General features: G+C 47.7%; 1 protein-coding gene across 2 annotated transcripts; it reads right to left on the bottom strand.

Moving 5' to 3' along the window:
- Positions 1-46850: 46850 nt before the first annotated feature.
- Positions 46851-97899, bottom strand: LOC120894777 (hemicentin-1). Of its 2 annotated transcripts, none has more exons than XM_040297582.1 (17): positions 96660-97899; positions 83760-84771; positions 64387-64728; positions 63853-63963; positions 63559-63762; positions 63305-63456; positions 61563-61707; positions 59220-59350; positions 56455-56614; positions 53826-53995; positions 53450-53573; positions 52783-52943; positions 51457-51598; positions 49403-49526; positions 49013-49239; positions 48708-48898; positions 46851-48565 (listed from the first exon to the last, which is right to left on the bottom strand). In XM_040297582.1, exons 2-17 carry the CDS (start codon positions 84067-84069, stop codon positions 48323-48325), a joined length of 2937 nt encoding a protein of 978 aa, XP_040153516.1. In that variant the 5' UTR covers positions 84070-84771; positions 96660-97899; the 3' UTR covers positions 46851-48322. The 2 variants fall into 2 exon arrangements, with proteins under 2 accessions (XP_040153516.1, XP_040153519.1); XM_040297585.1 differs by having other exon boundaries at positions 96656-97899.
- Positions 97900-144179: the final 46280 nt, after the last annotated feature.

A 144179-nucleotide genomic window follows, 5' to 3' on the forward strand; every position in this document is an offset into this window, starting at 1 on the left:
GCCGTGTCTTTGATGCTTCTTAACCGCACACACACACACAAAGATACAGTGTAGTAAAAAAAAGAACACATAACTCAACCCCACACAGCGGTGGCCCGCACAAAGCTCGCCCGAGCAAAAGATGGGCGCAAGCTGATAGAATAGGAGTCTGGTAGAAAAAGTTTCGTCACACTTGAGCCACGGACGGACGTTTTTCGCGTGGTTTCTCGCTTTGCGCCCGGATAGCGCGTTCTAGGCTTAAGAGTTTCAGCATCTCACACACATACGGTGTGCGGGGGTCGGTGGCAACGGAAGGCACTCGAAATTATGCTGACATATTGCACGACTGCTTTCGAGCTGTCACATTTAATTGCTTGTCGTTTCGGTAGTGGGTGACGGGTTAAATTAGCGTGAAATTGGGTCACAACTTTCTGTTTTCACGGCAAATTTGACCCCACGATGGATCTTTGTGCGGGTTTTTCGGGAACAGATGGATTAGGACGGATCCGAAACCGATCCCTAGCCACGTGAAGCTTTGGTGTGGCGGTGTCTTTAGTGGGTTTGTTGGTTTTTTGGGAGATTTGTGGTTAGTTTATTCACTTAGTGGTGCTGGCAGTGGGAGAAGGTTATTAGAACGGAGATATATTTATATCGTTTGGAAATGGATTCTTTTTGTTTTCTGTGCTCGTTGAGATTGGTTTCTTCTAAATGTTACATGAAGTAATCCGTGCCAAGTTTCGGAGAAATTGTTGCATCTCTACAACTTTTAATAAGGTTTGCTGAAACTTCTTTAGAAAAAGGTAGAAACACAAAACAAAGTTAGATAGAATAATGCAACTTCTAAACAGAAGAGTTCAGTAACCAAGAATCAAATCCCAAGATACAAGGAATGTCAACGGGTGTAAGCGCATTCTTTTATGTCCCGAAATGTGTCTTCTAGGAAGGGCTAACGTCTAATGATGTGACCGTTGCTTGGATATCCCGGGATCCGATGCTTTGGTCGTGAAGGTGGCTTCGTTTTCAACAATACCAAAGGCAACATTTTCTAACTGTTTGATTTCCCCAGCAACAACAGATCAAGCAGTAATTGTTATTGACACTGGGAAGATTTCACCTGTTACAAATTACTGTTTGATTCTTGTGTTGTATGCACCTTTGCGCTTGAGTAAACATTTCCTTTGTAGTTGATTGATTGCAAAGCACGAGATTCTTAGTACGTCTTAAGTATGGCACGTAAGAAGCAGTTGGCAGAATATTGTTATGATGTGAAGGTAAAACGGTTCTAAACGTACAAACAAGTGCCTGTGACTGCAAAGCATACGCTTCAATTTTATAGCTTGTTATGACGGTTATGAAATTACAATTCAATTTGCATGTATCTTGGAGCTCGTCCTTTTTCTTTCCCTCCAGGAAGATCCCGTCCGCCTTTGGCTGGGAATGTTCCAGGGAAGAACGACCATGCGAGAGTGCATAAATGCACCTATCAGCATGATAATGTATTTAGTTGTGTAAGAGTAACTTCATCCGTCGTCGTACACAACGCTGTATGCTGCACACACAATAGCACAATGGCCCGTGAATGTGGCTTATTGTTTTGTTCCGTGCCGGTGGAGGTGCAGTAAAAGTGCTGGGAAGGGAAGCGTTTCTCTGTGTCTAGCTTAGCCCGTCATGTTCATACGTCAACTGCTTATCACTTACAGTTATCTCATAAAACTAATACGTTAGTTATCAGTTACCGTACTGCAGCTGACTGTTTTCCATTCGGTCCTGGACCCGACGCTCAACCGCACTGCACCACGTGTCCCGGTGATTGCAATCACAGAGGATGCAATTCTTGCCCGGCCCACCCATCGCCCTCTCCACGGTGGAGGTGTTGCAGCATTCGACCATCTCGTCGCATTGTTGGGTGTCCTGGGCGCTCTCTGCGGTGCCACAGCTGTGCCGGAGTGGCCGTAACCACCATTGCAGTTGCTGGAGCGGTACGTGTGATTACGATAATTGTTTCGTTGAGACAATGCGCATTGTTTGTAATAAGTTTGATTCGAGCAACTACCTTGTGCCGGTGGTCTGTGCCGTGTTGCGGAGATTTTGCAACTCCACAGCAAACAAATTTAATCAAATGTACCGATCGGCAACATTGCCTTGCCCTTGTGTGGGATTCAATTTAGCTTTTCCAGTGAATTCATTGACTTAATGAACTGGAGCGTGCTTTTTGGGAATGGCAAATTACATGATGTGGGATTCTGGCGCAAGCTGTAATGTAAAGTTCAAATGTCATGCCGCATTTTCGAGCAAATTCGGGAAATTGTTTATTTTTACAAATGTCGGGATATCAAAGTTGGGCTTTACAGCAACCAATCGATTGTTGTGTGCCATCCTGGAATGTTGTCCCAAGTTCAACAAAGGCAACATTTGGTGGAATTTACCAAGAATATCAAATTTAGGGGAACAAAGCAACACAAGTTTCAGTGCTTTGAAGGTGGGGAAAACTAAATACAGTATAATTTTGTTGCAGAATAATGAGAAGCCATCGTGCATTATAGTCGTATATTTCCGGCATTTCCGCTTGATGCAGTGCCGCAATAGTCAGAAGCCAGAAATGTCCAGGAAAAGCGAACCACAGGAAGATCCGTGTAATGCTACCGACAGAGATGGATGGATTACTAAATGGTCTGGCGTTCACTCTGGTTGCATTCGTTCCTGGGCAGGTCTGTAGGTGTAGCTCTTGTGTATCTCATCGATCTGCAACCTGTTCGTCCGTCGGATTTCCCCGCCTTAACCGATAGCAGTTGCGGTAACAGACTCGGAAAACAAACATACCCACCCACGATGGCAATTAATCAGATTTCCCCAAGATAAAAGCTTGTACAAAAAGGGTACACCCGTCTGAGAATGGTGTAGAGTGTGTATGGGAGTATGTATGTTTGTGGCTGTGCATGCTACCGTTCTTTGGGTTTGCATTTTTCCGTACCCCAATCATGAAAGAAAGCTTGCTGAAAAGGGCGCAGCGGACGGCGTGGAAACGAACGAACGGCGAACACCTTTTCCGAATAATAATTACAAAAGATAAAACTCTCTAATCACCAACAGCAGCAACGACGCCACGCTCCGCGGGTGGTGTGCATGGTTCCGCATGCACATGTGCACTTTTTCTCGCACCACACGATGAAGAACTAATTGCAACCGTACCAACCCGTTTTACAAATCAGACCACAATCGCCCTGAGCCCTCCCAACTCTCTCTCTCTCACTCTCTGTTTCCCGTTTTGCCCGATTAGGTAGCGTAAGCGAGCGAAAGGACATGCAGAAATCGAGATATTCTACCTGATTGGGTGGCGGAGCAGTGGGGACCGGGCTTGTGGAAACCAACACACGGCACACTGTGCCACTGTACTGTGCCTTGTGTGGTGGATCATGGGAAAATGATCTCACTTGTGTGCCCGCGGTAGGACGCAGTAGGAAAGACGATGCAGAGGGAAAGAAATTGGATTTACAAAATTATTACCACCCGTCACGAGAATGTGCCATAAATCATTCTGGTTTGGGTTTGTTTGAGCGTACGTGAAATAACCGAGCAGGTGTCGGTACAGCTTCGCGGTTGCCGGGGCAGAGAGGCGTACGATAGGCATTGAAAGCTACCATGGAAAGGAAGAAAGTGCAGCAAACTGCAGCTGCCAGTAAAATGGTAAGCATTGCACATCCGCCCGCGCTGTGCAAAACTTTGGTTAAGTTGCCGTGACGCATTCCACCACCACGGTAGCAATTTGCATGCCTTGGGAACTCATTGGGATAAACTTTTCTAGCTAGCGCCAGCTCGTAGGCGCTGCCGCGCAACGGTTCCAGGTGGCGTAACAGCAGCCAGGATTAGAACGGAATTGCCACCAATCGTGCGCCTGCTAATGGAAAATTTCTGTTTCCGGTTTAAGATTTGCTCCAAAACCTCGGTGCGGTACCTAGCAATGGTGGGTACCGTATCTAGGAAACGTGACGGAAATGGGCCGTACAGCCGGTTTCGGTAACCCGTGCGCCTACACCCGGTAATATTCGGGGCAAAGTGTTTTCAAGTCAGCACGTGCACAAAAGGCACGCAATAATGGGATCGGTATGTGCGGCAATCGGTACCTGCGCTTGCATTGTTTTAGTTGCAAGATCAATCATTAGCAATGGGTGAAAGAGTCTGAAAAGCGTCCGTAAGGAGAAGTCGTACCCAGATAGTATGGGGTGGTGAAAGGGAATTGTCTAATGGAGAACTTCTGGAATTCATAATTTTGAACAGAGGAGAGCTCTAACAGCAAATATTTGGGCCATTTATGAGAGTGCATTGAAGGGCAACCGTTGTACGAGTTGGTTGATAATAACAGATGGTGGTTAGCAATAATAATTGTAATTTTTAGATTAAAAAAATGGATACGAAGCAGTCTACGATTGAAACCTTTTTCTGTGGTCTATAACTTCTTCTATTTGGCGTAACGTCCTACGCGGACATGCCGGCCTATACAGGGTTTGGAGACTTAATTCATTACCACGCAGTCGGATAGTCAATCCTTGTTACAGGAGAACGGTCCATTCTAGGCTTGAACCCATGACGGGCATGTTATTGAGTCGTTCGAGTTGACGACTGTACCACGAGAAGCCCCTATGATCTATGAAGGCACAAGAAATAGGGATTGATAATATATGAGGTAGTTAGACAGCGTTAGACTAGAGGAGGTTCCTGGAAGCTCAACATCCACAAATGATTTACAGAGTATGGCCATTGGGAAACAGGAGGTAACATATACGATCCAAATGAATATAGCAGAGTATAAGTCCTGAGAATTTTGTGTAATGACTGAGTTATGAGACCAGTGCTACATCTGTATGTAATTAATTGTATTAATCAGAAATGGATTTCTTACCATTGCTTAACCGAGCCAACCAATTGCAAAGAAAAGAAGAGTACCACAAACCACAATTCCACCGAAACAGCATTTCTACCATCAAATCATAACATTGGGATACACTGCAATGCCTCTTGTGCTCTAGTATCATTTCGTTACGTACTGCTAAAGACACATTGCATCACGAGCGGTTATAGTGATCACAATTTTACCCGAAAATGACGTACATATGTTTACTGGTATCCGCACCAACACTGGACTAAATACTCGCGAGTTTTCTGAAGGTTATTGAATTTCTAAGCGCTAACTATGGCACAATGTATGTAAGTGATACCTTTTTGGCACATATCCGGCACATCCTTTGACTTCAGGGCGGGTCGTACGCCAAAGAGCACCGGCATCGCACCGCGGTTCATCTAATCCGCACCCGTATTTCTCCAGCGCAGGTTGAGTCACGCGTAGGCTATGATTACCAATTATAATGCGAAATATGAGCACCACTCGCGTGAAGCCCTGGCCCCACGTACCGTACTCTCGAGCGCTCTCGAGCGTGGCCTTTGTGCACGGAGAATCCTTTTCCCTTGTGCCTTTGTTGCCTGATAAGCTGATGCGGCATACACCTTCTTCCTCCAGGTCCGTGCCATAATGGTTGGGTTAAGATGTTGATGAAGAAAGAAAGGACTCCATCTCCCGGCGACGAAGACGGATTCGACTCGTGCTGACAGCAATTGATCAATGGGGAACGCACACGCGGTAAAAGTCAGCGCGATGGACACGCAAGACACTTGCTGACTCGAAAGTTCCTTCACGGATAGTACTTCACACCGGCCATGGTAGTGTGTCGTGGTGCGCACCAAACGCACTCTCTCGCGCACACACTAACACACAAACGCCTAAAGAGTCCCAAAGGAAAGCTCAATGGCGCGATAAGGCAGGTTCCGCTTTCCGCATGACAAATGATTTGCCGACAGTTTAAGAATGCTGAACGTTTTTAATGATCCTCATGTGCACGAGGCGCGGACCCATTCTTCCGTGTGACGGCCGGTTGGTTGCGTTCCTCGGTGGCGTAGTGAGATGTATGTTTTGTCCCCGGTTTCGCGTCCCTGTCCCTTATCCTTTTGTGCTCGTCGTCGCTGTTTGAGCGTTCTTGCGGTGTACCGCTTATCGCTTCTAGCGCTTTGCCGTAAATGCGTACAAAATTGGCGGTTTCGTCAAAAACGTTGCGCACATGGTATAATAGATCGCCATGTGGAGTGCCGTGCCGTGCCGTGCCATGGAGATAAATGACAATGAACCAGTGCGTACTTCAAATGAGCTCGGAGCTCGGGCTGTGTGTGTGTGTATGGCGTGCTATTGTACCTCAAATTATCTCTTCACAACCCTACGGAGCTTTTATTATCGTTGTTCTCGCATCTAAAGGCAAAAGGGCGCAAGGGTCCCACAGCGCGCACTGTAGTTTAATGTCATTAAGAAAGGATATGTTTTTCTTGCGGTACGGCTTACAGCGCGATAAGCCGCTTGTACGGATTTATTGTACAGCATCCTGCTGATACGCAAATTTCTTGGCGTATTTTGCTGATGTACAGCGACGGTTTGGCTTTCTTTTTTGTTGCATGGTTTAATTTCATCTTTCCTCGGTATGGTTGGCCGCAGCGAGCCGTTCGTTGGATGGTGGCTGGTGGAATGATGAATTTCATTACACGAATCGTTTGTTCATTTACTTATCGTACTCTGACGAGCGAGTGAATGAAAGTTGTTGAGTAGTTTTGAGATGAACAGTTAAGCAAATAAGTGTGCTGACATGTGCTGTCTGTGAGCATAGATTTTGCCCTGCAAATAACTATACCTCTGCTTGGTGGCGTCTCTTGTGCCTCGGTATTTTTCATAAACTTTCAAATTTACAACAACAAAAAATCACAATTTCCCGTTGGTTTTGGAAAAAAAGATACGATTTCAATGTGATATTGTAATGTAGATGTGGGCGAAAAAATCAGAATTTCCGTCCCGGTCACGATGAGGATTGGTTCGATTGGCAACGATAAAGTGTAGAAAAATCTGCATTTGCGGACAGCAAACCAAACAACGCAACAAAACATTCAAAACGGTAGCCGTAAAAATGTAACTATATTGCAGGCCCGCTGAAACCGCGATGGCAGATAATAAACCATAAAGTTGGCCCGAACCTCCGGCCTTACTGTGGGTAAACTTTGTCACAACGTTGCAGAAAACACACACACATTCGCACACAGCAAAAAGCTCAGCCTGACCCCCCGTCCCGCCGCTGCACGAGTTCATATCAGTTGATGGAAATTCGATTCCTTCCTGCTGGGTGTAAATAACAGCCATCCGTTTCGAAAGTCGACCACACTGGAATGCCGTTCCAGCCCATTTCCGGGGGTTTGGGAGACGAACAGCGGTGTCGTCGTCGTCGTCGTCGGTGTTTGGGTCTGGATGAAGCTCACCCTTTCCTCGGTCTCGGTGATCAGGACTCACGGGTGCTTTGATTTGTTTTCTGCTTCTCTGGCCGGGTTTCGGTTCCGAGCTTCGGTGGAGTGTTTTCCACACACGGGCCCGAGCGGAAGAAAAGCAGGTAGGAATGGTAGGAATCGTAAAAAATGGTTCATATTCATATTTCATCCGAAAATATGAATGCTATGCCCAGAGCGCCACGTACACGGCTCGCTGTGGAAAAACTCATCTCTTGTTGCCCCCTCCTGTTGTTGTTTTGTTGGAACGGCTCGATCATGTGTGTCTGGAGCTGTGTGCGCCCTCGGTTCCGACGGAATGCCCGGGATAAATAAACCGAAACCGGAACCAACCGGCAGCGGCGGTAAAGTTTATTGAAGGATTGTTATCGTTTTGACATTACTCAGCACTTTAACGTTTCCGTGGGGGATTAGCTGTGCGGGGCGAGCGGGGGGAGAGCGGTATGTGCTTTTCACGGTGCGGCAAAGGTAGGAGTAAGTTGTCATATTGATGATGACTGTTTCGTACGACTGAGGCAGTAAGGTGCGACGCGACGTCCTTTGATATGAATCTGGCGGCCCGGATAGAGAGTCAAGGTGACAGGAGGATCCTGTTGCTGCTTGCCGCTGCAGTTTACGAGAAGATTAAACCGGAAGGATACGATTGCCATCCCCGTTTTGCCAACGAGGGGGTGAGGAGGGCGTTCGTTGTTTATGACGCGTGATTCGACAACGGGCGAGCGGGCGTAGGAGCGAGTTTAATAAATTTGCCCCAAGTGCGCGGGGCAGGCTTTTCACGTCGTTGAGGATTGTGAAAAACAAAATTGACAGATGCCTCGCGCGAAAAAAAAAGACTGCTAATAAAATCGGGCCCCGACCCGGGTTGGGTGTGCCGGTGTGCCATATGTGCGTTGAGCTGAAGGGAGGATGGGCAGTAAAAAGGTGGAATCATAATTTACGGTTCAGCATTGTCGCACGATTCGCAATTCTAAATTGCGAAATGATCAACGGCGTAATGACTGGAATTGTAGGCGAGTGGGTAGCAGCTGGCGTGGAATTGTTTGCTGCTGCTCGTTAAGTGTGTACAAAAGCGACAACGAAATGCGCGACAAGAGACAATGGGAAGCCATTTCTTCCCGCCCTTGGTGAGGGTGTTCCGATTCGATGGTATTGATGGAACATATTTTTGTTGAAGTCTTTACAACACGCAACGGAACAAAGGATTTCAATAGAAAGAAAAGCATTTCATCAGACAGAGGGTTCCGGTAATTGATTGAAAATGACAATCGTTTTTGTAAAGATTGAACTCATGTCAAGCGTTTTTAAAAGCACAATAAAAGCACAGTTTTGTTTTTCGATAGTCTTAGTTTCAGATTTTTTGAATTATTTGTAACAATTTTTTAGAGTTTACTAGTATATACAATTTTACCACATTCTTCTATATTCACTGATAACGTTCGGTGTAGAAAGGGAAAGCAAAGCAGCCCAACAGAAGGAAAGCGTTTGGTTCACAACTTCCTTAGATCACACCATATGCTACCACTCAGCCTGGCTGCTGCATGCTGCCTGATGCAGTCCGCGAAGCGCTCGACCAGCACGAGGCTCTTGGCAGCCCAGGATAAGCATATTCTAATTTTATGCCACCATCCATATGTGTGACATTGTACGTGCGCATGAGAACATACGTACGTTCGACCACATTTCGGAGGCTGCTGGCTTTTCCCCTATCCAACGCCGCACACTTACGGTACGGTGCGCTGGTCGAATGAAGACATTGGCCATCATACTTAGAATTCTATAAATAATTCATTGACAACGACAACCCGGTTTCGTTTGACTCCTGGCAGCGGCTTGGATGCCGGCTCCAAATTGTCGCACACTCTCGCACCCCAGACGTACGTCCTAACACTCCAGCACGCTAGATGCATCGTCACTCCAGATGTGCTGCACGAAATTGGCGGCTGGCTGCATCCGTCGCATCGGGTTTTTCGGGGGAAGATGGAGAGAGAGAGAGCGAGACACTGTGTGTGTGCTTCAAATATGTTAATTGAATCTTCAGTGCACATTTCAGCTGCAGATAGCAGAACGATACCGGTCGTTTCGGTCCAAAAACCTCGCCCACCACTCTGTATGTGACCGCATGCGGTATGCCGCACGGTTGGGAGTGAGATATGCGGTACGCTGGCTAAATGTTTAATTGAATTATTTTCGATTTGCACCGAACTGCAACAGATATGCCTCAATTAAGAAATTGTCATGCTGTGGAAAAAGGGCTGCCAGTGGAATGTTTTACCAGCGTTTTTTCTCCTAACTTTCCTCGGGAAGAGAACTTCTCCTTCGTAGCACGTAGTGTCTGGGGCAAGGACGCAACGAAAGCCGCCATCTTGTTCGTTTGGTGAAGCGATCAAGTAAATCATTGTGAACGTGACTATACTTTGGCTCGCTCTGAATCACATTGTGCAGGAGATGATCTGGCAGAGTAGAACAGCTCGGTAACCGACCAACCAACCAACTTCTGCTGCAGTTCTTTAACGGAATCCACCGCGCTTGGCCGTGGCGTAACGAGTTGATTGCAAGCTCGAATAAAAATTATGAGACGTGATACGTTTGCCCAACAATAGGGTGCAATCAACGTGCCCAGTGTAGAACCGCATCGCATCCACATGTTGGGACACATCCACATTCGATAGTGCATTCGATGGGTGGTAAAGGTAATGGTTGCAAGACGGTTACATCTCTATCTTATTGCAAACCTGTGCCGAGCGGGTGTTCTTATTCACCTCCATCGGGATGGTCGGGCAAATTTGCGGGCCGGCACTTATTAGCGAGCGTAATTAGCATGTATTTACAATTGCAGTTCTACACTATCTTGATGCGGAACTTTGAATGTAGTAGCTCATGCAAAACGAAGGACGCGAGCGCAGGAGGAAAAAAAAACCCGGTCCAACAGTTCACTGGCAGCGCAAACTACCCAGCGCGAGTGCACTAATGCACTAATTAAGATTCGTCGTTTCCGTTTGCCTGAACTTTGCAGCGAATTTGGTACGGTTCGCTGGATAATGTAGCATTGCGCGGGTGATTCGCGTAACGACTTCCTTGACCGAAAGCCACCCGTAGATAGTGAAAGATCTTGCAAGAGTTCCATTAAGAGGCGACTTTCGTCTGGGTCGACTATGGTGGTTGCTGTAGTTATTTTTTTATTACAACCGCTCGGGTTGGAAGAATATTCTGTTAGAATTTATGCGGTGTGATTATTATTCAAGTAGCTAGTATCACGGTACACGGCGACGAACAGAGATACGATTTTGCTGCGTTAATCAGAGGGATGTTTTGAAGTATGAGATCTAAGGTGGATGAATGGATCAGTAAAAAGGAGTGGACATGGCTTTAATACATTACTTTGAAGTTTGTAGCTCAAAAAATGTACTTATTTTTAATGAATTGTGTAGCTTTGTTATGTTACTGTAACTGCTTTGTACTGCTTCGCACTGTTCATTTTTGTTTGAGAATAAAAACCAAAGTACAGCTCCACCAGTTCATCCTCGTATTGCATTACATGTTGCAGTTCGCTTTAAAGAACCGGAATGTTTCATTACTTACCGGTATATGCTACGGAGTAATGAAGGTGAACCCCGAGATCCATCCAAAATGGAGCGAAAAAAGTAACCATAAAGTTTATGACGCTTTCCCGATTGATTTGCACATTTATTGCGAATGGAAAGCAACGTAAAGCTGCTGCTCTGAGTGGATTGGAAATTGTTTTTCAAACTTACAACCGAGGCTTGGGATGTTCTTCAGGTACCCGATACCAGCGCCAGCTAGATAAGTGAACCTTCTAGTGTTTGATTTTTGCTTTCTCCACACTTTCCACTCACTCCGCGAATCTTGCTCGAAGCGATGCAGCTAGCAGGGATCGATGAATATTTTGTATTTATATGTTTGTTTTTTCCTTTGAGCTGTAAAAAAACCCCCATCGAAACCACCCACCAGCGTGTCCACCATTACCGATGCTGCCGATGGCTTGAGCTAGCTGGCAAACGAGCAGTTAAAACTTTCATTCCCAGCTACATACGTACAGGCGAGCAAATAGGGTACGTGAATGGGGTAGTTGTGTGCGTTCCTTTTATTTAGTGCAACATTTTGGTCCCGATTTCCATTATGTTTTATGGGTGTCTGGTTGAATTTTTGATTGCATTTTCATGATTAAACCCCCTGTAATGTGGTAGTGCAGTTGGGTGCGCTTACGTTGTATCTTATATTTTGTCGATTACTGTCCCCACGAAGTTGTTTCGTTGAGCGCGCGGGTGGTTGATTTGTAGCGGGTGGTGAAGATAAAACTTACAAAACTGTCTGTTCATCTGAAGGATTAGAATCGTTGGCGGCAGGTTACGATTCCCATCCCAGACCTACCAATTGCAATTAACAAGCATTGCTTGCAATTGAGCGCAGAAGAGGAGCAAAGACAAAAGCAAACTCATAACTTGGCCCCATCCAGAAGCGATTGTAAGCATTGACAGCGAAATTGAAAGCTCCATATCACGCACATAAATGTGAAATGGCTTCAAAACAGCTGGCGGCGGTGACAAAAGAGTGCCTAAACCGCTCCGGGGACAATCAACAAAGAAAAGGTACAAGGAACAAAGGCTCTCTTTAAGCGCGGGAACACATGCAAATCCGCAAAGAGGAGCAAGTTTTTCGTATGAAAAGAAAAACCTCCATGCCTGGAAGGACTTTCATATGCGAGCTGCTGCTGCTGCTGCGGCTGCTCTTCACAGATTTGTTGTTGGCCCCGAAGGGGAAGAATAGAACAGTGTGGGAACGGTAAATTTGAAATCAAAATGTTTGCCGCTGGAAGAAAGTAGGTCAGCAGCTTCCTTGCAGCATGATGCTCGTCAAGGTGCTTAATCCTGCGTTTCTTGTGCAATACCACATTCCCGTACACGTTCCTCTTTGTCCGAACCTCGCGAAAACCAGTGTGGCCACGGTCTGGCAAACATCATAATTGAATGATTACTTTTTTCCCGCAGCCACCACTCTAGCGATGATGTCACTTAGTGTGGGAATGAGAAGCTTGGAAAAGCCAGCGAGAAAAGAAACATCCCGGAAGGCAAAAGGCTCTCCGTTTTGTTTGTTGTTATCTTTGCCCATTTTTGGGTGGGATTTTTTTTGTTATTATTGTTGTTGTCAGCTTCCCATACTCTGTTTTGGTCGGGTCCGGAACTGTGTGGGAGGGGGTGCCCGGTCGGTTCCTTTTGTGGCGTTTGGCGTCTCAGTCTGGCTAAATGGCTCATTGTTGTGGGGATGATGAAAATTTGAATACCGATAACGGCTGAATTGAAGTTTGATGAAGATGAATTGCCCAGCTGGATTGGGTTAATGCGCGTCTATTCACCTGCGGAAGATGGGAGAAAAATACCCGCACACACAAACACACCCCACACGTCACACAAATGGTAACAATATGACGGGTGAGCATTACGGTGAGTATCAAGTAATTGTGCTGGCAGAGTTTGTTAGAGCAAACAGAAGAAGACGATGAAGTATCGCTGCCAGGGTAAGCTAACTTTTTTTCATGCGACAGTAATTTATCAGTTGTTGGGATGATTTTAATTCGATTTTCCCTGCGCCAAATAATGATAAAGAACTGTGGCGAGAAGACATTTAGTTGAGAAAGAAGGTATGAAAACAAGTGAGTTAAAGTCCTTGAAACATAAAAACTGAAAATAGTCCATTACTTCTGGTATTTTTTTGAGTTATCATCCGTATGGTCTCAGTGATCATTTAAAGTCATGGAAGTCTAAACGATAGGGGATTCTGTACCGATATCTGCCCAAATCTGAAAACCTTTCATTGGCTTTGAATTGCCTAAAATCTCCAATACGATTGAGGTTCTATGTGCTACTCACTTTGAACATCGAAACGCATCCTTTCACCGCTCAAGTACATCGGTCCGCTGTGGCGAGAGAACTCAATCAGGAAATCGCTTAACTAGACTGCGAATACGCCGATGTGGGTGAAGCTGCAAATGGGATGCAATTGCTGAATACACATGATTCCACAAGCCAAACTCTAATGGCTCGTTTGCTGGAGGTTAACGAGATTTAGCACGAAGCTACAGTGAATATCATTTGACCACATCAAATGAGTTTGAAGTGCTTCAGTGCTCTATACTATTCTTTGATGTAGTATGACGTAGGTTGAGATCTTGTAATACTGTTACATAATAAAATTTAATGAAGATTCTTTAGAGTTTGCAGTTAGTGAATGAAAATTGCAACAGTTCTATCCAACGTGTTTCATAACGCAGGATAAGTCACTATATTTGAAAGGTAACTTAAATAACTATCGTAAGCTGAAATGAGTACAATAATAAATGTATCTTAACATCTCGTACATCTTTCCGTTACGAAGCAGCATCTTTCCGTTACGAAATGTCCTTACCGCGCGCAGGCAAGGAACAAAAAGACATGGACAAAGCTCCCCTATCTCGCCTATCGCACAATATCTCATACGCCATGGTTTGCACTATCGTATCATTTGTCTCGCGCGCCGGCCGCCGGGTTGAACGTAGTGGCTGTGCCGTACGTCGAACCGCAACCAAACATTCGCAGCAAGCGCATCCGGATGCATTTCCGGTCGCGTTTCTTTCCGTTCCGTCGCTTGGTGTGCGGGCGTGCGGTTTCGGGAGTTATCTCTCCAGCAATTTCCCTATCGATTTTTCCTGCTGCTGCGCCGGCTGCTGAGCAGAAACCGGAAACAGTTTGTTAAGTAAGAGAGAAGCACAATTATTTGTATTTGTGGTCGGTTTTGCGATGCCCCGGGTGCTGGCTGCACAGCAAAAGCTCCGAGCGCGGTTAAATCGAGCGTGACGAGCGCCTTGCGAGCCGGGGCGGAACACGAGGAGCGGGTCCGCCGATAGTGTTGTGCACGGTGAAAAATGGTGCCCTGGAAGCGAAAAACGGGAATGCGTCTCAGGGACACCGATCTCTTCCGGTGTGTCGTGGTTTCCGTGGATCGTGCCAGCTGGTAGAAAAATTGGAACCGGGGCATGCTCGGCAATGGCCAACGCTTCGATACAGTGTTTCGTGGTGTTTCGTGTACGAGCACGTGTACCGTTACCGTGATTGGCAAATGCAATGGAGTTACGTTCGGCTATTCCTTGGCCGTTTTGTTGTCCTCGCCAGCTCCATCCTTTCACAGATAACAAATAGGACATGCCACGGAAGAGGTGGACTGGTTTTATTTATCTCCCGGTTTAACTTAGCTACCGAACTGTTTCTCTGTTTGTGTTTTGTGTTTCGTGTAGTGGTGTGGCATAGTTATTTTTTGTTGTCTAAGAAGCGGTAGTATTGGTGCGGTGCAACGAGAGGGTTGATTTTGTAGTGCGTTTACCGCCTGTAGTAGCTGTTGCTGATCGAAGTAGGGCATTTTTTTCCCGCACTGGCTCTGAACTGGCCGCAGTACTAAAGCAGATTATTCGCGCCAGCAACTTTGGCCGGTGCGAGCACTTAACTGCATTTCCTTAGGCACCGTTTATTTACTGGACGTGTGTTGTTCTTCGCAGGGGCAAGCCTGCTAATCGTATCGGTAGTGGGCCCCCAGACAAACCCATAAATACCATTTTCCCATCGAGCAGCAAATGAAGATTAATTATTTAGGCTACGTGGACTACGAAGGTGGATATGGGACCGGCAAAGCTGGCAACACGGGTTTGGGAAGCGGTAAAGGGTCACGGCAGTCGAGCATGGCAGTCTAACACGAGGGCACGATTGGTGGAAGGATGCTAGCGTCGGTAAAGCACGCAGCTCACAGCTGTAACACGTGTTTTCAAGTGTTGTTCGCTTTTAAATCCATTAGCTGTGTGGTGAGATCCTTGAACTGAAAGAGCTTGTGTCAGTGAAGTGGTTGTTTTTCGTTGGACGAAACTGGAAAGGCACAGCGAGACAGGCGGAACAGTAATGTTAGTAGCAGGAAGTTTTGAAGGACTTGGTTTTTATCAAGGTTGTTTTATTAAAGATTTAAGGGAACAGTGTAGAATACACATTTTACAGGCAGAGCCATTGCAGGAGAAGGTAACTGTGCAATCATGAACTCCAGAATCAGTCAGTAAGGATATGAGTAAAATCAAAAGCCATAATGAGTTTATAATTAGGTCTCCTAATAATCTGTTCGGACTGTAAAATTCTCACAGTTTTTTTGCTTCTTTTGATTCAAAGATCTTAAAATACTCTCCTTTTCTCATCAGCCCACTTCATTATGCCTCTTTCTGGCTGGTGGCTTTGTGCGGCTTACTATTGAATCCATTTTTACACTCATTCATGCTCATTGTGTTCGGGTCCCTTGACAGACACACAGATGTCAGTCTGATCTTTCAGTTCTCATCTTCCTACAGTTATTAAGAACCACCCATCCCCTCAATCCATCCACAGTCTAATGGCCTCGATGCTACGGAGGTTTGACCAGCGATGAACGGCAGGAACGCCACAGTGCGACCATCACCATCACCGGTCACCGGAGTGAATGTAATCTCTCATCCAGCCAGCCACCAGATGATTTATGACAGTCACATAATGCAAAAGATGTGTTAATCTCAGCTTGAAAGCGATCTAGGCCAGATGCCGCCGCTCCGGAGCGCCATTTGCCCCGTGTGTGCCGCGCAATGGTCGCGCGAGCATAATTACTGTCGCGCGTGCACAAACACACTCAAAAACACACAATGGAAATGGTGGCATCAATTCCCGCGTGGATGCTGCATTGGAAGCCTCATATTTTTATGCCCGATTTCGAATAGCTTCCGGCTGTGCCAGTAGCACCCTAACTCCCCATCCCGGGCACATTGCTTTTCTCTGTTGATTTGTACATTGGTCCATAGGGAAAAAGCAAAAAAAAAAAACAAATATACGAAGTATATCTGGGAGCTCTCAGTTTCGTTCGAGTCTCGGGTAATGCACAGTTATTCTATTTGCGATGGATAATGCCAATTCCGGTGGTAAAAAGGATTAAGAGTGAATATTCCATTCCGTATCGGGCGCAATCCTATTAATTGAATGGCTAAAAGTCACAAATAACGAGCGAAATGGCGCTAGCAAACCGCACTGCTGCGCCAAAGTTTGCACAATGCATTGGAAACACTTCCACCATTACGCGCCGACATTGAATTGTGCAGGCAAGCGGTTAGACAAACATCTCCCCCCCGCCCCACGCACGGGACTTTGTTGGAGGCGGGAGGGGGATTGATATATTTGGTTAATAAATTAAACAACGCTTCACTGCACTCTGAGTCCGAGAAGAATGAAGCGATGTTTGGGCAATTCATTGATGAAGCTTGGGCTGTTGCGGAACAAACTAGAACAATATTTGACTGATGGGCAAATACACAGCTGCGTTTGGCGAGCCGAAGTGGCCAACGTGTGTTTTTCATATCTGATTGATGACTGTAAACCGTAGCTGAGAAGCTGAGAAGTTTGTACTGTTTTTTTTTTTTATTTGAATGTAGTTAAAATCAAATTAAACATTGAAGTTAAAGCTTTATAAACTAGTCAAAGTATGTTTATTGTGTCAAAAATTTAAAAATGTCTTTAAACGAACAATTTACGTTCAACCTCTTGTAGGAATTTAAATGTTTTACTAGACAGGAGAGCACAGCAAATTCCCACCACAAAAAGAAAGCACATAAAATATGGTTATTGCAACCGTGCCCATCCGCGCAACGCACACCTTGGCTACAATTTTACTGCACTGGCTGCACGTGACATTGTTGCATTGATCCTTGGTGCCCACCAACGTCACGTGCGCCGCCCCCCGTTGTGCGTGGTACGTGATTTTTGATTAATTTCCCTACCCAGAACGCGAACGCGCGGAAACAGCTGGAAATTCCGCAAATGAAAAGCGAAACAGCAAGCGATAAAGACGTAAAGGGGAGCGGGCGCAGCAGGGGAGAGCTGGAACGAAAAGCCATGCGTACATGATCATCGATGTAAAATCGTACGCACGTCGCCCGATTCATGGCGCGATGTTTGGTGGCTTAATTTCCGGTGGTGTATCTTAACTTGTCAACCCCGGGACAACGGTGAACGATCCTGCTACTTGCCCCATGCCTCCACCGTAGGCAAGCTGTGGCAGGCAAATTTGGCAAAGGTGGATGGAAAACCATTTTTCACCCAGAGCGCTAACACACACACACTCACAGCGCCTGTCGAAGGTCGATCGACGAAATCGGGCGTAACGGCCGGAGCGCGTGTAAATGGAGCCCAACAATAGCAGCAGCAGCCTTAAAGTGATGCCGTTGTGTCCGCCCAGGTTCCATGCTCTGTCATGTCGCATTTTCATCCCGGGCAAAAATGCGCTGGGAAGAGTGTATACAGTACAGGGAGTTGTTAACCTTCCAGCACCATCAGCACTAAAGACAGTGAAATCGAAATCCATAAATCAACCGGTGCAAATCTTGCCTACCAGCTGCGCAGGAGGGGACACGTGCAACTGTGGGCCGGTGGGCGAACCGACGATGGCAAATGGAACGCAAAACGCAACCGAAAAATCGTGTACCCGTTGTGTGTGTGTGTATGGCGATGAGAAAGGAAAAATCGTTTTTCGCGCAACATCTAAATCTCCCGGTAATCCGCTTTCCGTGTGCACGATTTAACGATTTTCAGTCAAACTTCTCCCCTCCGATGGTGGTTGGTGGCTGGCGGGGAGTTCCGGGGATGAAATGGGTGGCATAGTGGTTGGCGCACACGGCAGCGAGCGCACGCGGCCACAGACACAAGGGGGCTCGTGTCGTAAAGTTTAAACTCTTCCCCTTCCGGGCTACGGTCGGTGGTTGTGCGCCGTGCGAAAAGCAGCCTGTGTACAACCCATAAAGCTCAACCATTTCTTCATTCGCCAGGGCTTGGCAAAGCGGAACGCCCGGGGCTTCAGGCGGATGCAGAGCGGTAGGAGTTGATCTTCACGCTCGGTACGCGGGTGCCACACTGCCAGGAGGCGATGATGTTGGCCGTTTAGGTAAATTGAAAATGTGATTCCTGTACTGAACGCGAACGCGTGTGCTAGTAGTAGATTAGGCTGAAACCAGTCGGGCTTAATGTTATGGCTTAATGTATTGTATTGCACACCGACATACCGAAACACACACACCTTGGAGAGAAAAGAGTAGCTGAAATCACTTGCAGGCATGTGGGGGCCTATTTATGGCGCAATAATTGTCAATCTTGTGCCATTGAAAGATAGAGCTGGCGTGTACGTGTTCGGGCAGTTGTGTAGGCTTTGAGGGTAGGCTATGTATCTTCCTTAGGTTCATTTGGTCCGAGAAAAGCGCTACGAAGCTGGAGAAAGTGATAAAAAGTATTTGGGGAGTGTTTTGGACGACCTGTATAGGATAAATTGTGGTAGAACATTCAAAGCAAGGTAGGTAATTTGCAATTAATATACAATTCACTGAGTGAAGCAAGCAGATTCTCGAATCAAATGTAGTAAGAAGAAAGCTTTATTTCACCTATAAAAAACAAAAAAGACGTAAAAAAAGTCTGAATGTGTTGGTACTATTTGACATATCATGTAAAAAAGCCTTCATCAGCTCAAACAGGTCACTCTGGCAAGAAAGCTACCGAAGGTGATGACGTGATTTCATTTGGCCCGTAATTTTGCAAAATTAGCCACAAATTCCTTGTCCAAATCAACCGGCCTCGTTGTGCAAATGTTTGCTTGACTCAGCACAACACAATATTGTTTTACGCGAAATCAACATCAACGTATACCACGTTATCTTTAGCGTGGAAAAAAGGCAGTCAAACTTGTGTGTTTTTTTCGACCATTTGAATCCGTGTCGGGCGTTAGGTGGTTGGAAGATACAGCCACATTCGATGGCCAATAAACAATCATTGCCCGTATCCGGGCACACAGCAGCATCATGATATGCTAACAATATCTAATCGTTTACGTAATGGTCGGCCGCCCGAAGCCCATCCCTCGCACATCCCTTGCCGCTGCACACATCAATCAAACTCCAGCGCAATGCGTGCCAGTGCGCGATGGCAGGAGTGGTGCTGAAGCGGAAAATAAATTCCGGCCATTCCGGTTTCCGGCTAAGCAACCGGCACGCGGCAAAAGCCACAGGTACGTCCGGGCGCGGAAGGACAAGCGCGGAAAGCGATGTTTGTTTTGTGCCACGCGCTTCCCTTGGCGATGCGTGTGTGCGTTTGAGTGGTGCCGAACTGCCGGTGGAAATGTGTTCGTGCCAGAGCCCGTTTGCAATCGCACATCGATCCTTTATCCGGCGCATTCTCGGAATTGATGAATGCATAAATTATTATTTGTCTATATTTTCCATATTTGATTCCGTGCGTGGCCGGCCGGTGTTGCGATTTCGTTTGTGCGGGTGTGCGAGCATGTGCTGGTCTGTTTGCGATGCGTGTGAGTGTTTGCAAACGATTTCTCGATTACCGCAAACTAATGGTCGTTCCTTGGAAGATGGCGTGTACATCGTTGGTGTGTGATTGTTCTTCGCTGCCATCGGCCTGTTCGCTACCTTAATACATTTTAGGATGCGTGATGAAAATAGTTTGAAGATCCGTGAAGAGCGGACGAAACGGTACGGTACGGTGAAACTATTTCTGTAAACACTGTCTACTTGCACCAAAAAGCTAATCATGTGTAAAGTGCAAAACATTAAAGCAATATTTATAGGGCGTTGAGCTGCGCTCCCCGCCACGGAACGATATGTAAAGCAAGAGCTTTTATGCCATGCGACCGTTTCCTGCCATTTAAATCCCACCACATAGTGCGAAATGTCGCACACGGGCAGGTTAGTTTGCATGACTGACCACCAACATTGATGCACCGTGCGTGCGTGCAGGTGTCTATAAACATGTCGCGCCGCGCGTTGCACAAGCCCCGTATGAGTGTGTTTGCCCATGGTGGGTTTGGGTTTTTTGTTTCCTCTCCTAAAGCTAATCCCCTTCCGGATATCGACCATTTTCCACCCATGACATTTTCCACCCATGGCTCGCTCGCACTCGAGGTCCGTTAAACAATGCGAAACGATTATCACGCTGTGCTGTAAAACCTCGCTTAAAACTGGGATGTATGTCCAGCGGATGGAGAACTTTGCCATTCCCGCGGGAGGAACCATTTTCCAACCCGTTTTATCGCTTTCGAATAGGCAAACTAGCTGGGCAAACGTAGCCGGTAGTGGAAATGGTGCTGGTCCCAAAACTAGAGCACGTCATGGCCCCGCAGGCGTAGGCGTGATTTTATTATTTGTTGATGTTAACTGCTGTTTTCGCACTTATGTGTCCGGGCGGGCAATTGCGCTTGAATACATCACTCACGCAGTGGAATGCTCGAACGAGATTTAGCAGACGACGATCGGGGAGGGTCAGATTGAAGCTTGAATAGTAGCTTCAACCGTGTGCGAGTTTGTTGAAATTACAACATTTACCGAATCTCGCCAATTTTTGGAGAGCTCGGAGTGGATGTGAGATTTTACTTTCTGGACACTGGGGATGAAATTTTTGCTGGCTCCAATTTCAGCAGCCAATGGGAGTAGGAAAACTCAAAACTTCGAGTTGCGCTCAAGTGGCAGCACTAGGAAAATGCTGGATCGCTTGAACCGCTAGTTGCTACTGCGCTGTTGACCCCGAGAGTCGAGTCGAGCGCATCCAACAGCGGCACTTCATCATCGGTATTGGTTCCGGTACTGTGAGCTCGGCAACATGGGGTGCCTGCTCATTCCCGGGATGCTTCGCGCTATTCAAATGAAACCGCTCGGCTTGTTTGTAACAGTTTTCACTGTTTAACTTTGTTGCTCTTTCGGGCCTCCGGGACCGAGGCCGAGGGGCCGGGGCTTTACGCAGTATCAACAAATGCGCTTATTGTACCGCGAGCAATGTAGAACAATGCGCTCCTAAGAGTGCAAGCCTGGCTGCATTATCTGCTGCTGCTGCTGGTGGTAGTACGGCACGCTGAGCACATGCCCGATTTCTGTGGCCTGTTTCTGAAGCTGCACTCGGCACACTCTGGTTCATTCGCGGTACGATGCTTTCGAAGACTTGTGCCCTCTACGCGTTCGCAAGCGGCCGCATCCAACGCAACCTGTTAGAGTGCAAGAGTCTGCAGTCTTTCGGTGGGTTTTTTTTTTGCTGGCTTTGCTTTATTACACGGACCAGCGGATGCACAGAGCGTCCGCACACAAAGCATTTGTCAACAAGCGTGCCCCGCGATTGGAGCCAAGGCTAGCTGGCTTTTGAGAAGAAGATGCGGCAGAGATGGCGGCGGCGGCGGCGGCTGGAAAAATGATTTTACGAAAGCGAGTCAAAAGGAAGCGCCTATTACTGTTGATCATAAACAATCGCTAAGAAAACCGTTTCCGCATTGTTGGGCTTGCGAGTGGGTCGGCGAGCAACGCACTGTTAATATTTGTAAAAGCTACGAGGACGGGACGCATCTTTGCTGAACCTGAAACAATGCTGGATGAGTTGCAGACATAACAGGGCATGATGATGATGAACTTCTGTAATAGGAATTATAGCTAGAGTTTTCGTCCTTCAACAAGCTGAATCGGCTTGAATGGGTTTGCAGCTTTAGAAGGGGAGAACTCATTTATTTAAATGTAAAACAGTAAAGATGCCGAAGTTGATGAACGTTGTTTTGCTTTACAGTTGAAATACTTCATGTGCCGGTGAAGAATGATGCGGTGACTTCAGTCAGGTGGAATCGGCAAAGTACGCGTTTGAAAATGGCACTTAAATAATTTCCAGCAATTCTCCGTATCCTATAATAAACCTTACTTGGCTAGATTGATGTAAAGAATGGAATGAACGAACAAGTACATAACCTGTAAAATATAACAAAACAATTTGGTTAAATCGCTTAAGTCGGTTGAAGTTAGTTGTTTAATATTTTCCACGGAAAAGGCATCATGTTGTCGATTCGCGAGAAGCACTCGTTAATGTATTGGGAACACAAAAAAACATACTCGAAAACAGCAATAAAAACCTCGTTTTTTTGCCCACCACCGACAGTAATTGCGTACTTCTAGCGAACGAGAAAAAACAAAACCACCGGGGCCGATGTTTGCCATCGAGCGATTAAAACAGGAAGCCCCCAGCGGAAAAATATGCACTAACAAGAAACACTAACCAGGTCGGGTTGCTCGCGGGTTGGAAAAACAAACCATTTTGTGGAAAACCGGCTTCAAATAAATCATACACCATCGCATCGTAAGCATCTTCGCGCTCATCGTGTAAACAATTCAAAGCACCTTTCGTCATCGGAATGTCGGCAGTCGGGCGGTGGTGCTGCTGCCGATTTGGTGAGGAAAAAAAGGCACATATAAATTACCATTTTTCTTTGCTCACTCACCAGCTCAAGCCCGCATAGACCGGTTTCCTGGCCCGTGGTTTCTCCCGGCACCCTCAACGGTGAGTGCGGGGAATGCAAAAACCACAGCAAGGACGATACAGCGTATCCCGTATCCAGCGAATGTGCTGGAAAAGATCATTCGACGAGAGCAGCGCTTAATCACTTCACGCCTCATAAGCACCTTGCAATTAATATTCGTTAGTAGTAATTAATTAGTGTAATAAAATTTTCCAACCTAGTGAGTCCCGCGGTACATTTGCACCCTCGTTAGAAGGCTACCGAAACTCGGTCGGCTGTTGGGGTGGTGGTGGTGGTGAATTGGTTCCTCTGTGTGTGTTTTTTCCCTCTCTTTCCATTTCGTCAGTTCTTTTGCTTTCACTTTTCTCCCAACCGACCGACCAACTCAACCGTGGACGCGTGGGTCGGAGCCGGCCACTTCAAAATCAAACAAACCATTTAAAATCCCCGTGTGAATGTGGTTCGAAATGGAGGGGAGCTTGGGTGGGGGCGAACAACAAAAACATCGGACTCCGGACTCCGGACTCCGGACACGAGGTTTATTTTGCCCGTGCATAAATCGTAATAAATTTCGAAACGATCGCGGTGGCGGTGGCGCACGGAGGCCGGAAGAACTTAGGCCCCTTTCCCGAATTCACACTGACACGGATCATCAACCGTTGCCGCGTGCAGTTGCTGCAACATTTCACAACCTCCCCATCTCGGGAACGGGGCCGCCCGGGTGGGGTGAAAAATAATTGAGTTTTCTTTTAAAGACCTCTGCGTCAACATAGCCACACGGGGCGGCGGTCCCTCGCTTTGCCCGGAACGCTCATTAATAAACACTTCAATAGGATCTTGGTGCTGGTGTTTTTTTCTCTCTTACCTTCTCCAATTCCCGCGCAGAAAAGATTCTAAGAGCGTTGGGGAAGTGTCGGTACCGATCGGAATGCTGTGCGGTAGTACCTCACGCTTCTTCTCTTCTCATCAGCACGCGTGAAGAGTTTACGCTTGAGCGAGCCCGTTACGCAGGGTACGCCAAGGTACGGAGCAGCTCTAATAATGCCGAGGCAAAAGTCCTTTGGTCGTTGTGGGGCCGGGGCGTGGCGGGGATTCCTTTTTCCTTCGTCTGCCGGTTCGATCATAAATTCATTTTAAAAATTCAATAACCAGCGTTAGATAAAAGCAGGAAAAGCAATTCATCGCACAGACACACACCGCGTGAGATGGGATGAGGCGACGAACCGGCAAAACGTCGCTGTCAAACGAAGGTACTTCTGAGCTAGAATGCGTAAGAATCGTACCGGCACCGGGGTTGTGCAGAAAAGGTGGGGGAAGGGGTAGAGGAAGGCAAGAAAAGAGGAAAATAAATTGATTTTGATCAATCGAGTCGGGGTAGGGCTATGCGGCAGCGAGAGTTTTTGCACCAGCGTAGCTTTCGGTAGCGGTATGTGAATATATTCAACGCAACCAATTTGCGGAAAATGTGTGTACAAAGAAAGGACAGTTTTCCATGCTGAATGTATGATTGTACGTACGGAAGGAAGAAACGGTGACAGAAGCCTTTCTTGCGTAGTGCAACCTGGTTAGGTGATAGTACGGATGCCATAATTGTTGTGCATTGTGAAGAAAATGTGAAGTTATTTGTAATGAAATTTCCCGTTCGTTTTTTTGTTCGTTGCCCATCACAAACCATACAAAGCGATGAATGGTTCCGAAAGAAAGACGAAACAAAAAATGCGAGAAAAATGTTTCCACTTGCCAGTACTGCGACTGGAGTGACAGTGCGACCGACAGAGACGGAAACCGTGCAGAAGAAATTATGTACCGAGCGGAAGGAACGAAGATCTAAGCAAACGACCTCATAAACGGGACAGAACATTGGGCGAGGAAGAAAATCAAATGATTATTAAAATTGATTTCCCCCACTCGCCTGTGGGGTCCCTCTCCATGTCCGCAGTGGATCCAAGGCCCAGGACACAGTCAACTTCAGTTCCATTTATTTGCACCATCGAGCTGTTCCGTCATCTTACGGAATGAAAAGCTTTCTTCTGCTGGAATATTTGCAATTAGTATGTGAGAGAGAACAGTGCATGGGATGTGTTTCGGTGCAGTTGACGCGTGTTACTGGTAAAACATTTGATGATACTCAACCTCAAAACTTTACACTCTAGAACAGCGATGGATCAATGACTGCTAAAGTTGTGTGCGATCAATGCCTTTGCTTGTGCGATTTTACTGCCATTTTTAACATTAATCCCACCACTGTGCATTAGCCTTTGTTGTTGTCAACTCACACTTTCCCTCGCGTTCGTTTGTTCATGTTGTGATTATTTTGCAGGCCCCATTTCCTTTCCCCGGGCTTCAGACCCGTGCTTCAGAACCAAACCGACCCGTGCGAAGCGCAGAATTAATAAACTCGCGCTTTATTAGGTTTTGTGCCGGGGAAGCCGAACGAACCGGAATCAAATCATTCGGTACGATTGGAAAAGCTCACCGGTTCTGCTGCTTTCCACGAGGGGGTTGTTGTTGCTGTGCGAGTTTCTGTTCCTTTTTACACCTCTTCTGCGTACTACTTCTGTGCGGGGGAAAAAAGTTGATAAAAATGTATAAATACGGAAAAACATGTGAACCGTTTGCGGTAGAAGTGGCAGCCGAAGTGAGAGGAACAAACTTCTAGTTCCCCTTTTTCTAGTCGTTGCGTAGCGAAAGCGAAGAAAAAAAATGTCGAGGAGGTGAAATATTTCACGGCAAGCGCGTCAAATCATTAGAATCGCAAAAGAATGTGATCGAGCTTAGTACGAGTCCGAGGTTTACACGGGGAAAATGTTCGCTTGGCGGGAAAATGTTGCCAACTGCCGGCCCGAAAGCGACGAAATGGGAATGCGAAGCCACACAGTAAAGGGAAAGAGAGAGAGAGAGAGAGAGAGAGAGAAAAAAAACGCTGAACCGTTTGCTAGTGGAAGCAAAAAGAATCTTCAAACAGAAGAGAAAATAAAAGCTCTGAAATTGAAATGAAAAAGAAAAATCAATGATTATTCATGCGCAACAATAAAAAAATGAATAATCGGAATAACGCTTTGAGCGATATTCATGAAAGTTTTACGCGGTTTTCCGCCATAACGAACGGGAAATTGCTTTCCCCTTTTTTATGCTGTATTCCACCACTGCACACCGCTGATGAGAACGCAAATTGGAATTGGCGCGTTGGAGCTAGGGATGGGAAGCTTGCGCCAGCACGTGCTGGGTGGGTGGCTGGTTGTTGCGCACGCTGGAGTGTGCTTTTTTCGCTGATTTTATTTGAAGGTTTTGTTTTGTATGGAGGCGCGGTGTGGGCGCGTTCTTTTAACTGCCACGATCGATCACTGATTATGGTTTTGTCTTGCGGATTGTTTTGGAATTTCCGTGTAATATCACTAATGCGGCGCGCAAAGTGCAAGATGAGCGCTAACCAGTGGAGCTTTAGGCATGAAAAAACTGATTTTACATTCAATTATTCAGCTGAACTGGTGTGATGTGTATCAAGTGACATGCCGCTCACCTGTTTTGTATATATTTGCTCTAATCCAACTTCTCCTGTGCTCTGCCACTTTCGCTTTAGCACCTCCTGTTTTTCAACAAACGAGCACGTTGTTAATGGTTTAGGAAGCTTTCGAAAAAGCACGTGCTTATGAAGACGATAGAATACCGCCTTCAAGACCATTTCCAACACACGCACGTCCGCACGCACTTGTGAGCATTTGTGAGGTCGTTCTCTTGTCCCTTGTTTTCCGGGGGTGCTTGTACGGGGCCTGTTTGTCTTCCCGCCCGAAAGCAGCGGGATGGTGAACGTATGAGAGACCCGGCTGACTGACTGTTGTGACGTACTCGCAAGCAAACAGTAAGCCCTGCGAGACAAGGGGAAAAATCAGTCCACCACGCTGACCAAACATATAATTTATCACTTATCGTGATTTATGGTTTTTTGATTCATTCAGGGGAATTTAATATTATTTATTTATTTAGGGCCGCAACGATAAATTTCGTTGTGACTAGGGATACCGTTTCTTTCATACGTTCTCTTGCTCTATCGCTCTGCGTATCTCTCCGGCACTGTTTGTTTGGCGGTCGTTGTTGTCGTTGTGTGGTATCATTCCTTCCTTCCACGCCGGTGCACGATTTTTGCTGAGCCGCACCGAACGGAGCCGAAGGTGTATGACAGAGTAAGCTGGCAGGTTTCGTTTTTTTCGGGGGACAACAGACACGCACAAAGAAAGCACTGGATGGGGAGGGTGAAAAAAGGGAAAAAGTCATCCCCCGGCTCGACATAGGTGTGTGTGTGTGTGTGCATTGACTTGGCGCGGCACGCATAGATCAGGTAAGCAACGGAGCGACGATGACAATGGGAATGTATGCGACCTGTGTGACTTGCCGGCGGGAGGGAGTGCTGGGCGGAGCTTTATTTGGCTTTAATTGATCAACATTCACGGGAGGGAGTCTGCCATGATGAGCAGGTTGAACACCTTTCGTCTGACATTTGGTAACCTTGGAGCGATGGAGGGTTTAGCTTTGATGAGATGTTTGTTATCTGTATGTACATCTTATCATTAAACTGTAGGAATGGATGGTGAACTTTGATCATGGATGAACTCAACATTTCCATGGCAATCTAGTGTTTTATAACAATGCATCATGATGGCCGGTCTCGTGGTACAGTTGTCAGATAGTACGACTTATTAACATGCTCGTCATGGGTTCAAGCCTCGATTGATTATCTTGCAATGGGTAATAAGTAAGTTACTGAAAGCCAAGCTCTTTAGTGGTACAGGGCAGACCTTGACCGAAAACGATTGTTGTGCCAAAGAAGAAGAAGAAGAAGAAAAAGAAGATGAACTAAAATGGATTGAATAAACCATAACGTTCATGTCTTTTCAATCATATCACTTCAAATCTGAAATTTGAAAATTCCATTGTAAATTAACCAGAACACATTTTATTTAAATACTTTCAATCCATCAAACAACTGCTGTTGCATACAGCTCTTTTTCAGCTATAATTCATGACATACGCTCACAATATATGTACTCCCCTGCGCCTGTTTGCTACTGATGACGGGGCTGCGGAGAAATGCGGAGCGAGGTGGAATTGAAGCTCAACCTACGCACCTTGGCGACAGCCGCTGACAGCGGAACTTCCTGCTGTCGGCCGAAATTGCGTGCTGCGTCACTTTTGCCATGCAGCACGAAGAATCGTTTACATTCACTAATTACAAGCTATCTGCCAAACGACCGCAGCTTCAGCTTGATTACTTCATTAATTTGCTGCAGTAAAACTCTCCGCCTGTGTGTATGTCTGTGCAGTGTCAGCGCACTTTGAGCGCCCGCGTCCAGGCCAAGTGGCAGGTGGCTCCCTTCCAGTTTCCGGTGTCCCACCCGACACGTGTATAAAGTCTCGTTTTTCTCTAATTCTCCTGCGCCCATCCAGGCAACAAACTCAATCTCTTCCATGGTGCGCTGGTACCACGGCAAAAGCCGCACGTAATGAAGCCTCTGCGATCGGGGATAGTACCGCACCGTATCGGTATAACGGCAACGCAAAGCACACGCACACACATACACACAGGAACAGGCGAAAGGCGGTAGGGATGGTAATTCAAATCAACGTCCACCCACAACAAACAACATTCCCGTGCCTCCCCCTTCCGACCGACGCCATTCAGCGAAGCTTTCAAACAACCGGGAAGCCACATCGAAAGCCCGCATTAAGAAGTGAAAATGGTCTGTCTCGTGACACATTAGTGGTGAACGTTGTCCCAGCGAATCGAAACTCGGCTTCCTCCCGCTCCCGTCTGTCGCCCTCAGTGGGGAACTACACCAGCGCACGACTAATGCGTTGCGTTATTGTATCCCCTTGCGCTTATCCCTGCCAGCCCTGCGCGGAAGACACGCAATGCGAACATTAAAAAGGAACGAACCAGATCTCCCCAAGGAATAGCGCACTCGAACCATCGCAACCATGACCTGCGCGCCGGTACCCTTTAATGGGCAGGATTAGAGCCCTGGCCGCCAGCAGGACAGGACAAACAGAGCAAACAAAACAAAACTGTTACTCAAACCGCAGACACGAGCACCGGTTTCGTGGTGTAGGTAGTAGCCATTTTGCAGGACGTGCAGGACAGCGCCCAGCAACGGTGCACGGGTGTCGGAAGCCTGTGCAAACCCGCCCGTGTCTACCTGGTTTGCCTTTTTGTTTTGTTACGGAGAATTAATGTTGCTACGAAACAATTCGGACACTTCCGGGCCCGGGCCCGGGCGTATCTGGGTAACAATGAAACGTGAATGTAACCAAACAGGGCAAAAAAGCAAACTCGCAGCAAGTAAAGAAAAATGGACGAGTGACATAAAAAGCATCCGCATCCGGTGGGTGGGAGGGGGGGGGAGCTGGCCAGCAATATACGACTCTCAGACCGTTCGCCAACAGGCGCCAGGCCAGGTGGATCGGAACACGCGCTCAACAACATTCCTGGGCCGCTGCGGCCATAATCGTAAAGAGTCCTAAATTAAAAAGGACCTCAAGATACATTCGTGAATTAGTAATTGTTTCTACCTTTAGCAGATCTTTTATTTTTCCGCAACCGTTTCGCAGGTTGCGCTTCCGCTTAAGTAACGCTGAGGCAAAAACGGTAACAGCAGCCGCAGCAGCAGCAGCGGTGGCAACAACCGATGGGATTGGTTGGGAAGTTTAATTTCACTGTAATTTCCACGTTTTTCATTCCAACTTTGCGTGGCTGCGCTGTTGTGAAGTATCTGGCAGCTATGTGGGCGTACGGCGAGGAAGGAATAAGAGAATGGAAATGGAAAATTAAGCTAACCGTGGCTGGCCACATTGTCTCATAAAACTGGACGAAATGATTCGTGGATGGTCGTCGTGTAGCACGTGGACGGAGGGAATGCAGGCAACCACGCGCCTTCGGATCGGTCCAGAGGTTTGTGACACTTGTTGTGACAGCGGTGGGGTCAGGGTGGGAAGGGGAAGGTTTGAAGGCAAAAAGAAAAATTGCAGATTAAAGCCACATGCACATGATACGAAAAACGGTTGGGATTTTATCGTTTTGGACAAGCGAAGCAGGCGCAGAATGGGCCGCCCACTCTACACGGAAAGCTAATTATTGGAATGGCTTTGGCTTTGGCCGGGAGGGACATTACGGAATGATTTAAAGCATTCCAAAACCTTAGGAGACATATTGCTTAAAGCGCTCTTCTAAGGTTTAAGGATTAATCCTAACGTAAGAGCTCTACTTCCATGTTTATTTCAAATTGTCTGTGAGGTGGATTCGCTTCCAAACATCCGTCGAAAGTGTGTTAGATCGCGAACAAATGGTAACCAAACGCTAAATAACATTTCACACCAATTTCACGATTGTCGATTGTGTAGACACGACCCTATTTGCCCACCCTATGCTACCCCACAGCCGAACGCCCCGTAAACGTTCTAAACTCTGAGGCGTGGATCACAACGCAACAGCAACAACAAAAAAAAGGCGAGCCTCCCACACCAGTAAGTGAGATGTTTGCTGCTACTGGTGTTGATGGCGGTGTTGGCAAACTAAACACAAAAAAAGGAAACTCGCTCACACACCACACCCCAAGAACGCACACGAAATGTCGAGGTTCGAACAATCGGAAAAAAGTTGATTGATCTGCCGCTGGTAACGATAATTTCAAATTATAGTTTCCATTTCCCCGCAAGCCTCCGGCCGAGCACTCCCCTCCCCCTCTTCTATGTGTTCTCCCCCTTCCTCTGACAGATGGGAGGGAGGGGGAGGGGTACGAACTATCATCGCATGCAATCAGCAGCGGGCCGCGCAATGCAAAATTCGATTCCTGATCGGTGTCGGTGGGCGTCGGCGGTAGGACAGCTCGATTCATCGCAAGTTCGCGGGCGAGGTTTTGATGAACGCTATAGTTCGTTTGATTTTCCCAGCCGGATTGGGTGTTTGTGTGTGTGTGTGTGTGTGTGTGTGTGTGAGTGTTTTTTTTTCACCAATCTACATGCCCGAGTGTACCTTTTAACGGGTAAGTTTTTGCGCGTTCGCGCGAGTCCTTTTCAACGCGCCACCGGAAATTGCCTTTGAACGTCTGACGCAGGGGATGGCGTGAAAATGTCGATTGCAGTTTTATAATGAAGGTTTTAAAGTTGCTGGCAATAGGGGAATGGGAATGAGCAGTTGGCAGGGAACCCAAAACCAATGGGAAAAACTCCAATACTCCAAATTCGTGAATACCACTGAATGGTGCCCCGTTTTCTGACGGGGATTTTCCCACTGATGGACGGGTTGAACGGCACTGGGATGTGTGTAGTTTTGGGCTGGTAGTTTTAGTACCTCCCTCACAGTCCCCGAGCACCGGTATTATGGTTCCGCTGTTAGAAAACGCCTCAGCCATCAAAATTAAGTCGTCACAAATGGTGAAGGCACTGTGGCGTACGGCGTTGTCCCGTGGAGTGGGATGAAAAGTTTGCTGTAATGGCAGCGCTGCTGATGAAAAGAAGCGCCCGCGGGTGTACGCGCAGGCGGCGGAAAAATAAACAACAAAACAAAATGTAAACAAAATTGCCCAGACAACTTAAAGCTATAAGTTCGTTTCGGCAAGAAAGCATATTTTTAAAACGTTCCCCATTACTGTGCCCGGCGATAAAACTCATTCAACTCGAATCAAAACAAAATAGGAAAATTGTATTAGCAAAATGCGTTCGGGTAAATCTGCTGCTGCCGCTTGCAGGGGGGCTGCTCAAGCCATGAGACCATGTCTACGGATGGGATGCGAGGGATGCTTTGGCTGTCTAAAAGCTGCCTAAGGTTGCCTACCCACCAGCGATCCCAAATTCTTTAGAAATTCTTCTCGCAACACCGATGTACCGATGTGGCAAACGGTCAAAATCGGAGCCGTTTGCATCCAGCATGGCAAATGAAATAACCGCAAAATATGACACAACGTCTAGCTAAAGCGTGCCATCTCGGTTCGTTCGACTCCAACAGCAACAACATCAACAACAGATAGGAACGCGAGTGTACGCGGTTCGCTTGCGGGTTCCACACCTCATTCCAATAACAGAAACTGCTGCCAAGCTGATGTAAATGGCAAGATAAGTAATTTAAATTTTACAGCACGATTGCGTTTTGTGTTTGAGTTTGTGCCTCGGAGTTGGCAGTTTCCTCGAAGCGGCAAGACGTGGCCGCTTCTCGCAAGTGCGCTCGACTGCGGGGGGTACATAACATAGCGATCGAGGCGGAGGGGGGGGGGGGATTTTAGGAAAATTTGATAGAAATGAAAATGGTGTGCGTTGTTTCCTGGGAAAGTACAATAACGGTAGTAGTACAATCTTATCGTGGAGCAGATCGGTGAACGTCTGCCAACTTTGATATGACACGCCGGAGTAACAATGCGATGCTTGCGCTTGATAAGACATTATTGTAAATGTTTAGATACTGTAACGCATGTCAAGTGAAAATGCGTGGCATTTGCTAGTGCGTTGAGGCCAACAAAAGTGCCAGAATAGAGAAAGATCTATGCCATTTGGTCGCATAAGATATCTCTGACTTTTATTAGTAATAAATCCTTTTATCTATTAAAGCGTTTAGAGACGATTTATTTAGGTTATAACTGGAACGCCGAACAAAAATACGTCATCGCACTGTTCAGAATTGATTTCGTAAGCTTACGTAGTGCCGGCATTCTATTTTTGAGTGTCTTTTTCCTTCTACGTCTGAATGAAGTACAATAGAATGTATTTATAAACATTAATGTATTATTTCAACTAGACGTGTGTGTGTGTGAGTGCCGGAAGAGCTTACAAACATTTTCATCGATACCTGCCTTGCGAATTATTCAATGTGCAACTTTGCTGTTCATCGATTTGCTCCATTTACGCAACTTTCCTGCAACCGCATCTTCCAGCATCAACTTCCGTCAAAGCATTCAACGTAGTCCCTCCTCGTGTCAGCATTCTTGTCAAAATCTTTTCCATAAACCTTTTTACATCCCTTCCTTACCGTGCCTCGTGCCAACTCTTATCGGAAGCGCAAAAGCTTCCTCATTCATGTGCATTATCCACCCACTCACACACACACACACACATCGCGCACAATCCCTGACTTTACAACATCATCCTCGAGGAGTAAGGATTATCGAGCAACGGTGGAAAACTTTTAAACAAACTCAGTACACCGCCCCCCTCCCCATTCTTGGGGCGCATTTTTGGAGCGTATATAGTTGTTTCCTAGAAGAACGCCAAACTTGACGCGAAAATCGTGTCCGCGCGTGTGTTGAAGAATGTGGCCCAAACTTTAGTCCTTCGCGAGGGGGCAGCCGGCGCGTAATGAGTGGTAAATTCGGTGGAAAATGTGTGCACCGCGGGCAGCAACGTTTCGATGCTTGGGTAAGGGGGACTGCTCTTCCCAGTTCCTTGTTTTCATCAACTGAAACTCTCCATGATGAAGGACGACCTTGCGCAAGCGATTTTTACACACACACACATACACATACAGCCCATAGCGTTTGTGAACCCTCATTACGATGTCTTTTGTAATGGCAGCCAAAAGAAAGTGCTTTATCGGTGGGTGAGAACGAGTTGGGCAAAGTTTTTGATCCTCACTGTACTACATGAGGTCTAGTACAGCAGTGGACGCTTGGTGCTGGGTGCAGATTTTAGTTGTACTGGTGAAACTTTTTTTTTGGAACGCGTTGGCATTAATGCACCGGACGGAACGAGTCGTAATCAGTTTTTAATCAAAGCCCTCGGTAGTGAGCTGAAAGCGCTTTTTGAAATTAATTTTCAGCTCCGCTGAAAAGGAGGCTTCAGTGTAGGGAGGAAAAATGGATGCTTTTTTCGTTGTTGTTTGCTCTGGTGTGACCGGTGTCTGGCCTTTTTCACATGCTTTTCTGCAAGTGTGTGTGGCGTTGAATGCGTTGTCTCCTTTTTTTCGGAAATAATACTAATTACACAGCCGGATCTACTGAGCACAAAGGTGACAGCTGCGGCGTAATGATGATGTGTAATCATGCTCAGTGTACGGAGAAGTCAGTAGGCGAGTAGTTGATAACTTCCGAGAACTACGAACTACGATGGCATAAAGAAATGTGTTGATAATATTTCAGCAAACGACGAGAGTGTTTAAGAGCTTCTTCACTTTGCAAATACACTCCTATTTCAAGAACTCTCTTTTTCTTTTCCAAACCTGCCAAAAATTGAATTCAACATGAAGCTTCAACACGACCGCACTCAATTAATAAATTATAAACTCATGAGCTCACTTTAAAAAGCGCTTTCATTACAGCGCTCCAGAGCAACATGTTTGCTTATGCTCCGACAGCAGAGACTCCGACCCCTCCATCATCAACCCATCAATACACTCTAGCGTACGTGGTGAAAGCTGGTGCCATATATTTGCCTTTTTTTTTTAGCGCACATCAAATCGCAGCGATCCACTCTCAAGTACGCTCCGGTAAATAAAACAAGTTAATTTCATTAAATTTATAGCGTGGAGATTTTATTAACCAGCCCATTATACATCAAACGCTACGCGGTGGCTGCTGTAAGTCCGTGAGTGGGGCCTGTAAGTCAAAGGCAAAACTTCGTCCTCGCTGTTGTCGATGCGCGTGTGTGTGTGTGGTTGAATGGAGTTTATTTTTATTTTTCCATTCCAGTTTGAGTTCCTTCCTTGCTCTTCTTTGATTTTTTCGTCCGTTCTATTCAACTGCTCTCTGTTCGGTGCGCTGACTAACTGGCGCTCATCGGCACTTTAGTCGCAAGCAGCAAAGGCACTTGGATGGTTGATCGGAAAAGTTTATTGTTTGAAGTGTTTAATAAAATTTGATCCCCAACGGTTGGTCCGGCCGCGGGTGCAGCAGGGATAAAAGTGTTCAGCAAGCGCAGACACACACACACACACACACTCCAACCCAACAAGCACACTTAATCTGACTTCATTGGATGTTCCGATGACAGTGTAGGGATGGACAGCGGAGCCATTCAGTTGAATTCCGGCCACATCCCGTGGTTTGGGCGTAAATCAATTCAATTAGATTTAAAGTGAATTAAAATTTATAGCATCAAAATCGTCATGGATCGTAAAAACTCACTGAAAGCAGGAGGGAGGGAGCTTCCGTGCCATCACAATCGACCCCGTAGAGTGGAACGTCCAAGGGATATGGGGTGACATCGGCACTGTACGTATGTTTTTTTTCTCGTCAGGCACTTGCCTTTCATTCACTTCCCTTTTGGTTGCATTTTCTGTCCTTCGCTTCTTGGCGCGTTGCTTGCAATCGTCCTAGTGGTGTTCAGTTAGGGGGTAAAAATCCCCGATGGAAATGGTCGTAAAAGTTAAGCCTTTCCTTCTGGCTGGTTGGGTGGTCCTGCCAGAACGGTCCTTCCGTGGGTACTTCCCCCCTTGTGTGGGGCGTTGACGGTCCAAAATTCCAATATGCTTTGGCTGGGTGCTTACAATTCTCCCCCTTTTTTCCCGATGCGTCGGAATGAACGTCGTTTCGTGCCCAATCTACATTAATAGTCTCCACGGTCGTGTGTGTGTGTGAGAGTTGTCGCCGTTCACCACAATCTTCGCTTGCGGTGAAGAAATGTCTCAATCAAAACTAGACGATCACATCAACGTCGACGGCATATTGTACTAATCCTGCCCGAGATATTACCATGCCCACTGACACAGCTCCTACCCAGGCCGGGGGTTTCCTTCGTGACCCACCACGAGCACGCGCGTTCATTGTGTTCGGGCAGGATATAGTCGGAAAAATTTGCTGCCAATGTAGTTATGTGATTTGAGCACCGGTGAATGGAGCTCGCACACAAAACCGGATGTATTATGGATCCTGGTCGGCCGGGGGCCCGGGGGAAAATCCGACCGTGGGCGCAGTTGGTATTTTGTCCATTTCCTTCCTCAGCGCCGTGCTCGTATGAATGACAGCTCGCCGTTGTATGTCGCGGGAATAATTCACCTTATGCTAATGTTATTAGAGTTTTGGTTCGTTTCTTCTTTTTTTTTTATCCCCTGTTACAGTTATTTAACTGTACCCCGAAAGTCGCCCAGCAATGCGTCTTGCCGGTGCGAGCAGGCTTGGTAAGCAAGGGGTTTAGTCCTTCTGTTGTTGTGCGCTACAACAACTTGGCAACTGTGCGTCGTTATGGCCACGAGAACAGGAGCTGAATACTCCAAGAGACGGGCCGGGAAAGAGGGTGCTGCTCCGTCAGCTTATTGTCCGGTTTCCACCAACAATCGGCCCTGTGCTGCAGCATATTTTTGGAGCAATTTATTAAGAGCAGAAGTATATTATGAACGAGTAGAGCCACTGCCACCCGTCCGTAGGCTCCACTCAACTCGACGCAAATGGATATCAATTTGTTATATTGACACACAAATCTCTTCTCCTGAGTAACGGCGCAATAGAACGAAGGTGAGAAATTGAACGTGCTGTCCGCATGCCGTTGACGTCAGAATGTTCGGCCGGTTTGTTGGGATAAAGTTGTTCGGTTCGATGAAGATTGGTTGGGCGAGGCGGAGGAAAAAGGTGTGTAATTAGTACTAATCACTTTTACGGATTCGACGGAACACTCGGATGGGTTGTATTAACCAGGAAGCTTTGGTTTATTGCCTTGCATCATGGGGAAAGGTTCAAGGGCACGATGATGTATCGTTTGTGGAGTATAACGCTCTTGTGCTCTTGTAACAATCGATGGTTTGAGCTTAATTTAGGCACAAATGTCCTCAAAAGAGTGTTGTCATTGCGACAGATATAAACCATTCAAAGATGTGTCAAACACAGTTTATCTTTTGATATTTTTTGCATCCAACGCATAGTAAATTGCAACAAAAACTACGTTATTTATTTATGTATGATATGCTCGTTTCCACTTAGAGCAACACGGGCAATAATTCAGTTCGTGCTATTTTCACACCACGAGCGGTACACCTAGCACGGCTTTTTTGTTGCCCGCGGGCTTTTACTTGTTGACCCGCTTGCACAAGGACAAACGTGGATAGTTTTTTTATTGTACCACACCCTAGTCAACAATTGGCAGCACACCATTGCCAACGTAACCGAACCCACATCCGCATCCGCCGGGAGGCGTTAAATTTGGCATGAAATTAAATCACATCTCGCTGCCACTTCAAACAGAATCCATCTCGTCGTGCATTGAGCCGTGAATATTTTTCCCTTCCGTCCGCCGCATGGCTGCGACACAACAAGTCCTGCCACCGGCACCGACTGACCAGCAACCGTGGTCCCGTGGTCAACCGAGTCCGACAGTACCGTACCGGGATGGTTTCAACCCTTTGCCGGCCGGAAAAGGCTGCCCACCGCCCGTGTCCGTAACCCGGAAACCAGCTGAAATTGATACCCAATTTCGGTCCGAAAGGATAACTCCGCCATAGACGGCCCTTCGCCCCTCCCCCCACTATAACCGGGTTTGAGTGTAATTGGCTTCGGATGACCTTTTCGGGTTGACGGTTTTTGTTTGCTCGCTTTACGTTGCTTCCGTCACGCAAATGTCAGCTCGATCGTTCAACTTTCCCTGAGACAGGTTCGCTGGTCGAATGCCAATCTTCGTCGCCTGCTCGAACTTCGTGCCGTGGACGGGGCAGGAGCGCAAATTAGGAGACGCGCAATCTCGGGCGAAATTTCGCGACAACCGTGAACTGAAGTGACAGGTTGGGCGGAGGAGACCGGCTCACGGGCAAAACCGGAAGGAATAATAAGTGGGAAATTTAATTCAACTACGAACAAGAATTTCCTGTTGCTGCCCTGTTTGTCGCCTGCCGCGGGCCTGGCAAGCAGCCTGGGCAGCACATTTGCATATTGAGATAAGCGAACATCTGCCCAGGCTGTGAAATTCTCGTTCTTTTCATAGCTTCTCGCCTCATGTACGTGTACACACAGCAGCTCATGCTCGTGGTACACGCACATCACACCCACTATCGTGATCGCACCTGTGCTGGTAGTCATCGGGAGCAGAGAGGAGAGAGAGTGTGTGGGGGGTTGACGAATTTTCTAAGAAAACTTGGAAGCCTCCTTCCGGTGCTTGGTGGCTTTTTCGGTGAAAATAAATCACCTGCTGGGGGAGGGAAAGAGCGGGAAGTTTGGCTGTTTGTGTTTATTTGGAAGAAGTTTTTCGCACCGACGGGTTTGAGTTTTCTTTGTCGAGATGTCCGTTTGTGTGTGTGTTTGGGGGAGTTTTGCCGGCACGGCTGCCATAGGAGAACAGTTGCAAACAGCCAACAGGGACAGTGTCGTCTTGGTCGTGTCGAATGTAGCTTTTCGAGCATAGAGACTGTTCGGCGGATGTTGTCTAATCCTTTTTCCGGTGCACTATTTCCTTCCGGCAACGTGTTTGATTGTGTTTTAGAATAGTTTGGAGCTCATTTTTGCAGTTAATTGTGGGCTATGTTTCAAGAGAAAGCTAACAATTGATTGGATGCTTGAGAAGAGTTTGGCAGTTGTCAATGATACTACTAGATCAGTGTTTTTAACATAGAGTTCTTAAACAACGGTTCATTTAATGAAATACGTATGATAAAAGTCTACATTTTGCAGACAAAAATGAACAATTTAGAGGAACACACATGAAGAAGAACCATTTAATACAACAACAAAAAAAAGTAAAACGTAGAAATTATGAGTAGTTTATGCTCATTTTGAAAAGTTCTTCCCAAGTACCGTTTTTAGATTTGTGGTAAAAAAAGCTAACTATTGTTTGACAACAATTGGCTTATAAGCACACATTTAGATTAACTAATGAGTGAAACTCAAATATGTAACTACACCAATCACGACCCGTAATTCAAACATCAATTAACTATGTCCATGCAATCATGGACCAATTAATTGCTTCCAATAAATAGCAATTCCCGGCGCAAGCGTTATTATAATCCCGGATTTTGTATCATCGGCAATGGCACTCGCAACGAACCAAGTGCTGAGGAGTAACGAATTGTGGTACCAAATCTTCCACCTGGAAGGACAATTGTGTCATGACAAAGTACACAGCAAAGCAAAAACAATTCCACAGCACAAAAAGGGAGTGAAACTATAACGGAGAACCAGCGGCCGCCAGTGGTAGCCTCCTGTCCCATTTCAATTACGCTGCATGTGCGGCTGTGGGCGCGTGTGCAAACGCACCGGAGTACGATGAATTATTCAGTAATAATAAATATAAATATCGACATTAAATGAAAATGGAAAATTAACGAATTAGTGACGCAACCGTTTTCATATTTCCTGCTCCACTCAACTTCGGTGTGGGCTGCAGTGTACGTACCAGCGGAAGGTAGAATCGCATAAAGCATTTGGAGGGACCGGGTGACAAGAATGGCACCTCCTCATCGCACACCTCCCACCAAGGTAAGTGGGCGCAGCGAAACGCACCAGAACAACAGCCGAAACATTAATGGCATTTTATGCAACCATGGGGTTGGGATGGTTTTAGAGGGAAACAGGCAGGACGCGTTTGCACCGATGTACTACTGTGGTTGCAAATGGTGCAAAGAAGTAAACCATCAAGCGGCACACGCACACAAAAAATAACGACTTTCAATGCCAACGAAATAAGAGATGCATGAAACGGCCGACCAACCGTTTCCGCCGAGGCACACCGTGTCCGTCGCCAAATTGCAACTCATTCGGCGCTTCGCATACTATACCCCCGCAAAAGGGCTCACAGAATGGCATAACGCGGAACACAAACGCACAAACCGCCAGCCAATCGAGCTTCCACCCACCGATGGAGGATAACATTTGCTGCGCAAAGTGGAAACCTTCCAAGCATGAATCAGGAATTAATAAATAAAATCATATCCACAATATTAATTGCAACCTTCATTATTTTCGTTTCTTTCATTCGAATGGAATGTGCTGCCGCTGCGCTGCGGAGCCTCGCAATGGCTCGCGCCGTGCCGTGGCTTTGGTACGGAAGTACCTGCTATACGATATGCCTGCCACCGCCCAAAATCAGCCGGGACGTTATTTGCGAAAACAAACGACAATCATCATTTATCATTAAACGGCCGGTGTGATAATTATTATTTTAATTATCATTATGATTACAGGCCTCAAATGCGTGGTTGTGTGAGTGTGTGTTTGTATGTGCGTGTGAGTTTTTCCATTCGTTTGAAGATTGGCCGATTTATCGTGCTCGAGTGTGTGAGTATGGATCGAGTCCCGTGATGCACATAACCACATGCAAATAAATTCAACACGATCAATGATAATTATCGTAGCGGTTAAAGTTTGTTTTCCTGTTCCATTTTTCCCCCTTTTTCCGTGAAAAATCAGGCATCGCCTGGGACGCCTGAACAGTGCTCTATAAAATATTATGGGATTGAACTGAAGCACTCCACTTCCTTCAAATTAACTTTATGCTTCACTCCAATCGGAAGCATTACAAAGTAGACTAATGCATATTAGTAGTGTTACGGCATCTTTCGCTTAGTTCGTGTGCCGGATTAGTACCGGTTACGATTGGAACCGTTTCCTTATCAAGGCAGGAGCAGCCCCATACCGATGTCGGCCCGCAATCAATAGACGGTTTATGGAGTGGCACATCATTTGCAGTGGAATTAACATTTTATTACGTCTTATTTATCTTCCATTACAGCTCCCGTATCGCACTGGCAGCCCCGTGTCATTATCATTGTCGCGCTGGAGAAACCCCGATAACGGAACGGAGGGATCGATCGTAATGCATGTAAATTGTGCCGTGATGAGCAATCGGGATTGGAGCTGCTAGAGCGATCTAATTACAATTATTGAAATGAAATCACTCTCGCTTGCTCTCTCTCTCTCTCTCTATCTCTCTCTTTCTCGAGGGAATTGAGAAACTGTTGATAGAGACGATAGGCACGAGTTTTTACGCGATTAAACACTTTACAGGCGTACAGTAAATTTCACGGAAAAGCGTTTAAATCAGCTTGCTTGCTCTAGCACTCGAATAATTTCACGTTTTTAAGTCTCAATATGCCAATTGAATGCATTGAAATGTAAATCCCCGTTTAAGCAGGATCAGGTTGCGTCTCGCTATCGCTCATTAAAACTATTTTCTAATGCTATCGCTCGGACGGAAATGGCAGCAACAATATATCTGCTTTCGCCCACGGTCAGAATAACATTTTCCCATCGTCCAGAACGTACCAGGGAAGCTGTGTACCCCGCAATGAGCAATGGGCCAGTGCCCGTGGCCAGTGGGATAAACATATGCGAACTTTAATCCAATTACAGTTTCCGTCAGTACGTACAGCGCAAGCGAGGGATGCAAATTTGCAGGCTGTGGAAGAATATGAAAAATCGACAATTCCAACTACCACACACACACACACACACACATGGCCGAACGGACAGCTGCAACTCCCGTGGGGACAGCAAACCTAGAACAAACAAACAACCCGCCAAACAATGGACAACGGATGGGAAAAAAGCGATACCTCGCCAGGTTTTGCAAAATAAACGTTTCCATGTATCGTGCACCATCATTTTCCATGCGAACAAACATTTGGATTGAAAATAAAAAGTTCGATGAAAAATGATTAAAAACATTTTTCAAGCGGCTGGTGGGTTGTTTTAATGGAAAATAATCTGTTACCGGTAGGGAAAATGGGACTCCAACCGTCTGCCGTTTCATTCACTTCGCTTCGCTCGTCGTTGCCAAGCGACCAAATGCACAAATCAAAACACATATCAATTGCGAAACTAACAACGTTGCCGTCCCGCTGGGAGATAGAAAGCGAATAAAATGCGATTGTGGCTGTGCAAAAGTCGGTGGTGGGAAAGAAATGTAAAAAAATAAACCGTTTACCCGCAGAGGATCGTATCTTTTGGCACGGATTCTGTTTGCGATATTCGTTATCCTTGCCGGGCCGCGAGCGTATCGAGCGATGCGCACGCGATGCATCATGTATGTTGCAGATTTGTCTGGCCGTTGCTTTCGTGCCTCTTCCGTTGTCGTTTCGCTTGAAAGGAATGCACAATAGGAAGTGTATGGATGTGTGTGTGTGTGAGGGAAGAGGCAAAGCGAAAGATAGCAATTCCCTAGTAACGCCGCCGGGGATGAGTGGCGTTGTGGGTTGCCGGCTGGGTTAAGATTCCGCATTAATCACGCTCTTGCTTCACAGCACAGCACGTAAAGTAACTACACATCGGTGTTATGACCGTCACCGGTGGGAATTATGGAACTGCTCTGCACTGCTCAGTATTTCCCAAAGACTGTTGTGACAAAAGGTAAGATCAGGTGGAAGGTACAGCATTTCTGCCCGACGGCTTTCGACACTCTTTTAGTTGTTTCCAATTTCATCTAGATATTGGTTGGGCGAATGGTTGAAGTGTGAGTGTGTTAGGCAGCTTCCTGCAGGCAATGGATAACACTATTGATTGGATGTAAGCATAAGTTAGTTCATTAGTTGATATTAAAAAAATTTGATCGGAAGTTGGGGCTTGTGTTGTAGGGGAAAATGGAGTAAAAGAGTGCGTGGTAATGAGTTGCGCATTAAAATAGGCATCGTTTCTTGAATGTACTTTTTCACAGTATGGTTATCCATTTGATGATTGCTGTTCGATGTACAAGTTTCAGATAATTCAACATGGCGCAGATGATTGATGGAGAGCATTTCAGATATTCCTGTTAAAATAGAACTGTGTTTAATCTGGTGCGAGAGTTGGTTATGTTAAATATAGCACAATATATTTCAATTAATGTAAACAGTTCTTGGAATGATTTTGCACAACTGATTGCAGCATGATGAGAACCTTGAATTTAATAAAAAAAAAAACAACCCAATAAATTGCACCGCAAACTATTGTTTGATGTTTATGCTGTGTTTGATCAGTTACAGTTCGTCTGCATTTACTTTGTATGCATTGTACAATATATAATACTGATCTATAATGAATAGTAAAAGATAATACGGCTACTAAACGTTGTGCTTTATGGTTAGAAAATTAAACTATTAATTGTGGGCTGACGATGGATTAGGCACTTTGTAAAGAATTGCTTTTTTATGTGCCATAGCTTTGTTACGATTAATATTTATTTTATAATACCGAAAAAACACAACCAATATAAAAGAACGATTTTGAAATGATAATGCTGGTAAAGTGGATTGTTCGTACGATGTGATTCCCCGCAGCACAATGTAATACAACACGCTAGAGCATTTGCCAGCCTACCAGCAATGCTCTGAGGAGTCGAGTTGATTTGATTGTTGATCCTTTCCGCTCTGTTGTTCCACTGTTGTTGCCAGCAGCGAATAGAAACCCTCCCATATTAGATACCGAGCCCACCGGCAAGCCGAATGGCCAATCAAACTTTGAATGAAAGCAATGTTGTTTATTGAGTTTCCGATTCTTTCAGGCATTTTCTGACGTGTTGTTTTCCTTGCTCGTTTTTTTATATTGCTTTCCCCTTCCCAAGAGGGAAAAGCGCAATGCAAACAATACGACGCCATATGCACGCCCAGCCTTCACTGCACCCATCGAACGAGGCGTGAAACCCACCTCCGAGGGAAGGCGCCTCCATACAAATTGGCCTGCTGTACGCATCGAACTTTCGGGGCCCGTGTGTGTTAAGGGGGTAGTGGTGTGTTACCCGCAAGCAGTGGAACGCCACAGTCACGCAAGTGTCGTAATTGAGTTATTAAAAGTTGCAACTTGTGTAGGTAAATTTTCAACTTCTCAATTTTCCCGACACTTTTCGCCACAGTTTCGCCACGCACGCCCGCTCCCCATCGCCGGGTTAGCCATTTGCCAGTTGGGAAGTTGCTATTTCCGTCATGGTATGCAAACGGCAACGGACAGGGCCGGTGTGTGTGTGTGCAACTCGGGGGCAAAAGTGCATACACTCACGAAGTTTGAACTTTATCGCGCGCCTCACTCCTTTGGCTCCCTTGCAGGATAGGATGTCGAACTATCCGTCTGCCGTGCCCCGTTTGGTTCGTTGCGCTAGATCGGAGTTATCCGTACTCGTACCGGGTTAGGCGGGAATGGGCCGGCCCAGGAGGTGTTTGATTCGACTCGACACGACCCAAGCGGACGCACGTCCGCATCGTCCGGAGGCGAGATTTCTTGAAAGGCAATTAACACTCGGCAATTAAAACTTTTCCAACGGGTTTCGAGGACTGATCGATCGAGGGGTTGTTGTTTTTCTCCGTTGATGTTGTTGTTGTTGTTGTTTAATTGTTGTTTGCGAGTGACTGGTTACTGTCTGATGTGGATTTAGAGATTGTAGGCTAGATACAATATAAAACAATGTCTATGTATATTTGCATGGCTGTTTTATGTGCGATTATGATCAATATTTACTCCAAAGTTTGTGGTGAAGATCGATTGCATATTGACACTATAAGAGAATGAATTTGAATTTGCATACTCAGTATACATATATTAATGGTTTCAAAGGGCCTTTTACTCATCATTCCTAAAAGCATTCATTTCGAGAGTTTTATTAAAATCCTTCCCCGTTCTCAACACGTTACAAGCCAGCGATGTTCGCTGAAACATCTTCCTGCACCATTTCCCCAAAACGGGTAGTAGAGAGTAAAATAGAGCTAGTTGTCTTGAAGAAGTAGCGAAAGTTAGAGCGAGAAAAAGCGACAATAGAACCTGTTGGAATAATTTATTAATTATCGGAAATTGAAGTTTTCTACCAGCTTTCTTATAAACCCGAGTTTCAGCATCAAAAGGGTACTTGGCGGCTTTGTTTGCAGAGAAATGAACGCAGAAACCCCACCCTTCCTGGAGTTGGGTACGTTAAGCTGATCGTTTCGTTTACCCGGCCCAAAACGGAAGGCTTTGAGTGGGGAAGGGCTGCATGCCCCAAAGTTCTGCTCCACAAATGGTGCTTTGCCCCAATCTCGAGCTTGTTCGAAAAACACTGTTGTGACGAAATCGTACGATAACGACTAATTCCGGACAGAGAGGGTAACGTGTGGTACACTTCAACTGGTGAACCTGTGCGGAGCCTGCCCTAGCCCAACCGACGAGCGAATCGAACGATCTGTAGACTACATCACAAATTCCCCCATACACAAGTTCCTTGCACCCTTGCAAACATGCTGTGTTTTCTTCATTTCACCGAAACGGGTTCACCGTACACAAGGGGCGCGGACCTGTGCGAGAGGCGTGGGTGGAAATTTGCAAAGACCCCGTCCGTACGGAAGCTTTTCGTACCGCTCGTTCAGTAATTTTCTCCCCGAGCTGGCTGGCTGATAAATAATTCAATGTATCGCCTCCTCGCATCCACTCCGCCACCCAGCGCGCTTTTCTCGCTCAGCACAACCCTTTCGGGCTGTTGGCTTTTGTGGAGAAAGTTTTCCCAGATTTTGGGGTTTGTTTTTATTTTCATTTAGAACCTGGCAAACACACTCCCACACAGTCACCCGGCTCTGAATGCCGGAAGCGACAGAGGAAGGGTGTACATTTCGAGAGCGCCCGTAATCAATAGGCAAAGTGATTTTGATTATAACTCGATATCATTGATATGGAGCAGATTTTCGTTCTACATCGTACTCGCTGCGAGTCGTTGCCTGGTGGTAAGCGGATGTTCTTTCACGAACGACTTCCGAGTACCGGTTCCAACTGCTTTGTGGCGCTCCAGCAGGAGCAAAACAATCAAAGGAGTTTAATTAGAGAGCCCAGCTTCTTGTGGCGCTGTGTACGTACAGTGGCAAGCGTTTCTTTGAGGCAGCGTTTCTGGAGAGTGAATGGGATTTTCTTATGTCGTTAGTTTTCCAGCAGTGGAGTGGAATGTTTGTCGTCTTAGCACTATTCGCTGAGATCGGTGGGCGATGCTGGTAGTCGTTACGAGGCAGTAAATCCCGAAGGAGTTCTGATACGACCAAAATTGAATAGAAAATGAGTAGTGTGGGACTTTAACGAGGTGTTTTAACGAGAATGAATATATTTGAGGAAATTGTTCTGGATTCAAATTCTGAGATCCGGATTTCTTTTTTAAAAAACTCCCAATTTTGAAATTAAGGAGCTGCACTGGTCTATTTTCAGATATTGTTATCTATCAATGTAAAGATCTTTCAAAATAAGAAATGATTGTTGTCATAATAGTCTTACAAATAGCCCTTGAAACACAACTGTTTGGGTGACATTCATTAGAAACCTAGCAAAAATATGAACTCATCGGGAAGGAAGCTCATACAAGCCTACCTTCTTATCCTTAAGTGAATGCGATCGCTTCACCGTGCATTAACGTGGTGTTTTTATATCACCTGCCGGATGTGTGAACGTTTGCACCTTGGTTGAAAAGGGCCGCACAAGGAGCTAAAGTTTTCCTTCCCGCTTCGCTTCGCTGGCCCTTCACACGACACTTCCCAAGCAGGACCCCACACGCGGTTGTCCCGCGTGTGCTTCGGATTTTAACATTCATCACCCACCCGCGGTGCGCTGGAGGTTCGCCCGATTCGTCTGCATAGTCGGCTCGCGCTCTCACTCACCCGGAAGCACACAATCCCTCAGGGATTGTCTACCGTGCGCTGGAGTCAAGTGGAAGATTCATCTTCCCGGAACGGTGAGGTCGAAAAATATGCGCCCCGTTTCGCGTGAACCATTCCCCGGCATCCCCGACAACAATGAAGAGATAAAAAAAAGATGACGCTACTGCAAGAAAGCAGTGGATAGAGCTCCGGAAGAAAATTCCTCGCCAAAGCTCTGGGTGTGTGTTGTTGTTGTTGATGTTGCTCAGTCGAGAAAAATTGCTCGGGGCATTGTTTAAATTTTCTGGCACATTTTTCAGGGCTTATCCTGGTGAAGTTTGTGTTTGTGTCCGTGTTGCTGCTGCCCATCAGACAACCACACGGCATGGGCGCTAGGCGTTCGCCGTGGAGGGCGCTCGTGCTGTGCAACTTCCAACAAGAAGGTGTCGCTTGGTTTTGCGTTGGATTGTCGGCAGTGTCGGCAAAGGCAACAACAAAGCTGAACCTAGGATAATGGAATGTTTGTTGTGTGAATATTCCAACCATGATGATCCCCAGAGAGGCTTCGAACACAACCAGAAACATATAAAAACAACAAAAAAGAGTGTGGAGAATTCGTTCGCTGAGTGTGATAGTGATGTAGTTTACGGTATAATGCTGCTAATAGTGATCAAATTTCTTTCCCACTGTTGTACTAAATAACATATTCAGGCGGAATGTTTGGAAATCATACATTTGTTTCATTTTATTTTCTTTGTCCTTATAAGATTTCTTCTGCCATCCGCCAAGACGCTTGACAACTTGTTCTTGTCCGTTCATTGTTTGGTAGTTGCAAGTCTCCTCAAAGGATAGATTCGTTTCCCTCTTTATCTCTCGTTGCTTTTTGCTAGTTTAGAAATGGAAACAGAAAACGTAAAGCAAACACAAGAATTACCTAGTACTTCCCCTCTTCTGTCTGACGACCAGATGTATTAACTACTTTCTACTACACTTCTTAATGTTTGCTTTTGTACAGTGAATAAAAACAACACTTTTTGTTACATACACACACACACATTCGGCGCTCGCGTGCTACCATTCTCACGGGGGCCAGGTGCCATATCGCTCTTGTTAAATCATTGTTTACCGAATCTCTTTGGAATTTCCACGACCTACTCGACGTTTCTGTGTGATATGGAATCAGTCAGTCGAACCATCGAACTTACTTTTGCTTCACCGGTTTCTGATATATATGTGTATTTACCTTCCTTTCCGTTCACAAGCTAGTGAGCCTTGCCTGCCTAACCGAAACGATAGAGGAATGATTTATTGTGTTCGAGGCTGGATCGAAGGGAAACAATTGCTCGGGGTAAACAATCCGCCAGTTTCAGTTTTTTACACTCTATCAATTCTTTTCTTGTTGGAAGAATTACTTGAAGTGTGAAAAAGCTTTCCAGCGAACAGATTAGCTTGCAAACGCTTCCCGTTCAACCGAACCGACAATACTAGCTCTCCCGCAAGAGATCACAGATTCTCCGCTACGAAGTAAAACCCGCTCACAAATAATCTCTTTCTCTGGGGATATTGCACATTCTGTGTGGCTCTCTGTAGCTGTACCGCATCTATAGTGTTCTTCCACGTTTATTGTCCAGTCATTAACGCAATGTCTTGGAAAGGGCTGCTCGCGCTGCTAAGATATGCGGCACCGAACCGCGCGCGTGCCTGTGTGTGTGGGTTCTTCAATGTTGCCTCCGAGCAGCCACCAACACCATCTGTAATTCTGCTTCCTCACCGGAAGATGCAACTCCGTTCGAAGATCGAATCGACAAGATTCTAAAATATGTACATACATCGAAGATATGGCCCAGTCCCTCGGGAGGCGGGACAATATCTCGCTTGCTTAGTAATGGCGCTACACCTTTTCAAATTCGATCCATTCCACTGTGTTTCTAAAACAAAGGCTCTACGATAGCTACGCACTAAACTTACGCACAATCACGCATTGACGGGATGAACTGGGGGTTTCTCTCACGATAACGGGGGAGGTTCGGGTGAGTTTCGGGGCGGGATGGTATGGAGGATATGATTCCGGCGCTGGATAAGATTCCGCAGGATATGTGGGAGCCTTACGAACAAACACTTACACTAATCTGGCGGGGTGACGTATGATGGGGAGGGAGGGATGAAGTCGGACGCTCGATCTACACATTATATACAACTTTCCTGTATTCTGTTGGATGTGGTGACCACCTCGGGCCGAAACCGGTACTCGTTCAGCGTCGACGTGACCAGCGACTGGGAGGCCGGACTGCTCAGCAGGCTCCCCACCGCCCCGACCCCGGTTACGGACATCGACGGCAGTGGCAGCGTCGCCGTGGACGCCTGCTGACTAAGTGGACTGAGCGTCGAGGTGACGCTGCTATTGTTTGCACGGCCCAGCGTGGCATAGCTCTGCAAGGGAGAGGTGTAAACAGACGGTAAAGCCATCTGAAGTGAGTGTTTGGGCTCTGGAGTGCTAGAATCGCGTTATACTGCGAAAACATGGGGCTGGAAAACGGGCTAGCGGTAAATGAAATGAAATTCTTGCACTTACGATTTGTTTACTAGGCTTAAAGGAGTAATGATGTACTTCAGTGTTCGACCCGGTCAGCGAGGCCAGACTGGATCCATCACAATGTCGCTCCTCCTCGTGGAGCAGATGCTCACCGCCGTTGCGGTGTATCAGTCTTGCCGAGGGGCTGCGGAACAGCGGCGTAGGAAGTGTCGTCTTCGGTGGCCTCCGCTCTGCGTTTGAAAAAGGGCAACGAAAAACCAAACCAAAGCATTAAGATTTATGCCAGATCCGTCCAGACGGTATCCGGAACAGATGAAGTGGGGCTGCACCAGCGCACTACTTACCATACTGATTCGGTATCACATCCGGATCGGTTTCGTCCCCGTCGGGCGGTTCGCCACCAAGCGTGGGACTACCGCGTCGTCCCAGTCCACCAACGCCACTGTCCACCAGCGGCGTCTGGATGCCGTTCGGGTCGTGCGTCTGATGATGTACGCCAGAGTCCAACTGGCAGTCGGGTGTCGAGGTCAGCTGGGCGGTTTTGGTGGGCTTTAGTTTTTTGGTCGTGTTTCTGTGGATGTGCGTGAGTGAGATAGTGAGAGTAGAGGCAGAAAGAGGGCAGGAGAATAGGTGGAGTTAGTAGTGCATCCGTGCGAAGTGTTCACAAAAACGCCGCAGGCCTCCGAACTCCGGTGGACATTTTACACCGCACACATGGACGGTGTGGGACTTACTTGCTCGCATGTCGCCGGTAAATGGTCGCCAGGACGATGCAGACTACGGCAAACAGGATGGCCACCGTGAGTGTTAATGCGGCTAATACCGGTGATAAAGGAACATTCATAACGTTGGACACGCCTGTAATAAATCAGAGAAGGATTGGCTTTGAAAAACCTGGTCTTTCGCAAATGGTAGGCTGGTAGGCCTTGGTAATGGCTTGGTGTGCGACCGTTTTGCGACCTGGCGAGTGGTACGAGCTTGAAGCAAAAGCAGTAGAGCACACAACATTTGCAAATTTTACTGTAAGAATGTTACCGATTGTGTAAGGTACGGTTAAGCAACAGTGATTGAAATGAATGTTTTGCAGAAGTAAACAATTTATATGAACGTAATGTTGAATTCAATTGGTTTATGTTACATTAATTCAAATAGAAAGTAATGCCCTATGCAACAGCTAGGCAAGCATGAATTCTTAATCCTCGGCGGCTCCCACTGCTACTGGTAGATTAGGGCATTAATCACTATCTAAATATTTTATCACTGTAAATCTTTCGCTAACTCCCGTCCACCCAACCGCACTGAAGTATCCACTCGGAAGTGGACTGATGCGGCCTTTCAGCAGCCACTGTAGCGACATATGTTGTCGTCGGTAAGCCAGACGATACGGCTCGCAATAAACTATTTAGCCCCGGACCTCTGTCTGTGTGTGTGTGTGTGTGTGCGTGCCGTCCAGTGGGCAGACTAAACGCAGCGCCGGGCTCATCTTCATTACCCAACGCGCCGTGACGCGTGGACCAACCGCTTTCGCCCATCTGGCCGAGCCGACCTTTAAGGCCGGATAAGTATCAAATTTATTATTAACGTCCCCGGGATCTCATTAATTTCCATGCCTTGCCGAACAAAATTACCTCCAAACCTCGGAGGCAGCGTAGGCCCGAAACGGCTGGGGACGGTTGGGCTCGCGCGCGCTCGAGGAAGATGCCGACCTAGGCCAGCCCAGTGTACGATGAAACGCTCTAATCCGGGGCACAAACATGACCCTCAGCCCCTTGCCCATGGTTTGACTGTGGAAGCTGTCCGCTTCCGGTGGTGAAACCATTCATCACGCTTTTCCTTTGCGGACCACCGTCCGCTAGCTGGCCTGCCTAAGCATGCAAGGTAGGGATTTTAGCGACCGAGCAAAGGACGCAAGCGTGACAGCGGGTGATGGTGGTGGAAAAATCGCCACTGACAGTTGCGGTGCGGTGGTGCGGTGTGGTGCCGTCTATAATCTCTTTCGAGCCACCGGGAGCTTTTCTCAGGTGGCTCACAAACAAAAGCGATTCTTTTGCGGATCTTTCGTGCAGAACCTCGGGCGCAGCCGAGCTACGGTGAGTGACGGTGACCAGTGTCACAGGTCATCAGGCGTGCAGGATTTTGTGCTACCCGAGCGGTCAACCGGGAGGAAGCCACCGTATGCGAAGGCGAAATGGATGGAGTGCGAACCCGTACCGAGTTATCGGACTTGCTCGATGGCAAACCAGCTTCTGCGCTGTCGCCCGGAAGCTGCGTCGTTCATTGGCTTAGGTTTTGATAACGTGCACACGGAGACAACAAGCTTAAAACGGGCACGAATGGTTCTAGAACGTACGGGATGACACACAAAAAAAAAACAACAACAGGTCCTAAAAGTCTATAATCTTCTTGGTGGAGTCGCTACGGCAGTGGTGTGAAGAATAGCTTTTTTTTTCGCAGTTGCTATGGTTTCGGAACGGCAATGGTGAAAGTGCGCTAGCCGATTTGTACCGATGCTTTCGAGAAGGCGAAACGAACTCCCTCTGCGCTGGGAGTGTTAACGGATTAAGATGCAGCTATGACTTTGATGTGCATGTGAGCCAATTGTACAAAGTTGCTTGCTGGAAGGCAGCGGCGAGTGTTGTTTTCAACTTTCCAGACCTGACTTTACGGAGCTCAGAAGAGCAATGGCCGCTAGAGGATGTATTTTCTCGTGAATTGTGATAGCGAGTATTGTATTGTTGTGTGGTCTTATTGCAATCGTTCGTAAGCCGCTGACGGCGCTGACCCTTACCTGTGTATTTGGCCACACCCTTGAAGGTGATATCATCTATTATGACCGGCTCCGAGCGGCCTTTGGCGTTGGCGGCGAACAGGATGATGCGGTACGAGCTGCCCGGCTCGAGGTTATCTATGAAGAACTGCACTGGCGGATGCTGTGGGTGAGAAAGAGAAGAAGAAGAAATGAAAAGCTGAGTAAGTTTCCGTGGTGAAGAGACTGTCCTGACTGTGTTGTCCAGACCAGAATCGGACGAGTGTGCAGCGTCCTTGAGCTGGCAGAACCTTATCCATTTCCAGGAAGGGTTCATTTCTAGACCAATTGAGATGAATTGTGTCAAGATAGAAACTGTGGCACAGAATGTAGGTCATTTTGCTTATTTATTTCTTTGTTATATTGTTTACTTGCTGACTTGCAAAGTTACTAAAACAAATCGAGCAAAACATGCTTCATCAAAGCTATATAGGCAGTTGCTTAACAGGCACTACCAGGATTTGCTGAACTGTGAAGCTTTGTACAAACAATGCTTGACCTCAGCAGCGTTACCTTCATTTCATGATGAGTTTCAGAGCGGGAAAAGTACAACAAAACCACTTGTTCTATCCTTTGCTTCCACCAGATGGACGCAGATATGATAACGGAAAACTACCCTTGGGCCACTTGTCACAATGCTGAAGCTTCTCCGAAAAAGAACAATCCTTTGCCGTGCCCTGCCCTCATCCAGCCCGTTCTTCACGGGTACAACCTAGATGAAGCCCTCAAAAAACCGTGGAATGTTTCATATTTTCCAATTTTTATGTTCCACAGCGCTGCAGGAATCCCCCGACGCCCACAGGTTATGACGAAAGGGAGATACTTTTCAACCCGAGCAGAGTACGGCACGGTGATAAAAGGAGAAAGTTTTAAGAACCACCTTGACAGAACACAGCGTATAAACTCGCTCCTTTCCCTGCTCTTGGCGGTGCAGTGCCCCTTATTACTGGCTGGCAGCACTGGAAACCACGGCATGAGCGGGATACAACACTCAACGCCTGCACCCGTTGCAGGTGCAGAGAGATGAAAATGAGATTTTTGCTCACCAGAGCAGAAAATGTTAGTGAAACAATCGACAGTGACAGCTGTGTGTGTGTGTGTGGGATGGGCAGGCAGGCATGGCAGATGCAAGGCTCAGAGGTCGGCTTGGAGGCTTGTTACGTAGCAGGGAGTGCAGGCGTATCGATTTTGTAGCCAGCTTGCTGCACCAGCCAGGTGTCTGTCTGTGATGCAACCCACCCCAAACCCGGTGTATAACCACGAAGCTTCGAGGGAATGTTTGATGGAAGGCGGGAAGAGGTCACATACCTGTAAGCTTAAATTTCTAACTAATCGCAGGACGGGCACCTCCACCAGCTCCAGCAGGAACATCTGCGGCAAACCGCCATCGAACCCCTCGATACACTCGATGTGCAGGGAGTCGGCTGATTGATTCGACACGGAGCAGTTCTGCAGTGCGAAAGGGCGACCTGGAACGAACACACACATTTACAAACAGCGTTAGAGGGTGGGAAACACAGCAGAAGGCGTGGAGTTTCGGTGGTGGGCATGCTTATGCAAGAGTATCGATTGCAGTGACGAGAGCAGCGAAGGTAGCGCTTTGCACGCTTCGATAAGATCTAGAACATTGTAGGAGAATGTTATCTTGTGTCTGATGGTAGGCGTTATTTTTTAAGCTTTGAGAAGGCAGCTGCTTCATCCTTGCTTTCCGCCGCTCCGGAACGGGTATGGATATTATTCGTTATGTTTTGCAAACACCTTTCACTTTGCATCGTCCACGTGGGTGCCTTCCCTGTTCGCTTGCGTTCCTATCGATTGTATGGCGTTTTAATTAAATTCCAGACTCGTCCAATTTTTGTCCCTTTCAGCAAACCCACTAACACTTGACCGGAAGCGCTCCACTCCACCACACACTCTTCGGCGCTCTCGACACTTCAATGCTGTTAAGTGGACCGGATTCGGTCCGGCAACTTACCTGCAGCCACCACTTGGAAGACGCAGGGTGATTTCTGCACACCGATCGCGTTCCGTCCCCAGCAGGAAATCGTCCCGTAGTCCAGATCGGATGTCGGCGTGTAATTAAGCCTCGATAGACCGGTCTGTCCAGCGTCCGGTCAGCAGTGCAGGAGTCGGGGCGGAACCGGCAACGAGCAGCGACGAACAGAAAACAGATGGAAAGAAAAGAAACGGCACGTAAGCTTACTCGCTAAATTTCACCATCCAATTACCACCGGTACGGGACCGGAGCGGTTCGTTTTCATTATCGCATTTTGAGATGTTTTCTAATTATTTGTCCCGTCGGCCATGGCGGTCGGAAGGGGGACGGGGCCACCCGTCTCCGTGTCACTTACCTCGCTCGAGTGTAGACGGGACGGTAGCTCGGTCTGCTCGCCGGACGAGTTGAACGTCCAGTGGAAGGATTCGGCCGGTGGCGATGCATCGACTTCACACTTGAGCTGCAGCGTTTCGTGCTTCAGAGCGCCCAAGAGCTCTTCGCGATCCACCGCACAAACGGGGGTATCTGGAATAGTTCGAGGCGGGCGAATTGTTGTACGGTCAGGAGAAAGAAATGCGCATCTATTAGCTAAAGTGCATGCTGATGGAGATTGTTTCGGTTGGTGGTTCGGTGGTGGTAAGGGAATTGAATTTTTGTGGTCGAATTTGTGACGTTGAAAGCTTAAACCAGGACAACAGCTTGTGATTGTGGTGCCAGCTAATGGAATCGCATGACTTACGGCACACCAAGGCCTGGAAAGAGGTCATTGGAGGTATAATTTCAACAAAGCCGTATAATTGAAGATTCCCAACACTTGGGAAGCTTATATGAAGTTTTGAAAATGTTTTTTTATTTCAAAAAGGCTTACAGATATGGCGAGGTTGTGCAAATTGATTACTGGCACATTGCTTTTTTAGTTTTTAAATTGAAATCACAACAATAATTAAAAGAATTAGCTGAAATTTTGTGGAGCCTTCGAACCTTTACTTTACAAACATACAAAACATACAAATGAATTAATTTTCCGAGTACCATTCGCTTTCAAACCGTTAAGTGCCTTTATTTTGCAACCACAGCTTCAGCCCACATACTGCCATTCAGCATTATGAACTAATTGAGTGTGAAATGTGCATCGAACCAAATCAGTGGAAATTTCATTCAAAAAAATAAACGAATTTCCCATTGCCCTCCACAGCCTCCAGTGCCAAAAGCGCCATCAATGCTGCTGCCAGTTCATCAAAACAGGCGGAACGGGAATGAACGGGAACGGGAGTATGCAAACGGGGAGCGAAAAATCAAATGGCGTAATTTCTGATTTACAACCATTTCTGACAAACAAATTATCAGTCAATTGAGAGGGAAAAACGTGCACAAGGCAAGCACAAGATCAGGGCCGGCGCAGCAGCCGTAGAGCACATCACCCCTCGCCCGTGATAGCGAGGTGCCTGTGTGCTGGTTTTATTCGATTATTGTGACTGATTGCGGTACGGTCGGGGCCGGCGAAATCAAAGCATCCTCCGTTCTCCATTAAGCGCGCGAGTGCGCGAACAAAAAACCGGGCGGCTCCATCCCGTGTTACAACCACGCTGGCACACACGTGGGCTTGGTGAGTGGCGTTTTCTGCACACTAGAACCAATTGAAGTATGCTGGGTTTTTGGGTGCAGATCATAGTGTAAACTTTGGTAAATAATTGGGAAAAATGTACAACGTTGCAATGATCCCGCCATTATGGATGGACCATTTTGAGGGTTATAATTTTACATGATGATATCATTTTTGGGCTTGGATACTGATGCCCTTAATTTTGGCCGAATCATCTCCCACTGTGCGATTGATGCTGGCTAAATGTGGAATGCTATGTCCCGGTCGAAAGGCTCCCACCATCGATCGGAATTCCCTGGACGGTTGTGACACTTCAATTACATTTACACGAATTGTTACGATGCCCACAATTGAGTACAAAGTGGAGCCGGTTTTTTCCTTCCCAGAACCCAAACCTAGAGTCACTATTTCCCTTTTTCACACACTCTCTCCCTCTGTGAAAACCCCTTTGCCAGCCGTTTAAGGAATAAAAACATCCATCCACAGCGTTACATAGCGCACAGCGTCCGGATGGCTGGAGTGCGTTTGTTTGTCGAAATGTATGGAGAATACAATTTAAATCCTCTCACACCCCTTCGTGCGTCAAATTATTCGCTCATATTTGCGCGTGAATTTTGGGACCGGATTGTTCACCCCATGGTCGCGGTGAAAGCGAGCGTAAATCGAACTTTTGCTGCGCCGGTAAATATTCATGTGTGAAATTAAATTCGATGCGAGAACAAAACACCGAACCCCCAAAGTGGTTGCAATTTGCGGAACATGATGCGGTTTAGTAAAGGTAAAATAAAATTAAATAAAAACATGCTCACTCTCCCACACGCACACAGAGAGAGAGAGAGGTATGAAAATAGGCAAGCCTTTCCACCATTATGCCACCATGCCGCAGTGATTGCTGAAGTTTGTATTGCGCCGGAGGGAGGAGGGACTTCACAGCCGAAGCCTTATTTGCTTCCAGCCCACCGAACCGAGGTGCACCAAGGGTGCAAGGAGCGCGAGGAGTTAATGAAATTTCATTTCATTTACAATAATGCTTTCCCAAATGAATCCGTTCCAGTCGTTTGGTCGGGTGACTTCATTCAATGGTACCGAGCACGTAGCGGAGCAGGGAAGCGTTTTTTCCTTTCTTCCGCGCGTGGTTCTTTTCAAAACACAGAGAAGTAAAAGGCAAAGCGACGATTCGCTGAACCTGCATTGAATAAAAAGGTGAGGGTTTTTTTTTCTTTCCTTCCAGTTCGTCAAGTACAAGTGGGAAGGAAATTCATAGAAGAAACAAAGTATCGTAGCGGCACAAAAAAAAAAACACAGAAGAGGGAATGAGGAAAATCAGGTCGTGATCATTTACGCGGTGAAACGGCAGCCCCGGAGTCGGAAGGATACTTACAGCGCACGCGAAGTGTGACGTGATTGCTCGTACCGCGGCCCTCGGTGTTTGCCGCCATGCAGGTGTAATCTCCGGCCAAACTGCGGGACACGCCTTGCAGGGCCAGCGAGTGGTCGGACAGGATGATGCCAGCTGTGACATTATGATGGAGTTCGTTTCCCTGTTGAAAGAGTGAACGAGTGAGAGTGAGATAGAGGTAGAGAAAGAGAGCGAGGTTATAAAGGAAGGTATCGTCATCGGGTTCGCAGGACACCGCACACGAACACACCACAAACGAGGTTCTATCCACCGGCCCACACCAGGAACGTTGAAGAGACAGCAAGCAAGAACCTCAGACGAAGCAGAATCACAAGGTAAAACAATCACATATACATATACATTACTTTTTTCCGCTCTCGAACGGTTTTGTGCTCCGTTCCACCGCCTTGAAGTCGTAATTGAAGGTGAAAAATTTACCCAACCTCAAACCCGCCCCATCCCTCGTGGGCGAATCTTGGGCAGGAATTGAATTATTTACCCAGACCGCTTTTAATAAGGATCAAGTGGAGCGCCGGCAAGAAACGCTGGCAAGGTAATCAGACCGACCGCCAGCCGCGTTCGCGGCCCAGCTGTGTTCGCGGCAAATGAAGTTCCAAGTCAGTGCGGCCGCGTTTGCCAGTGTTGTATTGTGTTGAGCGTTACGAAATTACACGAAAGTACACACACACACACACACACACACACACACACACACACACACACCCACACTGTTTGGCACACACATCCGCGTAATGTAACTACCAGCGGTTGTTGTTTGCGCTGCTGGTTAATTGTATTCCACTGAAGCTTTACCCGCGGTGAGCGAACAGAACGCAGTCTTGGCGGGTACCAGAGCCCCCGGGGTTGGAAAGAAGGTTGTGGGGTGTAGGATCCTCTAACGATTATGAATGTACCGTGCAGATAATCCGAATTTTCGACATCAAACAGCAGTGCGACTGGAGCAGGGAGGGAGGGCAGGAGGATTTTCGTGTAATAGGAACAGGTGGTGATGGTGGTGGTGTCGATGGTAGTGGTTTTTCTTTGGAAACAGCGACAATGGTGCGTAATATGCGGTCGCGGTTTTCCATCCCTTTTTAGTTGCTTGCTTGCTTGCTTGTTTTGGCTCAACCGCGTGTGCTGTGCCTCTTCTGTGTGGCATCCAGTGTCAATTAAATTGTTAATTATTCTGCTTGGAACATCATTCTCTCTAAAAGGCATCTGCTTTTCGTTCGTAGCGTGCGTGTGTGGTACCGGTACCGAGAGGGTAATGTTATTCAAAGATTTCGTGAATAGAAGCGCTGGCTTTAGAAATTGGAAAGTGAACGAGACAAGAGTGCATCGTTGTTTTGTAACAGGTGGCGCCGTTGTGCCACAGAAAAGCGTGTGTTTTAATGCGGAAGTGGGTTACTGGAGCCATTTATGTTACGAAGAAAATAATTATGAGTTTAACGCAGTCTTTCTGAATCGTTGGAATGAGTTTTGAATTCTTTTCGTGTGAGTCGTTTCGTTTTCGTTTCAATTCAATGATGAAAAACTGCCACAGTCACTTGAAACGATCTCACTTTCAGTCGCATTAAATCAGTATAAAATTTATTCGTGAGCATTAAACGTCAATAAAACTGAGAGCTTTCAGCATACATCAAATCCGTTGAAAGCCACGCGTAATACTGAAATTGCTGACTAGAAACAAAAAAGCTCCACTAGGCCATTATTTTCACACCACGCCAGGTTCGAAGGATGATTAAATTCAATCTCTTTCCAGTGCGCTTGCCGCACAATTTGAATTAACTAATTTTTTATGAGGAGGTGTCTTTTATGGCCTCACATTATCCTCGCAAGGGCAGTAAAAGAATGGAGGTGGAGGGAGGGGGGGGGGGCATTGGGACGTACCATAACAAAACCACGCACGGTCAAGTGAGGCTGCGCCGCTCTCGAGATCGCTCTCGACTGAAGCCGGAAGGGTCCGGAATCTGCGCGTACCGAACGTAACGCCATAAAGAACGCAATTCTCCGGTCTCATTTGCAACAGCTCAACGCTCAGCGCCCCCCGGGCGGTGGATGGACCGCACCGCTTCGCAAAATCCCATTTACAACCAATCCTCCAGTGGTTAGGCAAATCAAACACAGCACTGGACGGGCTTAGGGGAAAGGAATCCAGGCATGGGGAAGCAAACGGAATGGCAAGCAAGTACCACGTCGAGCTCGTCGACAAATCGCCGTCCAAGGTTGCAGCCGAATAGCAGCCGAGCTGTTGGACCGAGCTGTCCCTCGGTGGGTGGAAAGCTCGAGGAGTATTCCTTTGTTACCGGAGAGGTACACACTCACACATCAGGATGATCAGGGTTTTTTTTTGCTTCCATAACAGCGGAACAGTACTCTCGACTCTTGGGCAGGGGAAGCCAGTTTTGCCCAAGGACGGTCCATTCTTGCTGAGCTCAGCGGAACGTCCCAGGGAGCAGAGGGAAGTATAGCACCGAATCGCTCGTTTACGACGCTCCCATCGCATCACGATGGGTTTGGAAAAGATTATAACGGCCTTCGGGAAGAGCGGCCAGCTTCCCAAGAAGCGGAGGTAATGCATGCGATCGAGAGATAGGAGCAGACGATGTGGCATAGTTTCTCGAGCGACGCGGACCCTTAAACCTTCCCGCTTCGTTCGCGTTTTCTTTTTCTGCTGTTTGTTTGTTTGTTTGCGAGCAGACGGATGATGTAAAACGGCAACCGAACATATAAACCATCCTACTTACATCGTGATACCAGGCCAGCTTGTAGGGTTTGGGGTTCGATTGAATGTGACAGTCGAAGTAAATGTCGTCGCCCTCCTTAATGTCGTCCGGATTAAGAGATGATCCCATTTTGAGCGTCACGATCGGCATGTCTGTTGCGGGGGAATGGGAAAGGAAGAAAATGCGGTAAGTAAGCTTTTTATTACAGTGTCATCACTTTGCCAGAGTGTAAACATAATTTAGAAACCAGAAACAAACCAGTGGAAGTTTAGCGCAAAAATCTTTTATTCCCTGGGCCCATCGGATGACGGCAGGCAGCTCCGAAGCCAGTCGTAAAACACACTTACAGCGATATAAAAATTCAACAAAACCAAAGCCAAGTTGCATTACGAACGGCGGCGGCGGCAGCGACAGTGCACTCAGAGACCACCGGAAGCAACTAAAAGTCACGACTGGAAAACATCCATTACGCTCTCTTAGTGGAGCACTACTACTGTACTGCGATTTACTTGTAAAATCATCCGGTAATCAAACCCCGGGCCGCTGGAATCACTCTTCCATTGGGCGCCTGCAACGAAACACGGCGGCACAATCTTCGGGCCACTTTATCTGCCGCAACCGATGCAAATGGGTATGGGTCTGCTCTTTCTTTCTGTCTCTCTCTCTCCCTTCCCTTGCAGTCGAAAAAGTAGTAGTCTACGGGTTTCGGTTTTTATTGCGATACCCGGCCAGACAACACACGCGCTCCAGGGTGGTGAGCGTTGATGGTGAGCAATAAGGAGACAAGTTTTATGCTACTTGTCGTTGGCTAACGTTCGCGTTTTTTGCTTATTTATTTACGATCCTGCGAGATAAGGGGACCTTTTGTGAGAAAGGGAAAGGGGGAGAGTTGTGGAACTGGAGGCACGAAGACACAAACACATGCACAAACACTTTATTCGTCAACGGTACACGGGCGGTCCGGGCAGCAGGGCAGGTTCTTTGGTATTCTACACTCGTGGTTAAGTGGCGCTTCTTCGCCGAGCACGCCGTGAGGGAGGGCAAGAAAGAGAATCACAGAGAAGATAAAGAAGTGGGAGCAAAAGTTTCATCTCGCCCTGCGCGGACCCGTAGAGACTTTCGAAAGGACAATTTCAAGTGTCTGCTTTTTATCATTTCACGGTTGCATAAACACACCAGGGCACAACACATAAATAGACAGCAACATGCTATGCTAGCGCTGGCAGAACAAGCGGGACAGTGATCTGAATGCAAAAAAAAGCGAACACCGAAGAATCTCAATGGCCCAACAACGAAGGAGCGACCGATTCAGTCCCCATTCTTGTGACTAAAGTGAGTAGCAACAAAACGCAGAAACGAACGAACGAACGTACACTCACAAACTTTCGGTGTGGGAGAATAAGTTAATTTTCAGTTTTATGCTACAGTATTTATTAGATTTGGTTTCGTTTCGTTTCGTTTACGCTTCCGTGTATCGTGTTCCCGTTTACCTTAACGGGAAGGTTTACCTGTGTAGTGTGCGTTTGTTTGTTGTTTCGTGTGTTTTTTTTTGTCACCGGCACCCTCGATTGCTCGATCACGATTTATACGGTTGCGTCTCAATTAGGACCGTTCCGCAGGACCGCGTTACCGAAAAGGGAGGCACACAGCGAGAAAGACAGAGAAAGAGAGAGAGAGTGAGATCGTTTCCTCCCAACCACTTCCTGGCAGGCAAAATAGTGATGATGGTCTTTGTGGAAGTTTAGCATTTATTGGTAGCGCAATAAAACGCCTGGTGAGGTCGTAACGAGACACGCCCGGACACGCAGCACACGGCGCCGATCGGCGGAACGGCAGCACAGTTTTATCGTTGCGATCGAACCCCGTGGACGAATAAAACTGATAGGAATGCTGCAGGACGGATGGTGAGGAGGCCTGTAAATGGAATTCAATTTCCATGTGCTGTTCCGTGTGCCTTTTTTTACTACTGCTTCTGCTGCTACTGCTCACAGCTCGCGCAGTGCTCGAAGCCAATTCCGATCCATTGCCGCTCAGTTCGAACTCAATCACGGACTGGGTGTGTGTGTGTGTGTTTTGGTGTCTTGAGTGATTTATTTGCTGGTCGCGCCGCCACGGAAGACCACGGAGCAACCCCAAAGAGAGACAGACGTTAATAAGACCGAGACGGAATAGAGACGTTAAAGCAGGGAGCGCCATAAACGGTGTACAGTTTTGCGCCATCGCCACATAAACCGAAAATCCTACAGCCGTAATTGGGAAATAAAAGCAGTTTTGAGTTGAACCCCCTGCCCAGCTGCACGCTTAATTTTAAAATGTAATGCGATTTTTTTCCGTTACACTACGCTAGCGGGAGGCTCTACTTACAATGCACCACCAGTCGCCACTTGTCCTCGATTGCGCTGTCCGGGATGAGCGGGTTCTCCGCCCGGCAGGTCAAATATTTGCCATCATCGTCCACCGTCGGCGTGTACGATATAACGCTGAGTGATTGGTTGCCCGTCTCGGAAAACTGCAGAACAGATGGAAAGCGAGAGAGAAAGAAAAAGGGAAATTGAATGGCAAAAGTAAATGTACTGACCGATGCGAGGTGACAGAGGAGAAACGAAGCAACGATCATTGCAACGGTTCCAATTCGCAACAGTTACGAAGCAACTTCCACAGCAGTAGCTGTGGGCCGGTTAGAAAGGTTCTTAGCGTTACACATTTCAATCACGTTCACGCTCAGCACTTGGAGGCACTCTTCCCTTTTATGGCAGCACACACCGGCACTGGCAGTGGAAGATCTTTGACTGTGTTTATACTATGTGTTCAATCAGGCTGCAACAAAGTATTACAGTGATTCGCCGAACTGCAGAGCCTTTTTCGCAGTGGAATGTGTTGGCATTACATTTATGTTTCATGCACTGCACATTTTGCGCTGCCCGGTAGTGATATATTGCATTTGATTTGGAATGATATGAAGAAGGGAAACGCTTAGAGCATGTTTATATAACATTGCGGCAGACTGAAACCTCCAAGCTTAAGCCAATCGGTGGCTGAAAATAGTACAATCTTGTCAACATTCTTGTTTGGGTCATTTTTAACCGAGTATTATATAATGAATTATTGGAAAAATGAAGTACCAAATGCGGTGTTCTATTCTACATTGTTTTCTACCAACTATTCCACCAAAGGTTCAATGCTAACTGCCAACATCGTACGATTGCAAAATTTGATCATGTTTGCTAGCACAAACAGTCGCTAGCATTATCATTTGCAATGCAATTTATTCGCGCGTTGTCTGCAAACGAAATTAGTTTGGATGCTCTCCAGCCGACCGCGTCGTACGGCAGCAAAGCCAGCGCTACTTTGAATGAGTTTTTGAATTAGAAAGCAAAAAAGAAATAAAAAAAAAACATTGACCACCTTCCTCCCTGGCCAGCGCTGCGCCAAATAATGGATATCGTGAAATTGTTGATTAATAATTATTGCCGATTGGTTTTGCTAATTATTTCCTCCCGCGGCACAATACAATTCGGCTGTCCGATGCATTGATTCAACCTACACGCAACATAATTATGAGCGCAATTAGCGAGCGAGCGCGCTCGCGCACGCTCCCAGAAAACGTCGCAACACCTGCGCTAGCCGGACCAGCAGGTGTTCGTGGTGCAGGGCGTTGAAATTGTGGTTTGATTTAAAATTAATATTTAGCGATTTCTGTTTACGGCATCGGTAGCGATCGGCAGTCAGGCGTGTGTGTGTGTGTTCGATGTGTGGTCACAAGGCCACAGTCGATATAGTTCGATTGTTAGCACAATGTTTTCCCAGAACTATGTTCACTTCAAAGATAGCGTTCGCAATCGCCCTAAAGGTATGAGGCAATACATTGTTGGTCTGTGTTTTCCCCATTAACATGGCGACGGGGTTTTCGCCCCTTTGGCAATGTTTTCCATTTCACAGGAAAAAGTGAATGGCATGTGTTGTGTGAATAGAAGTGTTTGGAGTTGCTCGTTTGGAGCTATGCTTGGAAGGCGAGAGCGTAGGAGAGATCGTTTGCAAACGACCAACCAACCGTGACGCCGTCCCAAACCTGTAATTACAAACCGAGGGTCCTCGTCCATACTTACGTTCTTGGTCACTCGCTTGAGCATTCGGGTTCCTTTCCACCACGAGATGGCCGCTTCCGGGCGGGAGCCTGAACTTTTGCACTCAATCTCGTACCGCTTGTCGGCGGAGACGAACTTTTCCTTGGCCATGATGTGGACGGCGACCGGTTTGACTGTGGAAATCGAAGCATCGTTGCGCTTTAGCAGCTCATTTCCATATGCACACACACACGCGCGCGCTGATGGGAAGCTTGAGTTCGTCAGCAGGTACTTACGGTTGACGTCCAGCACGACTACTTTATTGTTGGGCGGCGTCAGGTTCGTATTGCTCGCGACACACATCAGCCGGGCGTCCAGATGCTGTCGGCCAATGTTTGGATAGGACAGATGATTGACCGTCGTCCCGTCCGGGCGGGTCTCGAACGACTCGTCGATGACGCTGTTGTCCAGGTACCAGGTAACGTTTGGCCGGGGTCGCCCTGGAATCGCGAGAGGAAAACATGGCACAGTGTAGTGTCACATGAGATGTGACCTTTTGCGACGATGACCCTCCCCGGCACGGCACTTACCTCCTTTGACCTCGCAGATCAGGGCAATGTCGCTGCCCTCGCTGTACGGCTCGACCGTGTTGGCCTTTTCCCGGCGCCGCGAATCGTAGATGATGGGCCGATCCGGTGGCACTGGAATGAGGGAAAACAGCCCCCGGTGGGAAAACGGAAACGATGAGCACAACATGGGACGCAAAACCGGTTGAGTGACAGTAGCGAGCGATATTTGTCAATCAGATGAGGTGTGGTCGTTGTGCGAAAACCCGTCCCTGTAGCCCTGGAAGGCTTACAGTGGGACAAGGTAAAATGATCAAATGGGGAAAAAGGGTTAAAAATGTATCGTTTTTTCGTTTATTGATCGCAAGCTGGGGTCAAAACAGAGCAAGGAATTAAATGTTGAAAGGAACTAGAAAAGAACAATCGTTATTAAACGGCGTGGATTAAATCACAACGATTTTCTTCATACCGCATGCATTGTCACACACATAATTCAAACCACACGTGTCAAATTGCCGCAAAAACCGGCATTCGATGGAGACGCCCGGTCACTCTTACCTATCACAGTGAAGTTTATTTTGAGATTTCTCGTGGGCGAATTGCGAAAGTCTACCCGGCACCGGTACATGCCCTCGTCCGACAGCTTGATCTCGTCCACCAGCAGCTGGGCCGGGTGGGTGGTGGCCCGGAAGAAGGCCCGCTTGCCGAAGTACTTGTCCGACGAGGAGAGGCGCGCCTGTGCCACCTGGCGGCCCCGCACGTCAAAGTTGTAGAGCGGTTCGTTGTCGTCCTCTTTGAACCAGAGCACCATGTACACGGCATCGTCCCGCTCGAGCGGCGTGATGTCGCACGGCAGGCTGGCCTGTTTGCCCAACACTCCGCTTACTGTTGTGATGGGAACTGGAGAGTGGAGAGAGTGAGAGAGAAAAAAACATGAAAATCAAACAAACATTAAAGTGGTTCCACATCGCACCGAAGGCCAGCTGAATATTTACTTTGTCGTCGATGAAAGCAATAGCTTAATTAGCGCAAAACCCTATTCTCCCTCAGCCCAAAGGGCGCACACAACTCCCTCCCCCCCTCCCCCGTTGATTGACACCGAAGCGAAGGTTATAGTTATCACGAGGGTCTGGGTAAAATAATCTCATTTACGTCATGTTTTCCGCACCGAATCGATCAACACACATTCGCTCGGCAAAGCTGCGGGGCTTATCACCACTACGTCAATAACTTTAATTCTCTGCGCTCGCCCCGGATTTATCCTTTGAAATCGCTCACTTATTTACGATGGCGGGCCGGCGGGACGCCCATCGGCGCAGCGGGAAACGCGCGCACACAGGTGAAACCGGGATCGCCGGGCGCTATTAAAAGGGACCTCGGTGACGTTTATGGCTCTGTCCCAAAATCCCCATCGGTGGGACGATGGCGCTTTCCGGCAATCTAGTGCCGGAATCACAAAAGCTTCGTGCCCCTTGACGACCGGACATGATGGTCGAGCCCCGAGCCCGAGTCCCGAACCAGGGCAGGGCGCAAGGGCAAAAAGCCCAAACCCAAAGCATAATCCCATTCCGCCCCGATAAGCCGTAAGCTAGCATCAGTCAAAGCAAAGTATGTGTAGCCTGGGCCGGCAACCTCGGCATCCCGGACAGCAGGGATGGGACTACTTCAAAAGCACACCCCGGTGATCCCGGCACATGAAACGAATTTGATCCATCCAATCCTTGCTCCCGCTGCCTGTTCCTGTTCGTCTCGGTGGAGGCCGTATTCGCTCGAGAGGCACTCATTTGGTTGACTAATTTCCGTGCCAACGACATGGGCGGTGGGTGGCAGGTTCTGTACACACACACCGCTACGCTCCCGCTGCAGCGAACCAACGAAGGCCACACCACACATCGGATTACGTTCCACCGTTTGAACTTTATTTTATTACACTTCATTGTTATTGTTATAGCGCTCGTTGTCGTTGTTAGGATACTTCACTCGCAGCGCCACCCAACGAGCCTGCTCGCCTACTCATCCCGCCCAATCGCATACTCACACCCAAACACACAGCCTCATGTCTAGTGCCATTCGTACGATGGCGCTCGTGTGCCTGTAAAAAACGACCATCATCAATTCATAAATACCACCTGTGCCACAACCAACCGACCGACGGTAGAGCAGAACGCGACGGCATGAGCGCCACTGAACCGTAGTACAGCATTGCGCTAGGGAGGGTAGTGGTGGTAAAGTGGTGGTGGTGTAAAGGGTTTTGTTTATTTATTTATCACTGGCATTTTTGCCATCCTCGGTAGCTAGCACTACTTTACTGCCTTTCCCTACATCATCTTTCTTTCCTGGGTGCTGGAGTGTTGTTTCGGTGGAGTAGTTTTCTATGCTGTCGTATTACGTCAATGTAAACAACCGACACTATTGGGTGGTGATTGGGCCTGTGGTGAAAATCACTGAACATAATCATGAGTTCGGAGCGTGCGCTTATTAGATATTGAATATGCTTCTTGTGTGCATTGAAATTTACGGGTGTGTGAACAAGTAAGAACAGTTTTATTCCAATTTGCTTTTTTTTCATAAAATATTAGAATATTGATATACATTTCTATTTTTTATTATAATTCCCCTAATTCTGTATGAACCAAAGCTTAATTTCTACCTCCTAATGTGTCTATCCGGGTCGAAGGACCAAAGAAGCGATGTTGTTTTGCTTAGTCCCATTGAATATTTGCCCCTTCATTTTGTACAAACATTATTTTTGATCTTTTATTACATTGCACAAAGCCATAAAAGAAAATATTCGCACACACAGACACCAACAAAGACTCTGTTTACCTTTAAGTTGGGCGTAGCAAAAGCGCAAGGGCCTGCCGACTCAACATGCCTGGAGTCCGCTGACACACGCTGCCAACCTTTTTTTGGGGCACTGCGCCTTTTTGTCAGCTTTAATGCAATTAAACCCCTGAAAGCCCCCCGAAGCTACGTGGCCCCGGTAAGCCCACGCCGGATAACATCTTACGGCTGCGGGTAAGCAAGAAAAAAAGGTTCAATTTTCTATACGAGCACCACCCGCGCTTTCGATGTGTTGCAGCAGAGTGAAACCGAAAACGAAGGAAAAGTATATTTCCTTTCCCAACACAAACACACACACACACACGCAGAGCTTTTGTTCGCTCAGTGCGGCTGGTTACCAACGAGCAGTGTTCTAAAGGTCGCTTAAACATGTTTCGATTTTTGTTCCGAGAGGAAAAGTTTCTTGAGTGTCGTTTTTTTAGTCTTATTTTTAGGTAGATTTTTATTACGCTGTTAGTTCGATGTTGTTTGTGCGCGGTTTGTACGCTGCTGTGTACAACATACACCTGCTCGCAGCAAACGAGAGGTAAGCAACGTTCGCGTGGAAGTTGTTAGAGGCATTAAAATGGGAATGATTAGCAGCAACATTGCTACAAACCCAAATCGTACCCACCTTTACGAATGCTATTCGCTTCCTATCGACTGCCTAACAACCGTGCCAATCGAGATTAGTGGAAGTACATTTTCAATTAGAAAGCTTTCCCGTTAGGTCCGACGACCCAAACCCCTTACTTTGCTAGCTTTACTACCGCAGCCTGTAAAGCTCTCAATGCAATCGCGTTGACATTGACCGTTTGATTTGCCTGCCCCGAAAGACTTTTGCGTTCAATCATACCGACCCGGTTGTTAATCAATATTTACAAGGCTCCTTTCTGCCGTTGGGCTTTTGGAAGGGAGCGCGAACAGGACGCAGGTAGGAAGGAACATCATCGTTCGGGGGAGCAAAAAAAAACTGCTATCGCGATCCACCTTTTTGGCGTTTCCCGGTGTGTTTGTTTGCCACTTCCGTGCCACCTACCGGGAAAGCGAGTGTATGTGTGTGTGTGCCTCCTGTGTCCCGGAATGCCACAAACGCGAACGCGCCCGGAACAATTTTAATTGCCGACAGCCGAACCCTGACCGTTCCGCACGGACCCGAGCCCGTTCCGTTTCGAAGGTAAAAAGGTAGGCAAAACAAGCAGGAAAGCATTGAACGAAAAAAAAACCCACAGACCCGAGGAAAATAAATCAAACAAACGTGGGTGAGCCGTGGCGTGAAAGACCCGACGAGCCTGATTATAGGGCACCGCGGTGTGCGTTCTGCACCGCAATCGAACGGAAATGTCCGCCTTCTAGAAACAGGGCGATCGCTTTTTTTTTTTGTTCTCCCGCTCGCCTTGCAATTCCAAGCGCTGTGTCGATTAATTAACGGAACCGTTTTTACTTTCCATTTACCCCGTTGGTTCGCCTTATCGAACGGGGCCGAAGCTCGAAGCCGCCATAAATCAAAACCACGAACCCGAACGAGAACCCCCCCCCCCTCGCTGCAAAGGACTTAACCTTCTGGGTGGGCTGCGAGTTCGATTGATGATTGAATTGGTAGGTTTTTCGATTGATTTCGAATCGTCATTAATTTTGGGCTCGACATTGAGGCGTGTATTTTTTTGGTGTGTGTGTGTGTGTGTTTGTCCGCTGACTCTTCCACGTCCTGGAACTGGAACGGACCAGGGATCAGTTTCGGCTTATATGGGTCGAGCTTTCAATTTGAACCTGAACTGAACCCACGGAACGCGCTGGAAGGGTTTGAACATGGATCAAAGCACACACACACACACACACACACACACACACACACACAAACACGCAAAACTCCTTTTTTACAGTGCCCTTTCCGTTCGTGCATTCGATACGGCGTCATGATTAATTCACATGCCCTATCATTGCGGTTTGTGTAGGAAAAGTGTCAAATATTAAAACCGCTCATGCCCGCTCGTTTTGCCTTTACCGAGCGATCAAATATTCACCGGGCGGCGTGTTTCGGGCTTCGACCCGTTCGAACAGAGCCAACCGGACCGATTTACACGACGACGGCGATGGCGGCAGAGTCGGCGAATGTCTTAACCTTTATCAAATTTAATCCATTGACCGATCTCTCTGTGTGATCTCTGTGTGTGTGTGTGGGACCATTTTGCTGTCCACAAGCTGCTGCCCGCATTTTCACCAGTGGGTAGGAAATTCTAAAATAGACTTCACATTAAACCCTTTCCCGCAGCGCATGTGACACACACACGCGCACAGACTTCCCTCTCGCCCTTTCGGACAATCGAAACCGGCCAATGTCTTCTTTATGTGGCACGATTGGCCCTCAGCAGCCGGCTAGTGGCCTGTCTCTTACTTTATCTGATGTGCCTTCCCTGTCAGCTCCCGAGGCCGTCCTCCCGTTTCTGTGTCTGTCAAAAGTTAGCATTCCCGGTATCGAGGGCCGAGTTTTTCTGCGGCCCGTGTTGTCTTTGCCGTCAGCCTACCTTCCCCCTATTGCCACTTTCATTTGCACCGAAAAAGTTACTCCTATTGAAAGGAATTTGGACACGCGGGTGGAGGCTTTCGGGCTTTAACCGACCGGCAACGGAAAACAACCCTGTCGAAATGCTGGCCACTTGCGGGTGCGGTCGAGCGCGGAGCACGAAGCAGCAGCAGCAGCAGCTGCTGAAGGTTAGGGCTAAATTTATTGATCGTGCGAGCACATAATCTTGCCCAATCCGGCTAGCGTGGATAAACGAGGGAAATTTGCACCGCCCTGCGGAAAGGTGTGAAAGGCGCGACGTGGCGCTTGTTGGCACTTTCGTGTGTCTGTACTGGTCTGTGTGTGTGTGGATGTGTGCTGCACTCTACTATACTGCCACTTACTCGATATCCTGTGCGCTGGGGTTTATCCGCATCCGTTAGTGCGGCGTTGAGTGAGAGTTGACCGTCCTCGAGCAAAGAGGAGGTATATGATTGGCCAGTATCAGCGTACCCTGGGCGGGCGAGACGCTTTCCCGAAGGATAGGAGGGAGTCGCTGGGAAGCACTTCAGCAGGTTCGCTTCGGTTGAGTCAGTACTGAGGCAGAAATCGAAACATGGCAAGGCACAACTGCAGCACACTTTGCGCTCTGACCGACATCTGAAAACGAGAAGCTAGCGAGCAAGGCGCTTCACCACGAGCGGACTAGCTAGCACGGTTGCAGTTTCGGGGAACCCCTGCGGGACTCCAGCGCCAGCGAGAGGAAGTGTACGAGTTGTCGACGCCACAAAACACGCTCTGTGTGGTTTTTCCGGTTCGAAACGGCAGCACACTTTTCTGCTACTTTTGCCGGTAGTTTTTGTGCAGCATCGATCGATTGGCCGCACTCGAAGGCGAAGAAATGGAAAACCAGACTGGTTTGGTCAGAGTTTGAGTCCCCGTGTGTGTGTGTTCTTGTGTGTTGGTGTGTTGAGTTTTCTTACCCGCCGAAAAAAGAGAAAGAAGCACACCACCGTACTTGACGTCATAGCAAAGCCGCCAGCTGACTCACGTTCTCAAGATGGCGACAATTTGAAAATCACCGCAATAGGGTTATACTTGCAGCACCGTCGGTGTGTGTGCGTGTGAGAGAGTGTCTTGTTGGTGTATTGAAGATGTTGAAAAGGGGATTCTTTGGAAGCACTTTGTGCAACTGGAGAATGGTGATCGCTTTAAACACAATTGGGTTTAAGGATTGATTTAATTTAAGGAAAGAGCTACACTACGTTATGAGGTTATGTGTAATCTGATTTATACGTCAACTTTAAAGGATTTGCGGCAAAGAAGCACAATAACAGAAGAATCCTTTTCCAATGATACACTCGTATTGAAAGCCAATTTTAAATAATCTTACGAAACGATCCGAAACTAGATATCTCCGTGTCGTTTGAATTCAGAGAAATGCATAATGCATTGAATGGCCATGTTTATTGTTTATTTAGGATACTGTTAATTTTCAGCGGCAAAGCTTTCGGCTGCAGTTCCCGGAGCAGCTAGCATAAATATCCCACTCCCACTCTCTCCCCCAATAGATAGCGCAACTAACAGGTTAAACGAGGCCACAAAAAAGCCCCACCAAGCAATGCCAACTTGCAACCGACGCTCAGCAGCTTTTCACTTCACTGTGGTCATTTTACGTCCTGGTCCTGGTCCTGGCTTACAAACAACAACCGGCTAGGAAAAACGGGGTTCAAAATCAGCTCGCCAATGGGCCCATCCACCGTCGCATTTCCCCCCCATCCACCCGCTTACCTAGAGTGCAGAAACCATTTACATTCAATTCACAGCCTCAGCGTACGGCGGGATTTCCGAAGCACAACTTCCGCCCTTAAATATCCCGCCCTCCCGTCCCTCGACTCAGTCATTCTGGCGCGCACTGTCACAGTGGGCCATCTGACGGTGCCATCTTTCCGTAGCCCACCCAACCCCGTCCGCCCTTGTGCCGTCCTCCCCATGCTGTGACGGTATGAATTTGAGCTTTTGAATAATTAATCGGACGCTCGGTCCAATGCATCCCTTGCCTCTTTCCCTGCTCCTTCCCCGTTCAGCCCACAGCCAGGTGGGTGGGTTACGCCACAGCCCACCCAACCCACCTGGCCCATTAAAACGGTACGCTGCAAGCCGTGTCCGGGCGACCCGGGAGCACAGCCCGAACCATAATCTCTGGCGAACAATCTCTAGTCAGCGTGGGACGGGCTGGGTGGTTAGTAGTGCTTAGCCTGCCAACCCGGGATTGTTGTGTGTGTGTGTGCCGGGACATTCATGATGTCTGCTGTGTACCCCGTCATCCCAAGCCAAAATCCCCACAAAACAGCCAGCAAGAAGCCAAAGCACCCAGAGGGGAACCAGGTTACCGTGCACGATAAGCATCCAAAGAATAAATGGGGATCGTGTTGCTCCTTTGCAACAGGCCAAGGGGGGGGGGGGGCGAGGGAGCGACCGAGCATAACAGGCAGCAACTACACTGGCAAGCAGCGAGCAGAGGGAAGAGAGAGAAAAAATAGTGCATGCTTGCTGTATCCCGAGGCACCACCACCAACACAGGGGACCGTGTGGCAGCAAACGCCTCCCGTCGGATAGAGAAAAACGCTTAAAAAGCTTTCACAAAAACGGCGCTCGAAACTGCTGCTAAACTTTAGTTTGTGTGTTGTTATGTTCGGCCGGAACTCGTCCGCCCCTTTCTAGCTACCCCGCTTGCCGCGTACCGTAGCGCACAACACTTTTCGGAAAATGTCCCACTTTTCTGGGCGCTTTTAATTTTCCGTAAAACGACAACGACGACCCCGCAGGTCTCTTGATGGTTTTGCCGCAAAAATGAAACCGCCACACATACCGAGACACGGTAAAGCACGCTCAGGCGTTCGCTGGCTGGGGACATGCAAACATGGTGGGGAGAGAGGGGAAATGGGACGGGGGCAAGCGAGTGGACCACGCGGAATGGGCAAACGGCACGGAAGCAGCGTCAGCAGGCGTCAGGGCAGAACGGAGCACAGCGAAGGGAGTGATGGAACACAAAAAAAAGAAAAAATGGCACACACACACACACAAAAACGAAGCAAAAGAAGAAGATCACCTCAACACGTCGACATGAATAAAAGTCATGTACCCGGGGCCGCAAAAATTCGCCGGAAGTTTATTTTAACCCGCTGCGCTCTCCCCTGTCCCTGTCCACTTACCGCTCGCCGACGCCACGCCACGGCGTTGGTCACAATTCACGGTAGAGCCAAGGGTGAATTTGGTTTCGCTTTTTTTTTTGCTTCGCCCCGTTTCGCTCACTCCCTCGACACACTTCCGTCACATTTCCGTCGGCTGGGCGGGTGCGTCGGTGCACACTTCCGGCTCTTGGGGAGGATTTGTGTGTGTGTGTGTTGGTTTGCATCGCGCCGGATGAACCTCCGGCACGTAATAGCTTATGAAGATGATTAATAAAATCCATTATAGCAATTTATAGAGAGATAAGATTTTTCCCATTCACTGCCGGCCAACCCCGGCAATAAGGAGTCCGCGCAGCGCGCGAGAACACTCCCTCTTCCACCCGTCGCTTGGGGGGCGCGGCTTTCTTGCCTTTTGCTGGATGCAGGATTCGCTAGTCGAGGTGAGCGCTGTTTTTTGTTGTTGCTTCAGCAAACTTCAGCAAAGCTGAGCTTGTTTACCGTGCTTACAATTAGGAATTTTTCATTACAAGCCACCCGATTCGGGTCGGATCGCTTCGGGTCCCGTTGAAGCCTATGGACGGGAGTGCACACTTGGTTTTGTTTTTCCATCCTTCATTTAGGTAAAATAAGGCCAACCGAGTGGGGTGGTGGGAGGAACGTTCTTATTGGGCTTTTGGCCGTGTGTAGGTGTGTTTCTGGCCGTTTGTACAAAGTTGGCGAGAAGATTGTTTCGCGTGAAAAGACTGTGAAACATGAGCGATGAGCGATCCGACAGGATAAGAAGTGAAGGTTTGATACGGTGAATAGAATTTTGACACGACGATCAGATAAGTCAGATTCTGATTTTGTTCTTCTTTCACTTTAAAAGCTTTTGCAACAACAAAGTGAATGCGACTATTGGATTAGTTCATTGAAGATCTTAACGTCTTTGGATATCGTATCTGTAATCTATGGACCTTATCTACGAAATTTTACGTCCAAAGGTACATAATTTAAAGTACAATTTTCGAATACAAAAACAACTCCACGACACAAACATTCCTTCATTAAAACAAGCACTCGTTTCGTTTGCTCTCGTAGGTGTAATTTTAATTATGGAAACGGTCCGTTTTAAAATAAATATTCGGCTCGTGCTCTGGTTCCTTTCGCGTCCTACCAACCAGCCCCATCAACATCAACGAGCGCCCTGTGCAATAAACAATTAGGAAACGCTCTAAAACAATTCACCCCATCATACCCCCCTCACCCCCACCCAGTGGGCAAGGGTCCACCATTAAGGACTGGGAAACGGGTGGCGAACTGGTTTAACATTTCCTCCGTACAAAACCCCGCCACGAAGGTTAAGCGAAGAGGTGAACCAAAAAAAAAGAAAAAAAAAGAAAGCTGAACCAACAGTACATCACAGTACAAGCCCTCCTTTCATGGCCATCAATTAAGTCGTGTCTTATCAGATGGTAGCCGGTCCCGGGGGCGGGTGCTTGAAAGGAGTTTGTTTGCCAGGCCAATAAAATCTTTCACCAGAATTGGAAGATTCGTTGGCCGTTAGTGTGGCAGTGCTGGCGCGAGCTGGCTCAGTCTCGGAACCGCTGCTTTATGTCCTTCGTGTTGCGAAAGGTTGGCTCGATGGATGGACAGACCCCCGGGGGAGGGGAAGGGGAGGAGTGGAAGCGGCCGTATGCTAATTAATGTTGCATAAATTAAGATGCGACCAGCGCGATAAGTAATTACACTTTTGTAGTCGCAACAGCACACTCTAGTGATCAGCACGCAATCCTTTGCCCAGCGTTGGGAGCAATAGCTGGGGACTGGGGAGGCGTGTGGCCGATACTCGAACTGGCAAACCCGAAAGCAATACCGAACACGTCAATCGGTCGTTTTGCAAGCGTTGAGGCAGAACGTTTATACGTCCGGGAAAACGGAGTCCTTTCCGAGCGATTATGGCATCGCGACCACGGCTTACATGGGCTTGCGGTACGCGCTTCATATGCATCAACCCGCTGGATGAATGGGATGTCACAGACGGAGCGAGATAGCGAAGATGTGGTGTAGCGTGTTTTTTTGTTTATGGCGCTGTACTTTCCCACTCTTATTATTTATTGCACAACGTGTGTTACAACATTTGGTTTTACGCTTGCCGCCGGTCTCAAAGGGAGTTTTTCACTCGCAACGCATTCGCCTGTCTTCACCTTTCAGCAGCTCTGTGACGGCGTGTGACGGGGGAAAAGATGGAAGAATCGCGGTTGGTCCTTCCACGGCCCAAAAACAGCCAGCAGCCAGGACGGGCTGCTGGTTTTATGGTATTTCTTTTCCGTTTTTACGCTTCATTTTGTGAACCACAGAGAAGCCCGCTGGCACAAAACGCATACACACACACGGTGTCACGTGTGGAAAATGGAGCGCCATTGCAAAAAAGATAGCGAAACCGCGTCCGCACCATTCCCGTTTCCCAATGGTCTCGGCGTGTGTGTGTGTGTGTGAAGGGAAAGAAAACCGACAACGACAAGCGAAAGCGAGTAACGACATTGTGCGGATGATGGCAAAAGATGAGCCCACTGGGCGTAGGTGATAAAACGACAAAAAGCCTCCGCCTCCTTCACCTGTCGTCCCCTACCTCCCCACCACCCATCAAACAGATGGCAGATAAGTGTGGGTGGACTGGCAAGCTTCTGTTTTATGTTTTGTCGCGCTGACAGACCATATGTGGAAATGGCCCGAGCACTGAGCGGAGGCTCGATTACACGGAGGGATTTATTTGTGCCGCTGAAGTTATAATGTTGTCGCGGCTAAAGTAGTAAGTTCCTCGACACGACTTATGTAGGCTGCTATTTCTCTCTCTCTCTCTCTCTCTCTCTCTCTCTGTGTGTTTTTATGTTCCCGTTTTGCTGTTACTCATAATCCTCGGGGCCAAAGTTTCGCCGGGGCCGGGCTTGGAAAACTCGACACGAATTCCTGGTAGTATCGTGCGTTGTGGGGATGCATTGTGGAGTTGTTAAGCTTGTGATAAGTCACACACACACATACATGCTTGTTTATAAACAGTGTCCAATTAGCTCATTGTCTAGCGTGAGTGCACTGCCGGCTGAGCTTGTTTCGCAAAGTGCATACAGATCGTGTGAATCGTGTTTTACGAAGGGAACAGAAGTGTTTGTTGTCGCTTAGCTGAGAGTACATACAGTGTAACAAATTATTATTTATGCTTTTTAAGTTGAGAGCTGTTTGCGGAAGTAAATGAAATTGAAACAAAAAAAAGCTAATCCATTAACAATGTCTTAGTGAGTTCTTAGTTCGTCTGTAAAAACATCGATTTCTTTTCCATTGTTCCTGTTACATTGTGATCCAGTTTTGCGGAATGTATTTCCATAGCACCGTATTAGCCTCACAAACTCCTTAAAGCGAAAGCAATGGTGATACGCAAATAAGGAAAAGAAAATCCCTCGTAGCACCATTTCGGCATCAATCCCATAAATGGGACGCGAACTACAAAAGCAACTTACCCCATTCAGACAACCGAGTATGGTTAACACTTCCCCCTAGCCAGCAACTTAATTACCGAACGTATTCGCTAAGCTGTGCTTTCCGTCCAGCCCACACCAGTTTCTTCCACTCTTTCTGAGGCTATTTCTGGAGCCGCTTTTCCTTTCATTCCAGCGACACGGCACGGGGACTTCCCTTTGGTGCGCCCGGAAAGTCAAAAGCAGCATAAATCACTCCCCATTCATAGCGCACGAAATAAAGTCTAATTTATTTATGGCTTACTTTCTTCATTAAGCTTGAGCTGTAAAAAATCACTCAACCGCACCCGCTCGTTCCTGCCGCCAGGCCAGCGACGTTGAAATCGACCCACCGGAGTGACCACGGCGAGCGCTGTACGTTTTGTGCAGTGACAAAACGTAAGTAAAGTTTTTCTGACCCATCCGCCACCCGGTCCTGTACGGGCTGCCTCCCGAACAGACGATCCGGAGAGTCCTATCTCGGTGTGGCCACAGCTTAATGCTTCAACTTTGGAGCCTTCGCTCATCTGGCCGTGGTGGCATTATGAATTTTTATCCAAGCGCACGCGTCTTGGAAGAAAGAGCAGTGCGGTAGTGTTTGGCACCGGAGCGCAACATAAATCCTGTAATAATCCTATTGCAGATAAAGCGCCCACCGCACCTTCTCCCACCTTCTGCGTGCTAAAGGGACGAATTAGAAAAGGTGCACCGAGAGGAGTTTTTCGTGCGGTGGGAAAGAACTTTTGTCGCCATCAAGGCCATCTCCGAACCTCCGAAAGGTGAGTTGGTAGCAAAGCGAAGCGGTAGGTTGACGGAGCGCTACGGAGAACGATGGCTCAACTCATAGGAAAGTCATTTGCAATCGAGACAAAACTAACTTCAACCTTGGTTCAACTTGGATCGTTTGCGCTTCCGTGCCCGCGCGTTGACGAGAACGTGGCGAGAGCAGCAGCAGCAGCAGCAGCGGACAAAAGTGAAATTGTTCCAAGAGTGCTTTTTCTCGCATTGCAAATCGGGATAAATATTTCAACGTCAAAAAGTTGCTCCCCAGTCAGGGTTTGCTGGAAGATGGCAGGAAGCAGGAGGAGAGGAGCAAGTATTTTCGTGCCGAAGTTCGTTCCGACTGCTTGCCGTTCTTCTCGTCAGCTTTTAGTTTTGTTAGCATTAGCAACTGTACCGACTGTGGATGCAAAGTTTGCGTCAGCATTCTTTCACCTCAAGGGCGCACCACACTTACCGGGCTGCCGCAGAAACGATCCTGCCTCGCCCGAGACCGAGGCGAATGTATTGTTTTCTCTTTTAGTGCGGCTTAATTCGACGGAAAACGGGCTTTTCCTGCCAATGCAAACGTACACAGCACAATCGCACGGGCGCGCATTGACAGGCACGGGAGGACCGGGTACGGGGGCGAAATCTTGTCGCAAACACCAGACACGTACCCTTGTCAAACAACTCCATCCGAGTAGCTTCAACAACAACACCGCCGTCCCGATTCTCCCTCTCGCACACGGAGGGAAATTGATTTCCCGGGCACTGACAGCACGCAAACGCTGGCATGATTTTCTGTGCGGCTGGTGCGGCTGCGGAAAATCCCTTCCAAACGAAAGCAACACACACACACACACACACACACACACATCCTGGAGCAACCCACTCACACGGAGCGCCCCATATTGTATGCACAACAATGATACCGCCAATGGGTATTTGTGTGTATGTACGTCTTTCGATGCATGCCACGGCCACGGTCCCCGGGAAAAGAGACCTACGTAAACATAATTAAGAGGAGCCGTAGTCCGTAACCGAACAAATCACTTTCCTTTCCCTTTGCGTGGAAACCTCCTCTCCCGAGTGGACGGGCGCTTGTGCTGCAGTGCTGCGGTTTTCTAAGCGCGTCTTGCCTTAGACCTGGTCGTTTCGATCTCGGAGTGGAACAAAATTGCCGTTGACTAGATAAATAGAAACAGGCCGATGCTCTCTTAGGCTTACGCAAACTTTGTGCCACACACCGAATCCGTGTCCGACGTGTGTTGTTGTTCTTGGACGGCAAGTGTGGAAATCTGTGCTCGCTGTGCGGAAAGGCAAGTCTTCTGCTCCTTGAAAAGGTAAAGGTTGGGCTACGCAGGCCCCGGGCCGCCCAACGGAAGAAGCTTTTAGCACTCTTATTTCTCCCTCATTGAAGCACTCCACTTGCCGCACCGATGCTGATAGCAGCCGTTTCTGGTGCCCGGATTGCCTAAAAGGAGCTCCGCTGCACAACGGAACCATACGCGAAACGGGGTCTTTCATCGAGGCCTTCGGCTTTGGGCAAACAATGGCAAACGAAACGGTGATTTATTATGCAGTCTGCAATTAACATGTTAAGAGAATTAGGATATATTATTCATCTGCCGGCTATTTTCTTTGTGTCCTTTTCCCGTTGCGCCGGTGTTCGTGCTCGTTGACGCACCAAACTCAGCGCAAGACGTCACAAGCGCACTTGCGATTTGTGTGGCTGCTCGATTCGCCACGGGGATGCTCGTTCGGGCCGGCGAAACCGGCGGCGTCTTTTCGTCCTGACACGGCTTTTGAGATGATAAATGAGTAATGGCACTTCTCGGGCGCTGGCTTTGGGTGCAAAGTCAATCGATTGGCCCGGCGCCCGGGTTCGATGTGCAACCGGGCGATGCCATTGTGCATTCGGGTGCAGGAAGGCGCGCTCGAAGGCGTTCGGTGCGCCAGAAAGCCATCTCAACAGAGCATGATTGATCATCTTGATCGTCTTTCTTAGCGGCTGGCGCGTTAGTCCAGGGGCAAAGCCGTACGTGTCTGGGTGGATCTGACAGGAAATACATCATCTCATACACCTGTCATTTAAAGTGGAATACATTGCCGATGGCGAGGATGGCGCGTACTGTGAGATGGAGGAACATTTGATGGTGTAAGAGGTGGTCTTACCCGGGAATTATAATTGTTATAGAGTTGAATAATGCACGGCAATAATGGAATTGGTCCCTGGGAGTCTGAAGATTGTCAAAATTGTCTAACAGATTCACCCGAAAATGAAGGTAATAAAAGCAATGATAAATATAATCACACATTATAACTATTTTATTTTTAGAAATTACCATAGTCGCTATCTTCTGTTTAAGACATGGAAAAAATCTTCCACAACTTTCAGACTTTTACTTCACTGTAAATAACCTACAGCAAGGCTCTAACAGAATAAATCCTCCACCACTATCGCACTATCCTAGCGTCCTCATTTTGTGTGTTTGCGTTCAGGATGGCTGACAGGCAGTGCCGTACCAGCAAATAGTGTAACCCTCGCTCAACATATCCATCGTCCCGTAAATCACACCACCGTGGCATAATTTTCCCTTCCGACACCCCAACAAGCGCACTAAGCTGGCGGGAAATCGCAGGCGTTTTGTTTACAAACACAAACAATCCCCGGATTGTTGTGTGGTTGGGGGCAGGCGTTGCGGAACTTTTCCACCCGATCCACCCGGAGTGCTGGGGTAAAACCAGGGCTCCAGGGTGCGGTGTGATCGGTGTAATAAACTTTTCCTTCACGTATTCCCGCAGCCTAACCGCGTGGTACGCGTCGATGCACTGTGCGGTGTGAGAATTAATCCCTAATTGTATACAAACATACGGAGGCAGTCGAGTGACCCTGGACCCATGGGCGATGGCCCCGACGCGTACAGCACGGTGTGTGAGCTGCACTCCCGATGCATTAAAAGGGGAAACGCAGGAAGGAGGGGATGATTGTTGCCAGTGGCTGAGCCGTACCGCGTGTTGGAATTTAAATTAGAAGTAACTCCACGCTTCAACTACTCCAACTCCGGGCGGGCGGAGAAAAAGTGCCTCCGGGAGCGTGAGTGAGCGCTACACTGGATTGTTGCATGAAAACGCTGCTGCGGTTACCAAATTATCTTCGCATCGTCGAAAGCGAAGCACCAGCGCAACCACCAACAGTTTGCTTTGAAGTCAAACTACTCTATTTGGCAGCTCATTAGCGTACGCTAGCGCTCTGTCCGAAAAAGTCATGTGTACATTGAGGTTTCGATGAGCGGAGCCGCGTGCAGAGTTGGTTGTTGAGAATAGAGAAAACAGACATCTCGCACCCTCCACAAAACCCACTCGACAAGGAAGAGAGAGAGTGAGAGAGAGTACCGAACGATGTGGTAGATAGAAAAATAAAGCCAATAGCTAAAGTGCACCGAAAACTATGGCGATTGTTTGCCGTTCTGCTGCTGCTGCTGCTGCTCTTTCGGTTTCCCGCATCACCGCCTGCCGCAAGATCAAACAAAACCGTTCCCGGGGCTGAAGAAAAACTAGCAGCATGTAGAAAAGAACGGCAGAAGACAAGCAGTGTTCCCAAAAACCGCTCGCCCCACGTACAACCACGTTCGGGCGGGCGGAAAGCTCAATTCAAACAGACTTTGTAGCTTGCTGGCGTATGAGTGAGTCCGAGATCACTCCCGTTTGATGTCACAGCGGGGGTTGAGATGTGTGGCGACGCGGGACGGATGCAACTGTAACGTTTGTTGCAGTCGGGAAAGTTGCTTTAAATTGTGCCGTGTCCCTCATTACGGCTGCATGTAAGTAAGGCACGATAGCAATGCTGAAAGCATAATGATACAGAGACAGAGAGAGAGAGTGCGCGCGTACGGCGTTGTGTGTACTGACCGACTCATGTTCATGTTGATGAGTTTCACATGGAGCTGCACTATCAAAACGACGAAAATTACAACATTGTTTTGGATGTGTTGTGTGTGTGTGTGGTAAAACTGTGAACGGGAGACACACTGCCAGATTGTAATTAAAATTAATTTCACCAGCTCTACCGGATGAAAACAAAGCACACCTATTTGCCGTAATGGAAGTGCCGTAACCATGTGGAAAGGAAAGTGCTTGCCAGCAGCCAAGCTACACAAAGCACAGGAAATGAACTCTCACCGGAATGAATAGTCGCTGAAAAGGACTCCAGCTCCAGCTCCCGTCCGATTGGGTGTAATATTGTGCCAAGCAGCCAAGCAGCAGGATGATGTATGGGCATTTGAATGTACACCGTGTAAGAATGCCTTGCCCGTGCTATACGCGTATGAATATTTTACCTCTTTGAGCGTACGGTTGGGTTTGATGAAATTTAAGCAGAAGTAAGAAACTGCATTAAATATTAAAAAAACCAGCTCCAACCAGGAATGTCCTTGGCCGGGCCAGGCACAGAGGGTGGCTTGGAAATGCGCGAGCACCCTGCTTGTAGCCAACGTGCTCCCGTGATATATCTACCGGTTTAAGATCAAACAGTTGCACCGTAAATAACTTGCCCAGAATAACCTACCGTACGGGTCGTCGGACACCGAGACACGGCGGCGCATTGTAGTGCCGTACGGTGTACGCTACCCTCTTGGTGACCACCGTTGTGCGTCGTCATGCTCGAGACTTTGTGCTCGACCCAGAGCTTTCATCGCACCCATTGCCAGCGCACCGTGAAAAAATCGCAGCTCGCGGAATCTGGCTGCTTTTGTGCCGGCGCGTTATCGCGTTGTTGGAAAAGCGCTGGTTGCCAAGGATGGTGGCCCCATGACAGCCACCCAGCCCGTGTAAGCGAAGGTAGAAAGGTAAGGTCCGGAGCGAAACAAACAGGACATCCATACCATACGGCGACACCGGAGGAGGAAAACAAGTTGACAGCGAAACGCGAGCTCGGAAAGCCGTCAGACAGGGAAGGAGGAGCAAAGTGGAAAAGCTTCCTGAAAACAAGCAGCTAAATGTCAGCCCGTTGTATGTGTGTATGTGTGTATGATGTGGCTTGATTTATGTACACGTGCGCGCGTACCAACAACGACGACGAGGTTCGAGCAGCGAGCACTGCCACAGCGTCTTTTATCGCATTGCAATACTTTGTGTGACTTGTCGAGGTGAAACTTCACCGGTGCTGCGAACCAACTGCCACAACACCGTGTCATTGTGTAGAGTTTTTCGTGCTCGTGAGGGAGTAAATCACGCAAACCTTCCCCCTCTGCTGCGACTCCCTTCAAAGTTTTTTGTGCTGTGTCCTTCTGCACCCAGTCCAGACGTCATAACGAATTAAACAAAGCGTCAAAATGTCGGCTTCGTTTTGTTTCGAGTTTTTTTTTGCCTAGGAATGATAATTTTACTTACAAAGCAAAACACCGGAACAACTCATGCTACGCTCCGGTTCATATGCACACAGCTCCCCATTCCAACCACTCCGCTCCGTAGGCTGCGATTTGTAGGGGTTGAATTATTGATAAATGGCTTGTAATTACAATCGGGTCCCTCCATTCTACGGTGAAACCAACACCCCTTGAAGCTAAATCGACTCGCCTCCCGATCTACCCCCGTTCCCGAACGAACGACACAGTCCTGGGTGTGAGCATGCATCCACATTTCCTCATAATAACTTCATTGCAAGCGCACGAAATCGAGAGCTACGGTCGGTTTATCTCTTCAGCAATCCCCTTACTACCTCTATCAGAGGCCGGGCGTGCAATAATGTGCGCTTGGCAATGGTTTCACGGGGTCGGGTTTCCCACGCCCACGTTAAACACTTCAAGCCAAGGCCGTGTGATCCGTGTGTCTCAGGATCCCAGGCTCAAAGGGAGGGGAGTTAGATTCCCCAACACCGGTCTTATGATTGAGCGAGGTACGCCTCTGCGGATCGGGTATAGGGAGGAGTGCTCTCAGTGGTTGCCGATAACGGGCTATTAAAAGCGTTATTAGTGAGCGGTCACGGATGAAGCTGTAGCACGACGCCACGACGGGATGCCGTCGGCTAGGGCAGAGGAAATCGCAAGCAGGCACAGCACGGTGCCGGATGTATGATTTGTTATCATTTGTTGTTGGCCGAGGGTGAGCCTAGACGGTGTGCGGTTGTGGGATGTTCCGGAGGGATTTACTTTTTGTGGACACTATTGGAGTCAGTCGCTTCAGTTTATAAGAAACAGGAAGTTTGGGTAATCAGAATAAGAAGATATCTTAAAAGAGGCAATTCAGAGCGTTTGTCGTTGTAACTTTAATTGTGTTATTTGAATTGCGTACATCACTTCAATGATATTATCTTTAGTGTTTGCAGCCACATTAGTTGCATAATTATGAAGATGTGAAGATTTCTATCTCGACCATGATATAGGACATCCCTTTGCGGATGCACTATTGACTGAGTTTTTGAGCTATATTCTGGAAAAAGATGAAAACCCGTCATCATTACTGAAAGATTTCAGAATTATCAATACGGACATTTGAGTTAACTCCTCCTAGAGTACGAATTGGAAGACTTTGGTCCAAACTATCAGAAGATTTTTTTTGTGAAATTGTGAAAATTTGTAAAATTGTGAGTTTTTTAGGATTTTCAAAAGCTTCCTCGTTATATTATGTTAGGCTCTCGAGGGTCGATCTCGTGGTACAATCATTAATTCGTACGACTTAACAAATGTCCGTCATGGGTCAAGTCTTTAACTAGAGGTACAGGGGTCTTGACCGACAACGGTTGTTGTGCCAAAAGATGAAGAGTTAGGCCCTTATTGAAATGGATGGAAGAGACATATCTATCTGTTCGATAACTTATTCCCAATGTTCCAAAACTACTCGACTGTATTTGATGTATGTTTACGTACTCATCCTACCAAACCAAACCAAAAACTGGCCCAACATTAACAACGAATCTGCAGAGGACGCAATCAAAACGCTGTCCAAGATTAATCGGCCATTAGAAGGAAAAAGTGTACCCCGAATCGTGTCCCAACTAACGCGCCCTCGAAGGTGATCCCACTGAACTCAAGGCCAACCCACTACCCACCGTAATACAATTTCGCTCGCAATCATTGCCGAGACAATTTGTCACCTCATAACAAAAGGAATTGGCTTTTCGAGTGACACACTCCCGGGGTAGCCGGGTTGCCTACTTACTCGGTCGATCGAGCTCGTTGATTAGATCGTCCGTATCGGAGTAGGAAGCTCCCGCGAAGCGGCCGACGGCTAGCAGCGCGTAAAGCGTCAACGCTACCCAGCTCCGGCAGCTCCGGCCGGCCGTCGTCGTCGTCGTCGTCGTCGTCACGCTTCGCCGTCTGGCACCACTCGACATCGTCCTTGAGGTGATGAGCTGACCTTTCGAGCACCGTGTCGCTCCTTGGCCACTTGGACCACCGTGGCTGCCTGCTGCTACTGCGTCCGCCCCGCTGGCGTGAACGCGCTCACCGCACTGTCGTGAAAATGTCATCGCACTGTTGTCAGATTTTCGCCATTCCTAGTAGCACACGCGAACACATGCACCGGGTCGCACCAACACACCCATCGCGGACAACGACAGCCACCACACACACATCCGCACACGCAACGACACGTTTCACACGCGAACGCGATAGAATGATGTTGCTGATCGAAATTTTCACCACCACCAACTTGTCCGTTTTTCACATTCGCACACTCACACGTACACACAAACACACGCACACTTGGTCGACAAACGATGCTTTACGGCACAAAATACGCGGCACTGGAAACTCGTGGGAGCACTTGTATTTTCACAACAAGATATCAATTTTCTAGCCCTTCGCTTTACCCCACTGAGGCGCTCTTATCGCACGCTATCTTTGCACGGGTACGGGTGGGAAAAAAAAGAATTTTCCCCTTCCTTTCTCTCCCTCACTGCTTTTTCCGCTTCCTGCTCACTTCACACGAAAATTCACCTTCACGCAACGGAAACGGGCTGTGGGCAGGATGCGGCAAAGATGATCCTTCCAAATTCGTTGTTTATTTTTCCGGTCCGCACTGCTGTTGTTGCTGCGTGTGTTGGTGTCGGTGCTGGCAGCGGTGCCACCATCGCATCGTGGCTCGTTTCGGTTTTCCTTATCGCTAATGGATAGCTGTTGAGCTGTCAGCAAAACCCGTTGCTCTCGTGGCGCCACACGCTGCCGTTGCGCTGGAACGAGAAAGCACACGCAGACACATGAAAAAAGGATCAGAATTAAAAAAAGAGGAGCGGCAAAAGAGCTCCCGATAGTGCCCGATAAGGCAGGAAGAAGAACACTCGGAACAGAGGGCAAGTGCAGGGAAAATTCGAAACCCATTTCCGTTACCCGCGCAACACGAAAACCAAACTCCAGGAAAAAGGTGGCCAAGGGGTTGGGCATTTCAAGCGTTGCCTCCCTCACAGCGTGATTGCCCTTTGCGTGGGTGTTGGAAAACCAACTCCCCAACTCTCCCCACCCACCCCGTAAAGCATGGTTGAAGAAACCCGCCCAATGGTGGCATTTTCCACTCTACAACGCTTTCACTCGTTAAGTTCTTGTTGCGTCAAAGTGTTGTGCTTTTGCTCTCTCTCTTCGGTGTTCGGGGCTGCTACAACAAATCAGCCTTCCTGCAGAGCCGGTGTTTGGCGTGGTGTGGGCTGTGGCCGGGGCAGCGGATGCTCCGAGCCGCGCTAGACAAGGGTGAGTGTTATTCGATTGTCTCAGCGCTTCCGCCGACGTTTCCGCCTACGTTTGGTGCGGAAATTCAAACACTCCCGCGGCTACCCATGCTGGTCACGATTCGCCGTTCTTTGCACGGGGGTTTGCAGCTGGCTGGAGAGGGCAAACGCGAGCAAAAACGAAACAAAACGAAAGGAAAAGAAAAGACAAGTAAAGAAAAAACAATACCACGAGCACTTGCAAGATGAAGATGGATAGTTTCCGAGGGCCAAAGGACACACTTGCCGTTCGTCGTTGGTGTGGTATAGAAGCAAAGGGGAGAATGCGAGCTTGAAGCAACGATAAAAGGTACAAAAGCAAGAAGATACTCGTTATATGATAAGGATTAATGGTGTGACGTCTGAGCGAAGGGACACTGGTCGAGCGTGCCAGCGAGTCGGTGATGAATTGGACTTGTAAGTCAGATGTGTTTCGTTCGTTAGTTTGTAGTTGAAACGCCATTGCAAAGCAATGACTCCTTACCTCTAGCTTGAAGTATTTATTGTTCTTAAATCTCAGAGCCGATATGTTACTAATCGTCATAAAACCTTGAGAAACGCAATTTCTGCTTTGTTTGTCCCTTCAACGTTGCCTTCAGTGGAATTTGGAACTGTGGAACCGATCCCTTTTTTAGGTCCAACCATTTCCCCAGAACTATCAATACTTGTTGACGTGAAAATCACGACTCACCCCCACGAGCCCACAAATCAGTGCCCACCGTGGCCCATGCACCCGTGGAAGACATGGTTGGCAATTTTCCCGAAAACATGTCGCAACAGCATGGCGATCAATCTCTGACAGCGCACCTCACGGACGACCTATTCGTTGAGATTGTTCGCGTGCCACACGTCGTCTCGTTATCGTCAGCACCGCTCTCCACCCACCCTTCGGCTCTGCTTCGGTCACCTGGTCGCCAGCCCACGTTTTTGTCACCGAAGACAGCCCAAGGCCGTTGCCATGAAACGCGCTTCCCGATGGGGAGAGAGAGAGAGGGATGTATGTGTGTTCCAGTTCATAAACGACACCGACACTGGTCGTGCATACGAAACTACACGGTCTAGTTCGCTACGGCACACGGCACGGCGTCATTGGCCAGGCGCAAAAGAAAAAAACTGTCATGCCGAGGGAGCGAGGCAAAATCACATCACGCGTTGCGAATAAAATGATATATGGAGCATAAAGCCTTCTCGCTGCGTCGGCTGCAGAACGGCTTCGCCGTGCCAAATAAGCTCATTCTTTCGCTGGAAACACGTCGACAGCTGGAACGACGTTTGTCGGCACTCGGAACGTTTGCTGCAGATAACGAACTTACATCTGTGCACTGTGTGCCGATGCCGCGACATAGGTCTGTTTGGTCCTGCCAAACGTGAGCTACTTAGGTTATGTGTTGAAGGGAATTTTTGCTTCCTTATCGCTCGGATGTTTTATGGACTGCTTTTGCTGCTGTTGCAAGGCTTTTCCCGCTGCAATGCCTCGTCCCAATGGGTGTTTATGAATGTATCCCAGCAAGGACAATCTACGCGAAATGTCTTACACTACGCTTATCTTTGCTTGTCGTTTTCCCGATCTCACAGTACTCAGTAAATAATCCGAGGGGCGAGTTCTTCAACTACGCTTCGATCGCCCACGAAAGTGACTTGTTTTAGACTTTGAGAAGATTACTCCGAAAATAAAACAGCTCTCTTGCTACACGGTTTGCGTCACCACTCGCAATCGAGCAACATTCCACGCGTTTCCGTGGCGTCATCCGCGTACGCCATTTCCATCAAATGCCCCATAATTAGGTTTGTCACCACGACGCGGCCTGATATTGCGTACGACGAAGAGTCTTCCCTTTTCGTTACTCCACGGGCGAAACGTTTCCGCCACTTCCTGGGACCGCCTGGACGCCTGGAACCGTGTGGCCAACGTTGGGCCGTTGTTGGGCCGCATTTGAGCCACATCGTGAAATAGATTATTCATGAGCATCCGCTTCAAAAGCGCCTCGGGACACTCGATCAGGTCATGTCCCCGGTGCCGGAGTGGGAAAGTGTGATCCGAAACCGAATTTCCTTTTTCCACACACACACACACACACGCTTACACACAGACACAGAAACACGATCACGATAGGGCGGCCGATGGGATGATGATTCGGTAAAATTCCCTTCCCCCCTTTTCCCCCCTTTCCCGGGGAGTGGTTTTGGCGGGTGTTTCAACTTGCAAAACACTTTCTTTGCCAAGCTCCCCGAAGACAAAGGAAAAACCGGACCCGACGGCGCATAATTTTTAAAAAGCATTTCAACCAACCAAAAAAGAAACCCTCTCCGACCCATGGCCGTGTTCGGTGGAGCAAATTTAGATGCGGTTTTTATCGCCGCGGCGCGGCTTTGGGGACTTTGGGCGTGCGATGATAATATTGTGTTACACGGTGGGTTTACAATATTTGTGCGCCTACCCTCTGGAGGAACATCGGTATGACAAATTGGCAGGAATTTTGGCAATGTTTCAAAGGACCTTTTTTCTCCCCGTTCACTTTCTCCACGGTCGGTGCGGAGTTGCTTTCGAAGAAAAGCCACCGAACAGACGGCTAAGAAGGAAGAAAACAATAGCGCATACACGCTCTGCTCGTGCTGAGATACATTATTGTGACAACCGGAATGGAAACTTTCCTTTTTCTTTATGGCGGGAGTGCTACAAGTTGCGCGGGTGAAAATCTAATCAAATTCACGAAAGTAATTGAAATACAAAAAGTAGACAACTTTACCATAAAACCCATAAAGCCTAATTACGGTGCACGCGCTGTCTGGCTCGGAGGTGAAAGAGCTAGCATCATTTCGCTTTCAAACGAACGGATGATGAGCCGTGAGGCGCCCGCTGGACGGCTCGCTTCACCATCGCAAACCACCATCATCCCGTGGGAGGTTTTGCGGTGCGAAAAGTTGCGGTCGCTAATCGTTCGTAAAGAGGGCGTCATTGCGTCGTTTTTCTTGCCACCGCCGGCTCCGGGCCGAGCTGATGGGGGAAAAGGAATATGGCGAATTTTCACCGCGACATCGAAAGCAAATCCCTTTGGGAGGGCGGTGATGTTTCACTTTTTGGTGCCGCCGAGACGTCATAATTCGTTCCTCGAAAGCGGTCTATGTGTGTGTGTGTGTGTGTGTGGTTGTGGGTGTATCAGGGTGAGCGTTGGCGAGCATTTTAGCATTAGACGGTGGTAGCAGCGATGAAAAACGACAAGTGACACGTACCCGAAAATGAAAATGGTTAACCGAATTAGCGTCTGAAGCGTTCAACGGTTTCAAGTGGCTTTTCAAGCGAACAGGTGGGGTGGCGTTGTAGCTGATTGCTCTCAATTTGCTTGCCCTTTATTGTTTTTGATTCGTAAGTGTAACGTTTGTTTGATGTAATTTATGCAGCTGGCAAGCTTTTAGCCAAGATGAATTATTTATGCAAAATGTAAACCATTTGCGATTAAAACGCGAATGCATAATAAGAATTTCCGAGAAGGCTTCAATGAGATTATGCTTAAGCTAAAAATAAGCACAAGCATAATCAAACAAAATGTAAAATGTACATTGCAGAAACAAGCACGGGTTGTTTGAAGATACGGAAGTTACACAAAAGAGTGAAAAGAACAATTAAAGTTTCAGACAATACATGAAATTTGCAATAATTTTACGAAATCGATTCATAACAATATGCTTATTGGATTGTTCTATAGAAAAAAAAGTTCCTATCGTCTATTTAAAAAATAATTATCGACCAATGCATGCAACCAATTGACGAAGAATGCAAAATCCGTGGATCGTATAACATTATTCACATTATTCAGCTTAAATAGCATATTATGGGGTCGACTCACCCACCACACGCTCGCATTAATGTGTATTTGCATTGCAAATTTTTAGAGTGCTTCTATCAGACATGTACTTTATCTGTATGATGTTGTGCATTTTTGAAGCTCGGCGTGGAAAATGTGGTTGCAGGTTGGTCAGAATTATGACTCCGATCGCAACATTTCATACATACTTCATGCGGATTCCAAGCGAACTACAGCATGCACCGCACAATGTATCCTTTTTTATCAAAAGTTTAATCGGAAACAAAAACCCAATCAAAGTATCTTTCGATGTGATCGGTATCAACACGTTTCGCACATTTTCTCACCACTCACCAGCAATCAAACTCGCATTACTGTTAATTTGCGAAACGGGCTAATCATTTGCTGTCCGACCGTGCTTCCGCCACCATCCAAACGACCATTTCGACACACACACACACATACACCCTCAACAAGCAGCATAACGATGGCGGTGGTGGTGGGCCAAAAGTAGCAATAAAACTATCATTTGTCCCAGATTCCCCTAGTTCGGAAAAGTGGCAGCTGACATTATCGATATATGCCTTGGCAACGACCGCGCGAAAAGGCCTGGCTCGCAGTTGGGCACGTTTATGGAAGGGGAGCCTAAAAAAAGGAAGGAAAATCAACGCCCGAACACTTCGCTCACAGGGACGTGTAAAGCTTTTAGCCACTGCCACTGCCACTACGGGCTTGGCAGACTTTTCGGGTTGGCTGTGACAGCGCGGCGGCCAGTGAACAGTAATGGCCGTCCCGCTTCGGCACAGCTTCGGCACAGAACGGTGGCTACTTTTGGCATAGTTCATACATTGATGGCCATTGTTATGACTGCAATTAAACGATTATGGAACACGCTTGCATCGTGTCCCGTGTGGGTGGGTCGAAGGGAGGAGGAAGACGATGTTTCGTCCCCCAATCTGTCAGTGACAGTTGAGCTCTAGTCCGGCGCCAGAGTATGTGCGACGGTGGGAACTGACAAACTGGAGGAAGCGAATCCTGGTAAATGTGTGCATGTGTGTCGTGTGATGACGTCTATGCTTCATCAAGGATAATGGTCGCTCGTTTTGCGCCAGCAACGGAGAAGGGCGCTGCCAGGAGAGGCTGCCAGTTTGCTCGAATGATCACCATCAGCGTCGATTTGATGTCTGTTGCCGAACTCCCCAACCGCAACACATCGGACTCATCGTTACATTCCGCTGGGAAAAAGGGACGCCACGATGGACGTGTTATCTTCCTGCCGTGTCGTCCGCGTGGCGCGAAGAGACAGAGAAGGAAAGTTCGAATAAACTCTGCTTAACAGAATTAAACTCATATTGTACGTTATTACAGTTATGCTTCTTTATTACATTTTCATGGCCATGACAACGCATCGAGATGGGAAGGACTGGTTGGACGAAAGAGAGCGAGAGCTAAAGAAGGAAGCCAGTGGAATGTAGCCCCGGGAATGGGTAGTCAATTGGAGATTATACGGCAGCTCCGTCCTACAAGACGTGGATCTAGGATGCCACGAAGTGTGTTTGTCTGTTTAGGAATTTGCTAGCGTTTCTTATCCTTTCCACAGTGAAGGATGAAACAAATGTCGCAACGGATTGTTTGCAATATACTTAGTGATGGTGGAATCTGTCACTTGTACTTGTACAAAGTGTATTGTGAATTTATCATGTTTTCAAGATTCATAAATAAATCTTTTGCCTGAGCAACACGTGTGAGAAACTTTTGCGCAGCACTGTACCAACACACACACACATGGCCCGATAAAAATACACCACATGTTAGGAGATTTCTTGCGCACCGTGTGCTGACCGAACCGTGGGCGTTTTTGCTCGTCCTGCCAGCTGCGATGCTCTTTGCTCGGTCCGAAGGAAAAACCAAGAAGGAAATCATTATCGAAGGATGTGAGCGGAATAGTAATGCGCGTGTTGCTGTCTGCTTGCAGCGAAACGGCAGGTCGATCGCCAGAAAACAGGAAGTAGTTTGCGGTCAACTTCTTGCACTTGTAGCCATTTTCCTGCACATCACAGCAGTGTTAGATAATATTTTGCCCAACCACGATTGTCCCACACTGTCTTGCGCTGCGTTTGTGTGTGTATGGCTGTGGTTTTGTGTTATTTATTATTTCCAAGAGCGTGGTGGTGACTTCAGCAGATAAGTGGTCAGTTAAGCAGCGCGAGGAATACACAGTTGGCACGCGTATGAATTTAATTTCGCTCCATTTTCAAACGTACTGCAAAGCTGTGTACGTGCTCAGTTGTGTGCTTTACAATTGTTTAGAGCTTGTGGGGGGAAAACCCCCAAGCGCAATATCTAAACGATGAGTGTTTCCCACTTCCATACGTTGAAGTGATTTATGGCTATTGTTGAGGGATTTATTAACTCAACAAAAACGTAAAAAAACAGAACGTTTTCTTCTAAGAATTAGCTCGTAAAATTGTTTGCAAAATTTAAATGAAAAGGCAAAATTGTGGAAAATTGCAACGGTCCGTCGGTTGTGTAGCCTTCGTGAATGAATATTTTCTTCCAAAGCCCACACCCCAACTGCAGGTTTTGAGATCAAGTTCACTTTCCATTAACATTACTTGGAAAACATCCTGCAACCCAGCGCCCTGGGGGTCCACCCCATCCAGGCTGCGGGCGGGAAAAATAATTCACGCTCCAATTATTTTTCCACCCTACCAGTGCGGTGGAGCAAATGGAAGAGAGAGAGAGAGAGAGAGAGAGAGATTGCCCGCCAGCAGCAGCAGCAGCAGCAGCAACGATATTAACATCAGCTAGGAAGAACAAAGGTACCGCCAGTGAAAAACAAAACCATCCAAGAAGTGTTGAAAAGGGTCAATTTTACTACGAGGATGAAAATGGTCGGTTGCTTGCTTGCTTTTCCAGCATCCTCTTTTCCTACTGTTCCTAGAGCTCGAGCCTGATTGTATGTGTGTGCAAGTTCTTTCGATAGCTTTATTTTGTTGGAAAAGGATTTCGGGAAAACGTGGAAAGCCCATTTGCCAATCAACCGTGGATCGTACAGCCTCGAGCGCTTTTTTAAAGGCGCTCTGGTATTGCAATTTTGTATACAAAAAACACATCGAAAACAAGGAAATCACGCACCGCATGTGCTTGTGATATTTTGTTAAAAAGGTTGCTGTATTAACATGTTCACTGTTCACGCTGCCACTGTTGTTCAACATCAAAGCGGCTGGTAACCTCGCCCCTGTACACAGGCTTCACCGGCAGCTTGTTTTGGCGTGAGTGAAGCAGTATCTTTTAAAGTTTTCCACGAACATAATGCAAATGTCCATACAAAGCCTGCACGGAGCGGAAAAAGCTGGCTATACACTTTCATCTCGATCGACTAATTGACAGGACCGCAGTGAATTTCCAGGGCTTTTTTCACTTCTTTCTTTCACAAAACTCCGAATGCAAGCTTGCAGTGCCAACCGAGAAGCCCACAGCAGTGCAGCGGGGGAGCATAAATAAAAAACATAATCAATTGCCGACACTGCAAATGGTTGCGCTCATCACTGCAGCAGTCGCCGGGTGACAGCGAGATGAAAGGAGCAAAGGCCCTTCCTCGACACTAAAGCTTTTAATGAAAAGGATACCGAAACCAGCGAAGCGGCACTATTTCAATAGTTGGTACAGTTTGTGCTGGCACGAAACCGCAGGACCGGCAGTCGGGCAATAGGGACATATCAAGGACAGTTTCGGTTCGTTTATTCGCACACGCTTGCCTGCTCTCGCTCTCTCTCTCTCTCTCTCTCTCTCTCTCTCTCGCTATCTAGGACACAGGCACACAAACAACACCCGTACAAAGTCATGTCAGCGGCAAAGCACTGCCACTGCACACGGCCAGAGTGCTATTGCAATGCCGTGAGTCGGAATAATTGATTAGTTAATTAAGTGCTCGGATAATGATGTGTCTCACAGCAGGGCCCGGCAGCCCGGGGATACACACTGCACTGCGCACCGCCACCGGAAGCGATGGCACAACTGAGGAGATGGCTTTAAGCTATTTAATGTACAACATAATCCCGCGAGGAAATGTCCATTTCGCTGGCCAGGAGCGTGATGGTGGTGGGTGTTTTCTTTAAACCTTGATACCTTAAGTGGATCAGTAAACAATGCGTTTGTGGAGTAGGGATCATGAAAGTCATGTTGCATCGGAACCCATATCCAAACAATGTAGGGCACTCGGACCGTTGCGGAGTTTGTTTTCGGTCCATTGTTGTTGATGCCAATTAAAATTCCAAAATTTCAAATCAACAATTACTTGCACTCCCCTCAACAGCCCCTGTCAGTCCTTCTTCTCTCCGGAGTGCACTTGTCCGCTTCCCCTGGAGAACGTGCTCTATTATGTGGCCATGCAAATCAAACACTCAATTCCTGCCTGCAATCCTGCCAAAGCCCCACTCTAATGCCATCCGTAATCCCGGTGCATTAGCGTCAGGCATCAGAGCACCACCAAACACCAAAGAGCGCACCATACTGTACGACGGTGCGGCTCGAACGTGCTCACCAACCGTACACGAACACGCGACAGCAACTGCTTCGTCCTCCCCGGCAAGCCGGAGATGGTTGGTCCCGTCGAGCGAAATTACTATTTGTCAAGAATTCCGGCACATGGGTTCCACCATCCGGGTGGGCACGAAATCGTCCTCTATTGCTGCAGCGTACGCCGTCCGTATCCGGAATCACGTCCGAGCGTACGGGCCAAAGCGGGCGCCAACACGCGACAACTCGCTCTTGCGGTTCGTACCAAATACACACACATAGAGGCAGACATTGGGCAACAATAGCGGATAATCCACATGTGTGGCCACGGTCCACGGGTCCCCTCGATCCCAGCCGGCCAATTATAAATAGTTTAATCACTCCCGTGGGACGCCGCTCGGGCCGCTTAATCGAACTGGAACACGAAATCTCGGAACTCCGTGCCTGTTTATGAGATCGCTTCGACCCCAGTTTCTTGGATGTGTGTTCCCTCTGCCGCTAGGTGGCGATTGTTCATTCCCTGTCCCTCGGAGGGGATTCACCGTTTACCTGAATTGGGTGGAATACGTCCAGCGATTTGAGGCTGACAATTAAAATTAATTTAACATTTTAACCCCTAATTGCTAGGGACGAGGGCACAAGTAGCGTTTTCTATGTGCGGCCACCCACAGCCCACACACAGAGAACTAGAAACAGATGTCTTTTTCCCACTCCTCCCCTCCAAAGAAAGAGAACAAAAGAGCAGCACGAAGAAGGAAAGTTTTACATCAGAAGCTAGCTCACATTGTGACACACGTTGTGCCACATTGGAGGTCGTGAATTTTGCTGCACGATGGAAAACATATTTCATACCGCTAGTGGCTGCATGGGCGCCCTGAGTGGGCGTCGTCTCGTGGGAAAGTTTGGACCCATAAATCTTTTCCTTTCCCTTCGTTTTTTCTTCTTCTTTTATTTTTCCTTTTTCCAAAAACGGATCGATTCCACATTTCGTTCAAAGTAGTCCATTTCCCGAGGCAGTTTCTGCTGGCTTATGCCTCAGTCGTCAGAACATGTGACCGATTGGCCACACAAAGTTGCAAAAAAAAAGAAGACCATACACACACACAAACACGTAGATGACCAGGAGGGTAGAAGAGATGGGAGAAAAATTATGTGTATGTGTGCTAACAAAACAAAAAACCGGGTTATGAACGCTTTCCCCACAAAATGATTCGGTCAATCGATTCTTTGGCTATGTAAAAGAGTTATTTAGATTCCGGGTTTGCACTCATGTTTGTGTAGCGCTCTGCCTCGCCTGTTTCCACTAAATAAATAACGATCGAATGGTTGTTGCAAAACATGGCTACATATACACATAAACAGGCAAACACAAACACGAGAGTAGGGTTTGTTTAATTCACTTCTGCCTTAATCAAAAACGATCAAAGCGAAACACGAAACACACAAACGCACCGTCCCTCTACCCCCCCCCCCCCCCCCCCCGAGGGGTCCATGTTGGCGAAGGAATGTTGCTGTTTCGATGTGAAATTAAAATTTCGCAAAACATACCACATCGAACACCACACACAGACACACACACACACGCTCCAATTTCAGAAAAAGAACCCCCGGGGAAGGGTGGAATGAAAGGATCACTTACACGCACACGCACCACAAAAACATAGAGAGATATGCATAGAACCGCATCATCACGCTTCGAAGCAACCATCGCACCATGTGTGTGTGTGTGTGTGTGTGTGTGTGTGTGTGTGTGTGTGTGTTGCGGGAGGAAAGAGGCTCCGGGGGTGGCATAAGTTTCGAGCCCGCAAGCTCTTACGGCCGAGGTTTGATCGCTGCCGGGCTTGCGGAAAAATTGGCCGTTCAAGCTTTAAACTTTTTGGCCCTCCATTTTGCGCCCCGGGGTAGCGTTCACTTTCGCACGCCGGCACGCCCGGGAAGGCTTAGTTTTCTTACGCCCGAGTTGATAATGAAACGGGGTTGGATTAAGCGTCTCCAGCACGTTCCCTTTTCCTGCACGCCTCCTCCCTGAAAGTCCTGAGCGCTCAGCCTTTGGCTGGGACGAAAACTTTACACGCCCGGCTAGATTTTGCGGTGGGTCTTAATAATTCATCGAATCTTCAAACGGCGTTTCGGTTCGGTTTGGGAGTGCGGTTAACCCCCGGCTCATCCGGAACAGGCACCAGTGGTGCCGGGAGCTGGCCGAAGTAGACGGCCGGGTGGTACCCGCTCGTTAACAATGCTAATTTATGCTAGCGTACGGTGTTTTCGGTGCGGAGGTTTCGATTTCGAGTCCGGGTGTCCTTCCTTTGTGACGTCGCTTCAAACCAGCCCAATCGCAATGCCGGTGTGACAAAGTTGTCTGCTTGCGACCGCGAACCAGAGTTCCCCATCATTACGTCTCTGTGCCTAATGCGCTGCTGCTGTAAGTTGTGGTTTTCAAAAGCGGTCGGTGCAACTTCCAGCTCCGTCTCGTGCGGGCTTTTGGAGGTCGTTTACACTCAATCAAACAATCGATGTCCGTGTGATTTGACATTGTTTAACTTCAATTACGGGTTGTGCTTTTCCGACATCGGTGTGGTCCCCAACCCCACCACCGATCGATAGCCACTGCATTGCACACAAACACACACACACACAGCAGCAGCGATTTCTACTCCAATGCGTCGACTCCTCATTATGCTGAGCGTTGGTCGCTGCTTCATTCCATTCCAGGCTCTCGTTTTTGTTTTGTTTTACCAACTCGGCGGAACCTCGAACCTATGCCCACTAGCAAGTCATTGCATTAATTAATCGCTTAAATCATGCTCACGAACAGACACACCGACACACAGACACACCGACACAAAGGAAGAGTGACAAAGTAGAACAGTCAATACGAGTTTATCGGTCGACGCTCATTATCTCGACCCGCTGCGTACTGCCATCCTTCCGATTATCATTAACAGACACCCTCGTGTCGACCCTCGTCACAACCCGATGGGGGTTTGGGGAGCCCGTACAGCACACACGCACGCCGTTCCCTTTGTACTAACCTACCCCAAAGTATCTCGTTTCCGGCTTCCGTTAAAGGCGACGCTTTTCCGGTATTTTCCGCAGCTCACAATCAAGGGCGCGCGTACGTCAATACGATTAGATGCGGCTCGCACACGGCAACACTGTTGATTCGCTGCAGCTTAGAATACCGCACAAGCACACAGACACATAAACACACACACTGGCGCTCACACACATCCGCACAAGCTCAATCGCAGTACCGCCTGCCTTGATAATCACGCTTCACTTTAACGGTGGCACATCGGAAAGCTTTTATCCTTATTATGCATCCTGTTTCACCCGCCCGTGTCACACACACGTACACATACACACACACATGCACACACTCGTCTTGCCGCTCTTCCCACTCCTCGTATTGGCACACTGGTTCCGGTGTGCTTCCGGTTGTTAGGAATTCTCTCGCTACGCTTTCCCGTTTTACACCAACACACGGATGGACACAGCACGGCTCCTAGCAGGACGCATGCGAATACAAAGATATTTTTCTCACCTCACCCGCACTGTGAGACCCTGTTGGGGGTTGGTGTCGGCTGGCTGGTTGCAGAGGCTGGGAGACTTTTCCCACTCTTTTCGCTACACGTTGCGACGCTAGATGGCTAGACTATTTGGCTGGAGGCTTTGCCAGCCCGTTGAACCGTCGAGCTTTAAGCCCCGTTGCGCTGATTACATAAACACTTCCGCCACGGTTGGCGAACACGACTGGGCGACTGGGGTTGCATCGGACGCGGACCCCCTTTTCGAAACACGTGACAAAGTGGGTCCTGTTATGCTTCTTTTCTGAAATTTCCACTTGGGAGGTACTTCAAAGCTGTTGGGGGATTGGTGTTCACCGGGTGGAGTGGATTGAATTTTCACCAATCGTTTTCCGGTTTCCGGACACTTCCAGTCAGTCACTGTGCTTTCGACCTCATTCACTTTACACACACACACTTTCCGGGAGGTTTATGCTTTTGCCTCTTTCAGAACGTGGGTGGTTAAATGTACTTCGCTAAGTGCTGTGTTCCAAAATTTGAAGCCGGCGGTTCTGTCATTCATTTATCCTTGTTTCTCTCAATGCTCACTCGCTACCATTACCACGGTACGGCTGACGGGGTACACGGCACGGACCACGGACCACGGCACTACGAAACACGCACACGCACGGCCCGGAGACGGCACACGAGCATCACGATGATGTGATGATGTGATCACGAGCGTTACTGACGGAGCTTGGCGGCCTGCAGCAGCACCAAAGACACGGTTTTTTCGGGCGCCCTCTTGTGCTGAGATTCTCCGAGCGCGAGATGGCAGCTTCCCCGTCGGGCCGGGTCGAAAGGGCCGAACGTGCGTTCGCGTTTGTTTCGGTACACGCGGGAGTTGTTCGGGCCTGCTGGGCCGTTCATCGTTCGGGGCATTCCGTGGCGCGCGCGAGTTCTAGCATTGGCGGCTGTTTGTCGTGTCAGGCTGGTCCGTTTTACTCACGGTAACTCTGAGTGCCGTTGTTTTGGTGGGGAACGGGCTGCAGATGCGTGATGTCGACGTTATGCTATGCTCTCCAGCTGAACTATGGGATTGTGTGGACATAGGGCTGCAGTGAATTTGGTTGGTAAGCAGCGATTAAACAGGTAAGATTAAATTTTATTAAATTATATTAAGATAGAGCTTAGTTCCTAATTGCGTGCACGTTTTTATCATTGTTTTTAAAGGAATCATCAACTGAACTACAAACACTGTACAAATGTAGATGCCTCAGTCGCTGTAACGTAGGGAGGACGTAAGTACGCAGCCAGTTGTCTAGAATGCAAACGATTCTTTGGCGATTTGAGTTATGTTTCAAACGAAGTCTTAAAAGTTATTTTTTTACTATTGTGCCTGATAGATTTGGTAGTTAACTCATAGATTGATGAAAGTAAAGAAGCAAATACTTTAAGGGTACATGGTCCATAGTGAATAACTGTAAATATATTTACTAAGAGACATTTTAAAACAAAAACTGCAAAACATAATTTTGATATCAATGTTATGCTTAGTATTTAGCAAATTGAAAACATTGGTACATATAAACTTGAGTGGGTTTATCGACCGGATTCTACCAAGCGGAACAGATGCAATTCAAGGTTGGATCATATTTCTTAATTGAAACAACAATTTTTATACGCTATGGACGTTACAAGGTTTCTCTTGCATTCTTGCATCTTATATCTTCTTTTCTGATGACGTTTAATGACGAGAGTTGTGAAAGTCTCCTTTTTGTCATACCATTCAAGTTGATAAAGCAAAAAATATCTGTCACAATTCCATCCTATTGTTTCGTAATGTCTTATGCACTTTTCACGTTTGTTTGTTATTCTTCTCAACGCCATCGTAAAAGCATACGATAAACTCACTAGATCGATCATCGAGACAACACCAAGCCTTCACTATTCACCTTCTATTCGATTATTGTTTCACCGACAACAACTGTCCTATTACTGCCCTTTCACCGACCTCCATTGTCTGCACATCTTGTCGAACATGAAGATCCCTGAGCTCGAATGCATCCCCAAAAGTGACCTGTAGTCCTCTTACCTTTTGCACACAGCTGCGCACTGCAGCCCCGTCAACGCGATCGATCACGCCGCACGGCGCTTAACGCATTTCCTGTCTACATTCTTCGCGCCTTCGATGGGAAAACAGGGTGTGAAAATAATGACTGGCACCTTGTTGTGCACGATGTCGCGGTCCCGGATGTGGGGCCTCCCCACTGGATCCTGCGGGCACCGTTTAAGAGCAGCCCCACAAGGTACGCACGCGAAGGCGAAAGATCGATCAGCTCGATCAGTGATCGAACGTTGGCGATAACAAGCCTGACACAGAAAACGACGATCGACGCTGATCAGCGAACCGGTTGATTGATTGCAGAAATCCGGGGCGCTGGGCGATGGCAGCGTGAACGGAACGTAATCGAACTAGTGTTGGGAATTTCGTTAAAAAAAAGGAACGGAACGGAACTAGTTCATTTTTCAAAAAGAACGGAACGTGAACCTGGGGTGCAAAAGAACCGACCCAGAGCTTAGAAGCCAAACTGTCTTCCAGGGGGGGGGGGGGGGTATCATATCGGACACCAAATCTAGATGGGTTCAACCTATTCCCAGTAAGCTGTACCAGCTGTGCTAATATAAAGCATGCATTTATTATCTACCATTTTTTTAACTTTTTATATGCGACGACCATTTTCGGTCAAAGCCTTCCTGTACCACTAATAGGCTTGGCTATCAGTAACTTATTAAATGCCCATAGCAGGATAATCATCCCAGTGTATGGGGGCCGATGTTATTGAGTGCTACGAGTTGACGATTGTATCACGAGATTGACTAATTATTTGAATTTCACTTACTATTTAAAACAAATAGTTTTTTTCACACAAATCGTTTACAAGATCACAGCACTCAAACGGTTGTCGAATGGAACAGAATGCTTCAAATCGAATGGCCAAATATTGGAATCATGCCGAGTGCCAAGATCATGTGGACATCGTGGCATAAAAAATAAATACATTTTATTTTTCGTTGTTCATACTCGCATATCATAATACATCTTTTCCAACCCGTTCTGCCATATGAGTATTAATTTAAATTTTATAATAGTTATTTGTCTAGTTTAGACTAGCTAAATTATAACAAAAAGTAGAATAGATGTTACAAATTGCACCATAATACCAAATGCAACACCCTTTTTGGTTTCACTTATCACGATTTTTATATACGATACCCGACGAAGTGCGATGAATATTCCTGTGAGCATGGGAGAGTGCACAGGCAACACATACTGTATGCGAGAAAGAGTGAACAGTTATCTTGCATGCAGCAAGCAACAGCCGGACAAAGCCGGTTTTTTCAAAGAACGGAACGCACGAACGATAGCACCTTGCTAACAATATTGAAGCGGCAAAGACCGGAACGGAACGGAGTGAACAGAAAGAACGAATTGAACGGAACGGAATGAACGGAAAGAACGGAATGAACGGAAAGAACGAAATGAACGGAACGGAACGGAATGAACGGAATGAACGGAACGGAATGAACGGAAAGAACGGAATGAACGGAACGGAACGGAACGAACGGAAAGAACGGAAAGAACGGAATGAACGGAACGGAACGATTTTGTATGAAGGATCGGAACGGAACGGCCTACATAAAGAACGGAACTTTTTTACTAGGTTCGGACCGGAACGGCCAACACTAAATCGAACGTAATGCCCGCACCCCTCCCCCTCCCTGGGCGATGGGTTGCATCTATAAAAGTCAGTTCTGCTTCACTCATCAATAAACTGTGCACCGGAGACGCTTCGGTTCTCGGCCGTTGGCGCATTCTTCGCCTTCGGATGGCCACGTGTGGTCGAGCGGGAGAAGGCGAAAGAAAGGAAAGAAAAGAAAAAAAGTATGAGTGCCAGTACTGCCAAGTCGTTGGCAACCATGCATGCTAATTTTCTCGCCACTTTAGCGTAAAACCACTCGACACTTGGCTGGTCGGTGTTGTTGCTGGTGCCGAGGCCGAGCGGACGGCGAGAACGGCGATGTGCTATCTTGTTGAAGCAATCCTGCAAAAGAAATGGAACGCTCTGGAATCGCTGTGGAAGAGACTCCGAGGGAAGAAAGTGGTTCTGGGTACGCCGTTTGCACGAAGCGTAAGCGATATGCAATTTGTGTAAATTACACACCTTCTTCAGCTGAAGATGCTCCATTCCTCGGGTTTTGCGAGAAGGAGACATTTTTCATTTCCCACTTATCTTTTCTGCAGTGATGCAGGAAGCAAAGGGGTGTGATAGGGAAGGGTCGGTGGTGCATATCGATCACACGAGCAGCGAACAATGGACAACGGTGTCCAATACACTGGCGCGCACCATTTGTTCCTAGGATCCTTCGGGGCGGAATAGCAGCAGCACACCGAGCGTGGAAAACGGTTTTGCGATGGTTGTGCGATTTCATGCTGCTTGCACTGGGTAGGAGCTGGAGTTTTGTGCACCGTATCGTTCGCTGAAGCTTGCTCAACAATCTGAAACAATATTTCATAGCATCATTGTCGTACCGACTGCTGTGCATCGCGATGAAAAAAGCACCATTTGGCCGAGCAAAGCGGGAGGATCTAGCAAAGATGCTTGAGTTGATAATCCGTGCTCCTTTCCGCGGCCGTCCGCTGCTCTATCCGATCCGTGGTAACGAGATTGTGCACAAAAAGACCACTAATTTTATGTTATTGTCTTGTTAATGTTTCATTATAACCAACGAACACGACTGGTCCTGCTCACACCGGCCCTTCCCTCAACGGACGTTTAAAAAGTGGGTTAGCATGCTCGATAACGAGCCAGCCAGCCAGCCAGTCCAGCAGAGCGAACGGCACATTCCCATACCACTTTTAATGTGGCCAGATTAAACGAAATCGATAGCGGCGGCTTTCAAAAGGTCCAGTGCACCGCAACCGCCCGCTCGGGTATGCGCATATTGGCGCCAATATTGAGCTGCAAAGTTATTACGCGCGGTTGAAAAAATATGCTGGCGTAATAATTACCGCCGGCCATGCTCATATAAGGAATCTTTTCATTTACCGCGGCTGGGCAAAGGCTCAAGATGGTGCAAACTGTGGAAAGAATTCTACACAACCGTCGCTCCTGCTCTCTCCTCTCTCTCTCTCTCTCTCTCTCTTTCTGCCTCACCCATCGAAGGTGATAAATGTGGGCTGGTACTAATTATTCGCGCCCCATCAGAGGTGGCGCGCGGTGGCAAGTGCGAACAAATTGTAATTACCCCAGCACCGGTCACCACTTGCACAGGGGTTGCAGCATCGATGAAGGGAAGCCAGATAAAGGCATGGGCGCCAAAAGCTGACCGCCAAACCGCGCTGCAAGAAGAAGGAGGCAAACGTAAAGTAGCGCGCCCCCGGGTTGAAACTGAGCAAACAGGTGTTTTCGCAACATTTTCCATTCCCTTTTCCTTTTTCTTATCAGCCTATCGGTCTGCACGTTTGGTTTACTGCTCGGCTGATTTGCATACGATCGTTTTTGCTTGAGTTTTTATATTCCATCTCGATTCTGCATGAATATATGCAAAATAAGCGCCGAGCAGCGCTAACAGGTTCTGATCGTTAATATGGCTTCAAAGGAGAACGATCGCTTAAAATACAAAAAGAAACCGATAAGAGGGTTATAGTTTTGGTGGTTATAGTCAACAATCGTAGATGGAATTGTTTGAAGATTTCAGGCAAATTTATAAGAATAACAACAAATCTCCCCTTTTAATTGCGTTATTCATTATGCAGTATTAATAAATTGCCAAAACGCTGCTAAAATACTGTTTATCGTCAAAGATGCGTCAAACACTCGAGGCATGACAGTAAAATATCCCATCCATGTTACATTCCATATCGCAAACACAGCAAAAACAAACAGCTTTTGACCAACACTAGAAATGCTATTGAGGACCACTCGCAAAATCGAAGCCATTTTCATCTGACTTTACGATTGAAGAACAGGCCTTCACGCGCGCTTTCAAATGTCAGGCCTATACGCAATGCAACACTGTACACTGTGTTTGTGCCTCGATTGGTGTTGGTATCTACATGGCTTGGGGCAGGAATAAAATGTTCGCTCTTACCAGCACCACGCTGCGATATGACGATAAACTTGTTTTTGACTCTCAAGCACGTTGCTTGTTATTTTGGAGACGCTCAAAACAACGTACTCCTCAACGGTATCACGCACGACGGCCTGGATGGCAGCTTTTACGACGCGGCATCTCATCCAAAACAGTACGACGGGTGCGACTAAGCGAAAGCGGCTTTGCCAACTCCACTGCCACCCTGGCATGTAATTGATCAGAAGCTGTTGGAGTGTATTTATGGGAAAATATTGATTTTCAAGTGACAAACTCCAGCGTGATGTTTTGGGGAGCTTTCTACGTGAAAGCTTGAGTATTGTTCACAAGTTTGTAAAATGTCTGTAAAATGAATGTTTTTTGAAGATTTTTTTATGCCTCACATCTCTGGTTTGCTTCCATTATGACGCTATCGCATGATGTGAAATGACATCCCATCGGCAGTTGGTACCGACCATCGGCTGGGACGTACAAACGACCACCGCGCCAGATGTTGGCCCAGGCCCGACCCAAAACGTGCCCGTGCCACAGAGCCACCATAATTGTTTTTCTTTTTCTCCCCCTCCAAAGTGCCAGCAGCAACATGCCGGGCGCAGGGTTTATACCCGTCCGTCGTGTTGCATTAAATGTCCCGCAGCAAGTGTCCGGCAGATCTCATTTTACACACACGCGCCCGCGCATGTAAACGATGCTGCAAATGTGGATTTAATTAAAATTTAATTTTTAAATAATTGTTTCATTTCATGTGCGCTTTATTTTGCCGCACAACTCCCGTCCCAACCCAGACGGTTCAGTGTTGTGTTGTGCAAGCGTGATGCACCTGTGATGCGCCGCACGATTAACGGCGATAATGGGTTTTTGTGCGTTTGAGTTTTTTTTCACACGTTACGCATCCCCCAGCCCCCAGGTGAGGAGACGGTGAAAAGCGGGGATTCGTCCACTAAAAGATTTTTAATGTTTTGTGGTTCGTAATGGTTTTTCGTTGTCGGTCGTTGTTCGGTCACCCTGCCGCGCTCGTGCGAAAGGCTCGTTCACGCTGCACACGGTGCGAGTGATTCGATTTTAATTGATAATTGATCCATTGTCAATTGAGAACGATTTACAGATAGGGTGGGGGGGGGGGGGGCAAAAGAGGAGAAGAGGAGGGGCTCACGATTTATGATCGATTCGAGGTTGATTTTTGTTGTTTTACGCTGCTGTGAGCAGAAGCAGTTCCGGCGTGACCGTTGATGGGTTAAGAGAGAGAGAGAGGGAGAGAGTGTGTGTCGATGAACACGATTAATGGCACGTTTTGGACCAGGGCCTCTCGGGTCCCCATTCTTGTCGGTTCAAATTGATCCGACTGTAAATTAATCTCTTGCATCCTTGTGATTCACAAATTTTGCTGATCGTTCATTTTATCATTCGAACAAAAGGGGGTAACTAAAGGAGCTGGAAGCAAAGGTGCTTAAGGCGGAGCAGGTCCGAAGGTGAAATAAACTTTCCCCGGTCATTATCGTCGCCCCGCTGGGGAGTGGCAGTGTAAAAGTTTTCCGAAACGCAAGTGTCAGCAGTATTGGATATTTGCTCCCATTCCTCCCCCCGTTTTTTGGGAGGAGCAAAACTTTTCCGAGCAGGGACGCTGTAGTCCCAACCTGAGGGGGGGTTGGGCAGGGATGGAGAAGGTTTAAAAGTATTTCTTTCCAAATGCTGCTGTTGGTGTGCTCCGGCCTGCGCCTGGGAAGGATAACAGTCGGACGCAACGTTCGCACCGGAAACCGGAATTCTGCCCATCGGGTGGTACTTACAGAAGGGGGAGGTTTTACCTTTGCCCGATTCCACCCGGATCGATCCCACCCACCCTGCCCACGTGCGGCTTAGTCGATAATAGAAATTATTTGATTATAATCAGCTTAATTTGATTGGGTAATAATCGTACGTTTGTCCGTCAGCCCCGCATCCAGTTCGATCCCGCTCATCCTCGCCGGAACAGCGGTGTTGTCCGAAGCCGAGCAGGCAGGCAGGCTGGATTGGGCAAAGGGCAAACAGGGCAAAGTTTTCTTCCACAGTTGACCCCGAAGCGTAGTCAGCAGCGGCGAGTCACTCTCCACTCCAGGCGGTGTGTGTGTGTGTCTGTGGGCTGTGTGTAAACCAGTGGTGAGAAAATCGGTAAAGAAAACTGGTAACAACCCGGGATTGCTTTCTTTCTGCCACCGCAGCACAGCTGACGCAACCGATTCAAATCCTGCCTTGCCTGCGCCCTCCCTCCAGGGCGCCGGGCAGGAGAAAGAAAAGCGATTTGAATTTAAAAGTATCGAAAACTTCACCAATTGGTGGTAAAATTCAATTAGTGTAATGAGCGCGGGTGACTGGGTACAAACAGGTCCGATTGCTCCACGCGCAGGGGGAAAGGATTTCTTTCAAATCAGAGAAAGAGCGAAATCTAAGGGAGTAAAAGAGAGAGTGAATGAGAGAGAGAAGGAGAGGGACATACAAGGAGCATGGAAAACGGAAAAGTTTGTTACGGGATTCGGGGGAGCATCAGCATAGGGAAAGTTGGAACCAGTTTGAAGCATCCGATGAAGCGTCAGCTGGTGCTGGGAACTAGTTTACAACAGTTGCAAATGACAGCGGCATCAGGCATTGGGATAATTTTGAGCAAAGTTTGCAGCAAGCTTTGGCTTAGCGTCGATCAGGGAGAAGGGGGGGAGAGCTTCCGGGAATTATTGAGAAATTTTAATTGAATGATTTTTCACGACTTCCAACAATGCGATATGAGACGGCCACTTTATTGCTTCAATCAGTTACTTTAGGGAATGTGTTCAGTAATTATGTATGTGGGAAAAAGAGGAAAAATAGGCTAAATGAACAAGAACATATTTCTCTTAATAAAGGTTAGTTTATGGCAACACAATTTTCCACTGATTGGAATTGAAACGTCCCTCACTTCGTCGTGGTACCTCAACACATGGACGAAACACGGGATTCGTGGAAGCTGCAAATCATTTTAGGCGCACTAACACTTTACATTCATCCATTTGCCGCTTCATTACACTTTGCCAGTCAAATTCGACGAACATTCTATCCACAATCGTCTCGAAATGCGTTTGAATCGGCGTTCAGTGTGGAATCGATTAGCGGATGGCCCTGTGACGGTCTCCCCCGGGCTCGTACAGCCTCGTACATTAAACGAATTGAAAGCAAATGCACACCCAAACACACCTATACACACGTTAACTGATTTACGAAATTATCTAATTCAATTGCACGTATGTATTACCATACCCGAAAGTACGTGTTTTACACAATGAGCACGTGGGCCGCTTCACCGTGTCATGCATACTGTTCTTATCATGCCTCGCAGCGCACGAATTGATAGATTTCGGCGTTCATCTCCGCGTTCCAAACATAAAAAAGCGTCCTCCTCCTCCTTCTCCCCTAACTGGCATGTCCCCCTGCCAGGACGTGTGCGTGTATGTGCATGAGCATTTCCGTTCTGTGTGCTGTGGATCAGAAAGCAAAACCATTCGATATGGATTCACGGTGCGCTGCTTAGCTTAAATCTGAGGGAATTCAATTTCTTTCGCCCCATTCTACACCCTCCACCTGAACGCATTGCGATCCCGTGCACACCGGTAATCCGATCAGAAGAAAAGGTGCGTTCGCCTTCGTTCTCGGTGACGCACGTTCTTCATACACGTGCACGGTACACGCGGCCCAGCGTCTCAAGTGCGCGGCCTCGAGGTAAGATTTGTAGGATCGCTTTTTGCACGCGCCTCACTCCCACCGTGTCACTCTCATAAGCGGCTTGTCCTGCGTTCCGGACCTTCCCCCGCAGTCCGGCCAGGAAGTCGGCCATTGACGGTGTGGCCTATCGTCCCTTCGTGCCTTCGAGATGATTTGACAACGCGCGGGTATGTTTATGTTAGCCTGGCCTGCCTGGCTGCCTGCCTGCCTTCCTGCTTTACGTGAAACGCTTTAGCGTGTTCTTCCTTCATTGCTCCTCGCGGGCACACGCTTACACGCTCACCCACGGCTTTGATCTGAGATCCGAACCCAGCCCGATTGCGCTGTGTTTATGTTTCATTTTCGAAGCTGCGCGGCGGCGACGAACATTCTTCCCGGTTTTGTGCCCAGCACCGGCACCGCGATAATCTTCAAATCTCGTTTTGTGACCTTCGCCCTTGCCGCCGTGCCGCGCCGTCCTGTCGCTAAGGTCACACGCACACCCAAGGACACACACACAGGCACATACGCCCGGTGACATAAGCCGGATCGTGCACCGAAACGGACGGTTCGAGAATAATATTTCGGATGGGTTTGGGCAAGACCTGCCTGTTGATGGAAGTTTATCTTCTTGCCGTGACGTGGTGTCGGTAAAGTGTTTTTCAGTGGGAAAGGAGATGTAATCGCTCGAGTTCTGAGCTCGGATGATGAAGAAGAATGTTCCATTTCTTATGAGCAGTAAGTTTGGAGTCCACAATTCTACGACTCTTGCAATTCAAACATCGTTTTTACGGTAATTTTGGATGTGAGCTTGACTCGCCAAATAACAAGATCCTGCTAAAAAGAGATGCCTCAACATGTTTTATAAGTTCAGTCGCTCAAAATTACTTCGACAAATTGCTCCAAAAAACTCTGAATAATACTTCAAAAAAAGACAAACAAATGCAGGCGGTAAGGAAAACATCTCGAAAGAATCGTAGGAGAAGCCACTGGCTGAGATTTTTTTCTTGTTGTTCAGCCCGCCTAGAATAAAAATTCATCAGACCGTTACCACCTTCACCGGTCGTCAAGTTGTTATTCTAGCGTCTCATGCGTGATGCGCGTGTTAACATCTTCATTCGGGCTTAGGACGCCCGGTTCACTTTCTCCGTCACCGCACGTGGTTCGGGTGGATTTGGTGCGATCCCCGGGGCGGGGTGCCATCGAAAAAGGTAAACCCCGAAAGCAGAGTGAAAAAGTCGGAGAGACGCAAAACGACAACGACCGGAAAACCGATTATACCACGTGCTGCACGCCTATCAGAGGTTGTGAGGATGTCTTCCACATTCAGCCCTTTCCACACGGGAACCTTCACTCACACACACATAGATGTCAACGACGCATTCAATCACGGGTGTTTCCTGTCCCGAGTGCTGGAGCTCACCCTTCCCTCTCACCTCTTTCCCCTGCAAGGGCTGATGTTGTACTCCGATTAGCGTGAAATGTTATTAAAATTGTTTACAAGACACAAAACACCGCATCGTCGCCGTGTCGTTGTGTCGGGGCGCTCCAGCATTCGGGACGCCGTACAACGTAGCAGTAGGGGCGCTCTCTCGCCCCCGGGCTCTCGTTCCCAATTTTGTGGTGCGACAAACGGTCATGAAGATATTGGAACGGATTAGTGTCCAAACGTGTTAGGTACGGCAGGCACAAAGTTCCTAGAGGAGCCGGTTTGGGGCGTGTATACCCATGGCCGAGCTCGATGCTGCCGAGTGTGGCCCTCCCGAAAAACTCTTGGAAACTCTGTAAACCGAAAATGCGGCAACTGCCGCAAACCGACACACACACACACGTGCATGTCTTCAAACGGTAGGACCTTCAGCGGGCGTTGGCAGCAGACGGTTAGCGTGGCTCAATGATGGTCGGTTGAGGATTTTCACTTTTCAGGTTAGGGGAAGATTCTCTTAATTGGTCACCGCATGCATTGGCTTTGATTTCTCAATTGGGTGTGCGTTGGGTGGGGCCGATCGGGAGGGAAATGAGTTTCCTCCTCTGCGCGGCTGCCGTGTGCCATGTGCCGCTGTGTTGCGGGGATGTTAAGGAGAGATATTATTTTTATCTGTAAAACACTTTCGGCACGCCATCGTACTGGTGTGCAGTGTGTATCGTTTAGCTTAATGAGTGTGATAAATTTATAAACCGCTGTTGTGGTGACGCTTGCACAATGGTTGAGAGGCGATTTATGGTTGCTCTCCCTGCGGCCGGTTAACTGCAGGGACGATAGTGGGGATTAAATGAACATAGATGAATAGAAGAACAGCGAACATCAACTCCAGTTGGGAAAATCGTTCATTTTAAGCAATACCTTTAATATCTTGTAAGATACACACTTTAAATTTGATTCCAATCCGGCAATTATATCATAAAAATAGGTCCTTGTTCTCGCATTCTTAACAGGTACACGCAAGTTGTTCTGCTTAGCGTCAACCTTCCCATGGTTTGTCCTATTCGTTTGCGGTAAGAACCAAATCTAATTATTCTTCCACTTTTTGTCACCCGCTCTCCCGTTCCCATTTTCGCTTCCCAAGATGTTAAAACGCAAACTTCTTCATCCACAATGACAAAAAACATACAATCCTAATCCTCCCTGCTTAAGGCGCCTTCGCGCTCCAAAGCATTTTCTCAGCTCCCTCCACGCGAACGCAAAAACGCACACAGATTATTGTCCCCTAGAAAAACGTATTCCGAATTCCTACCGCCAAGGAAGGCGTCAAGGGAGCGCCTTCACTCGGTGGGCGGCGGAATGGATCCGCACAGGAAGAATACAATACCGCGCGGACAATACCGAACCGACAGAATCGTTTTGCCGTTTCTTGCTCTGCGTATCGCATCTTGCTCCATCCGCGCGCTTGCCCCCGCGTGGCAAAAAGGTGGGAAAAGCGTCGCATCAATTATTTATTTCATAACAACACCGATCGCATTGCATAAATTACGCCAATGAATAATAAACAGGCCACGCCGGTGGCGGATGCGGACGAATGGCACGTTCCCCACGGACAGCATCACCCGGAAAGGCGAAAGACAATCTGCGCCACCCTGCCCGGATTAGTGAAGGTATTTGTCGTGGACATTCGGTGCGGTGCGGTGCGTTGCAGCATCCAGCTTGCCGGGAAGTGTCATCCCACCGGAGATCAGCAAACTGAGAAGCATTCGGTGGTGGTGGAGGGGCGAGCAAGCTAATGAACGCACCCGCGCTACAAAAGCGTACAAAAAGAAAGAGGGCAGGCCTAAGAAATTAGCAAACATCGTTTCCATTCCCAGCCGTTCAGAAGCCACGAGCAAGCCGCTTTTGTGCAAATATAGCTCCATTGAGAAAGTTTTTCCACCGAACGCCTTGCCCGGGCTTACCTGCACAAATGGGGAAGGAGGACATAATTCCGGTGCATAAATTAGGCCAACGGAACAATAAGCATGGAAGTAAGGGCTTAGCAGTTGCGCATGATTTGTCAGCGGGACGCGATTTCGATGGGCTAAAAATGAACCGTGGATTCTAGGCTGGACAAAGCGTGCCCAAATGGAACCAAAAGAAATGGAGAAACCAAAAACAATCCCAGATGTCAAAACTGTAATCTGCTTTGCCAACTTCCTAATGAGCGGCTTAGTGATGATGATGGGTTTTTGGTGGCGAGAGAGCGAGAGAGGAGCTCCCTGAAAGCTCCTTCCTGGGCAGCAAGCAAACATCCTCCAAAGTGTGCCTCCGGTTGGCCATTCACTGTCGACCTTCTCCCGCTGGAATATCTGGTTCGATTTATCGGCCATTATTTTTGGGGGATTCTATTAATGCGCTTCATTATTTCGAGCGCTTCATTGGGGTGAGGGCCTCCCGAGCAGGGAATGTCAGAGAGCTGGTTCGTTTGATCCTTGACCCTATCGAGAGGTCACACATTGGGAAACCGAAGCTTAGTTAGAATACCACAGAGTGTGTTTTTTGCTGTCTCTTGGTGAAGTAAATCTGAGTCTTGTCCCTCGGTAAACAAACAAAAGAGGAAAGGTCTGCCGAACATTGCGTCAACAGCTTTGGCCAGAACCACACCAAAAGTTCATCCAATTGGGAGGAAAAATCCTTTCCTTTTGTTGTTGTTCGCCTGCAAAACTATTGCCAGTTATTTTGGCTTCAGCTTCACCAAACCTGGGACCAAATCTAGCCTGACCCTCTTTAGCCGCACGGGGTGCGTTCTCCCGGTTCGGTCTTAAACATCAGTTTCTTGATTTGAAAACTTCATCCCCTCCTTCTCGTGCCGGGCGATAACGGTTCGGGACGGTGCTTCTTTGCAGTGTTTTATCCGACGATATTTTTGTTGCTGACCGTGGTGGTGTATGCCCACCTCTCCAACACAATGAAATTCCTGCATCCCGATGGGTGGCGCCCAGTAGCTACCCAGTCAGGGGGATTGGAATTGAACGCAGGGTTGCAGGGGATGTTTTCCCAAAACCAACCTCAGCTTGACCGTACTCGTGTTGTTGTTTTTTCCACTGCTTTGGGAGGGTTGGGAGGGGTACTGGTGCCTAAGATAAAAACCCACCACCAGCCACAACCGGCAGATTAGTATCGGTCGAAGGAAAAATGGTCAATTTACTTGTGCGATGGCTAAACGCTGGTAAAAAGGATAATGGCGGTCATGCGGTGGGATCGCCAAAAGTGGATCTTAAAACCATCCCATCGCTCTCTCTCTCTCTCTCTCTCTTTCTCTCTCTCTCTCTCTCTCTCTCTATCTTTCTTTATTTTGCAATGCTCCAATTTCTATCTCAAAAGCTGAAGTGAAGAGCTGCCTGGTAGCAGCAAAACAACACTCTCTGTACCATTGGACAGGGGTGCCTTTATTGGAAGGATTCCATCACGCCTCGATAGCGAGCGGTTTTTATCGCACTTTCTCTCCCTCCCTGCCCGTCATGGGCTCTCCACCCCACTTCGTTGCACGCTGGACGGTCGGTCAGAGATGGAATTTTATTTGAATTTTGATAAGTGAAATGTTATTCTTTGTCTCACGTACGGGATCTCCCAGGTTGCAGGTGTGTGGTGTGCGTTAGAACATAGATCCCTGAAAAAAGAAGCACCTGTACGAGAGAGAGAGAGAGAAAACGTACCCCGGCCCCACAAACATTGCGTGCAGAAATGTTTACACGCGATTGTGCAACCATTTCAGGCTCTTGTTTGTGTCTGAGTGTGTGTGTTTTACCCTTTTGGAATAGTGGTACTATGGTGCATTTTGCCTTGAGTTGCTGGATAAAATACATTGCAAGTGGCGTTTCGTGCAGGTTGTGCGTATTTTAGCTTTTCCTGGGATATTCGCCCACAACTCAAAGCGTGGTGAAATCCGTTTTCTCATGAAATCTTTGTAGTAGAATTCAGCAGAAAGCAAATAAATACACCTAAGCAACAACCGTCCTGCAGTCTCCGAAGCGTTTTGCGTGAACTCGGGTCTTAGGGCCACTTAATCGGTTTGCAGAACACTCTGGACAAAGTTGGGCAAACGTTTCTTCTGCTGCTCGTGCCATCAACCGGCACGTGTCATCGACAACCTAATCCCACTGTGCGTGAAGATAGCATAAATGGCACAGCTCCGATTGCGCTCTGCACTCAGTTAATCGTTCGGCCTCTAGGTGCCATTGTGCCAGGTGTGGAGGCGGACCGGCTAAATTGATAGTGTGAGCCCCGGGTGAGCGAGGCTGCATGGTGATCTTCCATCAGCAATTGCGTTCGCCATCGCCATCGCCATCATCAAACGCTCGAACGCTCGTTGACCTGGCAGAGCACATTACGCAATGCATATCCTGCCCCATCGGAAGAGCATGTGGGCTGTTTGTTTACCACCTCCATATACACAGCTTACTATTTACATTCACTCAATTTCCCCGCACCATTCCACTACCATTCCATCACCCTCACTAGAACGCTCGCACAAGGACACGTGTGTGTATGTGTGCATCAGACGATACGGCCGATTGCTGTGAGTTTTCCACTCGCTTGTACAGCTCGATTCTAGCTCTGTTTGATGGGAAAATGGATAGAGATGCTCGTCCAATCCGAGATCTCTCAAAAGCGTCCACCTCGGAGTGCGTACCGGGGAGTGTTGCCGTTGTTGTTGCTGTTTTTTCCTAATGAGATTTTTATCTGATTCCAGCTTCAGAGGCCTTTCGAAAAATAACATGCTTTTAAAATCGGCCCACCTTTCGTGCCGGCTGGCCCGCAAAGGGAATTGATGATGCGATGAGGGCACCGGGCACCAAACTAATAGGCCAGTAGTGTGTGTGTGTGTGTGTGTGTGTGTGTGTGTGTGTGTGTGTGTGTGTGTGTGTGTGTGTGTGTGTGTGTGTGTGTGTGTGTGTGTGTGTGTGTGCACCAATATTTCCCGGAACGCATTTTCGCATATCAAAGGGTTCGTGTTTGATTGTATGTATGTATGTGACCATCCTAATCGTTAGTCTTTAACGGGCGAATCAACGGCCACGGGTGTTACGCTTTTGCCGACAGGCGTTACAAAGTTCAAAACCAAGCTCACAGGTAAACCACATCATAATCCCACGAGAAATTGCAAATGAAATGGCGACATAGGACACGTGAGTGAGTGTTTTTCAGTATTTATTTTGCTTATTTACCCCTACGCAGAACGTCCTCCACATCCAACGCCGACGCGATCAGTAGCAAATGGGAGAACTTTATTAACGTATATGGATTTTCGGCTGTTTCATAAATAATGGATGAGAAAAGTTACTCCAAGCAAGCACGCTGAGGGCTGAACCGGGGATGGATGGTAAAGGATTCCATTCCTCTCAACAACAAAAAACAAGGTAACTCTAAACGTGCAACCAAAACAACCACACACACACGCGGGCAAAACGAAAGCACTAAAAATTTTATTGCCTCTCAAGCAGAACGCGAATTTTCAACAATTTATTTATTGCTCTCGCCGTTTGCCCCAAACAAATGTCGACACACACTCACCACACAGAGAGCCATACACACACACATGAGCGTGCAAGCAGAGCGCCTTTCTAGAAGGGCTGTGGCGCAGGGCGCAAACCGAAACCGATCTTAAAGATTCATCCAAGAGCCGGCTGGCTGGCCCTTTGGTTCGTTGCCGGTGGTGTCGCCTAACCCGTGCACACATCCGCTTGTAAGTGAGTGCTGCCTTTCCTGGCGCGTTGGCAGTGGGTTTGGCGGGAAAATTATAAAAAATGTACACTTTCGTGGGTTTCATTTCCTCGCTGGGCGATGATTTTATTTGCGCTAACCGCGGTCGGTGGAAGCGCTGCGAGCAGCCATAACTGTGCTTGTGCGTTGTTTGCTTCTGTTGCCCATTTTCACTTCACTTCCACCAACACACACACACACACACTCACACACACACACACTCACACACACACAAGCGAGCACAAACGGATTTAATTGAAATGTTTCAGGTGCGAGCGCACTCGGCACGTAAAATGAAAGCTAAACAAGCAGCAGCATCCCACCTTCCGCGACTCGTTCCGCTAATTGAATGAGTGATGTTGGAGTGCTTGCCTGCCTCCCCAAAAACCTGCCCAGCAATATCGCAATTAATTTAGCTTGATGCATAAAGCATGCCCGTATGCCTTTGCCCTTGCTAGCACGGGGCCGGGGAAGGCATACGTTTGATACATTAAACTGCCAAACTCGGTTCGAATCGCGGGAAGGCTGTGTTTGACTTTGCCCTAGCACGGGCTTCTTGGAAGCTAGCAACTAGTCAGCTCAACCCCGGCGATAGGAGCGCTGGAAAAGTTTGCGTTTCCGTGTGGATAACTTCCGCGGAACAGCCACGGTACGGTCAGATCGGAACGGTTCGTTTTTTCCCCCCAAGAGCACTGTGTGCACTACCGGTTGGTGTGGAAAATGTTTCTCTGAAAATGGTATTTCCCTGTCGACAACTTTCGGCGTAAAACGTTCACAGAATGTGGGAACCCAAAACTGGCCGTAGCTATTGTTCTGTTTCATTATGCAGAGTTATAATGTTGGACAGTTTGAACATTTGATGGTTGAATAATGTAAGTCACTGCCACTTATGGGAATGCGGTAATGTTTTTCCTGGCATTCAGTCGTTTTTTCCGAACACATAAACATTCCTTCACGACAATTCACTTCTGAGTGACGGAGAACAATCTGCAAATATTATTCCAATTAAGTAAACATAGTTCTGGTAACTGATGCATGAATGCCTTGAATCACACTTCACATTCAGGTCTTGTCCACCTGTGCAGGACATAATCCCCATACAATGTCATGCTCTGTTCAATTTCTGCAAGTGTTTCAGATTTTATTGATTAAACATTCTGAATCGAATAATTCTGTATTGAATTCGAGTCAATCTCTCTACACCAGGCGGTTCAGAGACATGTGTTGATTGCACATTAAGATATGAAACATCCCTGAAGGAAACGTGGGCTTCAATCTAACCCCTACCATATTTATCTTTATGACATCCTTTTGGCAAATTTAAATGCCAATGCCAGTATGCCACTCACTCACACAAACCATCTCCGGGACACATATTTGCCCTCGTTCAATCCATATGCATACATCATCCCTGTGAGCCATTCATCAAACCCGGTCCGAGAAGGCTTCCGAGAACTCGAATGGATGGAATTTGAAATGCTCGCTTTTCATGACGGGGTGAGCTACATTCCAACTATGGCTTCCAGACTCCCGAAGAGCCGGTGACGAGCATCATCTGGTCTTGGCCTCACGCGTAGGGCGGCCGAGGGGGCAGGCCATGCTGGCAGGCCCGAAAACATACCGAAGCTTGTAATTATAATCTAAATATTTTTATGCTGATAGATTTATTTATTCTTCTGGTTGGTCATATTTTGCTCGCACATCGAGGTTCAAAGAGAACAGAGATGTGCTTCCTCGACCGCCGTGCCGGCTCGTTACCCGGGCTCGATCCCCGGTCCGAAAAAAAGACGATCGAGCTCGATTGCTCGTTCCGTTCGAAAATAGAGCAAACCGAACCGAACGGCCCAGAAGGGATCAGTTTTCCTTTGCGCTTTCAAGACAAATCACTGTCATAAATAACGAGCATCGCCAAGCAGCGGCACGCAGTCCAAGGAGGGGTCGCCCGACTCGGCCGCACTCAGTCACTGAGATGGAAAATTGAAGTAATAGGTGAACGGGAATGGGAAACACAAGAGAGGAAGGGAAGATCGGGGTGGCCAGAAACACGTGAGTGGAGAAAAACCAGACGTCCACACGCACACGAGATGTGCGGCTGTGGCTGCTGATGCTGTTGCTATCGAAATCAGTTGAGCTCGATCTGTTCCGAATTGTATCTTTTGTTCACCTACGAAGATCGAGTTACGGGCGAACTGCGGTGAAGGATTCACTTTTTATGAGTTCAACTCGTGGGTCTGTGTTTGGTGTTGGGAGTTTTTTTGTCTTGTTGTTGTTGCTTCTTCTGTCGCTGTTAATTTTCTACTTTCCAAACTGTCTGGCGGAAGCAGAACCCCAACGGCTGTCTTCACGTGCTTCTTCGCCCGCATCCGCGCAAACAACGGAACGAAGGGAAGGAAGGGCGCGACACCAACGGCCAAACACCACGCAGCCGGCGAGCAGGGCGTGAAAATGGATATGGAAACTCATTTAAATACAAATGACATCTGTTAATGAAACACTAATTAGAGCATGGCCCAGCCGGTTGGCATGTGTGTGCTGGTTTGGTACCGGCCAGGCAAGGCTCTGGCGTGTCGCACAGTAATGCAAATCACAAAAGCTGCCAAGCTGCTCACACACACAGCCTATCGGTCGCCCAAAACGGTACCGAGCAAACCGAACGTGACGTACGGCCGCCTGCTTTATGCATGTCGTTTTCGGGCTGACATTCGATACCTTTACCCTGGGCTGGCGCATCTTCCCGCCAACGGGCTCCGACGGGAGAATGATTCACCGAGGTTGGAGGTCATAAAATAATTGGCTTTATTTCTGGGAATGCCCGGCCCTGGATGTCGGAGCCTTTCCGGGGGCTGGCACTCCCGCTGGGCCAAACGGCTGCCACGCGTCGGGCCCAATCGCGCCGTTTAACATCTTGACTTGTGTGCCAGCAGGTAGCGCGCAGCGCCAAATCGTTCTGTGTAACGGACGGTGTAAATTGATTTCCACCGGACATTTCGGGCCCGGACGAGATCGACGTTTATGGTCGGGTTTACAGCATAACAGTTGGGCTTCGGGCCAGGCTGGGCTCGCTCACTCAACAGTGGTGCAATAAAAACGCGGCGTTCCATGCTGATGGGCTTTCGCTGGATGGGTTGTAAAAGTTTGGCTAAGGTTTGCATACAGAAGCGTGCCAGTATCGGTTGAGAGAAAACAAATGCATAGAAACATGCAATATAAATGAGAATAAATTAGAAGCCGGACAGATTGTTATTACTGTAGTGTAGCGGGAAGCATAAAACCTAGAACAAAATGCATGTTAATGAGGAGCATCTGTGTTTATCTAGTAAGCGTAAGGAACTGGAATGGAAAGAGGTCAAAAGGGAGAGAAAATTGAGGACTGAATGAAACACACAAAACTTCTATTTCATAATTTATGTTACCTAAGAACATAATCATGACACGTCAAGCGATATTTGCATTATAATATGAGCAAATAAAATAAAAAAGACAATTAATGAATAATTTACATAAAAAACAATAAGATCCGAGCAAAAGCAATGAAGAAGTTAATTCCTGTTCCTTCAATTGAATATTTCTTTGCAGAAATGGCAGTCATATTCGGTGCCATAAATGTCAAACCATTTCTCGATCATAAAATCTCTCTCCAGTACAACGATACACATGTTACCGGTTAACATCCATTCCATTCCATTCTGAAAGCATTCCTCATTCCACGGCCACCAACGATTTACGCTCCGTTTAGGATGCACGCGTTCGAAAGTGTTTTCCAATCAAGAAACGGCACTTAAATGTCGTCTATTTCCATTTTACACCGTAACGACAGATCGCTTTCACTTTCAAACCAGGAAAACGTCATCCCCAACAAAACCCGATATGATTTACTCCGCTCCGGATCTTACGGTTTAATCCATCGTAAACACATAAATTGCCGACGCCGGTCCAATCGTCACCAAGGCTGTTGGCAAACAGTTAGATCCTTCTCTTGGGTGGAATAAAACAACAAAAGTAGAAAAAAAAACGTTCCCAAAAGTCTCGGGCCGACTCACGCGAGACAAAACCGTTCGAACCCGGGCGAGGATTACCATTCCGTAGCATCATCTTCGGCGCGAGATGATTCGGTTTTGTTTTACTGTAACTGCGCTGCGGTCGTAAAAATTCCACGCGACACCAGACACCACGGTTCGGTGCAATCCGCTGGGCGGTTGTTCTGCGATTTGGTGGCGCACGATAAGGGATTCTAAAAATATGCCCCCCCAGCACCCATCAACTACCTTGGTGGTACTCCGTTCGATTGTGACCGTTGTTTTTTGATGAGTTTGTTTGATCGGGGATGAAAGCCCGTAGCTCTTTGCTCTAGGCCATTTAATTGCTCCTTGATGGCCACCCGGGTATTTGATAATTGACTACTAAATCAATCCCTCGGCCGCAATAAAAGCCGACGAACGGGAGCTCCCCATTGGCAGCCGTTTGAAGTGGGGTGGAAAATGAAGAGGTAGAACCATTTTTATGAGGAATTCCGTTGCATTAGACAGTTAAAAACGAGCTTACTTTTGCGTAGTGGAACGAGTGCTCGAGCTGGCTTTACGAAATGACGTCGCCCGCGACGAGCGTCTGCTGCGTGTTTGATCGTCCGCAACACATCACAAGAATCTCTGTTGTTTCTTCTTTTGATGTAACCAAGGGCGAAACGTATTCTGAGAACAGATGAGTTAGAAAAGGTTGCCACAGTTATAGCTCGGTGCGTGACTCGGTTGGCTCGGAATCATTTTGGGGTATTCCATTTTAAATAAGAAATTATCAAAGCTTGGATCATTTGTCTCAACGAGTTTCCGCCTGCCTGACTGACAGGATGCCATTTCGCTCCAGAAACGACCCAAAATGACGGTTAATTGTGACGGAGTTGAGATTTTGGCGCACCGTCACACGCACGACCACCCACGTGCCTTCGATGTGTCAGATCGGATCGCGTGTGCGGTCATCGGTCGTCTATTTTGGCCGCTTTAGGCCAGCCTCGCTTTCCCCTGCACATCGAACCCGCCTGCGTCTCCCGCAAGCAGAACCATTTATCTCACAGCGTTCGTCATTCCGTCAGGTCGTAAATGAACGCTTTCGCTCGCAGTCCAGAGAACCAGAAATGTGTTTGGTCAGAAAATAAACCCAACTTCCCGGCGGCAAAATGAACGCGCGCGCGCGCGCTCCCGCTCCTCAGTGGCATGGATAAATGGTTTCGAACTCCAGCAGCCGCGGTTTCGATTGCGCGGCGGTATCGGTCCCGCGTTCCTGCGATTGTGTTTTGACTGGTGGAAATGGATTTCCGAGCAATTGTTGATGTTTTGCGTTCGATGGCACGCGAGTTCCCACTCATATGCACACACACACATGAACGGGAGGTTGTGTGTACACAAAACACGCCATGCCACTCGTATTACGCACCGTGTTTTCCCGTTTGCAGTGGGAAAACATTCCCGTGGGCAGGCGGGATTAGCTGTGATTTGGGGGGGGGGGGGTTGAGGAGGGTGGTAGCAAAAATAAGCAAACAGGGAAACTGGAGATGTGAATGTTCAAACTCGAGCTCGGATGGATAATTGGAAATGCTTCCCCATTGGCACGGCAGTCCATAATTTACACCGCAGTTCTCCAGCAGCTCGCCCCATCATCGGTTAATAGATCATGCGAGAGTGTACATTTACGCTGTGGAGAATTTTCGTTTCCCGAAACTATCAACGCGCGATGCAACCGCGAGCCCGTTTTGGTATGTTTCCTGCAACTCGTAAATATTGTCTTGTTGTGGTTTACTGTAGTCTTGGTGTTTTTACATTCCAGCACGCAGCTCATAAATTGACCACTGTAGTTTGCCAGGGGAGTTTTTTGTTGTTGCTATTGATTGAAGTAATTTGAAACGCACCAACTCTCATGGTAAATACGAGCAACCACTTAATCAAATGCTTGTTTTGGGATGTTATCGTTTAATCCGCAAAATCACACAAAACGCATCTACAGTTTTGTATAATTATTGCCATGACTTCACAGTGCTGTTTGGAAAGAAATGTTCAGTTGCTGGCCGATCGTTGTCTGTCGTAAGATGAACCAAAAAAAGTAGCAAAACTAACCTTTCAAAGGTAATTTCCAATTCTCTCCACGCCACAGCTCAGTTCGTTTTGCCTATCAAGCTGAAACACTGAATCATTTACGCGGCAAAACAAAACCCGTTTGTGCAAAAAATACGAATTCCACCAAAGAAGCCACAAATCCCTTCGTCACGGCACGATCGGTCACCGCACGATCATCAATTTTCCGCTGGTAGATAATTAAATTACCCGGGCACAGTTTTGCACCGCGTGCCAAATCGTTCGAAGGCAGGCACGATTTCACACCTGCATTAGTGCTGTGTTGATCGTGATTTTGTGTTGCTGGAGATAAAAGTGAAACAACGAACCGCTAGCAACAGCAAACTCAACTCTCCCAGTAGTCCGTCAAGGTCAATAGAAATAATAGTTTGAACCCCCCTCGCTGACTTCCTAAGGTGGGTGGATGCTTTGTTTGACGATCGAACCCGATGTATCTGGTCCAGCGACGAGCGACGGCCCCTTCGGCTTTGACTTATGGTTTCGGCATGATTAATGAATTTGCCCAGCAGCCACAGTAGCGTGCTACCCGTGCTCGGATGTTGTATTAATCTGTCCAGCTTCCCGTAGAGGCGCGATAACCAACAACGGCATACGACAATAAGTGAATAATAATCGTGTTTGATTGATTAATTATGAAGCCGCGAGAGTCCCCCAGCTGGGCAAGGGATCATCCGGGGCCGGTCTGGACGGTACTGGGAGATCGAATTAGCTCGCTTGAAGCGCCGATTAAATTATCTCGTCATCTCTCTGCCTAAGCGATGGCCCCACTCGGACGAAAGCGCCCAGGGATGATGCATTGCGTTCACTTGCTCTGGGGGGTATGCAAGACACGGCTGTAAACAGCGGCCCTTTCCAGTTTTTGGAAGCAACCACCACTTCCCACGGTTGACGTTGGGGATGGGGGGAGGGCTGGGGGATGGCCTGCTGACCGCGACCCGCTCGGTTGACGATAATCCGAGCGATTACCTGCTCGGTACGGTGTAATCATAGCTGACAAGCCGGGGAAGCGTTTTCTAGCTGATGATTTACACAAAATTGTAGGGCTAGAACACTGGAGTAGGGCCCTCAAGGGATGCATCCGGATGAAGTGGTCGGATCTTTAGAGAACCTTTCAGAAAAAAATTAATCAGAAAAGGCTGTGAGATACTGAACTTAACATCAGCTCCTCCAGAATACCCCAGAATAAGAAAAGAGCGACCGAAAAAGGGCCAATGGGTCCCCGTTTGGTAGAGCTGCCCTTCGTTCATTAATCTTCTTCGTGATGAGATGAAACCGTGCTGCCATAACTCATCGTTATTTATTTATCGAGATGCTGTAAACAAGATGTCCCGTACGGATGGAACACACACAAAAACGCCTGGAGCTGGATCTGGAGCGCGAGCTGACCGGCGACAGTTGGCCAAATTTGGTGTGTTGGTCGTGTGAGCGAGCGGGTCCGCACAGCAGCTGCACCGATCGTGGGTCCATCGAAAGGGGCGAGACATCGTAAAACAACGCTAATGATAAAAACCTCGTCGTCGGATCGGATAGCACACCAAAACCTCCTGAAGGGGTCGCGGTGCCGTGGACGTATGCAAACATCTTTCTTGGACTGCTTTTGCGGGAACATTAAACCCTTTTAAGCTGATGAACATTGTTTACACTTTTTTTCGATCGTTCTTTCGTGCTTTTCACCCGCCCGTATGCCACTGCTCATTCCCTTGAACGTTTCCGTCCTTTCGGTATCGGATCCCGCCCGAGTCAACACGATGCAAAACATGCTGAATCAATAAATCATGCCGCGCATCTGTGGCAACGGGATGATCTTCATCTATCGATTACAACCCCGGTTTGTGTCGTTCCGTTGCTTTATTTATTTACTTTCGTTAGCAGAGTGTGGTAAATCGGGAAAGACGGATTGCATCCGAACGAAGCGGGGCTGGATGAACTACTTCGGGAAGTCGGGTGGGTGGGAGTGCTTTCGTCTTTGAAGACAAAGTGCTGTAGAGCATTGCGGCGAAGAAGCTGCATGCGAATGGAGCAAAACCGTTACGCGGGACACGCTGTTTACGGGAAGGAATTGGAACGGCTGTGTTGAGTGATACGGAGCAATGCGGTTTGAAGCACGTTTGGAAAGGCACAGTGTAATTCTTGGCAATGTATTCAGCTACCAAAAACTGTTCGATTGTGGTAAGAAAGTGCAAGAGCTGAGAAATATGGTATTGGTTGGACTGTTACACCTATTTCAAACTGATGATATTTTGATCCTGCTAAAGCATTAATATCACCTTATAAAATGATAAAAGTCAATGATGATAAAACTCAAAGAAGTACATCAAAATTACGTGTTGCTCTATTCCATGTAAATTGTAAATAAACGCGACAAAATAGCCTTAAAGTGTATTCAATACGTTGTGAACAACAGAACTTTACTTCGCCACTCTTCAACAGAAGCCACGATGAGTATCACAATCAATAGATTTAAATCGGCTTTGTCTGGTGCGATGACTCGAGACATTTTGACATTGAGCAGCTTCAGTCTCCCTTGAATCAAGTGCTAATTAGCTTCCGTAAAAACCCCGTCAACTGTGGCATCCGACGAGGGCGATTCTCACACTTCCCAACGATGTGCCTGAATCGTCCATTGAAACAGAGCGACTACTCGCGGCCGCCCGGTGGCGTAATAATCATCGCTCAATTACCGCACCACCTGCCACCCCAAGGTTCAGGGTGACGGGTGGGACAATAATTGGGCAACATTGTGCAAACATTTTTTGAAGTAGCAGCAGCTTTGCATAGCACCTTCCCCGAAAAAAAAAAAAACAAACGCAACCAGATTGTTTCGAGAGGACGGCCGCTGATCGTGGTGTGAAGATCTTGCTTGGTGTTGAAGAATGGATGATGCTTATCGTTTTTGTTGTTGTTGTTGCTGTTGTGCGTGTATGTGTGTTTGTCTATGTCCTCCCAACATCGACTTTGCTAGCCATTTATCACTCTCAGCCGGTGGGCTTATCCCCTCTTCAATGCTATTTATTTAACAGATTAAGCGCCACACAGCTCGCCTTTAGATACGTTACGTTTCGATGCTAATGAGCGGTATCGACACCGCAAAGAGCGCCTGGGGAGGACCGTTTCCCAAGCACATGGGGACATGGAGGGCAAGGTTTGGGCCGTTTGGTTTGGGAATGAAAAGGAAAAGATACACCCATACACTTGCCGTCCGTAATTGTGGTGCTTCTGGAAAGAAATGAGACGAAAAAAGTACGGTACACCAATGCGAGCGAAAGAGAGCTGAGTTTCCGTAAAATTTCCCTTTTCCGGTACACTTTTCACCGCTGCAGCTTCCCATGACTCGATGCGGTGCCACTCTTCACACACACTCCCGAAACCAAACAAAAAGCCGGCTTCAGAACCGAGCAAATATGGAATGATTTAAGGTTCTCTTGCTTAACCTCCGAACCGTGATGGATCATTCGTTCCAAGCCGAAGGTGAGGAGAGAGAGAGAGAGAGCCAATGGTGCCAAGGGTTTTAACTCCGCTACCTCGGCCACACCCCAAAACCACCAGCCTGCTTCAGCCCATAACAAAGCGGAAGGATGTAATACGCTAATGGTTGTTTGTTTGGGAACGAGAATTTAATGATTTCCAAACAATTGAATTGGGATAAGCACTGTTTGTGATGTGATGGGGCACTGTGGCTGCCGGGGGTTGAAACGGAACCCGGTAGGCATGCGGCCAACTGGCCAGACAAAGAATGGACTAACGTGTCGGTTAAGTACGCTCCATACACTTGCAAGCAAATACGCAAGCTAATTTGGGTGCTACACGAGCTGCGGCAGTATCGTGACAAATGGGCAGCTTATTTGGGCAAGCATACCGTTTTCGGGCTTAAAGCAGCAGTGAAAGAATGAAAGGATTAAATAAGGTTCATTTTTCAATCCTCACTGTGATGACTTTTTAAAAATTAGTTCACCCAGAGGCTATAAATTGCAACCGTTGCTAGGTAATCTTGTTGTTGAATGACAACTGAAGCTATCCTGTAACTTAATCAAACAACGCGGCGGCTGTGATTAATGTTGTGCATGTTAACAGCGTCGAAATATGCATCGATGCGTACGCGCCGGCGATGTATCATAAGCCGGCTGCCACATCAAATCAGCGCGCCTCCAGTAAGTTCGGCTTGCTTCGATGGCATTACGATAAGACACGTTCACTACAAGACTTTCGCCGAAGGTACAACGCATTGAACGCGAGCTCGTAGTAGGCCGTACGCTCAAATCTGTTGGCGTGGAAAACCACCCATACACATAGCAACCGTCGCGTAAAGCCACTGAAGCGACCGTAGCATGATGAACCCATAAGTCATTCCCGCAGTTTGGGGTGCCACGTGCGAGTACTTTATTCGTCCGCACGAACCATCGGCCAGGCCAGAGGAAGCGCTCTCGCTCTTCTGTACGTAAAATGTCACGATAAATCGTTCCAGCCGGTACTACTGGGCGAGTGCTTCGCTGTACGCCGAAAAACTGTACGCATCGATGCCCGGAACGGTTACTTACGCAGCGCAGCGCACAACAAGCGCAGCGAGGGCTTCGATGGGAGCCCGGTTGCAAAGGCCAAAAATCCACTTCCTGGTTAGCCATTTTCAACTTCAACACGTTGGGTAGGCGGGCAGGCAGGGGTAAGAAACAGGTACAGGAGGCTATCGTTACGCTGAATTATCGTACAACGGTTCGCGGTTGTTAATATTCCGTCGGTTTTTCCGATTTCCATCGAATGCACCAGCCGCTTGAACGTATAAGCGCCCGGTGGTAGGGCGCTCGGTGACGTTGGTAAGGATTCCGCGTTTCCCTTTTTTTTTTTGATTGCCTGTGTATTTATGGGCTGGAAAATGCCGCCCGAAACCGTTGGAATAGACCAACGTTGCGCGACCTCGTAACCATGGCGCGGACTATGTTGCACGGTACCCATCTCGAGGGTACAACGGTTCACAATTGCAGCGTTAAATTGCATCTGTTGTGCAGCTGCATGTGCTGTGCACATTTTTCCGTGCACAAGAGGCCTACAAAAAAAGGGCAGGAAGCTCGGTTCTTTCAATTTACACAGAGAAACCTTTTTGTCGATTTGGTTGCATTGGATGGAATTTCCGTTTTTTACAGATAGAGAGAAAGAGAGAGAGAGAGAGAGAGAGAGAGAGAGAGAGAGTAAAAGCCAAACTTTTGTTCGATATGAACAAATGCGCAGCATAAAAATCGAATTGGCATGGCACCAATATCGCCGGACATGGCGGATCGTTTGATGTCTGTTACATTGAATCAATTCAACGGAAGAACAATAAAGGATTCTGAAATTATTCCAGTTTAATACCGATGGTTTTAAAGTGATTCAATTTAAAATTGGTTTGTATTTAGCAGGAAAGATGACCATTTTAGATAGCGAAAAAACAGTTTAGATATCGCTTGATATAAAAATCTAAATAATTTGCGCAAATCAAGATCATGTAAGTTCCTCTTTTATTTATTTAAAATATAAAATCCAAAAAATGCATCAAACAATACCTTAATCTTTTACAAAATAATTCGCTATTATGTAAACAGAAATTAGAAAAAATCACCATTCACGAAGCAGCCCCAAACGAATGAGCGCTCACTCATCAATCTCGTCCCAATCCAGCCAGTAATCCAAACGGTCGCCACCACACCGTACCAATTTAACCGTTCAATTTTGTATGATAAAGAGAGAGAGAGAGAGAGAGAGAGAGAGAGATAGAGAAAGAAAAAAACATGTTTAACATCACCACCACCTCCAATCCGGCCTGGCATAGCCGATCGAGCCGCTCGAAATGTCCCCTGCAGTGATGGTGCGGTCTGGCGGCAATGGCAGCGACACTCGATCAAACGCTTCCCCCTTGATTCGATGGACCTTGATTCGATGGAAACGCTCAGCATGGTTTGGCACGCGGCAACCGGATCCGCTCGGGAACGATTCTGATCCCCCCCCCCCCTCCGGTCCTCGGGCGGTTCGGTGTAATGGCTCAGCGAAAAACTGACCGTTCATCAAAAATAGGAACCACACGCGTTCGTTTTTCATCGGGCGATTTGTTTCTCTTTTTTTTGCTCGCTCACCGTTTTCCACCATTTCCAGCATGATTCCATACAATTTGTACGAGCGATTTTTTTCTTTTCCAATTTCTTCCTCTCTCTTTCTCTCTCTCGCGCGCTCTTGCATAGGCACGTAGGCAGAAAAAGCTCCCGTAACCGTCCCCGGTTCGACTGCCGTGTTGTGCCGTGCGGAAGAAGATGGAAGGTCCGCGTGATTGGACGCAACGTGGGATGAAAATGGCAGAAAATTATCGTTTTCCAACCACCGACCACAGCACACCGAATCCACACGGAATATGTAACCGTTTCGACCCCTGATCCTGATGGGGGGGGGGGAAAGAGTGAAAAAACGCACAACCTGAATCGTTCCAGTAGCCGTGTTAGAAAGGAAAGTGAAATGAAAAAAATGCTGGCAAAAGAACCACGTCAGACGACACGAAGCGAAAATTCGTTGACCGATGATGTCATTAAGGGTGGACGTTTTGCTGTGTATGTGTTAGTCTGGCATCGGTTGGTCGGCGATGTAATCTGTCGCAAATTTTTCGGTTAAATATTTGATAGATTAAATCTAACAACCTTACCCCGAGCTGCGTCAGCTCTCTCTCTCTCTACTCTTCCCACCCATCCATAATCTGTCGCACAGAGCCTGCGTTGCCCATTGCCCCGGGGCGCACCAAACCAATCAGGAATCATTTATGCTGCCCGCACGGTTGCGTGGGAATTGGGAATACGAATTATGATAAATACATGCCGGACACGCGGTAGCGCGGCGAGCCGAGGACAGAAGTACGGTTTTTGATGGAAAGCACGAAAGGAAGCATTTACTTTGAGCTAATGGTTGGTGGTTTCATTTTTCTCTCTGAGGTTAAATTTGTTAGAAAAACATCATGCAATTGGAAAAAAAACGTGTCGATACAAATGAGGTGCAATAATTTTAATTAATGGGTGATTATAACACCAATTGGATTTTTGAGCCCCGTTTTGAAACCATCACAAGCTTCCTAGAAATTCCGACTAGAATTCCAAATAATAAAACAGGCATAAATAAAAGATTGTATAAATATGGCGAGACATTGATAAGGAATTTAAAGAAGTAATAGTGTAAAAAACGAAACCGGTCTCGTAGTACAGTCGTCAACTCGTACGACTTATCAACATGTCCGTCATGGGTTCAATCCCCAAATGGACCGTGCCGCCATACGTAGGACTGACTATCCTGCTATGGGGGGAAATCTATTAGTCACTGAAAGCCAAGCCCATAAGTGGTACAGGCAGGCCTTGACCGACAACGGTTGTTGAGCCAAAGAAGAAGAAGAAGTGTAAAAAACGATCATTAAAAAAGCTTTTCCGGGCTTTCGATCTACCGCTTGTTTATCAACATCCCATCGGAACCAATTTCACAAGCAAGGCAATCTCTCGCTGGGAATCGACGGGATGAATTTATGGGCACTCGCGATCACATTTGGCAAAGTTGATTTAGATTTAAATTGAAACCGAACACAACGCCAAAAGTGGTCGTGTCGCTACCGAGACCAGGCCGATCTGGGATCGTTTTCTTTTTTTCTTATTTCTCAAGAAAAGCCGAAAAAACCATTGCAAAAGCTAAGTGAACAGCAGCTTTTGTCTTTCCCTACCCCCTGTGTAGCGATCCGTGTCCGGCCAATTCAACGGTAGGACCTGCTAATGTCCCACGGGAAGCTTCTGTGAAGACCTCTAGAGGGGGGAAGGGGAGGAGAGGTGGTCCCTGGACTGTAACAACGGCAATAGCAACTTTGTCCGTTTCCATTTACCTTTCTCTGGCCAGCACACGGCCGCGGTCACAGCATCACAGCAAGCGGGCACTGTATCGAACGGTAATAGATTTCAAACAAGATGCCACACTCCCAGCACAGGGAATACCGCCTCCCGGTAGAAGATTTATTTGACACTGATTAAATCTGGAAGATAGGTTTGTTATTTCTTGCCTGCAGCTGTCTCGGAGGAGGCACTCGCTTTCGCAACACACACAATCGGGGTTGTGTAACACGACGAGCTTGCAACAAAGCGCAGCCAGTGCCACAACAGTAAACAACACGGTTGCTAAATCATCCAGGAATTGGAAACTAGCTTCCCGCCCAAGTAGCACAAGTGTTGAAGCACGAAGAATGTACTTTGCTACCGCATGCTGTCTCTCAAGTGCTAAGATGCTAAGAATAGAGATGGTTGTGAAAATAAACACGGCAAAGGATATTGATTTGGAAGCCAATTTTATCGGACAACATTCGGGAAGGACGTTATCAGCTTCGGTGATGATATTTTCATCTCGTTTATTGAGAATGCTGTCGAGAGAATTGAAGATGTACTTCATCTGATTTGCCTGGTGAAAGGTTCATTTTATTTGTAATAAATTGGAAGTGCATCAAACATCTATTGAAACGGTAAGAGTTTATTTCCTGCCAATTATTATCATCAGGGTAGTCGATCCGTTTCAATGGTCAATGTTTGGTTTTTACCTCAGTGTTCTAGTGCATTCTTTAATCCAAACAAAATTTCCTCGAAAAAAGCAGTAACTCCTGAATGAATGCACTTGCCTTCCATGGAAATCACGCATTGAATGAGCTGCAAACAATACGCCTCACCTATGGCTATAAATATTTCATGTGAGCTTTCCCGGCCTTCCATCACCGTTCCCCGTAACCCTAGAAAATGAATGAATAATCTCAGATGAAAAGGAATACTGACAAAAAATAACATCTCGATTTCGAATACCCAACTGAGCGCAATCAGTATCCAGGGTATGAGTGTGTGCTTGCGTGGAGTTGGAACAAGGCTACGTAACAGGGCAAAAAGCGTACGGGGTAACCTACCCGATGGCGTCATCTGTACCTTGGTTCCGCACATAACCGCAGGGATATTAATCCGTGATGTGTAATAAATATTGCAATCATGCATTTTATTGTTACTCTTCGCCTTCCCCTCCCCTGCCTGTGTGTGTGTGTTTGGTGCTGGTAGCAAAGGCTTGTGTGCGTCACAATAATTTGAGTGTAGTCTCTTTATTTCGTTTTTCGGTTGGAAGGGAGGGAAAGCGTGGCTTGTTAGTTGTTTCTCTCCCACCGAATCAACCATTCCATTTCCCGCGGAACCCCAAAAGTATATCACACAGGCAGGGAGAAGAGAGATCAGGGCAAAGGCAAACAAATGTGGCTAATTATTTTTACGTGACAGTTTTGTTGACCGTAAATGAGTCTGGGTCGAGGCAAAATGTGAGTTGCTCGGGCTGACGAAAGTGTGCAATGCTCTACGGTACGGCAGGACAAATTGGAGAACCGCTCACCACCGTGGACTGGCACAACATTGTAACCCTTTTTGGGTCGGCTGTTTATGCCACTTTTTTGTGACGGTCAGCCCAGTTGACGATGCTGCCACGATTATGAGCTACACAGCTTTCCATTCATTCGTCAAGCTGGGCTGTGTTGGCCGATGTGTTCCACCCGGATCGGATCGGTAATTTGTGTGGGTCATGGAGGAATATCGATTTACATGATTACCTCGTCTTGGGTGCAATGAAAACCTCTGAATGGTGGTCAGTTTTCTTCAATCACCAACCACACACACACACACACATACACGGAGGTACACAAAGGGCACCAAACAAAAGACGAATGACTTGATCTCGAGCGAGCAACCTTCGTTTGTCGATGGCCCAGACTAGACCAAAAAGGCAACCACTGGCAGCGCAAACCGACTGGACTGAACTGGACTGGATTGGAGTCGAAGCGCACTTTATTCGATTGATTAATGGCACGTATTTAGGCACAGATAAATCATCGGTTAATTATGAGGTGAACGGGAGAACGATCCCAACCTGCACCCAACGCGCTCGATACGTCCGTTAAAGATGATCGCTGTCATTAGTGAAGCTCATTGATGTTGGGCAACTTCAATTCGCTTCAAACGCCAGCGGCCGGGGTTCCACTTTCAACCAACAATTCATTATTAATCGTGCATCTCATCCGCCAACGATACGTCCGGCAGAACGGCAAGATTCCAGGGAAATAGGACCACCACCAGCAACCACTAACCGCGCCGAACGACTGGCTGACTGACTGGGCTGGGTTTGCAGTGTGCGTGAGGAAGCCAGCCGAACCGATAAGCATCTGGGCAACCCGGGGTCGTTCGTGTCTAGACTGGACCGGCGGTTTGTAAGGGCTTTGGCGCCGGCTTGCTTTGAATGGGTTTCCTACGCTTGCTACGAACAAACCTTCCGTCCCACTGACGGATCCAGCATCATCCGCTAACAAGATGATCGGCGTGTTTGGCAGTTTGATCTAAACATTCGACCGGATGGATGCGTGTGTGTGTGTGTCGGTGTGTGTGTCAATGTTTTGTCTTGAATGCGAACCGAACAGAAACAGGACACGTTCGCAGCTGGTCGTATGGAATATCTTGCCACCAGCAAACGGTGCCTTATGATTATGGCTAACGTATGGTCTGCGGTGTGAGCAGGATGGCGGGAAAGTCGAGGACCAGCAGAAGGAAGGAATGCGCGATAACAGTTTTGTTTATACATACGCCCGATGCGATATGTTGCGAGCTTATGTTTATCTACTGCCACAGAGTGTTTGAATGGCTGATGAAGATGTTAGGCGCACGAATATCATTAGAGCTGATGTAGGGGTTGTTTGCTTGAAATTTGCCCTCTTCGGGCGAAACGCAACCACAATGGATTGTGCCCGAAGGAATGGCAAGTGGAACTGTGTGTGTCGGATGGGAAGTTAATATGAATTATGTTGTTTTAAGCGTCTTTAATCGTAAGAAGAGCACAGTTGGTGAGTTTTGAAAATCATTTAACTTATACTTTAATCTTTGTTCTCTTCGAAATTTTGTTAATAGGATTATTGAACATCTTTGTTCAAACAACACACACACTAGAGCTTTTGGAAATGTAGAATCGATCCCAATAGAACAATTTGAAGTTTATCGCTACTAATGGGACAGCTCGTTAGTCGTTTGCAACGAACAATGCGTACAGCATCCGGCCTTCCACCAATCTGAAGCTGAGATTCTTTCCAACAAGAGATCGACATGCATTCCCGCTGCTGGCCATGTCGATTTTGAACCATTAACGTAAACCTCGCGATAGAGGATTTTCGCCGAAAAACGCCCCAAACATGATGCACATGTATTCGCAACGGCATTGGACTGTGCTCGGCTTTGGTCGATACTACTTATCGCCTTCTGAGAAGGCTCTGTTCTAATCTACAGTCTCTCTTCTGGTGAACGGCAGCAGCGAAACCAAACAATCCCGTGGAGAAAGCTTTTTGGGTTTTTTTGCATTTTTTTTTGTGTGTGTACGAGATAATAGGATTAATTTTTAATACGAAGAAATTATTTTAGGATACGCTGCTAAAGCAAAAATTATAAAAGAACGCACCACAGCCACTTTCCCCACACGATAAACACCACCACCAGCGAGAGCGTCCTAAAATCGGCTCTAACCGAGAGGCGAAAGAGAGGGAAATTGTGGGAAAAATGGTAGAAAAAACACACGCACCAAGAGAGATGCGTTTTTTTGTTGGCAAAATGACAGTTTCTCCATCCTGTTCATTGCCGCTATCCGCCATCAACGCCTGGCCAACGTCAAGGAATGTGCCGACAAACTAAACAACGAAGCCGCAGAAATGCTATCATAATAAAATAATTGAATATTCTGTACCGTTCACACCGGATGCCAGAGGAGCACGCACGAACGCAAGTGAGGGAAGCGTTGACTGCGGCAGGCTGCGGTCCAACCCTGGCAAAACAACCCTGGGAAACCTGGAAACGAACAGGCTGACCCCTTTGCCGACCGGGGGATTATCGAGAAAATTGACCTGTTAACGAGTTTGAAATGCTTTCAAAAGGTGGTTCACCCATTCTAATGAAGGATTATCGTTCCGGAGACTGTGGGTACGGTCAACTTTTGCCTCTACCTGCCAGTTTTCGATGGATGGGGAACCTCAAACGTCCCGCTTCTGACTCTGTTTGCTCACGTGCTCCACATTCCGGCAGTAGTGTGTGTGTGTGTGTGTATGTGTATGTTTTTTCTGATCGGATTTTTTCCTCCTACCACATTGGATCTGGTTTCCTGGAGGTATGGAATACACATCCAACAAGCAGATTTGCCTTTTTGCGTAGGATCTCAGTGCCATAGTTTCCCTCACAGTTTGTGTGCGTATGTGTGTGCTGTACCGTTTGTTATGCAAACCGAAGGGAAGCGGGTCGTAAGACGAGGGAAATATAATCTACCGCTGGACAGATCTAATCCAATAAAAGCTGTCCTGCTTAAGATATTTGTCGAGGAGTAACAGTATCATCCAGGATTTTTTCTGGTGTCCCTCTGTCTTTAGGTCGGCATCATTTTTTAGACATTTTTCGGGAGGGAGGAGGATTGTCATTACGCTACGGCCATATCTACGAATAATTCCGGTAGTTTAATTTGAATCTCAATGCTTCTGGATTATGTTTCAGCAAATTATGAAAACTGAGCACGGCACATTGCGTAGGTTTACTTACGAGTGGCTCTAAGGGTTTTTTTGCGGGAAATGGAATGGAATCCGGGATGGTTTTGAGGGAGATGATTGAATTTAGCCATAAAATGGTTCAAAAATGCTTCAAATACAGAATGCAATTATAAACAGATTCAAATTATCTTTCATAATAATGGTTTTAGAGTAAAGCGACGCAAATTATTATCAGATTATGAAATAACATTTCTATGCATTTGAAGATAAATAACATAATACGTTTTCTGGGGGTTGTCATAGTTGTGGGACACTTTCTTGACTCTTTCTTATGGAAATTAACTTCATATGATGCAAATTGGACTCTATGGCACACTTTTTGGACAGATTCATTGGAAATTCTTATTGGATTTGTTCAAAAAGGGTGCTAATTTAGTCCAATTCCCATCATTTAAAGTTCATTTCGTGTAAGAAAGAGCCATAAAAGTATCCCACAGGTTTGAGAACCCCTGAAAAACCCTGTAATAGATTTGCACGTCGTCTACTCAGTGTCTTATAAACTAAACCCCAAGCAAGCACGTTTTTTCAATATCTGCCACTGCTTCCCGGTAGAATTTAAAGAACTAATCGTTACACCCGACTGGTCCTGTTTTATGAAACACAATCGTCAGCAAACATTCGTACCGACTTGCGAAACGACTTTGATAACTATCCAAATAAATAACCTGTTCATCTTGTTCAACCTCTTTGCAGCGTGCCATCCGGCGTGATCTTAGCGCACAGCTGTGCGTCCCTCCCCGGTTTGCCTCCCCCTCACACACAGCGAGCAAGGGAAGACGTCACGCTCCAGCAAGGAGCAGGAACACAATCCCTGACAAGTTAATTTCTAACAAATCTACGTTCGCAACGGTTCGGCGAAAATGAAAAGTGGCAAACTTTTTCCTTTCGCTTCCTTCCGTGTCGTTGTTCGCTGTTCGCTGTGTGGTGGCCAAAGATTGCGCCTTGCAGTCTTTTTACTGGGATTGGCTTTTTTTTTTTATTATTCCGGTAACTACTGGTGAAGGTGAATTGGAAGGGCTGCTTGAGCAACGGATTGAATGAAAGCAAGAATCCTTAGCTCTACACTGCTCCTCTGCTGACATGGAGCTGGAAACTGGAAAAGCACCAAGCGGGAGTCAAAAGCGGGAAAAAGGGTAGACGCGAGCGAGGCAGGAAAGAAAAACGTTTAATATTACTTTCGCAACACTTCAGTCAGTTCAACTCCGTTCATCAGGGTGGTCGTGTTGAGCCACGTTACTCTACGCTCTTCCACACCATCACTGGGATAAGCTGTTTCTCGAATCAACCCCACACAAGGCGTAGAAACTAGTTAGGCTGAATTGGCCACTGTGTGGATGCTTCCGTTTCCTTCGGTTCCGGTGTCCGGACTCGGTATGAAAACTCCCAACACACCCCTCTTCTCCCTCCCCCTAAAAGACAGGTTGGAGTAGGATGTTTTCCGAAAGTTTTCTAAAGAATAAACAAACGCTCCCGGCTGCCACTGGTGGAGTGGCCGTAGGTGCACACAATCGGGGCTGGCAATAGCCGCCACAGGATAGGCACCGTGTAGACGTAGACCGTGCTAGCAGGCAGCGCCGAGTCGGCAGCGGACACACGTTGGAAGCAGTTTGCGAAACAGCGCAAACTTTAGAAACAAGCGTGCAAACTGTGAACAACCGGAAACCCCTGAAGTTATGGCGCACTGTGCGCCTCCATTTAGGGCCCAGCTACACTCCTTTCTCTCACGTTCTCTGGCATGCTGAGCACTGAGCACTGTCTCTTTTCGATCCTTTATTTCTGCGCCTACCTAGATGAGGAAGCATAGAAACTGGCCAGTGAAATACAGGAGAGAGTGGAAAAATGGTTAGACCTACACACATACTGTGTCGTGAAAATCAGTTCCTTCCGGAGGCGTCGTCACGCGTGAAGGTCCGTTTTACGCGGGGAAGCTTTTGCGTACCCAATGCCCACAAACATCGCATCGCATCGCAAAAGCGCATCGAAATCCGTGGCAAGCAATCAGGATGCAGCGTCCAAGGCAAGGGCAAAACTTCTGATTGCGTTTGTTGTTATTCAAAGTTTCATTTCGTGTCGGTTGGGCCAATGTTCCCCCTTTTTTCCCACTGTGCACACAGATTGGTTAGTAGCGCCGGCGGGAGATGGATTTTCATTCGGGAATAAGTCACCGGACAAGCGAGCGAAAGCAAAGGTTGCCTACCCTAGCGGAACGAGCAAATGGTTCGTTCGCGTTGGTTCCGACTGTCTGCCGGTGTCCGGTGACCGGCTGAACCGTTCGCTCTTACACAGAACAAACAGTGGCCGGTGAATGTGCAAGTGCTGTTTCACCGTTCACACTGGCCCCCGTTCGCAGAGGAAGTGTTAATGCAGCTAATGTCGACGATAAAGGGAACATTCATAAAGGGCTTGATGTACCTATAAATTATGAAAAATATACAAGGGATTATCTTGCCCTCTCGCCGGGCGGTCCGGTCTGGCCGGAGGGTTTTCCGAGGTCAGTTGAACTCTGATATCAACGTGGATCAACGTGGCCAGCTCGCTTTCTTTGCACTCATTGTATGGCTCTTGGTTGCAGCTCTTGATGCTTGATGATAGTGCATTCGGTTGTGAATGCTGACCTCGGCCGTAAATTACTGTGCAATGCTGCGGCCAACCTTGGCGCTATGAGCTCGATATATCGGTCCCAGCCCTTAATGCTGTGTGTCTAGGGCTGGTCTTTGCCACCGATACATTGATTCGTGTTGTTCGAGCTTGACTGTAGACAGGCAAGAGTTCCGCTCGATGATTTCATCGGTAGAGGAAGCGGAGCTGAATGTTTGGTTGAAGGTAAATGAATTGTTTCATCGCCGAGTACACTGTAGTTCACTGTTGCTCAGAGATTTATCATACAGAGGCAGGGAAAATGAACGCCATAGCAACACATTTCTATTGCCATCGGTATTTGGAAAGCGCAATTTCTACCATATTTAAATGCAACTACTCTCGTCCGGAAATACACATTTCCACTTCCGCGCAATATCTGCATACATGCAGCTTGGAGAAGGATTCAAACAATCTCCTGCCCTCGTTATTGGACGCATGTCAGCGCCCAGCACCAGCAACACACCCACAAACAGCGCCTTTTTTCTCCTTTGCTCCCTGTGTAGCGACGTCATTAGTGCCTGCTTTTGACACAGAATAGCGTAGCCCGGGGTGATATTTGTCCACCCGTCCGTTGGATGGCATTCCAGCCTTTAGCACAACCAACCAGATGACGAAACTGTCTATTAGCGCTGCCATTATTCCTTCCACGCATGGTCGCACGCATCTCTCTCGGCCAACAGTCACCGCCTCATGCCACCCCACTGTCATCATTCATATGCGCCGTCGGTGCCCACCACACACCTTTTTCTTTGCATCCGATTTCGAAAATTTCCACTGATGCGGCAAATCAACCTTAGCCGTCCGTGTGGGTGCCATAACGAGCCCGGATCCCAACCTGCCAGGATGCCAACCGATGTTGACGTCAAATGTTCGCCATCCACCACCGGCACCGAACCGTCCAAAAAGCTGGCGCCAATGTCTTGCACCACCAACGGTTGCTCGTTTCATTCGTTGCACTGCAAAAGAAGCTTTTGCAATAAACACACCCAACGAACACGACACCGTGCGCACTACCTTTATCGTGCCCGTGCAATAGGTTAGTGCAAGCTGTATGAGTGTGTGTTTTTTCCTTTTTCTCTCTCTCTCTCTCTCTCTTTCTAGCTATCCTCCTAACAAGAATCGGGGACATAAATCACAATCAAGCCGCTTTGGCGTATGGAAGCGTTGCCCGTGTAAGGTGTGATTGGATTTCACTCGAGAGCGATGGCCGCATGCAAGGAGCAAGTTTATCAACAGCTACCACCCAGAACCAAACGCCGAGACAAGTTAGGGCGTGAAAGCATGCAGAAAAAAGAGAGAGAGAGAGAGAGAAAGAGAGAGAAAAAACGAAAGAAACAACCCTGGCACACTGTGCCAGGACACTTGTACCTCCGAAAGCCAGCCAGCGAAAACGGGAACCATTTTTCTCGCACTGCCCCAACAAAGCATGCACTTTGCGGGATGATTGTCGTGTCGGTGCCGCGGCAAAGTTATTTTGTACGGTGCTTCCGGAAACCTTTGAACAAATTGCAATTCAACCACCGCTCTTCGGGTGTCGCCCGGGCATTATTATTACCGCCCGGGTCCGGCGGCTGTTCTCCGCGAGCGCAAGCCGTGTGAATTGGTTCGGCAAAGTGTTTCTTATTGTTCCGTTTTAAGCGGGGTGTGGGCTGTGCTTTAGCATTGTTTGGGATATGCGTGTGTTACTTTGGTTGTTGCGGGGAAGGTAAATGGTTAAGCGAGCTGGAAAACACTGAAGAACATTGCATACACATCGAGAGTCATTGCGTTTTGTGACTGACAATAGACTGCATGGAGTGTCCTGAAGGGTTTCGATTTACAGTTGTCATTAGTCTTTGTGTTTATTACAGGGTTTTCTAGGAGTTCTCATAGCTGTAGGACACACTTTTAACTCTTTCTTGCATGAAATGAACTTAATGTAATGGGAATTGATCTCTACAGCACCCTTGTTGGACAAATCGAATAGGAATTTCCAAGGAGCTTGTCCAAAAAGTGTCCCATGGAGTCCAATTTCCATCATATGAAGTTTACTTCCCATAGGAAAGAGTCCAGGAAGTGTCCCACAACTATGAGAACTCCTGGAAAACCCTGTAACAACTGTTCATTCAACTGTTCAGTTCTTTGAACGATGAGGCTTTAAAGTTTCAAGCAAGTTTAATAACACTTGAAATTCACCAATACAATACTTCATATGACTTAGGAAATAAGTTCAGTCTTGTACCTTAACGTTTAATTATTCACTAGACTGAATGCTTTCTTCTGTTCAATTACTATCCCTGAGCTCAAATTTATTTATTTCGTTTCGAAGATGAGTGCCTCTCAGAATTTTCTTAAAAATGCAAACAACCCAGTCGGCTCACGTTGAACTTCTCCTAAACGCGAACGGAAACTTTGCGTCGAATGCCTCAGCGTTCCAAAAATAAATTATGTTTCAATCAAAAACACATCGTCCTTATGCGTCCCGAGGCCCGTGCCAGGGCCGGCCGGCAATCCACTACGCGGTGGCGTTCGTTACCCTCGTCTTGGTAGCACCCGCACCGAGGCCGAGCTTAAATTTCCCGCGCCATTATGGATGCGCAACGGCATCGTCGTTCGTCCGCTCAGGCATAAATGGCGCCGCGCCGTGCGTCGGCCTTCGCTCGTCTTCCATGCGGGCGCGTTCCGTAATTTGATTAACGTCACGTCTTAAGCAGCTTTATAATCAATATCGTGTCTATCATCAATGCCCGGTGTCACGTTTCATGTGCCGTGTGCCTGCCGCCTGCCGCGCACTGTGTGTACGAGGACCCACCGTTCTCACTTTACACCAAAACGAGGATCCAATTTATCCACCGCTTTAGAATGTCGTCCCTACCTCGATTGCGTCTTAGAGTTTTCCTTCCACATGCCTTAGTTCGCCTGTCCTCCGTGCACTGTGCGAATGACATCAATCTTTCGACCAGCGGCTCTCCCTCGGAAGGACATAATCTTTCCGTTTAACCTGCCGCTTCCGCACTTGTCACGAGGAGCTTTTGCTGTTACATTTGCTATCTTCCAACCGCTCTTCTATTCCACCCGTTCATTCCCCTAGCTACTCGTTACCGTGCCGTGATGTCTTCACGGCGGATAAGCACGCGGAGAGACAAAAACAAATGCGCCATCCCCGCCACAAAAAAAGCGAAAGCGAAGCGACCAGCAGGCCAGCAAAAAGAAATGCTACAAAAATAAAACACCAACCAAACCAAGCGCAGTACAAATGGCAGTCAATTTTTCAGATCACTGATTTTGATTGGGGTTTGGCTGGGTGTCCTTGCTTGAACTGAGGGAGGACTGGGTGCGTCAGCACAGGACACTGGAGCACACAGGGCTTTCCTTTCATGGAAACACTTTCGTTCGCAATTGATCGTGGCTTATCTCGGGCGGGAGGTACTTCTTCCTCCAACACTAATCCTGATAAATGCTAATAAATGTTTTAAGGCTTTGCTGCCGAATCGGCAAACAATCCTTCGGACGGCAAGGGCGATGCGTTTAGCCGTGCCTATGAATTATTTGCACCGTGGTGAATCTCTCCGTGCTCTGCCGAAACGGATGTTGTACTTTGGACTGAGCACGCTTCGGACGTGTTTGAGATTAAGCAACTTACGAGCAAGTTAATACAATTTACCCTCATCAGGAGATGATTGCCTCGCGTGCGTGCGTTTGATACATTGAAGCACATTTGTTGAACTTGAACGAATAGTGACACAACTCTCCGTTCGATCACAAAATGTCATTTTGCAATGTTTTTAGCTACATTTTTACTAATTTGTAACAATGTTTATAAGTCAGTTGTGGCTGCAGTTGTTGGCAATCAAACGCCCCTCTGCAAACCAGACGACGGTATCGAATGGCAACTCCGTTGGTTCAAAACGACATTTCAAAACGACTGCACCATATAAATGGCAAAACCGTTATGACCATGGTAAGACACGGTAATAAGGGATGATTTCTCCAACACTTTCTCTCCTTCCCCGAACGACCAGTTCGCATCACACGGTGGCAGTTAAAATAGCATTTCAACTTCGAGATAGCAGCTGTCAAAACATTCGCCCCGCCCGGGCTGCCCCGCACGGGCTGCACTGCGCGGGGTTTTGTGCCAAAGACAGCCCATTTACCCGTGCACATGGAATTCGTCTCGTCCAGCCCCACATCCCACCCACCCTGTCCCGGCCATCAGGGATGCCAAACGCACCGGTACACCAGCGCTTCCAATAGGTTTCGGTTCCGGTTTTCCAACAGGGGGGTGCGGTGGCCTGGTTTGGGGGAAAAGCGCTCGGTAAAAGTGATAGCGCGCACTCTCCGGGTATGGAATAGTTGATAAAGTTGAATATGCAAAGTATTTTATTATTCCTTGTTATTATGCAGTCAAAACTTTTTTTCTCTCTCTCTCTCTCCCGCTCTCTTTCGTTGCCGCACGGTCTCAGGGCCGCCACAGGGGAAGGGCTATCGCTATGGAGTAAAGGGGGGATTCCAGCGCGGAAAGGCAAGTTGTCTTCTCACTGTTTTTTTTTATTCGCTCTCTCACTCCCTTTTTTCTCTCAGCAACAAAACGACAAACGCGGCAGCAGCGCACACGGCGGGCTAGTTAAAGCCCAGTGGCAGTGGCGGCTGTCGATGCGCACGCGGCTGACACAAAAACGAGGAGCCGGGAAGGAGGGGTGCAAGAGGAGCGGAAAGCAGTGGAAAAGTTGGTCCGTTCGGGGTGGTGGTGCTTTAATATTTTGCGCCTGTAGAATGATTGCACATTTCCTACGTTCCATTTGCCAGTCGGAAACTGGCTTGTTAGTTTTTGGGAATGCTGCTGGCTGTTCTACGCTCTCTGTTCTACGCTTTTTTTTCCTCCGTTTTTCACCCCCTGTGCTGCGTTTTTGGTGACGCGCGGTGCAGTTAGCGCAGCGCAGCTGCGGTTTTTTTTTACAGTTGCAGCAGCCTTTTTTTTGTTCACGCTCGCCTCGTTTTGTCTATAAAATTTTCAAACATATGCGAAAACCAAACTTTTGCAATCATCGCAGCAAAACGGTGAGGTATGTGCTTCGCTTTTGCAACCGAAAAGGGGGTGAAGAGGGGGGGAGGTACAGTAAAGGGATGAAATGTTGAAGAAAGTGTGCGCGCTCTAGTAGCGCCATTTTGCCGCGGGAAAAGTCTGGACCGAACATAGTCAAAAACAAAAAGAGGAACAGAAAAACAACGAACCAGACATGTAACCGTAACAAAATTATGCTGCAACGAACGAACAAAAAATTAAATCATTCTCATTCGCCCGTTCTGTCCCGTGCAAGGTGTGGGTGTGTATGTGTGTGTGTTTATGTTGTGATAAACGATGGGTAAAAGTATGCAGTGCAGAGTTTTGTGCTTTGTTCGGCGGCCACATACTCTGCCATGAGTGTGTTTGTGTGTCACGTACAAACATTCCATCGAGCAAGGCTTTTGCATACCATGGCGAATTGATGGGTGATACATTGGCTAATGAGTTGATAAATGGGGAAAAGAATACCCAACTTGAGCCCAACACAAAGACACATTGTTTCAGTGTTGTGTTGCTGGAATGTGCAAAGCACTGGGGAAGCTGGGACAGTGTTGAACATCCAATATGGTGCGAAATAAATGAAACATTGTCTGAATGTAATTCCTGACGTTATTGATCGACATTCAAACTAGTGACATGCTCTCTGGAGCACACACACGACTCCGATGCAACTCCGACCATTGCTGGTCCGATACCGATGCCGGCAAAATGGAAACCACTAGTTCCGTCCAGAGTCGGAGTCGTCTGGGGTCGTCTGGAATCTTCCGGAGTCGTCTGGAGTCGTCCGGAGTCACCCGGAGTCGGAGTTGTCTGGAGTTAGCCGAAGACGACCGGAGTCGTGGTCATCCGGAATCATCCAGAATCGTTCGATGTCGGTTCGAGTCAACTGAAGCCTTTCGGTGCAATGTGCTTGTTATCAGGGAAGAAGTTCCGTTGAGTTTTTTGGCTTTGACTTTGCGTGTGCACTTTGCGTAAAGACCTTTGCTTTCGGCCGACTCCGGACGACTCCAGACGACTCCAGACGATTCCAGACGACTTTGAATCCGGGCGACTCCGGTTTCGAACGACTCCAAGCTACTCCGGGCGACTCTGGAATGACTCCGAACGACTCCGGATGAGCATCGGTTCCGAAATTATCGGAACCAGTTCGCATTCGACTCCGAACATTTGCCAACTTTACCACTTCTCTCACTTATTCAAACAACATGTTTTAATTACTTCATGCTGTTCAGGTTCGTAAACATGTAAGGACGTAGCAGACCACTCAACATTCAAATTGTCTTTGTTTCTTTTCACCAAAACTTTTAATCTCTATAAAACAATCATTGACGAAAGTGAACAACATTCACGCTGTCCTTGAACTGTCACTGACAGACACAAACACTTAAACTCGGTGACAAACTAATGAAAGGGCTACAAACTGCAAAGTTTTCCCACTTTCATTCACTCAACGCACAGGCTCCCACCAGCAGCACTGTCAACAAGTGTACAAGTGAAATGAACAATAATTTCCCATAAGAGTACTTAAACATTTTGTCTAAGGGTGCCGCAAAAAAGGGACAAAAGAGGGTGAAGCAAATACTTTAACACCTGCCCCTACTCTTTGGTAGGAAAAATGTGTTTTACAACGGTTTTGCAACCCCTTCCCGAGGCCCGACCCGGGCTGCGTTGGCATCGATTGAACGGGAGCTGCTGCCAAACGCCACAGGAATGCAGGCAACTGCTGCTGTTTATGAAGTGTTTGACGCAATCGTTCCCTCAAGCAACGCCACACTGCCGCTTCCACTGCAGCATCATCATCACTGCCGCCTGCATGCAGGGGGTGACGGCAGAGAGACGTTGCCTGCAAAACTGCAGCCATTGTGAGCGTCAGCTGTCACCGGCAAGTACACACACACGCACACACAGACTCCCGTGAGCTAACGCTAAGGCGACAGCACCATCCACCCCAGCAACGACAGGCAGGCAGACGAGCAAGCAAGCAAGCAAGCAAAACCAACATCGACCCTACGGCGTAAGTTAATGAACGTTCATGGACCGGCATGGCGCCGGAACACCCGAGCATGCCGAGACCAGCAACCAGGCAAACGGCATTATCCCACCGTCTTTGGCATCTTCCTTCGGGTGGGTGGGTATGTGTGTGTTTGCTTCGCACGCAACCACAAATAATGACGGAAAAGAAAGCCGGGACAGAGTCGCCTCGGGAATGCGGCTGCGGAGCCATTTCACTTCCTTCTGTCCTGCGGCAAGCGCCCTAGCTCACGATACGACAGCACAACAGGCTGTCCGCATAGATTCTAGTGCTCCGAGCTACGGTATCGCTTCCCAGCCCAGCCCTGCCCAGACCCACCTCCTGCTGCACATGACTCAAGATATCGTTTGCCTGAAATTGCACCATTAAACAAAATGTCACTACACAATGGTAAACAATATAAGATAAATATAATTTTAAGAACATCATAAACCAAATTACTTCTCCTTGTCGGGGTCGGTGTGAGAGGGCTGCTGCTCGTTCGCAGGCTCGTCGTTTGCTGCTGTCAGTTGCGGCTCGTGGCTGGTGAGATGGTAAGCCACCCTACCCAGGCAATGTTGCTCCCCGTTTGGTGTTAGGGCAGCAGCGCCGTGAAGCTTTCCAAGCGCGCAAAGGGCTAACGATGGCTGGCCTGAATGCAGTCTGTGCGGCTCTGGTTGTGATAGTGTCTGCACTTACCATTGGAGACACCCCCAAGCAGTTAGTGTTTTGCGTGCGTCTGTCTATGTATGGTACAGTAAAGATGTGGATATTGAAACATTCTTGCCATACTGTTTACCCCTTTTTCCAATATAACGTTCTTGTATGAATATGTTATCGCACAAAAAAACAACACACACACACACACACACACAATCGAGCTTAACCGACTGGCACAATTTGAAAGTCATCCCGCCGTCAATCTCGCCCTCAGCACGGCCCAATGGAGACGCCCAATACTTCACGCATCGATCCGTTGCGTGCGCTCGCTCAATAGGATCTGGAATTCGCCCGAACCATTGGCCGTATCGCACTGAACGCAACCGTACCGCTGGTCATTCAATCCACCGGCACGGGGCACAACTCTCAATCAAATGCCGGCGTCAGCTGTGCGAACAACGGGCCCATCTTTCCCTCCCTAAGCTTTCGTTGCGCGAAGCGTTTTGTTACTTTTTTTGCAGCTCACAACGCTAAGCGCAATGGAATCGCAGCTAGCCTTGAACGTATCTTCCATTGCCACCTTTCGACGCGCGCATGTGTATGTGTGTATGTGTGTTGTGAAAACCCCCGACGAAACAACTGGACCGGGTCGATGGGAACGCTCATAAATCATATTTATATACCGTAAATGATTGAGGAAATAGCTTTTCGTGTTTTTCGTCATCGCTCGCACACCCGTCCCTTTCGGGCTCCGGGTCCGGAAGCACAGCAGACACAGCCCGGATCGAAACGTGGGGAGGCGTGAGTTGGGAGTGAAACATTTTTCACACGTCAGATGATGATGATTTGTCGAACGCTCCTGAACAACAACAGCAGGGTGCGCGTGCTGTGGCGCGATTTGCGAAGAAAACAACCTCATCCG

The sequence above is a fragment of the Anopheles arabiensis genome, chromosome 2 (assembly GCF_016920715.1).
Source record: "Anopheles arabiensis isolate DONGOLA chromosome 2, AaraD3, whole genome shotgun sequence".
Classification (NCBI taxonomy): domain Eukaryota; kingdom Metazoa; phylum Arthropoda; class Insecta; order Diptera; family Culicidae; genus Anopheles; species Anopheles arabiensis.

Bases quoted from the DNA above. Each gene is read 5' to 3' on its own strand.
- LOC120894777 (XM_040297582.1), bottom strand. From the start codon at position 84,069: ATGACATTTTCACGACAGTGCGGTGAGCGCGTTCACGCCAGCGGGGCG. The intron at 56,615-59,219 runs GTAAGTAGGATG...CTCTTTCAACAG, and splicing joins AGCTGGCCTGGTATCACGAT to GGAAACGAACTCCATCATAA. The intron at 52,944-53,449 runs GTAAGTTGCCGG...TGTTCGTTCCAG, and splicing joins CTTCCAAGTGGTGGCTGCAG to GTCGCCCTTTCGCACTGCAG.